Source organism: Ranitomeya imitator, chromosome 1 (assembly GCF_032444005.1).
Source record: "Ranitomeya imitator isolate aRanImi1 chromosome 1, aRanImi1.pri, whole genome shotgun sequence".
Classification (NCBI taxonomy): Eukaryota; Metazoa; Chordata; class Amphibia; order Anura; family Dendrobatidae; genus Ranitomeya; species Ranitomeya imitator.
The window spans coordinates 1,156,625,432-1,156,769,610 of NC_091282.1; positions in this window are offsets into that span (position 1 = coordinate 1,156,625,432).

The following is a 144,179-nucleotide window of genomic DNA, read 5'->3' on the forward strand; positions in this document are numbered from 1 at the left end:
ACCAAAAACACATGGGCTACTTGCATAGTGAACAAGTCTGTAGGAACCTGTTCACACCACCAAAGAACTTGAAGACACAAAAATGCACAGAGAGGTCAGAAATACTCTGTTGTAAAAAAGTCACAGTAAATAAGCAAGTGCTAGTCAAAAAATGAAAAAAATACAGGGTATTTAGTTAATACGTTTTTTTTGCAAAAAAATGTATGTTAAGCTGTTCCACCAATCGCCAAGGTATACCCATAATAGAGCAATAATAGGGCTTCTGTTGTGTTGGATGGCAGGGGCACTGGCGTTGGTTGCAGGCTTAGCCACCTCCAGCTGGCAGTGACGGGCTTCCGCACTTCCGATTTACGGTTGGCCTCGTAGGCATTGGCAATCTGCGCTGATTTCATCACATCTTTGGATTCTCTGTCCATCACAAACTGTCGTACCTCAGCTGGGCAAAGATGCAAGAACAAGTCTTTGATCATCAGGTCTCCCAGCTGCTCAAAGATGGTCACTCACAGTCCTTGGATCCACTGGTTAAAGTGGGTCCTGAGACCATGCACCACATCACCGTAGCTGTCGTGTGGGTCACGTTGGAGGTTCCAGAATTTTCTACGGTAAACCTCAGGTGTAAGCTGGTACTTAGTTATCAGGGCTTGCTTGATGGCCTCGCAGTCACGATCTTGTTCTGGCGGAAATGAAGCAAACGCCTCCAGAGTTTTGCCTTTTAGCCCTGGGGTCAAGTACCTGGCCCATTGTTCCGTTGGCAGCTGGTACTGTCTGCACGCCTTCTCAAAGGCCCGTAGAAAAGTGTCCAAGTGCCCATCCTTTTCCATCACAGGAAAGTGCTCTGGCTGGGGTTTTGGGATCTGAGCGCTGCTGGGCTCACGGCTGGAGTGGTACGACCCCTGCATTTGGAGTCTGGCTAACTGCAGCTGGTATTCCCACTCCGCTTGTCGCTCGGCTGTCTCAGCCAGAGCTCTCTCTGCCTCCCGCTGAGCCTCTTCGAAATGCAGGACCAGCTGCAGACATCTCTCTGTGTCATCGGTGGAGCAATGATGTAATATTCCGTCCATGTGACCTGGGCCTATTTGATCATGGACGGAATATTATGTCAGATTGATTGGATGCGCTCAAGGGGATGTGTGGGCGATCGCCGCTTGGTCACAGATGAATCTGACAGCTGACACCCAGCACTAGGTGCCAGGAGTGGTCATAAACTGCTGCTGGAACTTTAACCCTCAAAATACTGCGATCGAACACAATCGCAGCATTCTGGAAGCCGGAACAGGGCTAATAGTTCCTATGCTTTTGGATCAGAGACCCCACGGCGTGATGCGGGGTCTCGATCACTTCCATGGTGAGCAGATGTTGTCATGATGACATTTGGGTCATCTTACCTAGGAAACTTGTTGATCATGCACAGTGCATGATCAGAAAGTCTCCATGGCTGTGCATTGCTGACAGTTTCCATAGCATGTATATGCTGCTTCATCTGCATGCTATAGAACCAATAAATGGCTTCACCCAAACACCTACCATGAGTGGAGAAAAAGTTTTGGTGTTATCATTCATATTCAGAAAGCAAAAATTCTGCTGGGGTATGCAAACTTCTGAGCACAACTGTATACAGCTGTCGGAAAAAGTGTTTGCCCCCTCCTGGTTTCCTATTAATTTGCATGTTCGTCACACTTAAATGTTTGTGATTACCAAACAAATTTTGATGATGAGAAAGTCGCACAGTGCAGAGGTAAGTTCACCACATTGAAATTATCCCGGATGGGAACGGAGTCTCAGTGATGTCACCACTAGGCACTGAGGCTGTGCTTGCAGCATCTCATTCACCAGTGGTTCTCAGCCTGGACGGTTGCATCTTGGCACCATCCAGGTTGAAAAGTAATTATCCCCAAGACATGGATGGTGGCATGGCTCAGAACGAAGGACAGGCATGGTATATTGTTTTTTTTTATTACATTTTTATTACAGGAGATCAAGGGCTTTCGGTGGAATTAGGCGAGGTCGTAAGTATGGTTTAATTGAGAATATTAAAGGAGTCTGTCATTTTTTTAAGAAAAAGGATTTTATTCTGGCTGTGTCTTTATTTCATATATAACTATAGAATTAGTAATGGAGGTGTCTTATAGACACCTCTCAATTACTAAGCCGTAGGCCTCATGTCAACTGACAATACAATAATACAAATATTAACCCCAGTTTCCATGGCTACAGGGCAAGTGAGAAGAGCCAGGCAAAGCACCAGAATTGGTGCATCTAATGGATGCGTCTTTTCTGGGTAGCTGTGGGCTGTTGTTTTAGGCTTGGGGAGCCTATATCAATGGCCCCTTACCAGCCTGAGAATACCAGCCCCCAGCTGTGAGCTTTAGGGGGGGGGACCCCATGTCATTTTTAAAAATTATTTATTTAAATAATTTAAAAAACAGCGTGGGGATCCCTATGTTCTTGATAACCAATCTTGCTAACGCTGACAGCTGAGGGTTGCAGCCCCCAGCTGTGAGTTTTGCCTGGCTGGTTATTAAAAATAGGGGGGAACCCACGCAATTTTTTTTAATTTTTTATTTACAGCTGAGGAGACGGTTAATGAATACTCCCATCATTCACTCCTGCTCTCACTGTTAGTAGCGGCAGCAGGTGTCGGATGATGGAAGCTGTGGTTCCATCAACTGACAACAGTGACCGGCGGGAAATTTTTACCTCCGATCATAGCTGAGCACTCATTCTGTTTTCTGACAGCGTGGTAACCGCGGCTCCCTGAGCGGCGGGGATGGTTTCATCGCAAATCAGAAGTCGTGTTTGCCGTGCTGTCATGCATATGACAGTGTGTCAAGCACTATATTGTCAGGCCCCCATTCAAGTGAATGGGGTTCAGGTCCACTCTGTTTTTTTTTAATTATTTATTTACAGCACAGGAGCGGCTGATGAATTCTCCCATCCGCAGCTCCTGCTCACACTGGCATTAGTGGCAGCAAGTGTCAGCTGATGGGAGCTATAGTCCCATCAGCTGACACCAGTGACCGGAGGTAAACTTTTTACCGCCAATCACAGCTGTGTTCTCATGCTGTCTTCTGACATCATGGGAACCACGGCTCTCTGACCGGCAGGGAAGATTTCATCACCGATCAGAAGTGCTACGCCGGTGTTTCCCACGCTGTCTCACAGCGTGTGAAACACCGGCTTTTGTGCTGTATATGTTCAGCTATATTCGGCCATTTAATCGTGAGGCCGCATGATCGTGGTGCTGTACTAATACTGCTCTGGGCATGAACACACCTCCCGCAGAGCAATACTGGTGTGCCCCATGTCGCAAAGGGGTTAAACCTTCAGTCTAAGTTAACAACATTACAAAGCCGGACATGTGACACATCATTGAATTCTGTAATTTAATTGCTATCTCATTCTGTCCTCAGATTACATAGCAACACCTTGATGACAGATTCCATTTCATAATATTTTCTTTGCATATATCGTCTGTTGGGATCGTGGACATGGAAGTCTAGAAGTCACATGATGAAGTCTTTACAATCCATTTTCTTTGCACCAAAGAATTTTAGAAACCTAGGCATATCTTCAAAGTCATATGTAAAACGTTTCTTGCTTGACATTTCCTATGGATTGGGTGAACAGCAATCAATGAAAACAGATTTTGCCCTACTTTTTAGAATGTTATATGCTAGGTACTCTAATAAGATAAGGGAGTCTTATGTAAACTTGACCTGATTCTCTAGATTTTACAGAAAGGTAAGTATTTGCAGATATTTTTGAATTGTGTTTAATCCCTTGTTTTCCAATCGGTTGACAATTGCTGTGACAATTGGGTTGGTTTCAAAGGATGATAAAGAGTTAGAGCCCAATTCCAATGGCGTATAAATAGCTGAAATGTTTTACTATCTGTTTTGTGTATATTTTATCTAGTCTTTCCTTTTTTGGCTTGATAATGGCTGGTTATTAGTGATAAGTAGTGATGAGCGAATATACTCGTTACTCGAGATTTCCCAAGCACGCTCGGGGGTCCTCTGAGTATTTTTTAGTGCTCGGAGATTTCGTTTTCCTCACCTCAGCTGGATGATTTACAGCTATTAGCCAGGATAAGTACATGTGGGGGTTGCCTGGTTGCTAGGGAATCCCCACATGTACTTATGCTGGCTAACAGATGTAAATCATTCAGCTGCTGCAATAAAAACGAAATCTCCAAGCACTAAAAAATACTCGGAGGTCACCCGCGCTTGCTCGGGAAATCTTGAGTAATGAATATATTCGCTCATCACTAGTGATAAGCGAACATGCTTGGATAACATCTTATGGGGTGTTAACCAAGAATGTGGGAAAGCGTGTATAATATGTTTGAGTCCCGGTAGCTGTTAGACAGCCTTAACACATGAAGGAATTCCCTAAGAAACAGGCAATCTAAACATGTACTTAGGCTGTCTAACAGCTACAAATCATGCAGCCGCAGGGACTTGAACATAATATTTGAGCATGCCGAGATGCTCGGATAACACCCGAGCATGAACGGATAAGACGTTATCCAAGCACGTTCACTCATCACTACTGATTATGGCTGAAATATTATGTATTACTTACAGTGACCTCTTTTCACAAGTACAGCATCATGAAATCAATGGTGCTCTAAAAATAATTAATAATAATATTAATAATGTATTTCAATGTATTTTTAAGGATAGAAGGTACGTTTCTTGAAGGAAAAAAAGACTCTAGTGCCTTGGATATTTGGAATGATAATGACAAAAAAAAAGTTTTGGAATTTGAAATGCTGAATCCCCAAATAATTATTTTGTCTTGTTTTCCTTTGTCTACCATATATGTCTTTGAACTAATTTCTACAAAACATTCACCCTAGAAAGAGGGAACTGTCAGGTTGTGGCTAGCCAAGATGAATATCATGCAGTGTGTCTACAATATCTACAAAGAGGAATGTTCATACAGTACAGATGCTCTATAACATTTTTATTTGTTTATTCTTTAGAAAATATTTCATGAGGTACAGTAACCTTTATTTCAAACTAAAACCTGCTTTATCTCAGCAGGAAGAACTGGATAAATCTGATTCTGTGTTTTATACGAAATGTGCTTTAACAGGGAAGCATAGGTGTAATTTTTCATGCTAATGGTTCTCTTCTTATTGCAGTATGGCAGCTCCCACCCAAATGTATAACTGGATATATATTTATATGCTGCACCTACTGTACAAATGCGATTTATAGAATATTGTCCAACTAAAGAAACCAATTATATTTCCAAAAACTTTAGGCTCTACTTGCACTGCAAATATAGCCATTGACTTCAGTGGACCTTAAAAATACTAAAAAGAGCCAGGTTCACTTGTTTCAGTGTTCGTTAATGACCTAATTACATATTGACTTCCTTTAAGGCAGGTGCAGATGACTGTATTTCCTCTTCAAAGAGAATTGGGTCTATCGTGCACATTACACACTGATCAAACTCTTAACAGAGTTTGATCAGGTTGTGATCACCGTGTGATCATATTCTCTCAGATAAGGAGAAAAATGGAGAAATACATTTCTCCTTCTTCTCCATTCTATCAGTCTGTAGAAATCGGACTACACTCAGATGCTATAGCATAACATTGCTCGGAATGCTTTGGGATTTTTTTGTCGAATTGCACTAGGACCCAAATACGATGCTTGCCCTTAGGGTATGTGCACATAGTGGATTTCTTTTGAAGAGTCTTTCGGAGTTGGCCTGCATAACAAAAAATCTTGAAAAAGTAATTCAAAGGGTATATGTACAGTTGCCATAGTTTTAGACTGAAATGCTTCATAACCAGCCTGAGAAGAGTGCTTGATAAATGTTAAAAAGAATTAATATGTGCACTTCTTTGTGAAAACGACTTGTATATATGTTCTGTCTTTTGGAGCTTTTGTTAATTATCAAGCACCCTCGCCTTGGAAGCCACTTACTATTGCATGCATAGTTTAACCCCTTAATGACAGCCAATACGTCTTTTAACTGACCTGAGATATAAGAGAATAGCCTCCCCATACAGGCGACAATCCAGCAGCTGTCGGTTGTACACTATAGCTGACAACTTCTTGTATCAGCCACGATCAGTGCTGGCACCGTCCATATCTGTTTAACCCCTTAAATGCTGCTGTCAATAGTGACTACATTATTATAAATGGTTAACAGAGTGTGAGGGCTTCCTCTTCATCCCAATTGGTGCCCTCAGATCATGATTGTGTGTTCCTGATGTTTGCGATGGTAATTCACGACCAAATAGCGGCCTTGAAATCTGTCGGCTGTTGTAACCTGTTCAGAAGTTACCGACATTTAGGTGGTAAAAATACACATTTTCATTTCTGTCATACCACTTTGCATTAATTCCTCTAAAGCACCTGAAGAGTTAATAAACTACCAGAAAGCGGATTTCAATATGTCAGGGGGTGCTGTTTTTAAAATGGTATCACGTTTGGGGGTTTCTCAATATATGAGACCACTAAAGTCACTTCAAACATGGATAGTTCCCTAAAACAATAAATGTTGTACATTTCCTTGAAAAAAATGAAAAATTGATGCTACATTTTTAAACCTCCTAAAGTGCTAACAAAATAAAAGAACATTTTACAAATGGTCCTGATTAGGGTTGAGCGACCTTGACTTTTTTAGGGTTGAGCCGGGTTTCGCGAAACCCGACTATCTCAAAAGTCGAGTCGAGTGAAATCGGCCGATTATGGCGAAAAGTCGAGGATCGACCGAAACACGAAACTCAATGCAAATCCAATGGGATTTTTTTTTCTCTCTCTCTCTCTCTCTCTCTCTCCTCCATCCATCCCTGAACTGAAAAGCTGGTGTTACACAGTGCAAATCGCTACAGCGCACAAGCGACAACATGGCGATAGGCGTCCACGCCCCTAAGACCTATGTCATCACTCTGCCCACGCCCCTTCATTGGCTGAAAAAAATGGCGCCAAGCGCGTCATACGAAACGCGACTTTGGCGCGAAAGTCGCGTACCGCATGGCCGACCCCACACAGGGATCGGGTCGGGTTTCATGAAACCCGACTTTGCCAAAAGTCGGCGACTTTTGAAAATGAACGATCCGTTTTGCTCAACCCTAGTCCTGATGTAAAGCCGACATGAGGGAAATGTTATTTATTAATGGTTTGCTGTGGTATGACCATCTGGATTAAAGGGATAATCATTCAAGCTTTGAAAATTGCTATTTTTTTTACATTTTTCTCAAATTTTTGATATTTTTTATAAATAAACACAAAACATATCAACCTAAATTTACCATTGTCATAAAGTATAATGTGTCACAAAAAACAATCTCAAAATGGGGATTTGTTGAAGCGCCCCAGAGTTATTACCACATAAAGTGACATTGGTCAGATTTCAAAAATTTGGCTCCGTCACTAAGGAGTTAAAAAAAAATCCAGTGGCAAAGATGCAAAAAAAGCTACTTCAGGTAAAACAGTGAAAGCGTTTCCCCTTAGCACCTTCCTCTTGCGAAACCAAGTGGATATTGAAGCTTCTAAAAGAGGTCATGTGTCCATACATAGAAATGATTGAAGGAATCCTCCTATTTATTTCTAATAAATATCCACTTTGCTTTCAAATGTAAGCTTCTTTAGCGTTTTTTCCTGTTTTATTTCTTTGTTTGTTTTTTGAAATATGCTTTATGGGAAGAAAGTCCATGTCATTTCTTTCAAATGGATGTTGTGGAACAATCCCCATGGTGGGCATTGTCCAATAAAAAGGTCGTGAAAAATGCTTCAGAAAAAAGAGCTTCAAAAACTTTTCAAAACTGCATCTGGAAATATTTCAAGAATAGCATCTCCTCCAGAATCGGTTTCCATTATAAGACTTGCCATTTTTTACCACCTGAGTATAGCGTTGCATGCATTTACTCTTTGTTTCCATTGGATGGGGCAAGCAGAAGGAATTTTGTCTTTTTTTCCAGCTGACATTGGTGTTGTGAACTGATTTTAACTCTTTGGGTTCATTTCAGGTTATACCAGTATGAGCTTTCATGAAGATCCTGCTTTTCCTTTCTTCATCATCTTTTTGTTGCTTGTTAAAAAAAAAGTCTGAATCATTGAGCAACGCAAACGGCTACATAACAAAGTTACACAAGTCTGCACTATATGTTCTGCATGTATATTGTAAACATCATCATTTATTCATAAACTGAACCAACACTTCGATCACAGTGGCCTACAGGAAGTGGCCTTTTAATGTCTTTTTATTGTGAGTTAGTTACTTGATATAAGTTTTTCAGCAAGTGTGTATAATGCTGCATAATGTTCTTTTCCATGTTACACCTAAATATTATTGGAATTGAATGCAAAAATTGTCTGAATGTAAAAGAATAAAGTGTCATAAAAATTATTGTAAAAGTAATTGTCTCTTTTTAGTTATAAAAAGCGGACAAAAATGGACAAAAGGTGGTGATTTTAACTTACATTTTCAGCTTAAATTTTAAGGTATTGTATTGTTGGAATTTCTGTAAGAAACAGATGAAGGATGTTATGAATATTAGGAACAGAGTTTTTGCCAAACAGGTAGAAGATTTTCAAACGGCTTGTGCATTTCTATGTTTTTAAAATTGTTTGAATAAAGTTGGACCTTTCCTCCCCAAATTTAACATAAGAATAAATCCATCTCTTTAGCCTTAACAGCTGACACATTATACCCAGTTTATGTATTGCTCTGGTCTTTATCTCCCCTGAAGAGTCGCTAAATAAACTACGTCGGAAGTACTATGGGTCATGGACAGCATGTATCTTATGAGGCTCTTTTGACAGTGGGGTAATGCATGGCAGTGAATTCCCCTCCTTCTTCCAAGTAAGATCCTCCACCTTATTTGAACAGCAGAGGGACTTGATCTGGTTCTAATCTTTTAACATTGTGGCAGAAACTCGATGACATTGTTCCTATTTATTTATCTGATAACGTGTAGTTTATATTTTTTTATTCTTTATTTAGCTTATTTTCAATATAAACAAGAACAAAAACAACAAGAGGGACTACATCAGCAAATCTCAAAAATTGCAATACAGAAAAAGGATAATTCACTAGTCCATTATATGACAAGTAAAGTGACGTGAAAAAGGGAAAAGCAGGAATAGCAATTCCTGGAAAGCTCCCAGGCTCGAGTTCATATGAGGACATCCAGCAGAGGGCGCATCACCGCGAATGAAGGTAACTGTAGGTCATTGACCTACATTACCTTCATTCCCCGGGGTTTTACAGGCACGAGCACAGCTGCATTATAGCAGAGCTCCTGCCTGTAAAATATTTTAACCCCTTCAGATGGATTTACAGCGTGGGACGTTACAGATCAACGGAAGGTGTGTATATTGCTGGTTTATTATTTTTAATTTGTTACAGGTCGAGGGTCTTCAGGTGGATTGAGAGAGCAATAAAATATTAAAACAACCTGTGTGTTTATTTCATTAAAATCTTTTTTAATAATGTGTGTGTGTTTTTTTAACTCTTTCATACAATTGGATTAATAATGGATAGGTGTCAGAATTGACGCCTCTCCATTAGTAATCTGGCTTAATGTCACCTTACAATAGCAAGGTGACATTAACCCTTCATTACCCCATATCCCACCGCTACACGGGAACAGGAAGAGAGTGGCCAAGTGCCAGAATAGGCGCATCTTACAGATGTGCCTTTTTTGGGGTGGCTGGCGGCAGATGTTTTTAGCCAGGGGGGGCAATAACCATGGACCCTCTCCAGGCTATTAATATCTGCCCTCAGTCACTGGCTTTACTACTCTGGTGGAGAAAATTGCGCGGGAGCCCACACCAATTTTTTCCGCGATTTAACCCTTAAATTTAACAGCTAGAGCGCCGAAATTTTGCGCATACACACTACTAACGTTAGTAGTGTGTAATATGCAAAAAAAAGGGGGATATGACATGATTTACTGTATGTAAACCATGTCTCATATCATGTCGGGTTTAGGCAGGAGAAATGAAAAGCCGGCAATTGAATTACCGGCTTTTCTGCTATATCACGCTGAAGCAAATATAAAAAAATTTCCCATTGACTTTGCATTGGGTTTCGTGTTTCGGTCGATCCCCGACCCCGACTTTTCAATAAGATCGGTCAATTTCACTCGACCCGACTTTTGAGAAAGTCGGGTTTCGCGAAACCTGACTCGACCTCAAAAAATGAAAAGTCGCTCAACCCTAGTCTTCAGTGCTGCTGGTTCAATACTGACCGAAAAAAGGACACGTCTGGCTATCCAGAATGTTGATGATCTAACTTTCATTAAAATGAACTAATCATGAATTTCAAATTATTTTGCCCGACCTTCCCCTGCTGACTCGCAGATTGCACGAAAAATGTCTTGCTTTTGGCCTCCTCTTACTGACTTCTCCAATTCCTCCATTTGCAGCTGCTGAATGTCCACCATAGGCCATTTTTATACCTCCCTAAATGGGCTGACTCCCCCCACAGGGCCGTGGTCACCACCTGGTGCAAGCACCCTTGTGAGTGCCGTTTGCCTGGACAGGTGGGTGTGCCCATTCTTGTGCAATGGCACTGGCACATGGTCCCTCATAGTACAATGAAGTGTCTCTGACCGTGATGGTGCACAACCAACTTCAGACACACTGTCATAATATGAGGGGCCCTGTGCCAGTACCACCGCCCATGAGAGAGTGTTCCCCCCAGCTCAAACAGTGCTCTACCACTTGCAATACTTACCTCTCCCTACTCCAACACTGTGTAGTCTGTGCTGTTAAATTCTTCAATGGCACTGCCAATACAAATTTGTTGAAATGATAGATGATAGGTTCTGTAGAAGGACGTAGATCTGGGTATTTATTATGATGGAATATAGGCTGAACTGGATGGACAAATGTCTTTTTTCGGCCTTACTAACTATGTTACTATGTTACTATGTTACTATGATAGTTAAATATACAGGGGCCCTGGCCTCCATTTAGACCAGTTAATACTTTGCGCCTACTACCACTGTCTGTTACTCAGCAGAAGAGCCACCACTGTACCTATCTATACCATTTGTTTAGTCCTGTTACCAATTTTGAACTGCATTTAGCCTACTTTATTATTTGGGCCTACTAACTGTGTCTGCCACTCATTACAGATGTCCTCCACTGAACAAAGCAATGCCGCCCGTTTAATCCTGTTAACAATTTTGAACTGCATTTAGCCTACTTTAGTATTTGGGCCTACTAACTGTGTCTGCCACTCATTACAGTTGTCCTCCACTGAACAAAGCAATGCTGCCCGTTTAGTCCTGTTAACAATTTTGAACTGCATTTAGCCTACTTTAGTATTTGGGCCTACTAACTGTGTCTGCCACTCATTACAGTTGTCCTCCACTGAAAAAAGCAATGCTGCCCGTTTAGTCCTGTTAACAATTTTGAACTGCATTTAGCCTACTTTATTATTTGGACCTACTAACTGTGTCTGCCACTCATTACAGTTGTCCTCAACTGAACAAAGCAATGACACCTGTTTATTCCTGTTACCAATTTTGAACTGCATTTAGCCTTCTTTATTATTTGGGCCTATATCTGTGTTTCCTCTTCATCCTGCCCATTGCCCAGCCACTGCTAGATGAGTCTGCTGGTACATTGACCAGACCACTACATTCCCCTTGCACTCTACACAGCCAGAATCTGACCCTGCTGAAAGTCAGGTTCCCCTTCCCGCATTCTATACCACCTTACACGGGGGAAAAGAGGAAGGTGCAGATGAAAGTGCAGCTTCCTTCATCAGGTGGGGGCATACTCATTGGCGACGTCACTGGCACAGGGCCCCTCGAAGTACGCAAAATGTCTCTGCCAGTGGGAGGCGCCACCCGCCGTCAAACACACCACCATACTATGAGGGACCCTGTGCCAGTTGCAACGAGTGGGCCCCCCTGCTTGCTCGGGATCACAGCACTTGCAAAGTTGAAATACTTGCCTCTCCGTGCTCCACCACCATGACATATTTCATGTTTCCTGGGCCCACGAAAATCTTGAGCCAGCCCTACCCCCCCACAACTTCAGCTAAATGACTCCCAGTTTTCAATACCTAACTATTATTATAAAGTAAATTAAGATTGACAAGCTTAAGTATTAAGAATTGATGTTTTGGGCATTAAAATGGGCACTGTAGGTGTTTTTCTGTCCTCCACTCACTGCTGACTTTGATTCCCCATTGATTTAAATTGGGTTTCGTGTTTCAGTCGGCCCTCAACTTTTCGCAATAATCGGCCGATTTCACCAAACCTGACTTTTGAGAAAGTCGGGTTTCACGAAACCCGACTCGATCTGAAAAGTTAAAGTCGCTCAACTCTAGTCTTGACGGCTTGGTTCTCAACCGTTGGTAGATTGGGTGGAAAGAAAAGTCTCCCCTTCTCGATATCATCACGTGTGTTCTGTAAGGATTTTTGTATGAAATTGATAAAGATCTCAATGGCATGTGACCCTTGGGGTGGGCGGAAATTACTTTTATTGCACAGCCCCAATTGTGCGATAGACAGGGAATTGGGGGGTACGTTGGTAAAAGGGGGTGAGGGAGGGACAGTAGAAAAATGAACTTTAGTCTAAGGAGACGGAAAAAACGTTGTAAATCCATCTCTAGTTGGAATGTTTTACACTTATAAGAAGGGCAGAAAGAAAAACCCTTCTGTAATATGCTTAATTCTGCAATACTCAAAGATCTCGATGAAATGTTTACCACCAGAGATTCTGCACGTGAGATCTCGTAAATCTCATTCTGTCCAGGTTGCTGTCTCTGTTTGCGCCTCTTTCTCGTCTTCTTCGTGGGAAGCGGTGTTTTGGTCCTAAAAATGGGCCTGGCTGGAAGTAGGTACGTCCTGTTCCTGTTCGGATCCTGAGGTGGAAAGGTCCGTTGAGGATCTTTGGCTGTGAGGTGGTGGTCATCTGATAGTGGAGTTGGCTTGCCATCTATAGAGTGATTGAGTTCATAGTCTGTTGTATCCCTGGAAAACTTACTTCTTTTTCAGTGTTCGGTGTCCTTTTTGTGCTAGTCCACGCTAGTCTGGATTTGGTTTTTGAGTGCGCTGAGCTCCTCAGTGGTACCTGCTGTTGCCAATTGTGTTTCGATGTTCCTGATTTCGGCTGCATAGGTCTCTATTTTCTTGTGGAGGAACTCCACCATAAGGGTCATCAAATCAAAGGAACATTTGTTTAGTATTTGCTCATATATTGAACAATAGTCAGGATTATCATGAAACAGCATGGGACGTAGAGCAACCCTAAGCCCCCTTGGTATTCTTTTAACCCGAAGGTATTCTGATAGGGTGGCACAGTGTAACTCAACGTTAACCTAGTGCCGGAGAGCCCTTTCAAGATCACGACCACGTGTTTCGTGTGGTAGGACTTTGAGAAAATCGCAAGGAAATTTCGATTGTGCCAAGATATTGGAAGATTCTTCCGTGTTTTAAGAGAAGGTAGTTGAAAACATAGCCACAAGAGGTGTGCAGACACATAGAGGAAATACAATTATTAGATAAACGTGTGCACAGCTTAATTTAGAGGTGCTAAGGTAGGTTCCAAAACCTTAATAGTATGCAAGAAAGACCTGGCACTCAACTTATATGCAAGCGGTTTATTGATCAAGCAGTGAAACGTTTGTCACACAATACGACCTTCATCAGTTACTGTAAAAATAATATAACAAAACTCAGCGTAAAAAAGAAAAATAAAGTATATACACAACTCAATTTTTAGCAAGCAGATAATGTGGCATTGTAATAATATCCCCAAAAAATCCTTACACCCATCATCCAGATTACACCATCGTTTCTTCTCGACACTGGGGCATTTTTGAATAGGATTCGTACAATAGGCACTATCCCACCCCACACCATTCTGGCATGCGATTAGGGATCAGCTGATGCCTCACAGTCTGAAGAAGGTGGAGCGAGATGAGTAAGAGGCTTAGATATGCACTGTGCATGCCCAGGAATCCCAGGCCCGCAGTGAGAATAAATTAGAAGACACTGCGGGGCGGGATCTCGGGCAGGCCGGCCGCACTGGCACAGTCAGCTAGACTGCAAATGAGGACAGAGGACGGGCAGCGCTCACTGCGCATGCCCAAGGCATGAGAAAAGAGCGCAGGCGCCAGCTCATTTGAAAACAGCACTGAGGAGGCGGCGCCCAGCGCCAAGAGGACATGAGTGACGGCGGTACTGCGTTTGCAGCAGGGGGGAAAGACCTGCCTCCAGGACTGATTCAAGGTATTTGAGACAAATTATAAAATGGATTATTTCTGAAGTTACAGCACCAATAACTAAAAGAGCCACCTTGCCAGAATGCAGCATTAGTGTTGCACAAGGTGGCTCTTTTAGTTACAAATGCCTGGGGGGGGGTAACAGGTTCCCTTTAAATGTATTCAGCAACACACACATGGAGGCCTCCACACCTCCACCCATAGACACCAAATTAGACATTTGGCCTCCATTTTATTAGCCAAACCATGCCCCTGGGGTTGGAATATGTGATTGGTCATTCCCACCCATCTCTTACAACCGTTCGTAAAACCCGGTCCTGGATTTTTCAAATAACTCTCTCAGCACTATACATGCTGGAGAATACTTCCAAGCTCACATCACCACAGCTAATAGCCGCAATAACACATATCTCCCCTCAAGGACTTGTCAGGCAGCCATTTTTCAATGGTTATATTATAATTTTTTACCTTCTACCTTGCTGATTTAAACCAATTCTTGACTGGTAGTTCTATATTGGTAGTTCTACATATTACAATTACTCTTGTTTGAATAAAGTTCTAGGTTTTATCCTTCACTTGTAAAGTTGGAACCTGCAAGAAAAGCCTGATTTACTTGGCTTAAATGGCAGCACAAGGTGAAATAGAGTCTGGTTTCACAAAATGGAAAGAGGAACAAACTCCACTCTACTATAATAGATAAAAAGTAATATTGGTAAAAGCAGTGCAAGAGCTTCTACCAATAACATTTTCCAATTTGCATATTACATATCCCCTCAAAAATTATACTTGGTCTTCCACTGCTTTTTTATACACTTTTATTAATCATTAGAAATATACAATTCAAAATAAATATATTACAAAAGAAAACTTCCTTTTGAACATTCTGTTAAACAAATAACTAATTGTTTTTGTTCCCTAGAGATTCAGTACCCATGCAGAAATCAATTCACCAGTCTATACACTAATTTGCCATCATTGCAAAGCTTTCAATTCAGAATGCCCATGTACTCTGGAAAACATCTTGTGCTTCTGTGTACTCGGAATGCAATAGAAATGGCAAGCACAATGCTTGTTTATGCGGACATTGAAGTGGAAAAATTAAATAGATTTCTTTTTTACTAATAACAAATATTACTGAAAGATGATGAAACAGACAAAGCTCAATATGCTTCTTGATGCATAAGAGTTTTTCATAATAATTTTATGTATTTGGCTCATTGAGCTCTAAAATATAAAATATATATATATGACGTTTAAACGAGAATAACTGTGGCGCTGTTACCAACTTTCCATTTTTAATAGACAACATTTTTTAAAGAATGCGTTAGTGTCATTTAAGAAACAAGAAAAAATTAACTGGGCTTATTGTGAAATATTGATTGGGCTTTATAAATTATTTGCACAATGCTAGATAATTGTTGAAACTATATTTTTTAACATTGAATTTAAGTTATTTATAGCACCAACATATCATTCAGGCCATAATATACATCATAAATATAGATTCCAGAGTGATCACACAATTAAAGGTATCCTGTCAAAATAATGCTATTAACATTTAAATATGGGGGCAATATGCAGGTTGATAGTGTACTGACACTATACAGCAAGAGCACTGAGAGCCCTGCTGCCAGAAGGAAATTCGCTTTATTGCTTCCAGCAGTGTCACTCTTAGGCCAGGGTCACACTAGAGAAGAATACGGATGAGGTAGAAGCACAAAAATAATGCATTGCACACGGACCAATGTTTCTCTATGGGGCATCTCCCATCAGTCATATGGTTCTCAGCCGTATTTTACGGTTGAGAAAATCGCAGCATGCTGCATTTGTCAGCGTATTGCGCAAAAAAATCTGCCAATGAAAGTCTATGGGGCCGAGAAAAATACAGATTACTAGAGTTGAACGACTTTTACTTTTTTAGGATCGAGTCGGGTTTCGCGAAACCCGACTTTGTCAAAAGTCGGGTCGGGTGAAATCGGCCGATTATTTCGAAAAGTCGATGGCCGACCGAAATACGAAACCCAATGCAAGTCAATGGGGAATCAAAGTCGGCAGTAAGTGGAGGACAGGAAAACACCACAGTGCCCATTTTAATGCCAAAAACATCAATTCTTATTACTTAAAGGGACACTGTCACCTGAATTTGGAGGGAACAATCTTCAGCCATGAAGGCGGGGTTTTTGGGTTTTTGATTCACCCTTTCCTTACCCGCTGGCTGCATGCTGGCTGCAATATTGGATTGAAGTTCATTCTCTGTCCTCTGTAGTACACGCCTGTGCAAGGTAAGATTGCACCTTGTGCAGGCATGTACTACAGAAGACAGAGAATGAACTTCAATCCAATATTGCAGCCAGCATGCAGCCAGCGGGTAAGGAAAGGGTGAATCAAAAACCCAAAAAAACCGCCTCCATGGCTGAAGATTGTTGCCTCCAAATTCAGGTGACAGTGTCCCTTTAAGCTTGTCAATCTTAATTTTCTTTACAATAATAGTTAGGCATTAAAAACAGGGGGTCATTTGGCTAAAGTTGTGGGGGGTAGGGCTGGCTCAAGATTTTTGTGGGCCAAGGAAATGCGGAATACGTCTCAGCGATGGAGCAGGGAGAGGTAAGTATTTCAACTTTGCAAGTGCTGTGATCCTGAGCAAGCAGGGGGGCCCACTAGTTGGCACTGGCACAGGGCCCCTCATAGAACGGCTGTGTGTTTGACGGCGGGAGGCGCCTCCCCCCACCTGATGAAGGATCCTGCACTTTCATCTGCACCTTCCTCTTTGTCCCCGTGTAAGGTGGTATAGTATGCCGGAAGAGGAACCTGACTTTCAGCATTGTCAGATTCGTGCAAGGGGAATGTAGTGGTCTGGGTCAATGCACCAGCAGACTCATCTAGCGAAGGCTGGGCAATGGGCAGGATGAGGAGTAAACACAGATATAGGCCCAAAATAAAAAAAGTAGGCTAAAAGCAGTTCAAATTTGGTAACAGGACTAAACAGGCGGCATTGCTTTGTTCAGTGGAGGACAATTGTAACAAGTGGCGCAGACACAGTTAGTAGGCCCAAAATAAAAAAGTAGGCTAAATGCAGTTCAAAATTGGTAACAGGACTAAACAGGTGGCATAGCTTTGTTCAGTGGAGGACAATTGTAATGAGTGGCGTTTTTTTCTGCACCAAAAACCATGCAAAAGTGGACGCATGCATCACAAAACGCTGCGTTGTGCATGCGTTTACATTTGCGTTGTGCGTTTCGTCGCCGACGCTGCACCGCACAATGCAAATGTGAACGTAGCCTTTGTAGGCCCAAAATAAAAAAGTAGGTTAAATGCAGTTCAAATTTGGTAACAGGACTAAAGAGGCGGCATAGCTTTGTTAAGTGGAGGACAATTGTAATGAGTGTAATGAGTGATGCAGACACAGTTATTAGGCCCAAAATAAAAAGTAGGCTAAATGCAGTTCAAAATTGGTAACAGGACTAAACAGGTGGCATTGCTTTGTTAAGTGGAGGACAATTGTAATGAGTGGCGCAGACACAGGTAGTGTGCCCAAAATAAAAAAAGTAGGCTAAGTGCAGTTCAAAATTGGTAACAGGACTAAACGTGCTGCATTGCTTTGTTCAGTGGAGGACAATTGTAATGAGTGGCGAAGACACAGGTAGTAGGCCCAAAATAAAAAAGTAGGCTAAATGCAGTTCAAAATTGGTAACAGGACTAAACAGGCGGCATAGCTTTGTTAAATGGAGGACAATTGTAATGAGTGGCGCAGACACAGGTAGTAGGCTCAAAATAAAAAAGTAGGCTAAATGCAGTTCAAAATTGGTAACAGGACTAAACAGGCAGCATAGCTTTGCTCAGTGGAGGACAATTGTAATGAGCGGCGCAGACACAGGTAGTAGGCCCAAATACAAAAGTAGGCTAAATGCAGTTCAAAATTGGTAACAGGTAGGGTTGAGCGACCTTTATTTTTATAGGATCGGGTTGGGTTTCACGAAACCCGACTTTCTCAAAAGTCGGGTCGAGTGAAATCGGCTGATCCTAAAAAAAAGTCGGGGTCGGGGTCGGCCGAAACCCGAAACCCAATGCATTGCAATGGGTTACTATGGTTCCCAGGGTCTGATGGAGAGGAAACTCTCCTTCAGGCCCTGGGATCCATATTTAAGTGTAAAAGAAAGAATTAAAATAAAAAATATTGCTATACTCACCCTCTGACGCGCCCTGGTACTAACCGGCAGTCTTCCTTCCTTAGAATCAGCGCTTGAAGGACCTACGGTGACGTCGCGGCTTGTGATTGGTCGCGTGACGGCCCATGTGACCGCTCACGCGACCAATCACAAGCCGCGACGTCACCGAAGGTCCTTCAAGCACTGATTCTTAGGAAGGAAGGCTGCCGGAAAGAAGCAGGGCGCGTCCGAGGGTGAGTATATACCTAATAAGAATATTAATACCAGGGCGCGTCAGAGGGTGAGTATAGCAATATTTTTTATTTTAATTCTTTCTTTTACACTTAAATATGATTCCGATACCGATTTCCGATATTGCAAACATATCGGAACTCGGTATCGGAATTCCGATACCAGATTCAGAAGATCGCCGACCTCAAGGCGCACCCCACACAGGGGTCGGGTTTCATGAAACCCGACCTTACCAAAAGTCGGCGACTTCTGAAAATAGCCGACCCATTTCGCTCAACCCTAGTAACAGGACTAAACAGGCGGCATAGCTAGGTACTGGAGTGGGCTCCTCTGCTGAGTAGCAGACAGTGGTAGTGGGCGCAAAGTATTAATTAGTCTAAATCGAGGCCAGGGCCCCTGTATATTTTAACTATCATCTATCATTTCAACAAATTTGTATTGGTAGTGCCATTGAAGGATTTAACAGCACAGACTACACAGTGGTGGAGCAGGGAGAGGTAAGTATTGCAAGTGGTAGAGCACTGTTCGAGCTGGGGGGAACACTCTCTCGTGGGCGGCGGAACTGGCACAGGGCCCCTCATATTACGACGGTGTGTTTGACGTTGGTTTTCCACCACCACCGTCAGAGACACTTCATTGTACTATGAGGGACCCTGTGCCAGTGCCATCGCCCAAGAGTGGGCGCACCCACCTGTCCATGCAAATGGCACTCGCACGGGTGCTTGCGCCAGGTGGTGATCACGGCCCTGTGGGGGGAGTCAGCCCATTTAGGGAGGTATAAAAATGGCCTATGGTGGACATTCAGCAGCTGCAAATGAAGGAATTGGAGAAGTCAGTAAGAGGAGGCCAAAAGCAAGACATTTTTCAGGCAAGCTACATGTCAGCAGGAGAAGGTGGGGCAAAATAATTTGAAATCCACCATTGGTTCATTTAATGAAGGTTAGATCATCAACATTCTGGGTAGCCAGACGAGTCCTTTTTTCGGTCAGTATTGAACCAGCAGAACTGAAGACTCTTTCTGATAGCACACTAGAAGCAGGGCAAGCGAGTTCCTATAATGCATATTCTGCCAATTCAGGCCAGGTGTCTATTTTAGCTGCCCAGTAATCAAAGGGGAATGACCTGTGAGGGAGAACATCGATAAGGGAGGAAAAGTAGTTTGTAACCATACTGGACAAATGCTGTCTCCTGTCACTTTGAATCGATGCAGCACTACCTGTCGTGTCAGCGGTCATTGCAAAATCACTTCACAACCTTGTTATAAAACCCCTCTGTCCAACACCACTTCGGATTTGTGCACCTCTAATACCTCTGCCATATTGCCCCTTATGGCTCGTGTGAGAACCATCACAACCGCTGTGTGCTGGGAATGCCTGAACCAAACGGTCTACAAGAGTTGCATGTTTGGTAGCCAATATTTGCTCATGGTTCTCATGTGACATGATATTTTGTAATTTTCCTTTATATCGTGGATCCAGGAGGCAGGCCAACCAGTAATCGTCATCGGTCATCATTTTGATAATGTGGGGGTCCCTTTTGAGGATACACAAGGCAAACTCAGCTATGTGGGCCAATGTTCCAGGTGTCAATTCACTGCTTGTGCTGGGTTGAGGAGCACTTTCTTGCAAATCAACATCACTTGTGTCCCGCAAAAACCCTGTACCTGACCTTGCAACGCCAACAGTTTCTATTGCCCCCTGAGAAGCATCCTCCTCAAATAAATATTCATCCCCATCATCCTCCTCCTCTTCATCCACCACCTCGTCCAGGAGAGTTCCCTGAGCAGACAATGGCTGACTGTCATCAAGGCTTCCCTCCTCCTCGGCTGCAGACGCCAGCTCCTTAATGTGCGTCAAACTTTGCATCAGCAGACGCATTAGTGGGATGCTCATGCTTATGATGACATCGTCTGCACTCACCAGCTGTGTGCATTCCTCAAAAACACTGAAGGACTTGACAGAGGTCTTGGAGCTTTGACCACTGCACACCAGACAACTTCATGTCTGCCACAAATTAATCACAGCACGCCTCTGTTCGCACAGCCTCTGAACCATGTGCAGTGTGGAGTTCCTCCTTGTTGCAACATCGATTATTAGGCAGTGCTGGGGAAGATTCAGCAATCACTGATTGTTCAGCATACGGCTGGAATGTACAGGTGACCGGCGGATGTGCGAGCAAAGTCTTCGCACCTTCAGGAGCAGGGCTGGTAACTCCAGATAATTTTTGAGGAAGCACTGCACCACCAGGTTCAAGGTGTGAGCTCGGCAAGGTATGTGTTTATGTTCTGAAAGGGCTATGGCAGCCATAAAATTAATTCCGTTATCACTGACTACCTTGCCTGCCTCAAGATGTACACTGCCCAGCCATGACTGAGATTCTTGCTGCAAGTACTCGGCCAGTACTTCCGCGGTGTGTCTGTTGTCGCCCAAACACTTCATTTCTAACACAGCCTGCTGACGCTTACCACTAGTTGTTCGATAATGGGACACCTCGTGTGCAACACTGGCAGCTGCGGATGGAGTGGTCGTGCGACTGCGCTCTGTGGACGACCTTTTGCTCCTGGAGGAGGAAGAGGAGGAGGAGGAGGGGTTGCGAACGCCTACAGCCAACTGTTTCCTATATCGTGGGCTGGCATAACTGTCCCACTATGGCTGTCCCCTGTGGACCCTGCATCCACCATATTAACCCAGTGTGCCGTGATGGACACGTAATGTCCCTGGCCATGCCTACTGGTCCATGCATCTGTTGTGAGGTGCACCTTTCTACTGACTGATTGCCTCAGTGCATGGACAATGCGGTCTTTGACATGCTGGTGTAGGGCTGGGATGGCTTTTCTCGCAAAGAAGTGTCGACTGGGTAGGTCATAGCATGGTACTGCGTAGGCCATCAGGGCTTTGAAAGCTTCACGTTCAACCAATCGGTAGGGCATCATCTCTAATGAGATTAGTCTAGCAATGTGGGCATTCAAACCCTGTGTATGCAGATGAGAGGATGAGTACTTTATTTTCCTGATGAGAGACTCTTGCAAGGTGAGCTGGACTGGAGAGCTGCATATGGTGGAACTAGCGGTGGTGGTGGTAGTGTTGGACATGGCGAATTGAGAGAGGGTTGGTGATGCTATTCTCGATGTTGGCCTACATACAGTGTTTCCTACCAATAACCTTGTGATTCCCTGACTGCTTTGGCCTTGCAACGATACCTCCACATTTGCTGCTGGTGGTGTCCAAACCGATGGGCTTACAGTGAGGGAAGCAATGTAGCATTGCTGACTACCTTCATTCTGAGCAGGTGCACCAACGGTATGGGACGTTTGGTAGTTATTCCAGGCTTGCAAGTGCATGCTGGTTAAATGTCTAAGCATGCACGTTGTATTTAAATTTTGAAGATTCTTCCTTCTGCTAAAGGTCTTTGAGCATTTCTTACAGATAACTTTTGACTGATGATTCGGATCTTGATAAAAACATTGCCACACTGCACTCTTCCTACTATGGAATACCTTTTCAGGCATTGCTCGCTGTGCTACTTTCACCGGATGGCCATTCTGTCCTAAAACTGTTTTTGTTTTTGACAAACGTTTTTGGCTTGATACGGGCCTGCCAGATGACAGCTGTTGCGATGTAGATGGCTGCTGTGGATCATCCTCCTCCGCTTCAGAGCTCCTGTCAGCAGCACCCTCTTCCCCCAATGGCTGCCAATCTGGGTCAACAACTGGGTCATCTATCACCTCTCCTTCAATGTCATGTGCACCTTCCTGTGTGTCACCGTGTAAGGTGCTATAGCGTTCGTGATGGGGCACCATAGTCTAATCAGGGTCAGATTCTGGCTCAGTACACTGCGAGGGCAATGTAGTGATCTGAGTCAATGGAACAGCATTATAATCTAGCTGTGGCTCTGCATCAGTGCACTCCATGTCCGATTCATCTTGTAATGGGCAGTTAACAATTTCCTGTTCTAACCCAGGCACAGTATGTGTAAAGAGCTCCATGGAGTAACCTGTAGTATCGCCTGACGCATCCTTCATTTTTGGTTTGGGTGAAGGACACAAGGAAACGTCTTGTTCCTGACCAGGAGCATCCAATGACGACTCGCTGCTTTTATATTTGGAACTCTCTGAAGAGGAGGCGAAAGAGCTAGAAGCTGAGTCAGCAATGTTAGCCAAAACTTTTTCCTGCTGCTCCAGCTTTAAAAGCTGTTTTCCTACTCCCAGAAAAGGGAGCCTTCGAGGCCTTGTGTAGCCAGACGATGACACTGGCTCTACACCTCCAGTCTTAGGTGCTATTGTGCTTTTACCACTACCACCAGATGCATCACCACCACCACCACCATCAATACCAGCTGGCAACCACCGCCCACGGCCTGTTCCACGAGACTTCCTAATTTTTTGAAAAATCTAACCAAAATAACAACAGTTATATGGCACTGAAAAACAAGGGAGAAAGTGTATATCAACTTTTTGAGAATTTGAATCTCCCTTTTTTTTTGGGAGACTGACCCAAAACTCAGGCCCAGTGTATAAAACATCGCAATCTAAGTGGCAGAAATTGGCTGGCTGACATACACCAAACTAACAGGACTGCAGTAGATCCACTTTGTGAGAATTTGAAACTCCCGTTTTTTGGGGAGACTGACCCAAAACTCAGGCCCAGTGTTAGGTGTCGAGTTCCCACCGCTGCACAGGGGGAATCTCGAACCATCTCCGCTGCGGTCTCCCATTTTTCTCCAGCCGCAGTGGAGTCTGCTCAGCGGAGTCGTCGGTCCCAGCGTCTAGCTCAGGCTAATACTGGATGACTGGTTACTACTGCTCTTCCAGGCTCTATTCTTGTAGCCAGCAATGTTCAGCAGCGAGCATGTCTTTCTGGGACTAAGTCCAGATTTTCCCTTTCTGAGCATGCCCGCGGGATGACCTCCCATTGGAGGTCGGGGATCACATGCTTAGATACTGCAGCTAATCCCATTGTTCCTCTAGGAAGGTCCTAAAGGTGTTCTTCTTCTGTGGCAGACTCCCATTGGTCCTTCTCGGAAGGTCTTGTACTTGCTGCAGCTATAAAAGGTTTGCATGGCCGCACGGCCATGCGCTAGTATACAATTGCTATCGTGTGTGTTGATGAGTGCAAGTCGCTCCTTAAAAAACCCATCCCTTGTGTATGACTGTTCGCGTAAGGTGTATGGCTGCAATTTAGCGCCTGGCTGAACTCACAGCTTTAACACACGAAACAGCATCTACTGCATCTTAGAGCGCTTACCTTACCCAAGTCTGGGTGGTTAGTGGCATCCGCTGGTGTGGCACAGCATGCACTTCTGTGCATATTAGTTACCTCTGATACCCCAATTGTGGTGTCGATTGCAAGAGGTCTACACTAACTCTAATCCTGTGTCCTTGGATAGAGTTCTGTGGTTCCTTGCTTGCGCTCTCTGTGCGGTACCGCGACCCTGTAACTTAACAGGGATCGCTTTCTTCATACAGGGTGACGTTAACCCATGTGTGTATCCTCATTGTACCGCCATATAGTCCGTCATTACTTAGCAGCAGGTTCCATCTCTGCACGGTGGACCCCGGGCTGCAAACGCACCTTATTATATCTACTTAATTATTTGGTGCGTTCCGCTAGCCCTAAAACCCAGTGTATAAAACATCACAATCTAAGTGGCAGAAAGTGGCTGTCTGACATACATCAAACTAACAGGACTGCAGTAGATCCACTTTGCAAGTATTTGAAACTCCCTTTTTTGGGGGGAGAATGATCCAAAACTCAGGCCCAGTGTAAAAAACAACGCAATCTTAATGGCAGAAAGTGGCTGGCTGACATACACCAAACAAACAGGACTGCAGTAGATCCACTTTGTGAGAATTTGAAACTCCCTTTTTTGGGGGGGAGACTGACCCAAAACTTAGGCCCAGTGTATAAAACAACGCAATCTAAGTGGCAGAAAGTGGATGGCTGACATACACCAAACTAACAGGACTGCAGTAGATCCATTTTGTGAGAATTTGAAACTCCCTTTTTTTGGGAGACTGACCCAAAACTCAGGCCCAGTGTATAACACTACACAATGTAAGTGGCAGAAAGTGGCTCGAAGATATATGAAAAAATACAAGGACTGTAGTATAATTTCAATCTCCCTACAATGATCTCAGGAAAAGTATGGCAGCAATAAAAAGGACTGCTGCACACAAAAGTGTGGCCAAATAAACAAGATAACTGTGCAGAAAGGAGCAACAGGATTTTTGCTTTTAAAAAAGCAGCTATCAGGGAGCCTTATAAGGCAGCCTAATAAGCTACAGAGCTGATGCACAAAAATATACAGTAGATTCCACTGTCCCTGCAAACAAATGGTGGTGTTGGACAGTGGAAATCGCTACAGCACAAGCAGTTTAGGGGTTAATCTTCTCTCCCTAACTATATCCCTTCTTCTGATGAAGCTGCGGCAACCTCTCCCTATGCTACTATCGGCAGAAGTAAGATGGCGGTCGATGTGCACGCCCCTTTATAGCCCCTGTGACGCCGAAGAAAGCAAGCCAATCACTGTCATGCCCTTCTCTAAGATGGTGGGGACCGAGACCTATGTCATCACGCTGCCCACACTCTGCATCCTCCTTCATTGGCTGAAAAATGGCGCTGAAAGCATCATACAAAATGCGACTTTGGCACGAAGATCTTCGACCTCATGGCCTATCCCACACTAGGATCTTGTCTGGTTTCATGAAACCCTACTTTGCCGAAAGTCGGCGATTTTTGAATTTGTCCAATGCGTTTCGCTCAACCCTACAGATTACACATGGACCATGCATGTGACTTGCGAGAAATATGCACCGGTGTTCTATAGAAAAGCCGGTAATTCAGTGCATTGTACAGTACAATCACATTGACAGGTTAGAATAGAATAGGTAGAATAAATGTCTGCACATAGAACAGGTATATATATATATATATATATATATATATATATATATATACATATCATTGACACACATATATATATATATATATATATATATATATATATATATTTAATACAGATCTACATAGCTTAAAAGTCGGTAATTCAATTGCCGGCTTTTACTATCTCCTTATCAAATCCGACAGGATATGAGACATGGTTTACATACAGTAAACCATTTAAAATCCATTATATTTTTACACATTCCTCACTAATAATGTTAGAAGTGTGTGTGTGCAAAATTTGGGAGCTCTAGGTGTTAAAATAAAGGGTTAAATCGCTGTAAATCCTGGCGTGGGCTCCTGTGCTATTTTCTCCATCAGAGTGGGAAAGCCAGTGACTGACGGCAGATATTAATAGCCTAGAGAGGGACCATGGTTATTGCCCCCCCCCCCCCAGCTAAAACATCTACCCTAACCACCCCAGAAAAGGAACCGGTAAGATGCACCTATTCTGGCACTTAGCCACACTCTTCCCACTCCCGAGTAGCGGTGGGGTATGGGGTAATAAGGGGTTAATGTCCCCTTGCTAATGTAAGATGACATTAAACTTGGTTAATAATGGAGATATGTCAATAAGACACCTAGGTTAAGAGCAGCAGCTATTACAGTGCCCCTGCACTGCTTGACAGCCAGCTCTAATGCTCAGATGCTGTCAATAAGTGCAATATGCAGCACAGGAAAAAAAACCTGAGTGTTTAACGAAACCATACTCTGAGGGTAAATGAAAATAATTTAAGGATAAGGGGATTAAAGCCTGACTTTTATTGTAATTACTTAATATGGCCAAACAAGTAAGGATTAAAATAACTCAGGTGATATTGCTGTGTAGTATTTATTGGGAACTTCTCTATGGGATATCACATATCACTCTTCTAAACCTAATACATTTCCTACCTAGATTAAGGGCTGCAAGCCACTAGCACAGATAGCTTTTCTCAGGATAATTATTGATGTCAGTTGCAAGACCACTAGAGCTGATTAAAATTCACTTAACGCCTCCCCGACATGTTTCGCAATGAATGGCTTCATCATGGGACTGAGGTTAAACTGAGTGCAAGGTCTTTTAAGGTTTCTTTTGTAACATCATCAAATTAACAAACCAATCAGGTCTTCCCACATACTGGGTTCAATCAGAAATAGATCTGTCATAAGTGATATGTCACACGAACAGCTCATAATAAATCCTCTAACAAAAAAAGATGTACATGATTTGTTATGGCCATTTATGCTTACTTCCCATCGTATGGCATCACTATGGGGATAACTAATGATTTTGTATGGAGGTACATCACTCTGTCACAAAGTGATCACAGGCCAATTGCCAAGCTATGATTGCGATGATGTTACAGTCACATGCTAAGGTCCTGAACTCTCTAGGTAACATTCAGTCCCAATTATATAATTGCTGTGATGTCAGGCATATCACCAAACCAGAATCGCAATGATGTCACAGCCACAAGCTAAGGTCCTGTACAACAGAGACCACATTCATTCCCATGTTATATTACTGTGATCACAGACAAATTACAAAACCAGGATTGCAATGTTGTCACAGTCACATGCTAAGATCCTGTAAAAAGAATAGACCACATTCAGTCACACAATGATCACAGGCCGTTCGCTAAACCAAGATTTCAATGATGTCACAGTCACATGCTAAGTTCCTGTAAAACAGAGACCACATTCAGTCCTATTGTATCATTACTTCGCAGGTCCTATTAAATGTAGCATTAGACTCTAATCAGTTTGCACATATTATTAGTGTGTATATCAAAAGATCTTAATAAACTTTCATCTAGCCAACAATATAATTTGGAATAAACTCATAAACCAATTCATAACCATAACAAATCTGATATTTTATAATGTAATAACTATGTAATAATGATCCACAAATGCATTTTATTATATGAATTTATTTTTATTGGGTAAATATATTCAAGATATATGAATTAATTTATGTTTAGTTTTATTTATGAGAAATGACATTAATGTCAATGTAACTGGCATTAAAGATCTTCCTAATACATCTCCCAACTTACATATAGGTATAAGTCAGTAAAAGTATAGATCATGGTTTAACCTCTTTTTGACATCAGGCATAAATAACCTTTCCAGGAACATGACAGTTGATCTTTACAGCTGACATGTGCGCAACATCCGAGGGTGGAATAGAAGTCTTCCCGCGGCTGTTAACTAGTTAAATGCCGCTGTCAATCTCTGGCTCACTCGCGCTTACTGGAAGTGCATCATAAATCCTGCCCATCGGTGACCCTGTCATATAATTGCGGGTCACCGATAGGTTGGCATGACAGGGGTCTACAGCAGACCCGTAGAGATAAGCAAACGTCACTATTTACCAATGTCAATAATTTTCCTAAGTCTGCTGTTGCCATGTGTCATTAAGGCGATATAACAAAAAAATTACTCTGCTATTGGTTAAATAAAGAGTGTATCTTATCTAGAAGTTGTTCGACTGGCGTAAAGACTGCTAAAATATGCAAACATCACTATTTACCAGTAATTTGCCTAAGTCTGCCATTGGTGTGTGTCATAGAGGATATATTTATATATCAAAAATTATATTGATAAAAAAATAACATTTATCTAGCAGTTGTGCGACTGGTGCAAAGCCTGCAGAGATATGCAAATGCCACTATTTACTAGTGCCAATAATTTTCATCAGTAAAGAATAGTGATAACGGTCCTAGGAGCGCTGGAAATGAGACCAAAACAAGGATTTTAGTGTCGAACCATAACGCATTTCAACGGTTAACCAGTCTTCATCAGATGGTGAAGACGGTTTAACCGTTGAAACGCGTTGTGGTTCAACACTAAAATTCTTGTTTTGGTCTCATTTCCAGTGCTCCTAGGACCGTTATTACTATTCTTTACTGCACTTTGTATCCTCCTAGAAGGTTAACGGCTGGAGCTGCGGTGGACCTTTTGCTTTCAATTTTAACTGTGACCCTCACAGCGCTCCCTAGTGATCGCTTTTTTTCCCCTTGAATTTCAATAATTTTCATAAGGCTGCTGTTGTCATGTGTCATAAAGGTGAAATAACAAAAAATTACTCTGCTACTGGTTAAATAAATAGCTTATATTTATTTACCAGTTGTGCAACTGGCACAAAACCTGCTAAGATACACAGAAATATCTATTTACAAGTAATTTCCCTGAGTCTGCTGTTGGCATGACTAATAAAGGCAAAATATAAAAAAATTATATTACCGTGTTTTTTGGACTATAAGATGCACTGGACCATAAGACGCACCCCAAATTTTCAGAAGGAAAATAGGGAAAAAAATAATGTGTCAAATGGGTGTCCGTCTTACAGTCTGAATTCAGCTTACCATTGAAGGGATTGGCACAGGTGGAGGAGTGGTCACAGGAGTTGTTCGGTAGTCCAGGATGGTGCGGTAGCCTCTGGGAAATCTCAGCCCAGGCTGGTGCAGTGCTCTGTGCTAGGGCAGGGGTGGTAGCTCTGTGCTGGGGCAGGGGCTCTGTGCTCCAGTGCAGGGGCTCTGTGGTCTGGGGCAGGGTCTCTGTGATCCAGGGCAGGGGCTGTGCTCTGGGGTGGTGGCAGTGGCTCTCTGTGCTGCATGGGGTCTTGGCCAAAATTTCATCAAAGCCTGGAGGCCCCCACTCATCCGTTAATGTCATGTTGCTGTGGCCTCCTGGAACATGGCTGCCAGGAAGATGGTCGCTGGGAGGATGGCCACCGGTCCAGGGATGGTGCATGCTCAGATTCAGATCTCAACAACAAGATCTCATCCCAAGAACTCGTTGCCAAGATTTGAATATGAGCATGCACTGGCTCGACAGCCATCTTCCTGGCAACCATGTTCCCAGAGGCCACCACAACATGGCATTAACAGATGAGTGGGGACCTCTGGGCTTTGATGAAATGCCAGCAGAGCTCCCCATGGAGCACAGAGAGCCGCTGCCACTTCCCCGGAGCACAGCCTGCCACAACCACACCAGCCTGGGAAGAGAAGCTGAATTGGGACCACTGCCGCTGCAACCACCATAGGATTTGTAAGTATATTGCAACCGTAAGACGCACTTCTATTTTCCCCAAAAGAATTTCCGGGAAAAAAGTGTGTCCAAAAAATATGGTAGGTAAATAAATAGCATATCTGTATCTAGCAGTTGTACAACTGGCACTAAGCCTGCAGAGATACACAAACGTCACTATTTGCTAGTGCCAATAATTTTCCTGAGTCTGCTGTTGTCATGTGTCATAAAGGTGATGTGACAAAAAATGACTGTGCTATTGGTTAACCCCTTCACCCCGAAGCCTGTTTTCACCTAAGTGACAGGGCCAATTTTAACAATTCTGACCACTGTCCCTTTATGAGGTTATAACTCTGAAACGCTTCAATGGATCCTGGCGATTCTGACATTGTTTTCTCGTGACATATTGTACTTCATGATAGTGGTAAAATTTATTTGATATTACCTTTGTTTATTTGTGAAAAAAATGGAAATTTGGCAAAAATTTTGAAAATTTTGCAATTTTTAAACTTTGAATTTTTATACCCTTGCATTAGAGACTCATATCGCACAAATTAGTTAATAAATAACATTTCCCACATGTCTACTTTACATCAGCAACATTTTGGAACCAATTTTTTTTTCGTTAGGGAGTTATAAGGGTTAAAAGTTAAACAGCGATTTCTCATTTTTTCTTCAACTTTTATAAAACCATTTTTTGTAGGGACCACATCATATTTGAAGTCACTTTGAGAGGCTTATAGGATTTAAAATACCCAAAAGTGACACCATTCTAAAAACTACACCCCCCGAGGTACTCAAAACCACATTCAAGAAGTTTATTAACCCTTCAGGTGCTTCACAGGAATTAACGGAATGTGGAAGGAAAAAAATAACATTTAACTTTTTTTTCCACATAATGATCTTTTAGCAACATTTTTTTTATTTTCACAAGGGTAAAAGAAGAAAATGGACCACGAAAGTTGTTGTGCAATTCCTTCTGAATACACTGATACCCCATATGTGGGAGAAAACCACTGTCTGGGTGCACGGCAGGGCTCGGAAGGGAAGGAGCACCTTTTGACTATTTCAAACCAAAATTGGCTGGAATTGAGATCAGACACCATGTCCCGTTTGGAGAGCCCCTGATGTACCTAAACAGTGGAAAACCGCCACAAGTGACCCCATTTTGGAAACTAGACCCTTCAAGGAACTTATCTAGCTATGTGGTGAGCACATTGAACCCCCAGGTGCTTCACAAAAGTTTAGAACGTGGAGGCGTAAAAATAAAAATTCACATTTTTCCCCCAAAAATGATGTTTTAACAACAATTTTTTTATCTTCACAAGTGTAAAAGGAGAAAATGGACCACTAAAGTTGTTGACCAATTTATCCTGAATACACTGATACCCCATATGTGGGGGAAAACCACTGTTTGGGCACACGGCAGGGCTCGGAAGGGAAGGAGCGCCATTTGACTTTTACAAACCAAAATTGGCTGGAATTGAGATTGGACACCATGTCCCATTTGGAGAGCCACTGATGTGCCTAAACAGTGGAAAACCGCCACAAGTGACCCCATTTTGGAAACTAGACCCTTCAAGGAACTTATCTAGCTATGTGGTGAGCACATTGAATCCCCAGGTGCTTCACAAAAGTTTAGAACGTGGAGGCGTAAAAATAAAAATTCACATTTTTCCCCCAAAAATGATCTTTTAACAACAATTTTTTTATCTTCACAAGTGTAAAAGGAGAAAATGGACCACTAAAGTTGTTGAACAATTTATCCTGAATACACTGATACCCCATATGTGGGGGAAAACCACTGTTTGGGCACACGGCAGGGCTCGGAAGGGAAGGAGCGCCATTTGACTTTTACAAACCAAAATTGGCTGGAATTGAGATTGGACACCATGTCCCGTTTGGAGAGCCACTGATGTGCCTAAACAGTGGAAAACCGCCACAAGTGACCCCATTTTGGAAACTAGACCCTTCAAGGAACTTATCTAGCTATGTGGTGAACACATTGAACCCCCAGGTGCTTCACAAAAGTTTAGAACGTGGAGGCGTAAAAATAAAAATTCACATTTTTCCCCCAAAAATGATCTTTTAACAACAATTTTTTTATCTTCACAAGTGTAAAAGGAGAAAATGGACCACTAAAGTTGTTGACCAATTTATCCTGAATACACTGATACCCCATATGTGGGAGAAAACCACTGCTTGGGCACACGGCAGGGCTCGGAAGGGAAGGAGCGCCATTTGACTTTTACAAACCAAAATTGGCTGGAATTGAGATCGGACACCATGTCCCGTTTGGAGAGCCCCTGATGTGCCTAAACAGTGGAAAACCACCACAAGTGACCCCATTTTGGAAGCTAGACCCTTCAAGGAACTTATCTAGCTATGTGGTGAGCACATTGAACCCCCAGGTGCTTCACAAAAGTTTAGAACATAGAGGCGTAAAATTAAAAATTCACATTTTTTCCCCAAAAATGATCTTTTAACAACAATTTTTTTATCTTCACAAGTGTAAAAGGAGAAAATGGACCACTAAAGTTGTTGACCAATTTATCCTGAATACACTGACACCCCATATGTGGGGGAAAACCACTGCTTGGGCACACGGCAGGGCTCGGAAGGGAAGGAGCGCCATTTGACTTTTACAAACCAAAATTGGCTGGAATTGAGATCGGACACCATGTCCCGTTTGGAGAGCCCCTGATGTGCCTAAACAGTGGAAAACCGCCACAAGTGACCCCATTTTGGAAACTAGACCCTTCAAGGAACTTATCTAGCTATGTGGTGAGCACATTGAACCCCCAGGTGCTTCACAAAAGTTTAGAACGTAGAGGCGTAAAAATAAAAATTCACATTTTTTTCCCAAAAATGATCTTTTAACAACAATTTTTTTATCTTCACAAGTGTAAAAGGAGAAAATGGACCACTAAAGTTGTTGACCAATTTATCCTGAATACACTGATACCCTATATGTGGGGAAAAACCACTGTTTGTGCGCATGGCAGAGCTCGGAAGGGAAGGAGCACCATTTGGAATGCAGACTTAGATGGATTGGTCTGCAGGCGTCACGTTGCATTTGCAGAGCCCCTGATGTGCCTAAACAGTGGAAAACCGCCACAAGTGACCCCATTTTGAAAACTGGACCTCCCAAGGAATTTATTTAGATATGTGGTGAGCACCGTAAACCTCCAAGTGCCTCACTCCACAAGTGACCCCATTTTGAAAACTGGACCTCCCAAGGAATTTATTTAGATATGTGGTGAGCACCGTAAACCTCCAAGTGCCTCACTCCACAAGTGACACCATTTTGAAAACTGGACCTCCCAAGGAATTTATTTAAATATGTGGTGAGCACCGTAAACCTCCAAGTGCCTCACTCCACAAGTGACCCTATTTTTAAAACTGGACCTCCCAAGGAATTTATTTAGATATGTGGTGAGCACCGTAAACCTCCAAGTGCCTCACTCCACAAGTGACCCTATTTTTAAAACTGGACCTCCCAAGGAATTTATTTAGATATGTGGTGAGCACCGTAAACCTCCAAGTGCCTCACTCCACAAGTGACCCTATTTTTAAAACTGGACCTCCCAAGGAATTTATTTAGATATGTGGTGAGCACCGTAAACCTCCAAGTGCCTCACTCCACAAGTGACCCTATTTTTAAAACTGGACCTCCCAAGGAATTTATTTAGATATGTGGTGAGCACCGTAAACCTCCAAGTGCCTCACTCCACAAGTGACCCTATTTTTAAAACTGGACCTCCCAAGGAATTTATTTAGATATGTGGTGAGCACCGTAAACCTGCAAGTGCCTCACTCCACAAGTGACCCCATGTTGGAAACTAAACAGTGTGTTGTGTCAACAGGGTATAAACTAATTTTTATTAATTTGTGGACGTGTGGTATGCTTTGAAGCAATCCTTAATGCAAAGGCCAGGTTTCTCAGGGCAGGTTTCACAATGGTAAATTGTGTCCTTTCGGATTCCCCTCTTGGAACATACTCTGCACCGTTTTTGTGATCGTCCTGTCCTCGCTGTTTGGGGAACCTGTCCTGGGAAATGTTGACCTTGGACAATACGGGCACTATCAGATTCAGAAGTACTGGGACCCTCACCTCCCTGAGTGCCAAACATTAGGGCCTTGATGACTACCTCCTGAAACTGAAGGAAGGTCCCCGTATCGCCTGCAGATCGGGACAGCACAAAAGCATTGTACAGTGCCATCTGTACAATGTGCACGGCCAATTTTTTGTACCATACGTAAGCTTTTCGCATGGCACTGTATGGTTGGAGAACCTGATCTGAGAGATCCACACCACCCATGTACCGATTGTAATCCAGGATACAATCTGGCTTTGGGACTTGTGTTGTGGTCCCACGAACAGTGACAAGGGTGCTGTTGTCACGGTGTATGGTGGTCAGGATAAGGACATCCCTTTTGTCCTTATACTTGACCACCAGCATGTTGTCGCTGCATTTGGCTCTGCTTTCCCCTTTTCTTAGCGTTTGCCCAATTAGCGGCTTAGGGAGGCCTCGCTGATTTTTTCGCACGGTGCCACATGCAGCTGTACCTCTGGCAGAGAGGGCCTTGAAGAGTGGGATGCTGGTGTAAAAGTTGTCAATGTAGAGGTGATAACCCTTATCCAGCAGTGGGTGCAGCAATTCCCACACAATTTTCCCACTCACCCCCAGGATGGGGGGGCATTCAGGGGGGTTAATCTGGGTGTCCTTACCCTCGTAGACCCTAAATCTGTGGGTGTACCCTGAGGTACTCTCGCACAGTTTGTACAACTTTATTCCGTACCTGGACCTCTTACTGGGCAGGTACTGTCGGAATTTTAGCCTCCCTTTGAAATGAACGAGAGATTCATCAATAGCGATGTCCCTCTGGGGTGTGTACGCCTCAGCAAATTTTCTGCTGAAGTGTTCAACCACTGGACGAATTTTATATAGACGATCAAAGTTTGGATCGTCTCGGGGAGGACACTGCGCATTATCACTGAAATGCAAAATTTTTTGGATCGCTTCAAATCGTGTCCTTTTCATGGCCATGCGGAATACCGGTGTACTGTAGAGAATGTCAGTACTCCAGTATTGCCGAAGCTTTGGCTTTTTGATTAGGCCCATATGCAGCACAATTCCCCAAAATGTCATCATCTCTGCTGCATTTACGGGGGTCCATCTGGCATAAAATGACGTGGGATTTTGGGTGAAAAATTGTTGGGCATACAGGTTCGTCTGGGCCACCATAATATTTATTATTTCATCACTGAAAAAGAATTTGAAGAAATCAATTTCAGTGAGGCCAGTCGTGTCAAACTGGATTCCTGAGCTGCTGCTGAAATCCGGAATGACGGGCTGAAAATTTTCCGGGGGTGCAATCCATACGGGATCGATTGCTGCAGGAGTTGCCTGGGTCCTACGGCGCCTTATTAGGGGTCTTTCCTCACCAGATGAGGAGGAGGATGAGGAGGAGGAGGAGGAGGAGGAGGAATAGAGGAACGTGGGATCTTCCTCACTGGCTGAATCTGTGTCGGACGCAAGGATGGCGTAAGCCTCCTCTGGTGAATAGCGCCTTGTTGACGAATGGGCCATTTTTTTTTTCCCAAACGCACTAAAAATTAGACGACGCAACTAATTATTCTTTTTACAAAAGAAAAGCGAACGCCACTAACAGTGTGACGTACGCTCCCCTAATGCACTAGAGATTATCCGGCGATAGCAGATTTTTTTTATGCACAAGACGCTACCTCCCTACCTATAAAACTCAGTACGATTTTTTTTTTCTAAAAGATGATCGGTCGTCACTAACGCTGTGACGCCGGCTACACTAACACGCTACCACTAAACTACTCTGTACAATTTTTTTTTTTCTCTAAAAAAAAAAAAAGACCGGTCGTCACGAACGCTGTGACACCAGCTAATCTACGTCTAAGACTACACTGTACTAACTACTATTATATTTTTGTAAAAGAAAAAAAAAAAAATCGGACGTCGCTTAGACTGCGAAGTCCGTTACACTAACTAGCTAAAAAATAAAAGTCCTGTGGCGCAGTCTCTGATCAGCAGCGATACTGATCAGAGCGCTGCGGACACAGGAAGAGCACGAATGCTCTGCGCGGGACGCCGCGCACAGGAAAAAAGCGCAAAAAAGTGCGCACAAAATTGAATTGGAGGGGGGTACTTGAACAGGGATGGAGGGACGTCACCAAACACTGACGCCGGCTACGCTACCTTGTTACGTCTAAAACTACACTGTACTAACTACAATTTTTTTTCTAAAAAAAAAAAAACGGACGTCGCTTAGACTGCAATGTCCGCTACACTAACTAAAAAAAAAAAGTCCTGTGGCGCAGTCTCTGATCAGCAGCGATACTGATCAGAGCGCTGCGGACACAGGAAGAGCACGAATGCTCTGCGCGGGACGCCGCGCACAGGAAAAAAAGCGCAAAAAAGTGCGCAAAAATTGAATTGGAGGGGGGTACTTGAACAGGGATGGAGGGACGTCACCAAACACTGACGCCGGCTACGCTACTTTGTTACGTCTAAAACTACACTGTACTAACTACAATTTTTTTTCTAAAAAAAAAAAAACGGACGTCGCTTAGACTGCAATGTCCGCTACACTAACTAACTAAAAAAAAAAAGTCCTGTGGCGCAGTCTCTGATCAGCAGCGATACTGATCAGAGCGCTGCTGACACAGGAAGAGCACGAATGCTCTGCGCGGGACGCCGCGCACAGGAAAAAAAGCGCAAAAAAGTGCGCAAAAATTTCAATTGGAGGGTGGGGGAGGGAGGGGGTACTGGAACAGGGATGGGGGATGGGAAAGGGGTGGGGGAGGTGCTGCTGCTGCTGTGATCACAGGAGTCACACAGCAGGCAGATGGCAGCGGAGAGCACACAACACGGAGCACAAGCTGGAGCACAAGCTGGAAGCAGGAGATCGCAGGGACGATCGCACTGGCCACCAATGGATTATTTGACTAAGGTGACAGAGGGGCTTAGACCACCGCTCTGCACGCCAAATCTGAGAGAATGATGGCGTGCAGGGCGGTGATCGGTATTTTAAATTAACCCCTTTGGCGCTGATTGGCTAGAAGCTATTGTTCAGCCAATCAGCGCCATAGGGGTTAATCAGGTGAGGTGACGTGGTGATCACCCCACCTACTGTGACGGCTGTGATTGGTGCGACGTCACACAGCATCAATCACAGCCTGTCACATGCTTTTTTTTTTTTTTTTTTAAACTTTATTGTCAAATCGCTGTGATTGGCTGGTCAGAATTGACCAGCCAATCACAGCGATCGCTGATGCGGGGGGGCGGTGCAGGCACTCGGGGCTGCGTGCACGGATGGTCTGCTGTCAGGGACAGCAGACACCGGAACCCGATCACCGCGCGGTGCCGCGCGGTGACCGGAAAATGGCGGCGCCGTACTAGTACTGCGGCTGGCACTAATGCAGTGCCGGCAGCGCAGTACTAGTACGGCGCATGGCGCGAACGGGTTAAATAAATACTGTATCTTTCTCTAACAGTTGTATGAGTGATGCAAAGCCTGCAGAGATACACAATCATCACTATTTACAAGTAATTTCTCTGAGTCTTCTGTTGCCTTGTGTCATAAAGGTGATATAAAAGAAAAGTTACTTGGCTATTAGTTAAATAAACAGCGTACATTTATCTAGCAGTTGTGTGAGGGGCACAAATCCTGCAGAGATACGCAAACGTCACTATTTACCAGTGTCACTGATTTTTCTGAGTCTGCTGTTGCCATGTGGCATAAAGTAGATATAATTAAAAATTACTCTGCTATTGGTTAGATAAATAGCGTATCTTTATCTAGGAGTTGTGCCAATGGTGAAAAGCCTGCAGAGATACCCAGACATCACTATTTACCAGTAATTTCCCTGAGCCTGCTGTTGCTGTGTGTCATAAAAGTGGTTTAAAAATGTTTACTATGCTATTAGTTAAATAAATAGAATATATTTATCTAGCAGTTGCATGCCTGGTGCAAAGCCTGCTGATATACGCAAACATCACAATTTATCAGTGCCATTAATTTTCCTGAGTCTGCTGTTGCCATGCATCATAAAGGTGATTTAACAAAAAACTACTCTGCTATTGGTTGTATAAATAGCGTGTCTTTATCTAGCAGTTGTGCGACTGGCGCAAAGGCTGCTGAGATATGCAAACGTGACTATTTGCCCTTAATTTTCCAGAGTCTGCTGATGCCTTATGTCATAAAGGTGATTAAAAAAACATTCTCTGCTACTGGTTAAATAAATAGTGTGTCTTTATCTAGCAGTTGTGCGACTGGCGCAAAGCCCGCTGAGATACCCAAACTTGACTATTTGCCTGTAATCTGCTGATGTCGTGTGTCATAAAGGCAATTGAAAACAAAATGTCGCTGCTACTGGTTAAATAAATAATAGTGATGGGCGAGCATTTAAATGGTCGGGTGCTCGTTGCTTGGGTTGAGCAAATTGGAATGCTCGGGTGCTTGAACCCAATGTAAGTCTATGGGAAACTTGAGCATTTTTCTAGTGACCCCCCAGCGGTCTTCAGAGGGCCTAGAAGTTGCGGAAATCGATGGGAGCAGTGCACCAATGATATGGAAACAGCATGGGGAAGACCTCTGGAAGCATTTCTGACTCTCAGGTCACTGATGTGAACAATGTTGTCAGAGTCTTACGCTACTTTTACAAACTCACAATAAAACATACAAAATGAGATGAAAATGGATTTTCCTGGGAAATATGTTAAGGAACATCCTTTCTAGGGTAATGACTTCTATATAAGGCAAAATGAATAGCCAAAAACAAAAATGTAGCTCCAAACCTTGAGCTATGTTCACATGTAGTGTTTTTTATGTGTTTTTGAACTTTCACATTGCTTTCAACCAAGACAAATTCATTCACTGGAAAATGTCATTTTAACATACAGGAGGGCCTCCAGAAAACAATATTCCCATTATTAGGAAGTGGATCTTCAATACTGTTTGCCTATGCAATGAATGCAAGGGCTGCCAAAATTGGGACCTACTCCAATGCCCCTTGGAAGAGAGGTAGAGGAGGGCCTCATGAAGTAGGTCTCCCATAGTGTTTGTCTATGCAGTGAATGTAAGTGGTGCCAAAAATTTTGAGTCACTCCAATGCCCTTTTGAAGAGAGGTAGAGGAGGGCCTCATGAAAAAAATGTTCCCATTATTAGGAAGTGGGTCTCCTGTAGTGTTTGCCTATGCAATGAAGAAATGGCTGCCAAAAATTTGGCGGAATGCCAGTGCCCCTTGGAAGAGATGTTGAGGTCAGAGGGCCTCCTGAAAACAATGTTACCAGTATTAGGAAGCGGGTCTACCATACTGTTTTCCCATGCAGTGAATGTAAGGGGTGCCAAAAATTTTGAGTCACTCCAATGCCCCTATGAAGAGACGTAGAGGAGGGCCTCATGAAAAAAATGTTCTCACTATTAGGAAGTGGGTCTCCCATAGTGTTTGTCTATGCAGTGAATGCAAGGGCTGCCAAACATTTTGAGGCACTCCTATGCACCTTGGAAGAAACATGGAGTAGGGCCTCATAAAAAATGTTCTGCTTAGAAAGGAATGGTTCTCCTATACTTGTAATGCCCATTCACTAAGTGTATCGGCTAAAAACCATTTAATCCTGGGGGTATACATGAACATATTGTATAAATATTTTTTTATGGGCATCATAAACATCCTTTTAAAAAATTATGTGGGTGTTGCATCATGGACCTCGGTCACCCTGATGATATGGTGGTGGAGGATGAGGACGAAGAGAAGAAGGAGGACAACAGTAAATAGCAAAAATCTGTAAATGTATAGCCATGAGTGGGTGTGAAGAGGTGCATGGGAAAGGGTGTGAAGAGGTGCATCTAAAAAAAGACACTGGATTTGAGTTTATGTTATGTTGCTATCATTCGTTGGTGTTGAGAAGTCTGGCCCAATCCAACCCTTTTTCATTTTTATAAGAATCAGCATGTCAGCATTTTCAGTTGACAGGTGGATGCGCTTATCAGTTATAGTTCCACCAGCGGCACTAAAAACGTGCTCTGACAAAATGCTAGTTGCAGGGCAGGCCAGGACCTACAAGGTGTAGAGAGCCTGTTCATGCCACGTGTCCAGCTTGGATAGCCAATAATTATAAGGCACAGAGGAATCACGGAAGACGTTGGTACAATCAGCAAGGTACTCCCTCAGCATTTTCCCAAACTTTGCACTCCTTATGAGAGTACCCCGCGCCTCAGGGCCTGTGCGATGGGAGGGTCTGGGAAAACTCTCCAAGAACTTTGACAGTTCTCCCCTGACTCTGCTGAATGGGAGTTGTCTCTCTTACCTGTACTCCTTGGTTGTCCAAAGAACTGTGACCTCTGCTGCCAGCTTTTTCAGATATGAATTTTTTAAATATTTCCTCAGCAAGGGCCTTCTGGTATTGCCCCATTTTAGTAAACCTTTTTCACCTCAGGAATAAGAGATAGAAAGTTCTCTTTGTAGCATGGGTCTAGAAGTGTCACCAACCAGTAATGACTGTCACCCAAAATTTGGAGACTGTGGGGGCAACCTTGATTGACATAGGGCCCACAATCCTCGGCATAGGGAGGAAGTGTTTCATCCCAAAGCCTGACTAGTTTCCAGCTTCCACTATGTTAACCCAGTTTGCCGTCAGCGAGATGTACTGTCCCTGCCCACAAGCACTAGGTGGACCTTCTCAGTAACTTGTTGAGGGCACGGCTAATGTTGTGTGGCACATGCTTGTGTAATGTGGGGATGGCACACCAGGAGAAATAGTGGCGGATGGGGAATGAGTACTGGGGAACGCCCGACGCCATCAAGTTGCGGAACGCTTCCATCTCCATGAGCCTAAAAGGCAACATTTTAAGCTCAAGCAGTCAAGAAATGTGTGAATTTAGTAGTTTGGCCTGTTGGGCATTGGCTACATATTTGCGCTTGCATTCTAAGGACTTAGGTATGGATAACTGAACGCTGCATTGGGACAAGGATGTCGACATGCTTGATGATGGTGCTATTTGAATGTGTGCATTAATAGGTTAATGGCAGGAGTAATCTTCGCATGCACCATGGACAGGGGGCTGGCTTGCATGCAAAACAGCGGAAGCAGTGCTGTCACCCACAGACACTGTTCCTAGACCCTAGAGTTCGGTCCACAAAGTCGGGTGCTGCTATGTGCCTGATCATGCTGGTGGTGGTCAGGCTGGTACTTTTGCTACCTCTGCTGATGCTGGCATGGCAGGTGGTGCAAATGGCCTTTTTGGGGTTATCGGCAGAGTCTTTAAAAAACCACCAGACTTGGGAAGACCTAACAGTTGGACTGGCAACTTCTGCTGTGTTAGTGTTACGGGGAATGGTTGCCTGCCTTTTATCTGTGGCCACCACACTGCTTTTTCCTGCCTGTTGGGATGCTATGCCTCCCTCCACCTGTGTGCTGCTGTCCTTGATCTACACGTCCTCCTGTCAGGTTGAGTCAGTTATTATATCATCCACCTCCTCGTCTTCCACTTCTGCACCCTGGTCCTCCTCCTGACTTTCTGGCATTTGTCTCATCATTGTCCACTTCTTGTGACACTTTCCCATCGTCGCCTTCATGTGACAGTGGCTGCTCAAATATTTGGGCATCGCTACATGCGATCACCTCTTGTAAATAGCAGAAAAACCTGGAGTAATGGTCCCAAAAAATGTACTAAAAAAGTTTTATCTTTATTAACTCACCAAAAGGCATACATATACATATATGTATATATATATATATATATATATATATATATATATATATATATATATATAAATAGATAGATAGATACATAGATAGATAGATACATAGATATAGATATATACAGTACAGACCAAAAGTTTGGACACACCTTCTCATGTAAAGATTTTTCTGTATTTTCATGACTATGAAAATTGTACATTCACACTGAAGGCGTCAAAACAATGAATTAACACATGTGGGATTATATACTTAACAAAAAAGTGTGAAACAACTGAAAATATGTCATATATTTTAGGTTCTTCAAAATAGCCACATTTTGCTTTGATGACTGCTTTGCACACTCTTGGCATTCTCTTGATGAGCTTCAAGAGGTAGTCACCGGAAATGGTTTTCACATCACAGGTGTGCCCTGTCAGGTTTAATAAGTGGGATTTCTTGCCTTATAAATGGGGTTGGGACCATCAAGTGTGTTGAGCAGAAGTCTGGTGGATACACAGCTGATAGTCCTACTGAATAGACTGTTAGAATTATGGCAAGAAAAAATCAGCTAAGTAAAGAAATATGAGTGGCAATCATTACTTTAAGAAATAAAGGTCAGTCAGTCTGAAAAATTGGGAAAACTTTGAAAGCGTCCCCAAGTGCAGTTGCAAAAACATCAAGCACTACAAAGAAACTGGCTCACATGAGGACCGCCCCAGGAAAGTAAGACCAAGAGTCACCTCTGCTTCTGAGGATAAGTTTATCGGAGTCACCAGCCTCAGAAATTGCAGGTTAACAGCAGCTCAGATTAGAGACCAGATCAATGCCACACAGAGTTCTAGCAGCAGACAAATCTCTACTGTTAAGAGGAGACTTTGTGCAGCAGGCCTTCATGGTAAAATAGCTGCTAGGAAACCACTGCTAAGGACAGGCAACAAGCAGAAGAGACTTGTTTGGGCTAAAGAACACAAGGAATGGACATTAGACCAGTGGAAATCTGTGCTTTGGTCTGATGAGTCCAAATTTGAGATCTTTGGTTCCATCCACCGTGTCTTTATGCGACGCAGAAAAGGTGAACGGAGGGACTCTACATGCCTGGTTCCCACCATGAAGCATGGAGGAGGAGGTGTGATGGTGTGTAGGTGCTTTGCTGGTGACACTGTTGGGGATTTATTTAAAATTGAAGGCATACTGAACAAGCATGGCTACCACAGCATCTTTTGCACGGCATGCTATTCCATCCTGTTTGCGTTTAGTTGGACCATCATTTATTTTTCAACAGGAAAATGACCCCAAACACACCTCCTGGCTGTGTAAGGGCTATTTGACCAAGAAGGAGATTAATAGGGTGCTACGCCAGGGGACCTGGCCTCCACAGTCAACAGACCTGAACCCAATCGAGATGGTTTGGGGTGAGCTGGACAGCAGAGTGAAGGCAAAAGGGCCAACAAGTGCTAAGCATCTCTGGGAACTCCTTCAAGATTGTTGGAAGACCATTTCCGGTGACTACCTCTTGACGCTCATCAAGAGAATTCCAAGAGTGTGCAAAGCAGTCATCAAAGCAAAAGGTGACTACTTTGAAGAACCTAGAATATAAGAAATATTTTCAGTTGTTTCACACTTTTTGTTAAGTATATAATTCCACATGTGTTAATTCATAGTTTTGATGCCTTCAGTGTGAATTTACAATTTTCATAGTCATCAAAATACAGAAAAACCTTTAAATGAGAAGGTGTGTCCAAACTTTTGGTCTGTACTGTGTGTGTATATATATATATATATATATATATATTGTTAGGGACTGGCGGAACGCACCAAGAATCAGATGTTATGGTATTAGGTGCGTTCGCAGTCCAAGGTCCACCGTGCAGGTAAAAGACCCTGCTGCTAGTAAGACGGACTATATGGCGGTACTAAGTATACACACATGGGTTAACTTCACCCTGCGTGAAGGAAGCGATCCTGTTGCATCACAGGACCACAGTACCGCACATAAAGCGCGAGCAAGAAGTCAGCGGACTCAACCCCTACACAGGATTGAAGTCCGATTAGACACTTGCTGGCACAACACCGCAACTGGATGTGTCAGAGGAACATAAATAATAATATTAAGGCACAAGAGTGCGTGCGGTGCCGCACTGACGGACGCCACTAACCACCCAGGCTTGGGTCAGGAAAGCGCAGAGCAAGCGCACAGCGCCGTACTGGCGGACACAGCAACTGGTAGCTGTATTGTGTGTTTCGTGCTGTTGGATAAGTCGGGCGCTAGATAGCAAACATACACCTTCCGCGAACAGACATTCAATAGGGAGGGTTATTTAAAGAGCGACTTTCACTCACAACACACACACATATTTACAAGACAATACTAGTGCATGGCCGTGCGGTCATGTGCAGTTTATATAGCTGCAGCACAGGAAACAGCTACAGAAGTTTTGCCCTTTCAGGACCTGCCAAAAGGACCAATGGGATGTGCTGCAGTACCTGAGCATGTGACCCTCGATCTCCAACGGGAGATCCTGCCCTGGGCATGCTCAGACAGAGAAAAGCAGGACTTAGATCCAGAAACGTCCACTCGCCGCTGCCCAGCACTGGCTTCAATGGCAGAAGCAGGAAAAGCAGAAGTAACTCTTCGCACAGAGTAAGACTGAGCGAGACGCTGGGATCGACGTCCCTGCTGAGCAGACTCCACTGCGGCTGGAGAAGAATGGGAGACCGCAGTGGAGACGGATCGAGATTCCCCCTATGCAGCAGAGGAAACTCGACTCCTAACATTACCCCCCCCTCCTTGGGCCTCGCTACGTTCGAAGGCAGCAATGAGCTGCGGGGCCCGAATGTGCTCAACAGGCTCCCAGGACCTGTCCTCGGGGCCATAACCCTTCCAGTCCACCAAATAAAATTTTTTGCCACGTACCACCTTGAACCCCAAAATAGCGTTCACCTCATAATCGTCCGTAGACGAACCCGATGTCCCAGCAGATGACTCGGAAAACCGGGACATATACACGGGTTTCAAGAGGGACACATGAAAGGTGTCGGTGATACCCAGGCGTGGCGGAAGGGCCAAACGATAGACCACAGGATTAACCTGCTCGAGGACCTTGAATGGGCCCAAGTAGCGAGGAGCAAATTTAGTGGACTCAACTCGCAACCTGATGTTACGGGCGGAGAGCCACACTAAATCGCCAGGAGCAAAGGTCGAGGCAGGGCGCCGATGTGCATCGGCGGAGGACCTCATTCTCTCCTTCGAGGCCCGAATGGCATCCTGAGTGCGGTCCCAAATGTCCCGTGCCTCCACTGCCCAGTCCGCCACCCTGGAGTCAGCAGAGGACACGGGCATAGGCACAGGAACCCGCGGATGCTGGCCGTAATTAAGGAGGAAAGGAGTCTGACCGGTGGAGTCGGCTACAGTGTTATTAAGGGCGAACTCTGCCCATGGTAATAAAGATGCCCAGTCATCCTGCCTGGCAGAAACAAAATGTCGTAGATATGTGACCAGAGTCTGATTGGCCCTCTCTACCAACCCATTCATCTCGGGATGATATGCGGAAGAGAGATTTAATTCAATGCTGAGAAGATGACAAAGCTCTCTCCAGAACCGAGACGCAAACTGGGGACCCCGGTCACTGACAATTTTGTCTGGCATGCCGTGTAGGCGGAAGATGTGTCTTATGAACAACGCTGCCAAGGCCCGTGCAGAAGGTAACCGTGGGAGCGGCACCAAATGCATCATTTTCGAGAAATGATCGGTAATAACCCAAATGATGGTACAGCCGCGAGACTTGGGCAAACCCACTACAAAGTCCATCCCGACCATCTCCCAGGGCCTGTCTGCCACCGGCAAGGAATAGAGTAACCCAGACGGCCGTTGTCGAGGAGACTTATTTTTGGCGCATGAGACACACGCCAGAACGTAATCTCTGACATCTCGGAGCATATGCGGCCACCAGTACGTCCTCGCCAGCAGCTCAGATGTCCTTTTTGTCCCAAAGTGTCCACCCACCCTGGAGGAATGAGCCCAAGAGAGAACCTCCGGTCGCAAATTTATGGGCACAAAAGTCTTGCCCGGAGGCACAGACTCAAACGACACCGGAGCCACGGTTCTCAAGCTCTCAGAAGGAACAATAAGCTGAGGCTCTCCTTCCTCCTCCTCAGATGACACAACAGAGCGAGAAAGAGCATCAGCTCGAATATTCTTCTCCCCAGCGAGATAATGGAGGGTGAAGTGGAATCGGGAGAAGAATAAGGACCATCTGGCCTGGCGAGAATTTAGCCGCTGGGCTGTTTGCAAATAGAGCAAATTTTTGTGGTCTGTAAAAACTTGAAAGGGAAAATGAGCCCCCTCCAAGAGATGTCTCCACTCTGAGAAAGCCAATTTCATCGCTAGCAACTCCCTGTCCCCGATGGAATAATTCCTCTCCGCTGGTGTGAAGGTCTTGGAGAAGAAGAAGCACGGATGCTTCCGACCTTGAGCATCCTTTTGGAAGAGGACTGCTCCAGCACCAACGGAAGAGGCATCCACCTCCATTATAAACGGCTTATCGACATCGGGATGATGTAGGATGGGAGCGCTAGCAAAATGAGACTTAGTAGAAGAAAAGGCCTTGGAGACCTCTTCAGACCACACCTTGGGATTTGCTCCCTTCTTGGTGAGGGCTACCAAGGGAGCTACCAAAGTTGAGAAATGGGGAATGAACTGGCGGTAATAATTAATGAACCCCATAAAGCGCTGCACCGCTTTAAGTGAATGGCGTTCTTGCCAGTCCATCACAGCCTGTAGTTTGGCAGGATCCATAGTCAATCCCTGGGCAGAGATGATATAGCGCAGGAAAGGTAAAGACTCCTGCTCAAACACACACTTCTCCAACTTTGCGTAAAGAGAGTTTGCCCGTAAGAGGTCGAAGACTCTGCCAACATCTCTCCGGTGGGAGTCAATATCTGGAGAGAAGATGAGAATATCATCCAGATAGACTACGACCGAGGTGGAAAGCATATCCAGGAAGATCTCGTTGACAAAGTCTTGGAAAACGGCTGGGGCATTACAGAGCCCGAAGGGCATCACCAGATACTCATAGTGCCCATCTCTGGTGTTAAACGCCGTCTTCCATTCGTCCCCCTCACGGATGCGAATCAGGTTATAAGCTCCCCGCAGGTCTAATTTGGTAAATACCTTAGCTCCCCGTAGCCTATCAAAAAGCTCAGAAATCAGGGGCAGTGGGTACTTATTCTTAACGGTGATGGCGTTAAGACCCCTGTAGTCTATGCAAGGACGCAACTCTCCATTCTTCTTCTGTACGAAGAAGAACCCTGCCCCTGCTGGTGACACTGACTTCCTAATAAACCCTCTTGCCAAATTCTCCTGGATGTACTGGGACATAGCCTCCGTTTCTGGGAAAGAGAGGGGATAGACACGTCCCCGAGGAAGTTCTGCTCCAGGCAAGAGATCTATAGGACAGTCATAGGGACGGTGAGGCGGAAGGGTCTCTGCGGCCTTTTTGGAGAAGACGTCTGCATAAGACCAATAGTATTTGGGGAGAGTAGAGAGATCTGTGGGCATCTCAGTGGTGGAAACCTGAACGCACTCTTTCACACATCTGCCCTTACAGGATTCACTCCAACCCAATATCCTCCCAGAGGTCCACTCAATATGTGGGGAGTGGAAACGGAGTCAGGGTATTCCCAGCAGAATCTCATCCATTCCCTCGGGAAGGACAAGAAGGGAAATAATCTTCTGGTGGGATGGGGACATGGCTAACGTGAAAGGGACAGTCTGATGTGTGATCTGTAGCAGAAGTGTCGACCCATTCACCACTCTAACGGTTACTGGTTTGGCAAGCATAACCAGAGGTACTGCGTGGCGCAGAGCAAAAGCAGAAGACATAAAATTTCCTTCTGCTCCTGAATTCACACAAAACTCTACTGTAAGAGTGGATGTGCCTAACAGGATTGTCCCTTTAAAGGACAATTTGGAGGAGAATGCCGCTGTGTCCAGTGAACCTCCTCCAATGGTCACTAGACGCGATCATTTTCCCGACCGCCGTGGACATTTATTAGCGTAATGTCCCGGTTGCTGGCAATTTTTACACACCACAGGTACTCGAGCGGTCTGAGACCTAGGTCCCGCTCGAGAAACCTCCATGGCCTCATGGGAGTCAGACACCATAACAGGAGATTCTAGAGGTTTGGCAAAGGTGGGAGCCAGCCGAAACCTCTGCCTACACTGGGTCCGCTCCAACCTCCGCTCGTTAAAACGGAGATCGATGCGGGTAGCTATAGTAATAAGCTCCTCCAGTGTGGCGGGAATCTCCCTGGTGGCCAAGGCGTCCTTTACATGATCTGCCAGTCCTTTCCAGAACACCGGAATAAGGACTTTATCCGGCCATTCCAGCTCAGAAGCTAGAATCCGGAATAGGATGGCGAACTGGCTGACCATGGACGAAGCCTGAGTAATTGCCAACAATTGGAGCGCGGTATCGTGGGTGACACGGGGTCCCAAAAAGACCTGCCTCAGAGCGTCCAGGAAGATAGGAGCACTCTGTACCACACGATCACCACGTTCCCAAAGCGGCGTTGCCCACTCCAACGCCCTGCCCGACAAAAGAGACAAGATGAATCCCACCCTCGCCCGTTCCGTAGGAAAACGTGCAGCCAGCAGCTCGAGATGTATGGAGCACTGGCTCACGAATCCCCGACATAGCTTACTGTCACCAGCAAACTTGTCTGGAAGCGGGAGATGGGATAAGGTCGGAGCAGGAGTGGCAGCGGACAAACTGGCTGCAACTGCACTTGCAGCCTGAACAGCGACAGCAGTAACGTCCACAGCTGAGGTTGCACACTCTAGAGCCGCCAACCTACCCTCCAGCTGTTGGATATACCGTTGTGAACGCTGATCGTCCGTCATTACTAGCCAGACCTTGGCGCTAGTATTCTGTTAGTGACTGGCGGAACGCACCAAGAATTAGATGTTATGGTATTAGGTGCGTTCGCAGTCCGAGGTCCACCGTGCAGGTAAAAGACCCTGCTGCTAGTAAGACGGACTATATGGCGGTACTAAGTATACACACATGGGTTAACTTCACCCTGCGTGAAGGAAGCGATCCTGTTGCGTCACAGGACCACAGTATCGCACATAAAGCGCGAGCAAGAAGTCAGCGGACTCAACCCCTACACAGGATTGAAGTCCGATTAGACACTTGCTGGCACAACACCGCAACTGGGTGTGTCAGAGGAACATAAATAATAATATTAAGGCACAAGAGTGCGTGTGGTGCCGCACTGACGGACGCCACTAACCACCCAGGCTTGGGTCAGGAAAGCGCAGAGCAAGCGCACAGCGCCGTACTGGCGGACACAGCAACTGGTAGCTGTATTGTGTGTTTCGTGCTGTTGGATAAGTCGGGCGCTAGATAGCAAACATACACCTTCCGCGAACAGACATTCAATAGGGAGGGTTATTTAAAGAGCGACTTTCACTCACAACACACACTCATATTTACAAGACAATACTAGCGCATGGCCATGCAGTCATGCGCAGTTTATATAGCTGCATCACAGGAAACAGCTACAGAAGTTTTGCCCTTTCAGGACCTGCCAAAAGGACCAATGGGATGTGCTGCAGTACCTGAGCATGTGACCCTCGATCTCCAACGGGAGATCCTGCCCTGGGCATGCTCAGACAGAGAAAAGCAGGACTTAGATCCAGAAACGTCCACTCGCCGCTGCCCAGCACTGGCTTCAATGGCAGAAGCAGGAAAAGCAGCAGTAACTCTTCGCACAGAGTCAGACTGAGCAAGACGCTGGGATCGACGTCCCTGCTGAGCAGACTCCACTGCGGCTGGAGAAGAATGGGAGACCGCAGCGGAGACGGATCGAGATTCCCCCTGTGCAGCAGAGGAAACTCGACTCCTAACGTATATATATATATACAGTATATATGTATATATATTCATATAGTGTATATATATATATAAAAATGGATGTCAAATAATTTACATAGGGTGGGATGGATGACAAAAGATGTGGCTCTCAACAATCATATAATAGAGTGGGAATTGAATTAATGGAGGTTACATAAAGTGCTGGTGCTTAAATATAAAGGTGCATAAGTATATTGATTATGGCACAATGTTAATTATTTAAAGACCTTCACAACAGGGATCCATAAAGTGCCATATAATACTATGCAATATCGCTGCTACCTAAACCATAAATACAAAAATGCTCTTACCTATAGTTCTTCATTAAGACACCACAAACCCAGCCCCATCGCGCATTTCACGTTGGCTTCTTCGGGGGGCCACGATTATGCATGGACATATAGCGTAGTAGATAACGGCCACAAAATTGCATGTGATATGTTGGTTAATCGCAAACGTCTTTTGGCTGTCACTAGATAAAAAAGTGGATGTGCATTTTGGTCTTATGCAACTCTCTCAAACATTTTTTTAAAATGTATATGTATTATATTGCTCATACTTAGAGTATTACATCTTCATGGTTACATGACAGTGGTTTCTAACTCTCAAAAAAAAATTGTTACAAAATTTATTGGTATTATATTGCTCACCCATACAGAATTATGTATTCTTGGGTACATTTTGGTGGGATGTAAACAAAAAACAGAAAATAAGTGTTTTAATCTTAGTGTAAACTTATTTTTTGTTTGTGACTTTTGTATATGCACAATTTATAAATCAGACTGGCCAGACTGGATGTGCCACTTTCTTTGCTTAAACGGATGAATAATTATTGATTTAAAAGCGTTCAGCTTGTACAGTAGTTTGGGAGAAATGATGGAGCATTCATGTGTTGACACATTACTATTAGTAAAATGGAGAACTATAATTATTTTAAAATTACAATCTTTTTCCTAGTCTACGAGAGATTATACTAGCTTGACATCTCATTCCGAGTTGAGCAGTATTAAGGAAATTCTTCAGGCAGTGTTAATTGCAGATATTTCATCAAAGCAGAGTTGTTGTTCCACCTTCATAACTACTAAAAACACTTAAAAATCTGTAAAGTACAGCATGCTTAAAAATTATACAGTCTTCCTATTTATACTACAGTTTATCTGTAAATTTGAAGCAAGAATTTTAACTGTGACATTAAAATCAGAATTATTCATGTGCAATCCCCAATATAATAAAATATACTAGCTGTCTATTGAATTACAAATGCAATTCATATAGTTAGGCTGTCTCTAAGGTTGAGAACAAATGTACTGCAAGTCCACTTACACAATCTTTCTATCATTTGTAAATCTGCAAGGTTGACTATGCGTCATATACTGTTGCATGCTAAGGCAAAACATTTGAACTAAAAAGCCTAGATCCCTAATATTAGGCATGGGTTTTACATTAAAAAGAGCATTTCGTTAAAAAAATAATTTGTTTTAGATTAACAGGTTTTAGTAGACAAAAGAGCTCACCATAAACTAATATCAATAAAAATATTTTCTATAATTAAATTGTTTAAAGAAATAAAATTCAGACAAACACGTGTAATGCCATGGCAGGCAAAAGACAAAAAGGGGGATACTGACCAATATGATAAACTCGGGTAACCACTAAAGTTGTGCCTATATTACCCTAATACACCCTGATCCACCCCTACCTTGCTGTGGAGTTTGGCACCCTAACTTGAATGCAAATTGGTGCCCATGCTCAACGATAGCTAGCCCTGATTACTTCCTAGGATTCCCTAACTTCCACCAAAAATACCAATCAACAAGCCATTTTAATGGATACTAAAACCACAAATAATCCTTAAAAAAAAAAAAAAGGGAGGCTCAGTCAGTAAAGAGATATTGTCTTTATGGAAATAGGGAGAGGTTGGGTTTGGGTGAAAAAGAGTGGGGGGTTCCTTTATCCTAGATGATGGTGTGGTTTCTTAAGATAAGATGATAAATATCAAGGGATGTCCAACAATCATATACAAATGTCACCATCAACGGAGTCAAAAACAAATATTCATCAGAAAATTATTTGTCAGATAACTGTAACCATTAACCCCTTAATCCCATATGATGTACTATCCCGTCCAGTTGACTTAATTCCCAGTGATGGGATAGTACGTCATATGCGATCGGCCACGCTCACGGGGGGAGCGCGGCCGATCGCGGCCGGGTGTCAGCTGCCTATCGCAGCTGACATCCGGCACTATGTGCCAGGAGCGGTCACGGACCGCTCCCGGCACATTAACCCCCGGCACACCGCGATCAAAGATGATCGCGGTGTGCCGGCGGTGCAGGGAAGCATCGCGCAGGGAGGGGGCTCCCTGCGGGCTTCCCTGAGACGATCGGTACACGGTGATGTACTCACCGTGTACCGAGCGTCTTCTCCCTGCAGTCCCCGGATCCAAAATGGCCGCGGGGCTGCATCCGGGTCCTGCAGGGAGCACTTCCGGTCAGGATCAGGCTGCAGCTGCAGCTCTAATCCTGCCGGCTGTATGTCAGATCACCGATCTAACAGAGTGCTGTGCACATTGTCAGATCGGTGATCTGTGATGTCCCCCCTGGGACAAAGTGAAAAAGTAAAAAAAAAATTTCCACACGTGTAAAAAAAAAAAAAAAAAATCCTAACTAAAGAAGGAAAAAAAAAATATTATTCCCATAAACACATTTCTTTATCTAAAAAAAAAAAAACAATAAAAGTACACATATTTAGTATCGCCGCATCCGTAACGACCCGACCTATAAAACTGGCCCACTAGTTAACCCCTTCAGTGAACACCGTAAGAAAAAAAAAAAAAAGAGCCAAAAAACAACGCTTTATTATCATAACGCTGAACAAAAAGTGGAATAACACGCGATCAAAAAGACGGATATAAATAATCATGGTACCTCTGAAAACGTCATCTTGTCCCGCAAAAAACGAGCCGCAATATAGCATCATAACCAAAAAAATAAAAAAGTTATAGTCCTCAGAATAAAGCGATGCCAAAATAATTATTTTTTCTATAAAATAGCTTTTATCGTATAAAAGCGCCAAAACATAAAAAAAATGATATAAATGAGGTATCGCTGTAATCGTACTGACCCGAAGAATAAAACTTCTTCATCAATTTTACCAAACGCGGAACGGTATAAACGCCTCCCCCAAAAGAATTTCACGAATAGCTGGTTTTTGGTCATTCTGCCTCACAAAAAATCGGAATAAAAAGCGATCAAAAACTGTCACGTGTCCAAAAATGTTACCGATAAAAACATCAACTCGTCCCGCAAAAAACAAGACCTCACATGACTCTGTGGACCAAAATATGGAAAAATTATAGGTCTCAAAATGTGGAGACGCAAAAACGTTTTTGCTATAAAAAGCGTCTTTTAGTGTGTGACGGCTGCCAATCATAAAAATCCGATATAAAAAACGCTATAAAAGTAAATCAAACCCCCCTTCATCACCCCCTTAGTTAGGCTAGCTTCACATTGCATTAATGGGTTAACGCTAACGGACAGCATTGCACGGCGAAAATGTCACAATTAACGCCGTGCAACGGGTCCATTAGCACACCCATTGACAGCAATGTGATTTTCGGGTGTAGCGCATCGCTAGAGCGTGCCATTTTCGGCTCGCGCTAGCAAGGTTCCGTTCTTTTGTGGCACGCCTCGGACGCTGCTTGCAGCATCCGCGGCGCGCCCGAGGTCTGATCCCCGATCTTCCAGAGCGGGGACGTTAACGCGACCACTAAACACGACACCTAAAAAGACATTGCGTTAGCGCAATCCGCTAGTGCTAAACGGATTTCCCTAACGCAATGTGAACCTAGCCTTAGGGAAAAATAATACAATTAAAAAAAATGTATTTATTTCCATTTTCCCATTAGGGTTAGGGCTAGGGTTAGGGCTAGGGTTAGCTTTTGGATTACATTTACGGTTGGGATTAGGGTTGGGATTAGAATTAGGGGTGTGTCAGGGTTAGGTGTGTGGTTAGGGTTACAGTTGGGATTAGGGTTAGGGGTGCGTTTGGATTAGGGTTTAATTTATAATTGGGGGGTTTCCACTGTTTAGGCACATCAGGGGCTCTCCAAACGCGACATGGCGTCCGATCTCAATTCCAGCCAATTCTGCATTGAAAAAGTAAAACAGTGCTCCTTCACTTCCGAGCTCTCCCGTGCGCCCAAACAGGGGTTTACCCCAACATATGGGGTATCATCGTACTCGAGACAAATTGGACAACAACTTTTTGGGTCCAAGTTCTCTTGTTATCCTTGGGAAAATAAAAATTTGGGGGGCTAAAAATCATTTTTGTGGGAAAAAAAAGGATTTTTTATTTTCACGGCTCTGCGTTGTAAACTGTAGTGAAACACTTGGGGGTTCAAAGTTTTCACAACACATCTAGATAAGTTCAATGGGAGGTCTAGTTTCCAATATGAGGTCACTTGTGGGGGGTTTGTACTGTTTGGGTACATCAGGGGCTCTGCAAATGCAACGTGACGCCTGCAGACCAATCCATCTAAGTCTGCATTCCAAATGGCGCTCCTTGCCTTCCGAGCTCTGCCATGCGCCCAAACAGTGGTTCCCCCCCACATATGGGGTATCAGCGTACTCAGGACAAATTGGACAACAACTTTTGGGGTCCAATTTATTCTGTTACCCTTGTAAAAATACAAAGCTGGGGGCTAAAAAATCATTTTTGTGAAAAAAAATAGAATTTTTATTTTCACGGCTCTGCGTTATAAAATGTAGTGAAACACTTAGGGGTTCAAAGTTCTCACAACACATCTAGATAAGTTCCTTGGGAGGTCTAGTTTCTAATATGGGGTCACTTGTGGGGGGTTTGTACTGTTTGGGTACATCAGGGGCTCTGCAAATGCAACGTGACTCCTGCAGACCAATCCATCTAAGTCTGCATTCCAAATGGCGCTCCTTCCCTTCCGAGCTCTGCCATGCACCCAAACAGTGGTTCTTCCCCACATATGGGGTATCAGCATACTCAGGACAAATTGGACAACAACTTTTGGGGTCCAATTTATTCTGTTACCCTTGTAAAAATACAAAGCTGGGGGCTAAAAAAATCATTTTTGTGAAGAAAAAAAAAAAGAATTTTTATTTTCACGGCTCTGCGTTATAAACTGTAGTGAAACACTTCGGGGTTCAAAGTTCTCACAACACATCTAGATAAGTTCCTTGGGAGGTCTAGTTTCTAATATGGGGTCACTTGTGGGGGGGTTTGTACTGTTTGGGTACATCAGGGGCTCTGCAAATGCAACGTGACTCCTGCAGACCAATCCATCTAAGTCTGCATTCCAAATGGCGCTCCTTCCCTTCCGAGCTTTGCCATGCGCCCAAACAGTGGTTCCCCCCCACATATTGGGTATCAGCGTACTCAGGACAAATTGGACAACAACTTTTGGGGTCCAATTTATTCTTTTACCCTTGTGAAAATACAAAACTGGGGGCTAAAAAATAATTTTTGCGAAAAAAAAAAAATTATTTTAACGGCTCTGCGTTATAAACTGTAGTGAAACACTTGGGGGTTCAAAGCTCTCAAAACACATCTAGATAAGTTCCTTAAGGGGTCTAGTTTCCAAAATGGTGTCACTTGTGGGGGGTTTTAATGTTTAGGCACATCAGGGGCTCTCCAAACCAACATGGCGTCCCATCTTAATTCCAGTCAATTTTGCATTGAAAAGTCAAATGGCGCTCCTTCCCTTCCGAGTTCTGCTGTGCGCCCAAAAATTGGTTTACCCCCACATATGGGGTATCGTCGCACTCAGGACAAACTGCACAACAACTTTTGTGGTCTAATTTCTTCTCTTACCCTTGGGAAAATAAAAAATTGGGGGCGAAAAGATCATTTTTGTGAAAAAATAAGATTTTTTATTTTTACAGCTCTGCATTATAAACTTCTGTGAAGCACTTGTTGGGTCAACGTGCTCACCACACATCTAGATAAGTTCCTTAAGGAGTCTATTTTTCAAAATGGTGTCACTTGTGAGGGGTTCCAATGTTTAGGCACATCAGGGGCTCTCCAAACGCAACATGGCGTCCCATCTCAATTCCAGTCAATTTTGCATTGAAAAGTCAAATGGCGCTCCTTTCCTTCTGAGCTCTGCCATGCGCCCAAACAGTGGTTTACCCCCACATATGGGGTATCGTCGCACTCAGGACAAATTGCACAACAACTTTTGTGGTCTAATTTCTTCTCTTACCCTTGGGAAAATAAAAAATTGGTGGCGAAAAGATCATTTTTGTGAAAAAATATGATTTTTTATTTTTACGGCTCTGCATTATAAACTTCTGTGAAGCACTAGGTGGGTCAAAGTGCTTACCACACCTCTAGATAAGTTCCTTAAGGGGTCTACTTTCCAAAATGGTGTCACTTGTGGGGATTTCAATGTTTAGGCACATCAGGGGCTCTCCAAACGCAACATGGCATCCCATCTCAATTCCAGTCAATTTTGCATTGAAAAGTAAAATGGCGCTCCTTCCCTTCCGAGCTCTGCCATACGCCCAAACAATGGTTTACACACATATATGGGGTATCAGCGTACTCAGGACAAATTGGACAACAATTTTTGAGGTCCAATTTCTTCTCTTACTCTTGGGAAAATAAAAAATTGGGGGCGAAAAGATCATTTTTGTGAAAAAATATGATTTTTTATTTTTACGGCTCTGCATTATAAACTTCTGTGAAGCAATTGGTGGGTCAAAATGGTCACCACACATGTAGGTAAGTTCCTTAGGGTGTCTACTTTCCAAAATGGTGTCACTTGTGGGGGGTTTCAATGTTTAGGCACATGAGAGGCTCTCCAAACGCAACATGGCGTCCCATCTCAATTCCTGTCAATTTTGCATTGAAAAGTCAAATGGCGCTCCTTTCCTTCCGAGCTCTGCCATGCGCCCAAACAGTGGTTTACCCCCATATATGGGGTATCAGCATACTCAGTACAGATTGTACAACAACGTTTGGCATCCATTTTATCCTGTTACCCTTGGTAAAATAAAACAAATTGGAGCTGAAATAAATTTTGTGTGAAAAAAAGTTAAATATTCATTTTTATTTAAACATTCCAAAAATTCCTGTGAAACCCTTGAAGGGTTAATAAACTTCTTCAATGTGGTTTTGAGCACCTTGAGGGGTGCAGTTTTTAGAATGGTGTCACACTTGGGTATTTTCTATCATATAGACCCCTCAAAATGACTTCAAATGAGATGTGGTCCCTAAAAAAAATGGTGTTGTAAAAATGAGAAATTGCTGGTCAAATTTAACCCTTATAACTCCCTAACAAAAAAAAATTTTGGTTCCAAAATTGTGCTGATGTAAGTAGACATGTGGGAAATGTTACTTATTAAGTATTTTGCGTGACATATCTCTGTGATTTAAGGGCATAAAAATTTAAAGTTGAAAATTGCGAAATTTTCAAAATTTTCGCCAAATTTCCGTTTTTTTCACAAATAAATGCAAGTTATATCGAATAAATGTTACCACTAAAATGAAGTACAATATGTCACGAGAAAACAATGTCAGAATCGCCAAGATCCGTTGAAGCGTTCCAGAGTTATAACCTCATAAAGGGACAGTGGTCAGAATTGTAAAAATTGGCCCAGTCATTAACGTGCAAACTACCCTCGGGGCTTAAGGGGTTAAAAGTATATTGAAATACTTAGGGGAAACCAAATAGAGGTTGGGCTATCACTAATTAAATGTCCCTACCTTGCAGTGGAGGTTGACATCCTAGCTTGTACGCAAAATGGTTACCCTGCTAAGTCAATGAGCTATTGTTGAGCGGGGGTGCCATTTTGCATACAAGCTAGGGTGCCAACTGTTATGAAAAAGATTTAGCAAAGTGAGGCCCAACTTTCTGAACAGAGCGAGGATAGGAAAGGTAACTTTGCGGTCAACACAAAACCCTACAAAAACCACGCAAAGGGGGCAAAAAGACCCTCCGTACCGAACTAATGGCACGGAGGTACACCCTCTGCGTCCCAGAGCTTCCAGCAAGCAGAAAAAAACAAATTGACAAGCTGGACAGAAAAAAAACAGCAAACAAATAGCAAAGAGGAACTTAGCTATGCAGAGCAGCAGGCCACAGGAACGATCCAGGAGGAAACAGGTCCAATACTAGAACATTGACTGGAGGCCAGGATCAAAGCACTAGGTGGAGTTAAATTGAGCAGCACCTAACGACTTCACCACATCACCTGAGGGAGGAAACTCAGAAGCCGCAGTACCACTTTCCTCCACCAACAGAAGCTCACAGAGAGAACCAGCCGAAGTACCACTTGTGACCACAGGAGGGAGCTCTGCCACAGAATTCACAACAGTACCCCCCCCTTGAGGAGGGGTCACCGAACCCTCACCAGAGCTCCCAGGACGACCAGGATGAGCCATATGAAAGGCACGAACAAGATCGGGAGCATGGACATCAGAGGCAAAGACCCAGGAATTATCTTCCTGAGCATAACCCTTCCACTTAACCAGATACTGGAGTTTCCGCCTTGAAACACGAGAATCCAAAATCTTCTCCACAATATACTCCAACTCCCCCTCCACCAAAACCGGGGCTGGAGGATCAACAGATGGAACCATAGGTGCCACGTATCTCCGCAACAATGACCTATGGAATACGTTATGTATGGAAAAAGAATCTGGAAGGGTCAGACGAAAAGACACAGGATTAAGAACCTCAGAAATCCTATACGGACCAATAAAACGAGGTTTAAACTTAGGAGAGGAAACCTTCATAGGAATATGACGAGAAGATAACCAAACCAAGTCCCCAACCCAAAGTCGGGGACCCACAAAGCGTCTGCGGTTAGCGAAACGTTGAGCCTTCTCCTGGGACAAAGTCAAATTGTCCACTACATGAGTCCAAATCTGCTGCAACCTGTCAACCACAGTATCCACACCAGGACAGTCCGAAGACTCAACCTGCCCTGAAGAGAAACAAGGATGGAACCCAGAGTTGCAGAAAAACGGTGAAACCAAGGTAGCCGAGCTGGCCCGATTATTAAGGGCGAACTCAGCCAAAGGCAAAAAGGACACCCAGTCATCCTGATCAGCAGAAACAAAGCATCTCAGATATGTTCCCAAGGTCTGATTGGTTCGCTCGGTCTGGCCATTAGTCTGAGGATGGAAAGCCAAGGAAAAAGACAAGTCAATGCCCATCCTACCACAAAAGGCTTGCCAAAACCTTGAAACAAACTGGGAACCTCTGTCAGAAACGATATTCTCTGGAATGCCATGTAAACGAACCACATGCTGGAAAAACAATGGCACCAAATCAGAGGAGGAAGGCAATTTAGACAAGGGTACCAAATGGACCATCTTAGAGAAGCGATCACAGACCACCCAAATGACTGACATCTTTTGAGAGACGGGAAGATCTGAAATAAAATCCATAGAGATATGTGTCCAAGGCCTCTTCGGGAACGGCAAGGGCAAAAGCAACCCACTGGCACGAGAACAGCAGGGCTTAGAGATGCCCACCAAAAGGATCTAGCCGCTAACTCTCTGGTACCAAAGATTCCAGGATGACCAGCCAACACCGAACAATGAACCTCAGAGATAACTTTATTCGTCCACCTATCAGGGACAAACAGTTTCTCCACTGGGCAACGATCAGGTTTATTAGCCTGAAATTTTTGCAGCACCCGCCGCAAATCAGGGGAGATGGCAGACACAATTACTCCCTCTTTGAGGATACCCGCCGGCTCAGATACACCCGGAGAGTCGGGCACAAAACTCCTAGACAGAGCATCCGCCTTCACATTTTTAGAGCCCGGAAGGTATGAAATCACAAAGTCAAAACGGGCAAAAAACAACGACCAACGAGCTTGTCTAGGATTCAACCGCTTGGCGGACTCGAGATAAGTCAAGTTCTTATGATCAGTCAAGATCACCACGCGATGCTTAGCTCCTTCAAGCCAATGACGCCACTCCTCGAATGCCCACTTCATGGCCAGCAACTCTCGATTGCCCACATCATAATTTCGCTCAGCAGGCGAAAACTTCCTGGAAAAGAAGGCGCATGGTTTCATCACCGAGCAATCAGAACTTCTCTGCGACAAAACAGCCCCTGCTCCAATCTCAGAAGCATCAACCTCGACCTGGAACGTAAGCGAAAAATCTGGTTGACACAACACAGGGGCAGAAGAAAAACGACGCTTCAACTCTTGAAAAGCTTCCACCGCAGCAGAAGACCAATTGACCAAATCAGCACCTTTCTTGGTCAAATCGGTCAATGGTTTAGCAATACTATAAAAATTGCAGATGAAGCGATGATAAAAATTAGCAAAGCCCAGGAACTTTTGCAGACTTTTCAGAGATGTCGGCTGAGTCCAATTATGGATGGCTTGGACCTTAACAGGGTCCATCAAGATAGTAGAAGGGGAAAAGATGAACCCCAAAAATGAAACCTTCTGAACACCAAAGAGACACTTTGATCCCTTCACAAACAAAGAATTAGCACGCAGGACCTGAAACACCGTTCTGACCTGCTTCACATGAGACTCCCAATCATCCGAGAAGATCAAAATGTCATCTAAGTACACAATCAGGAATTTATCCAGGTACTCTCGGAAGATGTCATGCACAAAGGACTGAAACACTGATGGAGCATTGGCAAGTCCGAATGGCATTACTAGATACTCAAAATGGCCCTAGGGCGCATTAAATGCTGTTTTCCACTCATCGCCTCGCTTAATACGCACAAGATTATACGCACCACGAAGATCTATCTTGGTGAACCAACTAGCCCCCTTAATCCGAGCAAACAAATCAGATAACAATGGCAAGGGGTACTGAAATTTAACCGTGATCTTATTTAGAAGGCGATAATCTATACAAGGTCTCAGTGAACCATCCTTCTTGGCTACAAAAAAGAACCCTGCTCCTAATGGCGACGATGACGGGCGAATATGCCCCTTCTCCAAAGACTCATTCACATAATTCCGCATAGCGGCGTGCTCAGGCACAGATAAATTAAACAGTCGACCTTTTGGGAATTTACTACCAGGAATAAAATCGATAGCACAATCACAATCCCTATGCGGAGGTAGGGTATCGGACTTGGGCTCATCAAATAAATCCCGGTAATCAGACAAGAACTCAGGAACCTCAGAAGGGGTGGATGACGAAATAGTCAGAAATGGGACATCACCATGTACCCCCTGACAACCCCAGCTGGACACCAACATGGATTTCCAATTTAATACTGGATTATAGACTTGTAGCCATGGCAACCCCAACACGACCTCATCATGCAGATTATGCAACACCAGAAAGCGAATAAACTCCTGATGTGCAGGAGCCATGCACATGGTCAGCTGGGTCCAGTACTGAGGCTTATTCTTGGCCAAAGGCGTAGCATCAATTCCTCTCAATGGAACAGGACACTGCAAGGGCTCCAAGAAAAACCCACAACGCCTAGCATACTCCAAGTCCATCAAATTCAGAGCAGCGCCTGAGTCCACAAATGCCATGACAGAATACGATGACAAAGAGCAGATCAAGGTAACAGACAGAAGAAATTTTGACTGTACCGTACCAATGGTGGCAGACCTAGCGAACCGCTTAGTGCGCTTAGGACAATCAGAGATAGCATGAGTGGAATCACCACAGTAGAAACACAGCCCATTCAGACGTCTGTGTTCTTGCCGTTCAACTCTGGTCAAAGTCCTCTCGCACTGCATAGGCTCAGGTAATACCGCCAAATGGTGCACAGATTTACGCTCGCGCAAGCGTCGACCGATCTGAATGGCCAAAGACATAGACTCATTCAGACCAGCAGGCATAGGAAATCCCACCATGACATCCTTAAGGGCTTCAGAGAGACCTTTTCTGAAAATAGCTGCGAGCGCACCTTCATTCCACTGAGTGAGTACGGACCACTTTCTAAATTTCTGACAATATACCTCTATTTCATCCTGACCCTGACACAGAGCCAGCAAATTCTTCTCTGCCTGATCCACAGAATTAGGCTCATCGTACAGCAATCCGAGCACCAGGAAAAATGCATCGATATTACTTAATGCAGGATCTCCTGACGCAAGAGAAAATGCCCAGTCCTGAGGGTCACCACGCAAAAAATAAATAACGATCCTAACTTGTTTAACTGGGTCACCAGAGGAGCGAGGTTTCAAAGCCAGAAATAGTTTACAATTATTTTTGAAACTCAGAAATTTAGTTCTATCTCCAAAAAACAAATCAGGAATAGGAATTCTCGGTTCTAACATAGAATTCTGAACCACAAAGTCTTGAATACTTTATACTCTTGCCGTGAGCTGATCCACACATGAAGACAGACCTTTAATGTCCATTGCTACACCTGTGTCCTGAACCACCCAAATGTCTAGGGGAAAAAAAAGGCAAAACACAGTGCAAAGAAAAAAAAATGGTCTCAGAACTTCTTTTTTCCCTCTATTGGGAATCATTAGTACTTTTGGCCTCCAGTACTGTTATGAAAAAGATTTAGCAAAGCGAGGCCCAACTTTCTGAACAGATTGAGGCTAGGAAAGGTAACTTTGCGGTCAACACAAAACCCTACAAAAACCACGCAAAGGGGGCAAAAAGACCCTCCGTACCGAACTAACGGCACGGAGGTACACCCTCTGCGTCCCAGAGCTTTCAGCAAGCAGAAAAAAACAAATTGACAAGCTGGACAGAAAAAAACAGCAAACAAATAGCAAAGAGGAACTTAGCTATGCAGAGCAGCAGGCCACAGGAACGATCCAGGAGGAAACAGGTCCAATACTAGAACATTGACTGGAGGCCAGGATCAAAGCACTAGGTGGAGTTAAATAGAGCAGCACCTAACGACTTCACCACATCACCTGAGGAAGGAAACTCAGAAGCCGCAGTACCACTTTCCTCCACCAACGGAAGCTCACAGAGAGAACCAGCTGAAGTACCACTTGTGACCACAGGAGGGAGCTCTGTCACAGAATTCACAACAGCCAACCTCCACTGCAAGGTAGGGACCTTTAATTAAGGATTCCGGAGGGAGGAGATTGGCTAGCCCAACCCCTATTTGGTTTCCCCTTAATATTTCAATATGCTTGTTATGGTTATTTGTTTTTGACTCTGTTGATGGTGTCCAAGTGACATTCTGAATATGATTGTTGGACATCCCTTCATATTTATAGTCATATGTTAAAAAAACACACCATCATCTAGGATAAAGAAAAAAACCACCCTTTATCACCCAAACCAAACTCCCCCACCACCTCTCCCTATCTCCATAAAGGCAATATCTCTTTAGTGACTGAGCTTTACCTTTGTTTAAAGGATAATTTGTGGTTTTGGCATCCATTGGAATGGCTTGTTGATTGGCATTTTTGGTGGAAGATAGGGAATCCTAGAAAAGCCATAGTTGAGCGGGGGCACCAATTTGCATTCAAGTTAAGGTGCCAACCTCCGCAGCAAAGTAGGGGTGGATCAGGGTGTATTAGGGTGACCTAGGCACACCTTTCGTGGTTACCCTAGTTTATCATATTGGTCAGTAACTTCCTTTTCCTCTTTTGCCTGGTATTGCATTATATGTGTTTGTCTGAATTTTATTTGTTTTAAATGATTTAATTAAAGAAAGCATTTCATTACAGTTTTAAATAGTGATGAGTAGTGTTGAGCATTCTGATACTGCAAATATCGGGTATCGGCTGATATTCGCGGTATCGGAATTCTGATTCTGAGTTCCGATACTTTTGCAATATCGGATACCAGAATCGGAAGTTCAGCCAATGAAGAATCATTAGAAGTGTAGACACATCCTGTTCTGCATGTTAGGCATGTAACTACTGGCATGGCTGTGATTGGCTGCTGAAATGATCTCATAATGCACTATAAAAGCCACCGCCATTTTGGGTCCACTCTGCTCTGAATTCAGTTAGGGACAGGATGCTGTTGTTCTGACTGAGGGATAGTTTGAGATAGCGATTTGCTTCACTGTGCTTTATCCAGGCTAATTTAGCAACCGCCGTGTGAGAACCTTGTTTTTGCCTTGAAGCGCTGTTCACGGCTGTCTGCAAGGTCTCTGTGTGAGTGCAGCTCACTCTGTAGTCTGTTTTGCAGCCACAGCTGGTTGTAGTCAGCTCAGCGTTTGTCACTGCCTCATACTGTTTCATTGTCCTTTTTTCAATTAGTGCTGCCTGCTGCACATTTTTCCAGATTTATCCTATTAGTAGGTTTCCATCCGTATCCTGCTAGATTGCGGAAAAACACTATATAGGAGTACATAGAGGAACTTTTTTTGGTCTTGCAGCACTGTTCACGGCTGTCTGCAAGGTCTCTGTGTGAGTTCAGCTCACACTGTAGACTATTCTGCAGCCACAGCTGGTTGTAGTCAGCTCAGCGTGTGTCACTGCCTCATACTGTTCCATTATCCTTTTTTCAATTAGTGCTGCCTGCTGCACATTTTTACAGATTTATCCTATTAGAAGGTTTCCATCCGTATCCTGCTAGACTGCGGAAAAACACTATATATGAGTACATAGAGGAGCCTTTCTGCAGCCTTGTGCCCTGCAGCCCCAGCCAGATTAGCATTAGCCTATTTTTTGGAGCCTCATCTATTGCATTGTAGGTTACCTTCCTGTATTGTAATCGCTACAAAAAGTTTGTGATACTATTGATTTTACATCCTTGGGCACATCCAGTGTCGTTTTGTGAAAAAAAACTAAAAGTTAATAAAGTTCACCAAACACTCCACTTTACAGTTGTGTAGGCCACATTAACTCATATTAAAATCTAGACCACACTTTATAAATTTAGTGTTTCTTATACCTGTTAGCAGCTGTTCAGGAATAAGCACACTAAGCCCTTAGTACTTTTCTGCCTATCTTTATCAGTCTACCAAGATGAAGAAGGCAGGGAGTAAGGTACGTGGTCGTGGGTGTGGAGTTTCTGCAGGAATAGGACGTGGGGATTCTGTGCCTGCTGCAGGCACCTGTGACTCATTATTCCCCAGTTTTAGCAGGTAACAGTCCTTCATGCACAGCTTTGTAGGAGCTCGCTGTACCCCACTGCTGCGGGACAAACAAATTGAAACCATTGTCGGATGGATGGCAGCTAACGCATCAACTTCAATTATTGCCACATCCTCTCAGGCACAGAGCACTGAAGAGCACCCATCTGTCTCTTCACCACCTGCCAAATTACCCAGGAAGTCAGAGAGGACAGGAGCCATCTCTTCTTCTGTTCTCTGAATCTCTTAGCTTGGAAAGAGGGGGCCAGCCAAGCAGCATTGGAGAGATGAAAGAAGAGGCAGTATGCAGTGATGCACAACTGATTTGTCTCTCTGAATCTGAAGAGGCGGGTGGGCCAGTGCCTCCGGTCAGCACACCTCAGTACGCATCTGATGATGAGACTCAGGTGCCACTTTCTGGTGTGTACTGTGCTGCCGAGACTACCCAGGAGAATTTGTTGGAAGGGAGCAGTGTAGGTGATAAGGTCCTTAACCCATCATGGCGTGAGGTACAGGAAGGTGGTGGGAGCAGCTCTGAGGAAGAGATTCCTCGAAAGGCCCAAAAAGGAGGGAGAGGGAGGGGGAAGACTGCGTTGCCTGTAGCCTCCACTTCGGCACCCATTAGGAGCATGCCTCTTCCAAAACCCAAAATGGGTTCTCCCAAGACTTGCAGTGCCTGGTCCTTTTTTGACACAGCTGCAGATGACATTTGCTTTGTCAAATGCAAGCTGTGTCATCAGCAAGTCAAAAGAGGGAAAAGAGTCAGCAACCTTAATACCACAAATATGTGGAAACATGTGTGGACCAAGCACGTGGTGGAGTTACAAAAACACACTGAAGACCTAGGCCAACCAACAGCGGCACCTACCACCTCTTCAGTTCATGTTGTAGCCTCTCCCTACAGCTCACACACAGCTGGTTTGGCTTTCTCACAGGATCGCCATGGAAGAACCTCTGGCACTGTTGTCCAGAGACCCAGTGTAATTCCACCCATAGCACCACGATCCCAGTCATCCTCACACTCCCAGCCCAGTCTACAGCCATCGGTAGCACAGGCATGGGAGAAAAAGCAGCCATTCTCGTCAAACCACCCCCGAGCACAGGCTCTGAATGCTGGCATTGCAAAACTACTGTCCCTTGAAATGCTGTCATTCAGGCTGGTGGAGACTGACACCTTGCGTAACTTGATGGCATTGGCAGCCCCACAATACAATGTGCCCAGCCGCTTTTATTTCAGCATGCAAGCAATCCCTGCCCTGCAAAAGCATGTGGAGGGAAACATTAAACATGCGCTACTAAACGCCATCAGTAGCAAGGTTCACCTCACCACCGGTGCGTGTACCAGTCACCGTGGACAGGGACAATACCTTTCCCTCACTGCCCATTGGGTAAATGTTGTGGAGCCAGGTACAGATCTTCAGAGTGGCACTGTACGTGTTCTGCCAACTCCAAGGATTACAGGAATCCAGTCTGTACACATTGACTCCTCCTCATACTCCAGTTCCTCTGAATCAGCGCTGCAGGAGCCGTCACAGTCTACCTCCACATGGACCCGCAAACGCTTACCTGTTACGACCGATATGAGCACAGCCGTGGCCAAACGTCAACAGGCCATATTGAAATTAATTTCTTTGGGAAATCGAAGCCACACAGCACAGGAGCTCTGGAATGCCATCAAGCAGGAGAGCGACGTGTGGTTTGTGCCAGCGAATCCCCAGCCAGGCATGGTAGTGCGTGACAATGGCTGAAATCTGGTGGCAGCTCTGGGCCTAGGCAACCTCACTCACATCCCATGTCTGGCACATGTGCTCAACTTGGTCGTGCAGAGTTTTTTGAGGGACTATCTGGATCTTGATGCACTGCTGCACAAGGTCCGCCTAGAGTGCACTCACTTGTGGCGTTTTAGCATGGAAAGAACACGCATTGCAGCTCTGCAGCACCAATTCCGCCTTCCGGAACATTGCATCACATGTGACCTACCCATCAGGTGGAACTCAACGTTACATATGTTGGAGTGGTTGTGTGAGCAGCAGCCAGCAGTAATGGAGTACCAGCTGAATCAGGCACAAAAAAATCGCTCTGCGCGCTGTTCAGACTTCACATCCACTGAGTGGGCCACTATGAAGGACATCTGCCAGGTTTTGCGTACCTTCGATGACTCCATGTGGATGGCGAGTGCAGATGATGCACTAGTCAGCATGACTATCCCCCTTATCTGCCTGCTTGAAAAAAGACTGGAAGCGCTAAGGGATGAGGTTGTGGAAGAGGTGGGGGATGAGGAATCACAAATGCTGCCTGCTTCTGGACAGTCTGCGCAACGTGGTTCCTCGCAAAGGCCTAGGCAGGGGACACTTTGTGAGGAGGATGAGAAGGAGTCAATGGAGGAGGAAGAAATCTGTCCAGAGGAGGGAGTTACACAATGCTCTAGTAGTCAGTATGTAGAGCAAGGGTGGGGTGATGCATGGCAGGCAGAGATGACCCCACAATCAGGGGACAGCGTTTCTTGGCCATTTGGCAGTCTGCAGCACATGGCTGATTTCATGCTGCAGTGCCTGAGAAACGACCGCCACATCGCCCACATTCTCAACACGGCTGATTATTGGATGTACACCCTCCTAGATCCTCGCTACCGGAACAACTTACAAAGCCTCATAACACCGTTGAACCGGGAGCGTAAAATGCGGGAGTACCAAGACACACTGGTGCATTCCATCATCTCCATTCCAACCGAAAGCAGTGCTGCTAGTGCTTTACAAAGCAGCTCATTGTGTCAGGGCAGTGGAAGAAGCTCTGCACAAAGAGGGAGCAGAAGCAGTGCCTCAGCACAAGGCAAGACCAGTTTGGCCCAAATGTGGCAAAGTTTTGTGTGCCCGCCACAAATGTCTACACCATCACAGATGGCTCCAGTCAGCAGGAGGCACCATTTCTGTCAGATGGTGGCAGACTACATGTCTTACCCTCTCAGTGTGCTCCCAGACGGCTCTTCCCCTTCAAGTTTTGTGTCTCTAAGCTGGATACATGGCCAGAGCTTAGCCAGTATGCATTGGAGGTGCTGGCTTGCCCTGCTGCAAGTGTATTATAGGAAAGCGTCTTTAGTGCCGCAGGTGGTGTACCAACAGACCGTCGCATGTGACTATCCTCCTATAACATTGACCGGCTTACTTTTCTGAAAATGAACAAGATCTGGATCTCACAGGAATTTGCCACTCCTCTTTCAGATTAAATAATTGGTTCGCAACAGTATCCAGGTCTCCTGTTGTGTCCATGTTTCTACTACCTGAACTGTAATCCCTGGGATCCAACACCGCCAGTTGCTGCTCAGAAGTTCCGTCTGCACAGTCAACACATGACCCAGTGTTATTGGGTTTCAGTAACGTCAGCTAATCCCCAGCTGTGTATCCGGCAATTTCTCCTGCTCCGTCCACACTCACACTACAACAGATATTAAACTTGCTCCAATTAGGCCTCAGCCTACACTCTGCCTCTCCTGGATTCCCTGGGCTCCAACACCGCCAGTTGCTGCTCAGAAGTGCCATCTGCACAGTCGACACTTGCTGCCATATTATTGGGTTTCAGTAACGTCAGCTGATCCCCAGCTGTGTATCTGGCAATTTCTCCTGCTCCGTCCGCACTCACACTACAACAGATATTAAATTTGCTCCAATTAGGCCTCAGGCTACGCTCTGCTTCTCCTGGATTCCATGGGCTCCAACCCCTCCAGTTGCTTCTCTTAAGTGCTGTCTGCACAGTCAACAGTTGCTCCTTTGTTATTGGGGTTCAGTTACGCCAGCTGCTCCCCTGCTGTGTGTGCGGCAATTTCTCCTGCTCCCTCCACACTAAGACTTCAACAGATATTAAACTTGCTCCAATTAGACCTCGGCCTACACTCTGCTTCTAGCATTGACTCTGGGCTCCAACACCGCCATTTGCTGTTCGGAAGTGTACAGTCAACAGTTGCTCCTCTGTTATTGGGTTTAGTAACGTCAGCTGATCCCCAGCTGTGTATCCGCCAAGTTCTCCAGCTCCATCCACAGTCACACTTCTTCAGATATTAAACTTGCCCCAATTAGGCCTCAGCCTACGCTCTGCTTCTCCTGGATTCCCTGGGCTCCAACACCACCAGTTGCTGCTCAGAATTGCTGTCTGCACAGTCAACAGTTGCTCCTCTGTTATTGGGTTTCAGTAACGTCAGCTGAACCCCAGCTGTGCATCCAGCAATTTCTCCCGCTCGTCCACACTCACACTACAACAGATATTAAACTTGCTTCAATTAGGCCACAGCCTACACTCTGCTTCTCCTGGATTCCCTGGGCTTCAACACCGCCAGTTGCTGCTCAGAAGTGCCATGTGCACAGTCGACACTTGCTGCCGTGTTATTGGGTTTCAGTAACGTCAGCTGATCCCCAGCTGTGTAACCGGCAATTTCTCCTGCTTCGACCACACTCACACTACAACAGATATTAAACTTGCTCCAATTAGGTCTCAGCCTACACTCTGCTTCTCCTGGATTCCCTGGGCTCCAACACCGCCAGTTGCTGCTCAGAAATGCCATCTGCACAGTCGACACTTGCTGCCGTGTTATAGGGGTTCAGTAACGTCAGCTGTTGTGAATTCTGTTTTCGAACTCCCTCCTGTGGTCATGAATGGTACTTCGGCGAGTTCTGTCCATGGACTCCCTCTGGTGGCTGTGAGTGGAGCTGCTGCTTCTGAGGTTCCTTCCACAGGTGACATAGTTTATTCTTTGGCTGGCTGTTCTATTTAACTCCACTCAGATCGTTACTCCATGCCAGCTGTCAATGTTCTTGTACTGGTTCAGTTCGCTCTTGGATCTTTCTGGTGACCTGTCTACTCCAGCAGAAGCTAAGTCCCTGCTAGTTAATTATTTGTTCACTTTTTCCTTGTCCAGTTGGCTATCATGATTTTGTCTTGCTAGCTGGAAGCTCTGGGATGCAGAGTGGCACCTCCGCACCGTGAGTCGGTGCGGAGGTCTTTTTGCACAATCTGCGTGGTTTTTTGTGGTTTTTTGTGCTGACTGCAGGGATACCTTTTCTGTCCTCAGTCTGTTTAGTAAGGCTGGCCTCCCTTTGCTGAAACCTGTTTCATCTCTGTGTTTGTGACTTTCATCTTAACTCGCGGTCAGTGTGTGTGGGGGGCTGCCTTTTCCTTTGGGGAGTTTCTCTGGGGCAGAGTAGGTTTTATTTTCTGTCTTTGGGGCTGGTTGGCTCTTGGACTGTGGGGAGGCGTCTGGGTCGTGTTGGGTGCGCTCCACGGTTATTTCTGGTTGTGTGGTGGGATTGGGGGTTGCGGTCGGCGGAGTTCCCACTTCCCAGAGCTTGTCCTGTGTGAGCTCAACCATCAGGTCGTTCCGGGTTCTCTTAGCCACCAGGTCCATAACAGTCAGCTGATCCCCTGCTGTGTATCTGGCAATTTCTCCTGCTCCATCCACACTCACACTACTTCAGATATTAAACTTGCTCCAATTAGGCCTCAGGCTATGCTCTGTTTCTCCTGGATTCCATGGGCTCCAATCCCACCAGTTGCTTCTCGGAAGTGCTCTCTGCACAGTCAACAGTTGCTCCTCTGTTATTGGGGTTCAGTTATGCCAGCTGCTCCCCTGCTGTGTGTGCAGCAATTTCTCCACTCTGTTTCTAGCATTGACCCTGGGCTCCAACACTGCCAGTTGCTGCTCAGTAGAGCCGTCTGCACAGTCAACAGTTGCTCCTCTGTTATTGGTGTTCAGTAACGCCAGCTACTCCAATGCTGTGTACAGCAATTTCTCGTGCTCCCCCCCACACTAAGACAACAACAAATATTAAACTTGCTCTAATTAGGTCTCGGCCTACACTCTGTTTCTAGCATTGACCCTGGGCTCCAACACCGCCAGTTGCTGCTCGGAAGTTCCGTCTGCACAGTCAACAGTTGCTCCTCTGTTATTGGGGTTCAGTAACACCAGCTCCTCTCCTGCTTTTTGTGCGTTAATTTCTCCACTCTGTTTCTAGCATTGACCCTGGGCTCCAACACTGCCAGTTGTTGCTTGGAAGTGCCCTCTGCACTGTCAACAGTCGCTCTTCTGTTATTGGCTTTCAGTAACGTCAGCTGATCCCCAGCTGTGTATCCGCCAATTTCTCCTGCTCCATCCACAGTCACACTACTTCAGATATTAAACTTGTCGCAATTAGGCCTCAGCCTACACTCTGCTTCTCCTGGATTCCCTGGGCTCCAACACCGCCAGTTGCTGCTTGGAAGTGCTGTCTGCAAAGTCAACAGCTGCTCCTCTGTTATTGGGTTTCAGTAACGTCACCTGATCCCCAGCTGTGTATCTGGCAATTTCTCCTGCTCCATCCACACTCACACTACAACAGATATTAAACTTGCTCCAATTAGGCCACAGCCTACACTCTGCTTCTCCTGGATTCCCTGGGCTCCAACACCGCCAGTTGCTGCTCAGAAGGGCCATCTGCACAGTCGACACTTGCTGCCGTGTTATTGGGGTTCAGTAACGTCAGCTGATCCCCTGCTGTATATCCGGCAATTTCTCCTGCTCCATCCACACTCACACTACTTCAGATATTAAACTTGCTCCAATTAGGCCTCAGGCTACGCTCTCTTCTTCCTGGATTCGATGGGCTCGAACCCCACTAGTTGCTTCTCTTAAGTGCTGTCTGCACAGTCACAGTCAACAGTTGCTCCTCTGTTATTGGGGTTCAATTATGCCAGCTGCTCCCCTGCTGTGTGTGCGGCAATTTCTCCACTCTGGTTCTAGCATTGACCCTGGGCTCCAACACCGCCAGTTGCTGCTCACAAGTGCCATCTGCAGAGTCAACAGTTGCTCCTATGTTATTGGGGTTCACTAACGCCAGCTGCTTCCCTGCTGTGTGTGCGTCAATTTCTCCACTCTGGTTCTAGCATTGACCCTGGGCTCCAACACCGCCAGTTGCTGCTCGCAAGAGCCTTCTGCACAGTCAACAGTTGCTCCTCTGCTATTGGGGTTCAGTAACGCCAGCTACTCCCCTGCTGTGTGCAGCAATTTCTCCTGCTCCCTCCACACTAAGACTACAACAGATATTAAATTTAATCCAATTAGGCCTCGGCCTACACTCTGTTTCGAGCATTGACCCTGGGCTCCAACATTACCAGTTGCTGCTCGGAATTGCCATCTGCACTGTCAACAGTTGCTCCTCTGTTATTGGGTTCAGTAACACCAGCTGCTCCACTGCTGTTTGTGCGGCAATTTCTCCACTCTGTTTCTAGCATTGAGCCTGGGCTCCAACACCGCCTGTTGCTGCTCGGAAGTGCCATCTGCACAGTCAACACTTGCTGCCGTCTAATTGGGGTTCAGTAATGTCAGCTGTTCGCATGCTGTGTATCCGGCAATTTCTTCTGCTCCCTCCACACTCACACTACTACAGATGTTAAAAGGAACCTGTCTCCCCAGGTGTTTGTACCTAAAAGAGCGACCTTGTGCAGCACTAATGCTGCATTTGGACATGGTGGTCTTTTAGTTATGCTCCTTGCACACGCTGAACTAAACACTTATAAAATGTGTCCCCTTATATCGTGAAAGTCCCAGAGGCAGGACTTTCCTTTAAAATCAGACGTGGCACAGCTGTCGTTCGTACACCCTTGGCACCATGAGCCGCCTCCTGAGCGTTGTTTGAATCTGTCCCGGAGCCTGCACTGTTATGTTATCCCTTGGCCATGCGCAGTCATTTGATATCAGGCTGACTGCGCCTGTGCGGCCACGCTGCCCAAGATCCCGCCCCACAGTGTCTTCTGATTTATTTACACTGCGGGGCTAGGATTCATGAGCATGCGCAGTGCATATCTTCGCCTCTCACTCATCTCCCTCCACCTTCTTCAGACTGTGCGGCGTCAGCTGATCCATAATCGCCATGGCATGCGGGACGGTTTCACGGTATGAGAGGGCACATTTTATAAGTGTTTACTTCAGCGTGTGTAAGGAGCATAACTAAAAGAGCCAACTTTTCCTTGTGCAGCATTAGTGCTGCACAAGGTGGATCATTTAGTTACAAACGCCTGGGGGAACCTTTTAACTTGCTCCAATTAGGCCTCAGCCTACACTCTGGTTCTCCTGTAATCCCTGGGCTCCAACACCGCCAGTTGCTGCCCAGAAGAGTCTTTGGCATGGGAAATCCCTCCTGCCCAGCCTGGTTCCAAAACGCCAGCTGTTTCTGGGTGGTGTCAAGGTCACTTTGCCTCCAATACGTTGTCCTGTTGGGTTCCGATCGGGTTAGCCAACTCTATGGTGCCTGTAGTTTAAGTGCTTCCTATGTGGGCTGCGGGAACTGGCAATCAAGGCTGGTTCCGTAGTGCCCATGAGACAAGCTCCCCATGTAGGACTGTGGGTTTTCGGTAACTACGGCCGGCTCACGGCCTAGCAATTTTTTTTTCATGTGGACCTTCTGCTGCCTATCTGTGTTCCAGCACCATATGCTGGTTCTTTGGAAGACAATCTTGAGTAGGTCCCCCTGGTATTAGTACCGTCAGCTGTTCCAGGCAGAGCCTTTGGCTTAGGTGCCTCCTTCTTGGTATCTGAGTTCCATCAACATCTGGTGGTCCTTGGCAGTGCTTTCTTTCACGGGTACCTCCTGCTTAGTAACTGGGTTCCAGTACCGTCAGCTGGTCCTCGGTAGTTCCATTGGCTCTTGTACCTTCTGCTACCCATCTGTGTTCCAGTACCGTCAGCTGGTTCTCGGCAGTGTCTTTTGCTCTTGTACCTTCTGCTACACATCCTGGTTCCAGTACTGTCAGCTGGTTCCAGGCAGAGCCTTTGGCTTAGGTGCCTCCTTCTCAGTATCCAAGTTCCACCATTGTCTGGTGGTCCTTGGTAGTGCTTTCTGGCACGGGTACCTCCTGCTTAGTAACCAGGTTCTAGTACCGTCAGCTTGTCTTCGGTAGTTCCATTGGCTCTTGTACCTTCGGGTAGCCATACGGGTTCCAGCACTGTCAGCTGGTTCTCGGCAGTTCCTCAGCCTTCTTGTACCTTCTGCTACATTTCCAAGTTCAAGCTTTTGGAAATGGTTTTTGTTAATCACTCTGGATCTCCATGACGACGACCCTAAAGACGACGACCCTGAAGACGACGACCCTGAAGACCACCCCGAAGAAGACCAAGAAGCAGAGAACAAGAAGCAGCAGAACAAAAGGCAGAAGAACATTAAGCATCAGACTAAAAATCAGAGCAAAAGATATTATCTAAATTAAAAGCAGAAGACTAAGCAGTGTATGGGAGTGAGTCAATTCCTCCTCGTGGTGCCCCTGGAAAAAACCTGCTACTGCAGGCCAACTGAACGTGGACAAATCCTGATGTAAATCTTTTGTGACAGGCAGAACGGAAGGTGTAATCTTCAAACTTTTATAGATAACAACTACAGGAATGCCTGTCACAAATAAGAATATGATGAAGAAGAAGAATATGAAGATGAAGAAGTAGAATATGAAGAATAATAGTTAAATTTAAAGAATATGAATTATGTAAAAAAAAGAATAAAAGGAAGAAGGTGAAGAAGACGAAGATGAATTAGGTGAAGAAGAAGTTGATGAAAAAGATGCTGCTGCTGAGGATGATGAAGAAGACAGTGTGGGAGAAGTAAAAAAGAAGGTGAAGAGCATGGAAGCAGTGAAACATAAATATCTGACAAAATACTGTATAAAAAATCTTAACATAGTCAAAATCTTTGTAAATCCGAACGTCTTAAAAAAAATTAATTCCTGCTATTCCATTTGATTGGGCTAAACCTCTATGCCTTTAATGTCTCCTCCACCTCCCCCAATACATCCTACATTATTCTTAGCTATTTTCCTTCAGGTAGAATTAACCTACAAGGAAAGAAAGGGTTTATTTTAATTCCTATATTTTTGTCCCATTTACTTGCATTGGTATCGGGTATCGGTGTCGGCGATATACGATATTTTTTGGATAGTGGCCAATCCAATTCGATACCGATATTTCCGAATATCGGAAGGTATCGCTCAACACTAGTGATGAGTAGTGTTGAGCATTCCGATACTGCAAATATTGGGTATTGCATAACAACTCTCAGGAATAAACATGGGTTCCCTATAAATCCAATTACTGTCTAATTGACTGAAAATCTAAACCCATATGTAAAAGGACTAATAAATGTATACTCCTATACTACTATTAGACACAAAAAAAATGGAGTTCTATACACATAGAAATGTAAAAATTGCATAAACTTTATTCAAAGATACAAAATACATAATAATAGACATTAAACAATAAAAAGGACGAATACCCTAGTAAGGATATATGTAAGACCTCGGCACAACTTTAATGTATTTGATAATACTCACACCAAACCCTGTAATATACTCTGCTCTATAGAAGCCGTATAACATCCAGTTAGTACCTAGCAACAAATATATGTGCAGATCGCTGGATATGCATGTGCATATGTATGCTCTAATACTGTGTCCTAGTGAACGCAACATATGAATATGTTGCAACATATTCCCTCTTGTGAACAAGCAAACGCGAAACGCGCGTCAGGGGGGTCGACTTGGCACCTCGGCACCTTATTTCCCTCCACCATGGGTAAGACAACCTTATATTCTACTCAGTAATTGTGCTCTATCTTTTTTCTTTCTATGTATGCTGTTCACTAGGACACAGTATTAGAGCATACATATGCACATGCATATCCAGCGATCTGCACATATATTTGTTGCTAGGTACTAACTGGATGTTATACGGCTTCTATAGAGCAGAGTATATTACAGGGTTTGGTGTGAGTATTATCAAATACATTAAAGTTGTGCCGAGGTCTTACATATATCCTTACTAGGGTATTCGTCCTTTTTATTGTTTAATGTCTATTATTATGTATTTTGTATCTTTGAATAAAGTTTATGCAATTTTTACATTTCTATGTGTATAGAACTCCATTTTTTTTGTGTCTAAAAATATTGGGTATTGGCTGATATTCACTGTATCGGAATTCCGATACTGAGTTCCGATACTTTTGCGATATCGAATACCGGAATCGGAAGATCCTACAGTGCAATGATGCACTATAATGGAGTGTGGACGGTGTGTGGGCGAAGACTGCGTGTGTGTGTGCGGGGTCTATGCGTGACCGTGGGGGGGTCTGTGCGTGACTGCCAGGGCTCTGTGCGGGCGTGCCGGGGGTCTGTGCGGCGTGTCGAGGCTCTGTGCGGGCTGCTGGGGCTTTATGCCTGTGTGCTGGGGCTCTGTGCGGCATGCCGGGGCTCTGTGCGGGGTGCCAGGGCACTGTGCAGTGTGCCGGGGCTCTGTGCAGCGTGCCGGGGCTCTGTGCGGCGTGCCGGGGCTCTGTGCGGCGTCTGTGCGGCGTGCCGGGGCTCTATGCGGGCTGCCGGGGCTCTGTGTGTGTGCAGGCATCGTCAGATGGGACTACAAGTCCCATCTGATGATGCCTACTACAGTGACAGTGATTGACACATTAGCCAATGATGGGACAGTAGTAGTCCCATCATCCGGCTAATGTGTTGAATGAAAAAAAAAAACATACATACTACATACATACTAAATACATACATAATACATACATACTACATACATAGTACATACATACATAGTGCATACATACTACATACATAATACATACATACATACTACATAAATACTACATGCATACTACATAAATACTACATACATACTACATACATACTGCATACAGTACATACATACAGATATACAGTACATTAAACATAGAGTTCATACTCACCATTACTTGTCACTTTGTTCCCCGAAGCCAGTGTCATCTGTAAAAAAATATGAAAATAACAAACAACCAATATACTCCCTGTCTGCAGAAATCCACGAGTGTCCCACTACGATCTCCCGTGGAGAACGGCAGTATCAGCTGATGCGACCGCTCTCCAGGGGCCCCAGGAACACTATGATGGGAGGAAGGTATCCTTCCGCACTGTATACCTCCGCTGCTGTAAAAAAAAATAGTCCCTATTCTCACTTTTGGCATTGCTGTGTGAGAAATTTTCCCATGCAGCAATTGCCATAAAGTGAGAATTTGTCCTAAGGTAACCTCTCAGTGATGCCTGACGGCAAAAACCTGATGTGTGAAAGCAGCCAGATATATAGATAGATACATCTATGTATCTATATATATATATATATATATATCTATAAATAGATATATCCATAGATATATAATAGAAAGGCCAATGTTTCTAAGGCTACTTTCACACTTGCGTTTTTAGCAATTCGTCGCAATCCGTCATTTTGAGAAAAAACAGATGATGCAAATGTGCTCGCAGGATGCTTTTTTTACCCATAGACTCGTATAAGTGACGGATGGCCACACGTCGCGTCCGTCGTGCAGCGGATCCGTTGTGTTTTGGCGGACCGTCGGCACGAAAAAGCGTTCAAGTGAAGGTTTTTTGCCCGTCGCGTCCGCCATTTTCTACCGCGCATGCGTGGCCAAAACTCTGCCCCCTCCTCCACGAACTTCAGAATGGGCAGTGGATGCATTGAAAAACTTCATTCGCTGCCCATGTCGTGCACAAATTTCACAACGTGCGTCGGAACTTCGGCCCGACGCATAGTGACGGACCCGTACCGACGCAAGTGTGAAAGAGGTCTTAATGAGCGTTGAATTTAAAAAAAGAAAATGGAAAAAACGGCGTGGGCTCCCATGCAATTTTCTGCACCAGAGGGGGAAGGCCGACGGCCGGGGGCCAATATCTGTAGCCTGCTATGAATATCAGCCTGCAGCTGTCTGCGTAGCCTTTACTGGCTATTAAAATAGGGGGACCCTCCAAAAAATGACGTAGGGTTCCCCTATATTTTATAGACAGAAAGGCTACACTGACAGCTGCAGGCTGATATTCATAGCCTAGAGAGGGGCCATGGATATTGGCCCCCCGGCTACAAATACCAGTCCGCAGCCGCCCCAGAGATGCACCAATTCCGGCACTTAGTCCCTCTCTTCCCACTCCCGTGTAGCAGTGGGATCTTTTTAATCATAGACCTGAGACAGGGACAAGGGGGCATCCTCTACGTCTGGAGGAAAGAAGGTTTAAGCATAATAACAGATGTGGATTCTTTACTGTAAGAGCAGTGAGACTATGGAACTCTCTGCCGCCGTATGATGTTGTAATGAGTGATTCATTAATTAAATTTAAGAGGGGACTGGATACCTTTCTGGAAAAGTATAATGTAACAGGGTAAATATACTGGATTCCTTGATAGGGCATTGATCCAGGGAACTAGTCTGATTGCCGTATGTGGAGTCGGGAAGGAATTTTTTTCCCCAAGGTGGAGCTTACTATTTGCCACATGTTTTTTTTTGCCTTCCTCTGGATCAACATGTTAAGGCATGTTAGGTTAGGCTATGGGTTGAACTAGATGGACTCAAAGTCTTCCTTCAACCTTAATAACTATGTTACTATGTTGCTATATGGGGTAATACGGGGTTAATGTCACCTTGCTATTGTAAGGTGACATTAAGCCGGGTTAATAACGGAGAGGCATCAATAAGACACCTATCCATTATTAATCCAATAGTAATAAAGGGTTAATAAAACACACACACAGGAAAAAAGTATTTTAAAAATATTCTTCATTTACCAAACTTACCATACTTCAGCGCCTGCAAAAAACATAAAATAATAAACCGTATACTACCTGTCCACTGTAGTCCAATTAATAATGAGTGTCCCACGACGATCTCCCCTATAAAACAGTGACATCGAGTGATGTCACTGCTTTATAGGACCCTCAGTGACACACCGACAGGAGACAATGGCTCCTGCAGTGCATCACTGAGAGGTTACCTTAGGACAAAGTCTCACTTTATGGCAATTGCTGCGTGGGAAAATTTCTCACACAGCAATGCCAAAAGTGAGACTAGGGACTTACTTTTACAGCGGCGGAGGAATACAGTGCGGAAGGATACCTTCCTCCAGTCATTGTGTTCCTGGCACCCCTGGAGAGCGGTCACATCAGCTGATGCTGCCGTTCTCCATGCGAAATCGTCGTGGGACACTCGTGGATTTCTGCGGACAGGGAGTATATTGGTTGTTTGATATTTTCATATTTTTTCACAGATGACACTGGCTTCGGGGAACAAAGTGACAAGAAATGGTGAGTATGACCTCTATGTTTAATGTACTGTATGTCTGTATGTATGTATTGTATGTACTGTATGAATGTACTGTATGTAGTATGTATGTAGTATGTATGTAGTACATATGTAGTATATATGTATTGTATGTAGTATGTAGTATGTATGTATGTATACAGTATGTTTGTAGTATGTTGTATGCATGTATGTAGTATGTATGTACTATGTATGTTTTTTTTGTTTTGTTTTTTCATTCAACACATTAGCCGGATGATGGGACTACTACTGTCCCATCATTGGCTAATGTGTCAATCACTGTCACTGTAGTAGGCATCGTCCGATGGGACTTGTAGTCCTATTGGACGATGCCAGCACACACGCACAGAGCCCCGGCACGCCACACAGAGCCCCGGCACGCCGCACAGAGCCCTGGCAGCGTGCACAGAGCCCCAGCATGCCTTACAGAGCCCCGCCATGCCGCACAGAGCCCCGGCACACATTCACAGAGTCATGGCACACCGCACACAGCCCCGGAACACCGCACAGAGCCCCGGCTTGCCGCACCCCCGGCACACCGCACAGAGCCCTGGCACACTGCACAGATCCCCGGCAGGCCCGCACAGACCCCGCCCCCCACACAGACATGCCCAGTGTCCACCCACACACCGCCCACACTCTTCCCCCCTCATGAACAGGATGTAGAAGGACAGAAAGGGCTTATTTACATTACGATATTTGTGTCCCATTGACTTGCATTGGTATCGGCGATATCCGATATTTTTTGGATATCGGCTGATCCAATTCGATACCGATACTTCTGGATATCGGAAGGTATTGTTCAAGACTAGTGATGAGTGAACGTGTTATCTGAGCATGCTCGGGTGCTAACCGAGTGTCTTCAGAGTGCTCGAATATTATGCTCGAGTCACCGTGGCTGCATGTCTCACAGCTGTTCGACATCTACAACACATGCAGGGATTACCTGACAAACAGGTTTTCCTGCATGTGTTGCAGCTTTCTAAGAGCCGCGAGATATGCAGGTGTGGTGTCTTAAAACATATTTTTCAAACACGCCGAAGACACTCGGTTAGCACATGAGCATGCAACTCCTTATCCAAGCACATTTGCTCATCAGTAGTTTTAAACTAATTTTTAAAATAAAAATCACCAGCCTCAGCAGTTAGCTGGATGACACAAGACTGGTGATGGCTGCAGTGGTCTCAAGTGTAGACAGCAAGTGATTGCAGCACATACAGTAAGTACATAAGCAGAAAACATATAGGAGCACAGTAGCATCATTGAGTAGACAATTAATCAAGTAAGTAATGTCTGTTTACCACTTTATGGATTTCACAATTTTAGCAAATGTTTCATTGATCCTGGAAAACTCCATTAAAGGAACTGTTTGTTTATAATATAGTTCATGTCCAACTGCTTTGTCATCATTATGAGATTTATGAGTATTCTACATCAGGTACCCCACAGTTGTTGTTTGTCTAGCAGCTGCGAATGTAAACACTTTGAATGTGTAGCGGCTACTGCCGTGTGCTACAGAACAGCTCCTATGCAATAGATAGGATAGCTTCTCTTTGCTTGTTCTTACACTGAATTTGTATGCAAATTCAAGCAGCTAAAGGGTTGGCAATTGATAAAAACTGTAATGATATTCACGTCATCATTCAACTTTCCTACCACTCCGCTGCTTTCTGACCCGCTATCTGGTTTTCTTTTTTTTTTGCTGTAACTTTCTCAGCTCTGCTTTGTTGCTAAATCTAAAATCTCTGATTGGGTCAGAGCTGCTGCACCTAGTAAACTATGTGATACATTGTTGGATTCGGGGTATATTTGACATCATGCTGCTCTCAAATGGGGTAGCGAAAACCTGCTGATAGATTCCCTTTAATCTGCAACATTGATCCAAAGGAAGGAAAAAACACCATGAAGCAAATATTATATGTCCAATTTTAGGGTAAAAAAAAATACCTTCACGAATACAGATATGACAAATAGACTGGCTACTTACATCTTCAACCATATCCATAATCTTGTACTCATTCTCTGATATTATACTTTCAAGGAAAACATACAGATCCTTAATTAATTTAGTGAATCGACTATTGTAACATTTTGTGGCAGAAAAAAAAATAGTCTCACTACTCATACAGTAAAGAATCACATTCTGTCGAGATCAACTTTCTTCCACTAATCATAGAGGATGCCCTCTTATCATTGTTGCAAGCCTAGGTGTAAAAAAAAATAGGAACATTTCTGTATATGTTCATATTTTAAAACATTTCTTGCAACTTTAGACCATTCATTCACTTATTAGCTGTAGTCGCTTTTCTCTGCTTTCGCTATACACAATTCATGTTATTCTAATACACTAGAGCCCAAATTTGTATTTTGCTTGTATCATAGACTATATCTAGCCAAAGAGCCCTTCATATTGTGTGAAGACACATGGTGCCTACCGCTTATAGTCTTCCACTTGACTGTAACAATTCTTCAAAAATATAAATAACATTTTCAGCCGTATTCCAAGATTCTCTGCGAAACACAGAGTTAAATAAAACCTAAAACAAAAAAATATAGTCATCATCACTACAATAAAAGGAAAGTACCATGACAGTTGCAGAGATCAATCCTGTGCTACAACACTTTACCCTAACGAAAAAATACTGCCTTTGTAAACATGCTATGTTTTTGTGTCGAGTTCTAAATACTATAATATATTTTTATATTATTAGTCCAGATTTTCACTTCTTTGAACTCTTGATCATAACTAAAAATGCATATACGCTGCTTTTAAAAGGATAATGTCTGAATTTTGAGCATCAAACATACATTAGCATAAAAAATTGCATCACGCAATTTAATAGAAAGTTTTTATTCTTTATGAAATAGGTTATGTTTATGATAAAATTATATTTCTTGTTTATTGAAAACAAAATCAACCGTCTTAGCTTTAGCATTGTTTGTGAATGTGAAGCTTTAAAATGTAGAGACCATAGAATAATTACGATGTCATCAAACTGAGTTAGAGATTAGTTTTTGCTTCTTGATTTGTTTACTGGCGTTCTATAGCAATGTCAAAACAATGTGCGCGTACAATATATCCTTTGTACAAAATGCAGATGTAATGTTTGTTTTTTTAAAGATTCAAATAAAAGGTATTTTTTCACAAAGAGTAACTTCGTATTGTAGATGTCATAAAGAAGGTAAAAAGTAATTATGCTAAAAGAAACTGAAAAAAAATCTGTTCTTATTAGCATGTTATGTATTATTTCCACAATGGTCTAAAAACACACCTCTCCAAATTTTCTGACAATAGGCTGCGATAGATGACATTGTTATGAATGTTAATGGAATTTTAATCCCTTCACGTCATGGTATTTTTTTTTTTTTTGTCTTTTTCTTCCCTAATTCCAAGAAAAAAAATGGTTCCTTTCGTCGCCACTTTCCAAGACCCCTTAGGTTTTCATTTTTCTGGATATGAGGCTGTGTGAGGGCTTATTTATTGTGCCCTGAGCTGATATCTTTACTGATACTATTTGGGGTAGATACAATGTTTTAATCACCTTTCATTACATTTTATTGTGTTGTTGCAATGGTGAAAAAATCATCACATAATCAGATCCCATTGGTGCCCTGCGATCATGTCACAGGCATGTGGATAGGCACGTGGAACGTTGCCGCCCCATCAGCATGTGTTAAATGCTGCTGTTAGAGATTAACATCGGCATTTAACAGGTTAATTGCCATGGGTGGAGTGGAGCATACAGTGGCTGATCAAATAAGCTATCATGTGTGGGAATAAATGCAGGACCAGCGTGCAAGTCTGCATCAAAGTCAAAGAGCCAGCATACCATGTAAGGTTAAGTCATATATTGTGATGGAGTTAAAGGGATGGACTCTGTCATGATCCAGGTCAGGGTTTGCTCTCTGCTATCCTCTCCCTGGGCTGGTCTTGCAGGGATTAACTTTCCTTGCCTTTCTTTGGGACCTGTTTGGAGGCAGGCAGCATCAGTTATAGCTCCTACCCTGGCTTGAGCAGCTGACCCCATTACACCCTGATTCGTCCTCTGCCCGTTTACTGAGTTCCTGTCCCTGCCCTCTCCTGTTACCCTACTCATCTAGTGTCCGTTCCCCATACTGTAACCCATTGGTACTTGACCCAGGTTGTCCTCTGACCTGTCTTACTGTCTCCCATCTCTGGTATCTCTGCTCCCAACTTGTGTTGACTTCTCTGGCTTGCATCTGACCACATGTTTTGCTGTTTTCCCCTGGTACTGTATTCCTTCTCCGTTGCTGACGCGGTTGTCTGACGCGGTTGTCTGACTACTCACTTTGGCCCCTTTGTGGAACTTGCACTGCTGCATTGTGGTGTTTCGCTGGTGGGATGATCTTCTTCCTCCACCGGCCCCCCTTGGTGGAGGTTGAGCGCTACTGCGCTGCAGCAGGCATTACAGTCCCAAATCTCATTAACATAGGTATAATATTTTTTAGAGAAAGCAATTTTGCAAATTTATCACATTAAACAGTTTGTCCATCCTCCAGAACTTTGGGTTAGGCTACCAGGGACCCTGCAGTCTTAGAATGTTCAGTTACCTAGTAAAATAGCTCACAGGCTTTTTGCTTTACAGCCTACTCATGGCACTTTGCAGTTGGCTTGAACCCTGAATCTGATCTGACTCAATGCCCAAAGAAGAGCACTCAGATTTGACCAGTGGCAAAACCATACCCTTGTTCTGAAGAGTGATTCTTTAGGATCCAATAGCACCTTGAAGTCAGGTATCCAGGAGGAAGAGGAGCAGTGCACTCCTGAAGATTGAAGATGTGAACATTCCCTTTAGTGAAGGTTGCAAATTTGTATTTTTTATATGTGTATAACACATTTCAGGTAATGTTTCTACTTTGCATTCTGATGTCAGAAACTGATCTTTGTATTAAGATAGGAACACCTATCACCAGTTCCTTCTCACTATGCTCTGCTCCATAGGCCTCAAGGACACAGCCCTATCCTGGTTCTCCTCCTACCTCTCTGACCGCTCCTTCACTGTATCTTTTGCCAGCTTCTCTTCCTCTCCTCATCCCCTTACTATCGGGGTTCCGCAGGGGTCAGTCCTGGGCCCCCTCCTTTTCTCTCTATACACTGCCCCTATTGGACAAACAATCAGCAGATTTGGGTTCCAGTACCATCTCTATGCTGACGACACCCAATTATACACTTCTTCCCCTGACATCACCCCTATCCTAATTCAAAATACCAAGGATTGTCTGTCTGCTGTCTCTAACATCATGTCCTCCCTCTATCTGAAACTAAATCTCTCCAAAACTGAACTACTTGTGTTTCTCCCTTCTGCTAACCTCACTCTACCAAACATCAAAATTACCCTGGAGGGTTCAACCATGACTCCCAAGCAGCATGCCCGCTGTCTTGGGGTCATATTCGACGCCGAACTTTCCTTTACTCCCTATATCCGATCACTCACTCACTCCTGTCACCTGCATCTTACAAACATCTCCAGAATCCAACCTTTTCTCACCTTGGAAACTGCTAAGACTCTTACTTCGCTCTTATTCATTCTCGTCTGGATTACTGCAGTTCTCTTCTGATCAGTCTCCCTCTTTCCAATTTTTCTCCTCTCCAATCCATCTTGAATGCGGCAGCCAGGGTCATATTTCTGTCCAGCCGCTTCACCGATGCCTCCATCTTGTGCCAGTCATTACACTGGCTACCCATTCGCTACAGGGTCCAGTATAAACTCATCTCTCACCCACAAAGCTCTCCACAGTTCTGTACCGCCTTATATCTCCTCTCTCATCTCCGTCTATCGCCCTACACTTGCCCTCCGTTCTACAAATGACCTAAGACTAACATCCCCCGTAATCCGAACCTCGCACCTCCATCTCCAAGACTTCTCTCGTGCTGCGTCAGCTCTCTGGAATGCACTTCCCCAGACGATCAGGCTGATACCTAGCCCCGACCTATTCAAGCGCACTTTAAAAACCCATCTCTTCAAACGAGCCTACCACATCAACTACTCAGAAAACTAACTTTGTCCTGTTCCCTCCTTCCAAATATTATCTGCGTGTGAATCTGCACCCTACTATTCATCTGTCTCCACACCCTCCATGCATATGATAACTGCACTTGATACTTGACTATTGCACTTAAACACACGGGCTGATGACCGGATCATGCAGCTTTATATGAAAATCCCTATTTATTATAATTGCTAGACCTGAAATAATAAGCACTTTTCACCTATTGTGTCCCCCCATTTCCTTGTAGATTGTAAGCTTGCGAGCAGGGACCTCACCCCTAATGTCACTGTTTAAATTGTCATAACTTGTACTGAATTTATTGTCTGTACATGTCCCCGCTTAATTGTAAAGTGTTGCGGAATATGTTGGTGCTATATAAACAAAAATTATTATTATTATTTATTATAGGAACCATAATGAACAAAACTTTAAATGCAACATTTTTGTGGGGGTACACTGCTTCCTTTAGCAGTCCCTTAGCCCTTACTATGACTATTTTACTGCACCAAAGTTCAACACCCCTTTGTCTTCTACGTAGTTTGTGTTCAAGTTCGGGTAGAGTTCTGGTACTCAAACCGAACTATGGACTTAAGACAAACTCAAACATCCATAAGTCCTGCTCACTAACACAGATTTGGACACATTTGTGAACAATATTTGAGAGAAGAATGGCTTTTGTGTACATAGAAAAATCTTGGATCTTTCAGTTCAGCTCATGAAAAATGGGAGCAAAAAAACAAAGTGATGCATTTACTGTATTCAGTATTTAGTATTCAGTGTATTCATCTCTACGAATAGGAACTCCTAATTTAACTTTAGAGGAAATCTCTTCTTCTGTGCCAACCACTAGAGATGAGCAAACCCATGGATGTTTGGGTTCGCTGAGTTTGATGAACATACAGTAACAAAATCTGAATCCAATGATAGTCAATGGGAACTCAAACTTCGGTGCTTCAAAATGGCTGTAAAATGGTCGTAGTCAGGGCTAGGGGGCTGGAAATGGAAGCTAAATGGGGATAAGAAAAGGATAATTGCCCTGCAAATAAAGTGTGAATAGGGAAAAGAGTAAAGCGGTTCAGTCACCACAGCAATAAAGGTAAAATGGAAAGTAAATGAATAACAAAAAATAACAGTGCCTTCACAGAAACTGAGGCTAGCCGCTTTCAGTCCATTTAAAATTTTCACCCACAAAGCATGGGCAGAGCACACCCTCAGAAGCAGCTTGCAAACTTCACACACAAAACATAGTGCACAATACCCCTATATTAGCAGTTTACAAATTTCACTCACAGAGCATGAGGCAGAGTGGCCCCTCAGAAGCATCTTACAAATTTTACCCACAGAGCATTGGGCATAGTACCTCTACATTAGCAGCTTAGAAGTTTCACCCACAGAGCATGGGGCAGAGTATCTTTACATTAGAAGCTTACAAACTTCACCCTCAGAGCATGGAGCAAAGAACCCCTACATTGACATCTTAAAAATTTAACCCACAGAGCAAAACTTTAATCTTCAGTAATATAAAGCTGAGCAGCCACAGATAAAAGCTCATAGCTTGATTCTATATACAGATAGCCGTCCACCGCTAGGCTTGTTACAGCTAGTCTCAGCCAACTTGCCTTGGGATGCCTCTACAATTCTGTTGCCTTGGAATCCCTAAAGTGTTTCCCTTGAAAAAATAATTGTTCAAAGCAGGCAACCACATATGAATACCCCAGCTAGGGATTATGGAATTGTAGTATTTTTCTAGTTTTTTGCTTGCTCAACTGGGGCCATGATTAAAAGGGGACCCAATGGAACACAACATGAAGGAATTGGGGGCCATCCAATCTCCCCATGCATGGGTTACAGAGTACACATATGTAATAAAGATTTGGGTAGGGGCTAGTTAAATTTTACACAGAGGCTTTTGGGCACACTACTCCCACAGAACCTAGTAACAAATTTCATAAAAACAGCATCTTTTCACAGTAATCCTAGCCCCTTCATGACCCAGCCTATTTTGACCTTAATGACCTGGCCGTTTTTTGCAATTCTGACCAGTGTCCCTTTATGAGGTAATAACTCAGGAACGCTTCAACGGATCCTAGCGGTTCTGAGATTGTTTTTTCGTGACATATTGGGCTTCATGTTAGTGGTAAATTTAGGTCAATAAATTCTGCGTTTATTTGTGATAAAAACGGAAATTTGGCGAAAATTTTGAAAATTTCGCAATTTTCACATTTTGAATTTTTATTCTGTTAAACCAGAGAGTTATGTGACACAAAATAGTTAATAAATAACATTTCCCACATGTCTACTTTACACCAGCACAATTTTGGAAACAAAATTTTTTTTTGCTAGGAAGTTATAAGAGTTAAAATTTGACCAGCGATTTCTCATTTTTACAACGAAATTTACAAAACCATTTTTTTTAGGGACCACCTCACATTTGAAGTCAGTTTGAGGGGTCTATATGGCTGAAAATACCCAAAAGTGACACCATTCTAAAAAATGCACCCCTCAAGGTGCACAAAACCACATTCAAGAAGTTTTTTAACCCTTCAGGTGCTTCACAGCAGCAGAAGCAACATGGAAGGAAAAAATGAACATTTAACTTTTTAGTCACAAAAATTATCTTTTAGCAACATTTTTTTTATTTTCCCAATGGTACAAGGAGAAACTGAACCACGAAAGTTGTTGTCCAATTTGTCCTGAGTACGCTGATACCTCATATGTGGTGGTAAACCACTGTTTGGGCGCACGGCAGGGCTTGGAAGGGAAGGAGCGCCATTTGACTTTTTGAATGAAAAATTGGCTCCACTCTTTAGCGGACACCATGTCACGTTTGGAGAGCCCCCGTGTGCCTAAAAATTGGAGCTCCCCCACACGTGACCCCATTTTGGAAACTAGACGCCCCAAGGAACTTATCTAGATGCATAGTGAGAACTTTGAACCCCCGGGGGCTTCACAAATTGATCCGTAAAAATGAAAAAGTACTTTTTTTTCACAAAAAAATTCTTTTAGCCTCAATTTTTTTCATTTTCACATGGGTAACAGGATAAAATGGATCCTAAAATTTGTTGGGCAATTTCTCATGAGTACGCCGATACCTCACATGTGGGGGTAAACCACTGTTTGGGCACATGGTAAGGTTCGGAAGGGAAGGAGCGCCATTTGACTTTTTGAATGAAAAATTATCTCCATCGTTAGCGGACACCATGTCGTGTTTGGAGAGCCCCCGTGTGCCTAAACATTGGAGCTCCCCCACAAATGACCCCATTTTGGAAACTAGACCCCCCAAGGAACTTATCTAGATGCATATTGAGCACTTTAAACCCTCAGGTGCTTCACAAATTGATCTGTAAAAATGAAAAAGTACTTTTTTTTTCACAAAAAAATTCTTTTCGCCTCAGTTTTTCATTTTCACATGGGCAATAGGATAAAATGAATCCTAAAATTTGTTGGGCAATTTCTCCCGAGTACGCCGATACCTCATATGTGGGGGTAAACCACTGTTTGGGCACACGGCAGGGCTCGGAAGGGAAGGCGCGCCATTTGACTTTTTGAATGGAAAATTAGCTCCAATTGTTAGCGGACACCATGTCGCGTTTAGAGAGCCCCTGTGTGCCTATGCATTGGAGCTCCCCCACAAGTGACCCCATTTTGGAAACTAGACCCCCCAAGGAACTTATCTAGATGCATATTGAGCACTTTAAACCCCCAGGTGCTTCACAGAAGTTTATAATGCAGAGCCATGAAAATAAAAAATAATTTTTCTTTCCTCAAAAATGATTTTTAGCCTGGAATTTCCTATTTTGCCAAGGGTAATAGGAGAAATTGGACCGCAAATGTTGTTGTCCAGTTTGTCCTGAGTACGCTGATACCCCATATGTGGGGGTAAACCACTGTTTGGGCGCACGGCAGGGCTCGGAAGGGAAGGCACGCCAATTGGCTTTTTAAATGGAAAATTAGCTCCAATCATTAGCGGACACCATGTCACGTTTGGAGAGCCCCTGTGTGCCTAAACATTGGAGATCCCCCACATATGACCCCATTTTGGAAACTAGACCCCTAAAGGAACTAATCTAGATGTGTGGTGAGGACTTTGAACTTCCAAGTGCTTCACAGAAGTTTATAACGCAGAGCCATGAAAATAAAATAAAAATTTTATTTTCTCTAAAATGATTTTTTAGCCTGCAATTTATTATTTTCCCAAGGGTAAAAGGAGAAATTTGACCCCAAAAGTTGTTGTACAGTTTCTCCTGAGTACGCTGATACCCCATATGTGGGGGTAAACCACAGTTTGGGCACATGTCGGGGCTCGGAAGTCAAGTAATGACATTTTGAAATGCAGACTTTGATGGAATGCTCTGCGGGCGTTACGTTGCGTTTGCAGAGCCCCTGATGTGGCTAAACAGTAGAAACCCCCCACAAGTGACCCCATTTTAGAAACTAGACCCCGAAAGGAACTTATCTAGATGTGAGGTGAGCACTTTGAACCCCCAAGTGCTTCACAGAAGTTTATAACACAGAGCAGTGAAAATAATAAATACGTTTTCTTTCCTCAAAAATAATTTTTTAGCCCAGAATTTTTTATTTTCCCAAGGGTTACAGGAGAAATTGGACCCCAAAAGTTGTTGTCCAGTTTCTCCTGAGTACGCTGATACCCCATATGTGGGGGTAAACCACTGTTTGGGCACACGTCGGGGCTCAGAAGGGAAGTAGTGACTTTTGAAATGCAGACTTTGATGGAATGGTCTGCGGGCGTCACGTTGCGTTTGCAGAGCCCCTGGTGTGCCTAAACAGTAGAAACCCCCCACAAGTGACCCCATTTTGGAAACTAGACCCCCCAAGGAACTTATCTAGATATGTGGTGAGCACTTTGAACCCCCAAGTGCTTCACAGACGTTTACAACGCAGAGCCGTGAAAATAAAAAATCATTTTTCTTTCCTCAAAAATGATGTTTTAGCAAGCAATTTTTTATTTTCTCAAGGGTAACAGGAGAAATTGGACCCCAGTAATTGTTGCCCAGTTTGTCCTGAGTACGCTGATACCCCATATGTGGGGGTAAACCACTGTTTGGGCACATGTCGGGGCTCGGAAGTCAAGTAGTGACGTTTTGAAATGCAGACTTTGATGGAATGGTCTGCGGGCGTCACGTTGCGTTTGCAGAGCCCCTGGTGTGCCTAAACAGTAGAAACCCCCCACAAGTGACCCCATTTTGGAAACTAGACCCCCCAAGGAACTTATCTAGATATGTGGTGAGCACTTTGAACCCCCAAGTGCTTCACAGACGTTTACAACGCAGAGCCGTGAAAATAAAAAATCATTTTTCTTTCCTCAAAAATGATGTTTTAGCAAGCAATTTTTTATTTTCTCAAGGGTAACAGGAGAAATTGGACCCCAGTAATTGTTGCCCAGTTTGTCCTGAGTACGCTGATACCCCATATGTGGGGGTAAACCACTGTTTGGGCACATGTCGGGGCTCGGAAGTCAAGTAGTGACGTTTTGAAATGCAGACTTTGATGGAATGGTCTGCGGGCGTCACGTTGCGTTTGCAGAGCCCCTGGTGTGCCTAAACAGTAGAAACCCCCCACAAGTGACCCCATTTTGGAAACTAGACCCCCCAAGGAACTTATCTAGATATGTGGTGAGCACTTTGAACCCCCAAGTGCTTCACAGACGTTTACAACGCAGAGCCGTGAAAATAAAAAATCATTTTACTTTCCTCAAAAATGATGTTTTAGCAAGCAATTTTTTATTTTCTCAAGGGTAACAGGAGAAATTGGACCCCAGTAATTGTTGCCCAGTTTGTCCTGAGTACACTGATACCCCATATGTGGGGGTAAACCACTGTTTGGGCACACGTCGGGGCTCGGAAGGGAAGGAGCACCATTTGACTTTTTGAATGAAAGATTGGCTGGAATCAATGGTGGCGCCATGTTGCGTTTGGAGACCCCTGATGTGCCTAAACAGTGGAAACCCCTCAATTCTAACGCCAACACACCCCTAACCCTTATCCCAACTGTAGCCGTAACCCTAACCACAACCCTAACCGCAACACACCCCTAACCACAACCCTAACCCCAACACACCCCTAACCCTAACCACAACCCTAATTCCAACCCAACCCTAACCCTAAGGCTATGTGCCCACGTTGCGGATTCGTGTGAGATTTTTCCGCACCATTTTTGAAAAATCCGCGGGTAAAAGGCACTGCGTTTTACCTGCGGATTTACTGCGGATTTCACCTGCGGATTCCTATTGAGGAATAGGTGTAAAACGCTGCGGAATCCGCACAAAGAATTGACATGCTGCGGAAAATACAACGCAGCGTTTCCGTGCGGTATTTTCCGCACCATGGGCACAGCGGATTTGGTTTTCCATAGGTTTACATGGTACTGTAAACCTGATGGAACACTGCTGCGGATCCGCAGCGGCCAATCCGCTGCGGATCCGCAGCCAAATCCGCACCGTGTGCACATAGCCTAATTCTAAAGGTATGTGCACACGCTTCGGAAAACGCTGCGGATCCGCAGCAGTTTCCCATGAGTTTACATTTCAATGTAAACCTATGGGAAACAAAAATCGCTGTACACATGCTGCGGAAAAACTGCACGGAAACGCAGCGGTTTACATTCCGCAGCATGTCACTTCTTTCTGCGGATTCCACAGCGGTTTTACAACTGCTCCAATAGAAAATCGCAGTTGTAAAACCGCAGTGAAATGCGCAGAAAAACCGCGGTAAATCTGCCATAAATCCGCAGCGGTTTAGCACTGCGGATTTATCAAATCCGCTGCGGAAAAATCCGCAGAGGACCAGAATACGTGTGCACATACCGAAACCCTAACCCTACCCCTAACCCTACCCCTAACCCTACCCCTACCCCTAACCCTACCCCTAACCCTACCCCTAACCCTACCCCTAACCCTACCCCTAACCCTACCCCTAACCCTAACCCTACCCCTAACCCTACCCCTAACCCTAACCCTAGTTCTAACTCCAACCTTAGTGAAAAAAAAAAAAATTCTTTATTTTATTATTGTCCCTATCTATGGGGGACAAATGGGGGGGGTCATTTACTGTTTTTTTATTTTGACCACTGTGATAGATTATATCACAGTGATCAAAATTCACATTGGAACGAATCTGCCGGCCGGCAGATTCGGCGGGCGCACTGCGCATGCGCCCGCCATTTTGGAACATGGCGGCGCTCGGGGAAGAAGACGGACGGGACCCCGCCAGGATCGGTAAGTATAAGGGGGGGAGATCAGGGCACAGGGGGGGGAGATCAGGGCACGGGGGGGCGTCGGAGCACGGGGGGGGGAGGGATCGGAGCATGGGGGAGAGTGATCGGTGTGCGGGCGGGTGGATCGGTGTGCAGGGGGGGTGGATCGGTGTGCAGGGGGGGTGGTTCGGAGCACGGGGGGGGATCGGAGTGCGGGGGGGTTTGATTGGAGCACGGGGGGGTGTGATTGGAGCACGGGGGGAGCGGGCAGGAGGACGGGGGAGCGGAGCACAGGACGGAGGGGAGCGGACCACAGATCGGGGGGCTGGGGGGGCGATCGGAGGGGTGGGGTGGGGGCACATTAGTATTTCCAGCCATGGCCGATGATATTGCAGCATCGGCCATGGCTGGATTGTAATATTTCACCATTTTTTTAGGTGAAATATTACAAATCGCTCTGATTGGCAGTTTCACTTTCAACAGCCAATCAGAGCGATCGTAGCCACGAGGGGGTGAAGCCACCCCCCCTGGGCTAAACTACCACTCCCCCTGTCCCTGCAGATCGGGTGAAATGGGAGTTAACCCTTTCACCCGGCCTGCAGGGACGCGATCTTTCTGTGACACAGCATATGCGTCACAGGTCGGATTGGCACCGACTTTCATGACGCATACGCTGTGTCACAGGTCGGGAAGGGGCTAGAGAAGCTGATAACAAATTTCACCCATAAAGCATGGGGCACAGTAACCCCACAGCTCCAAAATGTCTATTCCAGTAGTGTATGCTCCAATTGCCATGATGAAAACCTAGTAGTATGATTTGAGATTGAGCTGGTGATCTGCAGCGAGGCTTGATACTGGCAGTCCAGTTAAAAATGTCACCCACAGACAATGTTTCCACATTGCCTCTACAGAAACTGATTACAAATTTTGCACGCAGACAATGGCCCACTGTACCCCCACAGGCAGGGTTGCAGAGTACACACAGTGGGTGAAAGGCACATTACTCCCACAAATATGGGTTAAAAAATATGCACCGCGGATTTTTGGCAAAGAACTCCCACAGATATGGGTTAAAAATACATACAGCGGCTTTTAAACCACTACTATCACAGACATGGTCTGGGTCTAGAGTCATTCTAACATGCACAGGAAGGGAGATACATAGAACCGCCATTAGCCGCTAGGCAGCCAAATTGTGTTAGTCTCTATGAGTAGCAGGAGCTCATTCAGATCTGATGGTGCAAGAACCGCTGCCCTAGGATCACCCAGAAAGGAGATATGATCTTTGTGGGGTTATGGTTTATCTCCAAACTTTCAGGGGAGGATATTTAGGTTCAACCCAGAGGGCAAGAGGGGAGTGACCCTGGGGTTAAATGCTTATGTGCACCATTTCCTGTTCCTTTTTCTCTGGGAGATCGCAAGGACACATCATGTGAGAAGTCACGCACAGAGGGGAACACAAGCCTCCCATATCACAGCCCATCCCCCACAAGCCAGGCCTTTCATCTAACTGGTAACTCACTATATGATCTGCTTATTCTTTTTGTCCCACCCCTATTGTATTTGCATATCTGACCATTATATATATATATATATATATATATATATATATAACAATTGTGTATATATAGCATATTGTCTAGTGTGCCCTTAAGGCAATAAAATATATAATTTAACCTTGTGCTGCACTTTTATATCCATCCATGAATCCACATGTCTGTTTCTCTGCCAAATCTTACATGCTACAGAGACAGGTTTCTGTCCTGCTATAACCCTGCGTATATTGAGTGAGGAACTGGTGGCAGTCCTACCGGGCTGATAAGGATCTGTGTCACTGAGGCTAGTGAAGGGGGCCTGTCAGGGATGTGGGCGAGTGCGTTTCTATGTCCGTGACTGCGTGGGCCACCTTCTCTAATTCCCTGTACTTCCCTGGGCACATGGGAAAAGGGGGATCTGTATAAAACTGTGCCAAGCTGACCTTACGTGTCCCTAGGTGGTGCATAACGTCACATTGGTACAAGTGGGGAGACCTTACCACATGATCCCGCTGACGTAAAATTAACATCGGACAGGGTGATAAGGTGTGGCTCCTTTCAGCAAGTTTTATTAGACTGATGAACCTGAACAGGAAACCAGACATACCGTAAAAATTTCGTTATAGCGGTTCAGTAATGGACACACAGGTATGCCCGGGTTCGGGTTCGCTCATCCCTACAAACCACTAATTTACATGTAGTGCTCCCTGTTTATAGGAGTTCTTTAGTTGCAATGTACAGTACATTGAGAAGCACCTTTAAAATTAAAAAATAGATTCCATAACAGCTGTGTATTACAGAGGATTCTTACCTAGTGTGTAGGATAAATAAAAGTGGACTCCAGATCTAAATAATAAAACATATTAAATGTCTTAAAGTTACATTTGATGTTGAAATCCATAAATAATAAAATATACTCAGTATCTTCTGGGACGAAAAAAAGTTAATTTCCTCCCAGTAACCGCTCTATCAACAACACTGGAATGCCGTTAACCTGCAGATTAACTTTATGTCTTAAGGTTAATGTAAGATTGAGCAAAATAAAGTGATCTATGTGAAATATTATAGCTTGTCATGAAAACAAATTTGCCATGTAGACAATATTGTGCATTTGAATAAAACATATGAAATGGTAATCTAAGCCAGGAAAGCATAGGGCACTGTAATCGACTCAAATTTCTCCTCTGATTTCTGAAAGCTTGTTTAATATTAAGCACATTAACAGTTGCTGAGGTGTGTATATTGGTATTAAAATACAAGCTAAGATGCTAAGAGATGCACATTTTTATGTTGATGCTGAACAAGCATAAATGCCCAAAACACAAACAGCTAATGTGTGCAGTTCATCACTCCTACTTTTAGAATTTGCTACCTATAAAGGCTGGAAGATTACTGTAAAAAAAAAAGAAGAAGATACTTGTAACTCCTGTAGTTAGGCATCTAATTAGACTTTTTTCAACATAGAGCTAAAACTTGAATCTCTGCTTAGCTTTTACATTTCTTGACACTCTGCAGATAACTTAAAAAGAAACCTGAACTGTCAAAATAATTTATATGTATTAAATGTCAGCGCAGCTCAAGGGTAAGATAAAAATTTGTTTTCGCTATGACATTTATAAGCCAAACTCTTGATTTAGATATGCAATGGTAGCAAGTCGTGGTTCTTCAATGGCCTATTTCTAAGGAAGTTGTCCTAGTTATGCTTAAAACGATGTTGATTGAGTCAATTAGCTGAAGTCGATAAGTTCTAAAATCTGTCATAAGAAATACATATCAGGCTGGATTTCACGTCTTTCTAGTAACATTTCCAATACAACTGCTCATGGACTTGGCTTTATTACAGCTTCGTTTTCAACAGAGCTATAAAAGTAGTGCTATGAATGGGAATGAGCCCTCCACTGTTCACTACTTCTTTTCCGTCATATGAAAAATAAGGGCACGCATGATCAAACTTTAGATTTGCAGAGGAAGAGATGAGCAAAGTTCTAAAAATTCATCTTGAGTTTGATTTGTCCAAATCAGCTAAAAAAATTAATTTGGACTGAAATGATTCAGCTTGAATCGAAAGTGCTCAAGTTTTCAATTTCTCTGAAAATACATGTATAACACTCTGAGGATTCCTAAGACTCTACCCAACCCCTTTGAAGCTCTTTAAAGCAAAGATAGCTTAATGTCTAAAGTGACATCAAAATATATGGCTGTAGGTAAATGGATGGTAAGTAGTAAAGATGAGCAAAATGATTAAAAGGAAATTAAAATCATGTAAATTTTTTGGAAATTTGTGTGTTCCTCTGAATTAAAAAAAATTGCAATTTCATTTGAACAAATTACCAAAAGTAAGTCAGCAACCATTTTTCACATTGAATATGTTTGCATAAGCTACAGAAGGCTGACATGACCCCAGGCATAGGCCATGAACTGCTTAGACTTCCATGAATACCTTACTGCTTTCATGTCACATTGTACAGTGCAACAAATGAGGATTGATCAATAGATACTGTATAAAAGTTGAAGGGAATTCAGTGGCCATTTTAGAGTGATGTACAATAATCAAAGTGCAGCAATGCTAATAGAGGACGCTGTAAAACATTATTCCAGAGAGATAGCTTTGCTGTAGAACTACTGCACGGCCCACTTTTCAGTTTTTGAATTTCCACAAAAATGTAAAATAACCTATAAATTATGTTCAACTTCATAATTGTGTTCCACTTGTTGTTGATTCTTCACCAAAAATTTACATTTGGTATCTTTATGTTTGAAGCATGATATGTAGGAAAGGGTTGTAAAGTTCCAGGGGGCCGAATACTTTCACAATGCACTGTATGTTGGAACATCGCTAATCAAATGGTTAACCAGTAGTCAAAAATACCTCTATAGCAATGTAGTCGATGACTGGCAAGGTGCGATTGTCAAAAGCGAGCACACAGTGACAGTGCTTTATCCAGCAATGCATCCAGGCCAGTATAATAGCGGAGAAATTGCTGTACCACCAGGTTGAGAACATGAGCCATGCAAGGCACATGTGTGAGGTTGCCACGTCATATGGCCACCACAAGGATTGCATTATTATCGCACACTGCAGTCCCTGGCTCTAGGTTTAATGGAGATAGCCATTGCTCTAACTCAGCCTGAATACCTGTCCACAACTATTCAGCTGTGCGACCGCCATCTCCAAGGCAGATTAATTTAAACACTGACTAATTGCGGTGAGCCATAGCTGCGCAGTATAGGGGTGTGGGAGATTCTATCTGCACTGTTGGAATACATGTCTGATTAAAGGAGAGTTTGAGGGCACAGGTGGAGGCCCTATAGGAGTTGGAAGAGGCAAAAGCAGTGGAGGAACTGTTAGATACAGAGGTTTGTCTGGCAAGCCTTGGGGATTCCAAGACTTGTGGAGCAGCAAATAAAACGCCTGCCCCCACAGTCACCATAGTCACCCAGTGCCCAGTCAGTGAGATGTAACGTCCCTACCCATGTTTGCTCGTCCAGGTGTCAGTGGTGAAAAGCACCCTGGCAGATAGATTTTATTCACGGTGTTTGGCTTTCTTAGAGAAGTAATGGTAACTAGGCAGCTGGAACTGAGGGACTGCAACGACCATCAACCTTCTGAAACCATCTATATCCATCTGGAGGAAAGGCAGCATTTCCATGGCCAACAGATTGCAGATGGTAGAGTTCAGGCTCCTAGCTTTGCTATGTGTAGGAGGAAACATTCTTTTACGTGACCACAACTGTGGGACTGAGAGCTTGCTGCTGTGCTGAGAGAGGGCGGAGTGCAGAGAACAGGACAAACTACTGGACTGTGAGAGAGGTGCAGGCGGAAATGTTATGTTGGATTGAGAAAGATATGTTGTGGCAGCACCACTATATAAGGCCTAACAATTTTCACTAGGAAATCTGGCCATCTAATTTGCCACTGAAACACAGTTTTAGCACAAACTTTTTGGAGTAGCTAATTGGGACTTGTAGCTGCACCACAATATTAGGCCCAATGATTTTTAAGTGAAAGTCTTGCCTTCTGATTTGCCAAGTTTTGTCGCAAATGATTTGGAGTAGGTAATTGGACCTCGTGGCTGCACCAATATATTAGGCCTAAGTTTTTTAAGTGGAAATCTGGCATTTTAATTTGTCTCTGAAACACAGTTTTATCACAAACGATTTGGAGTAGCTAATTCGCCCTCCAGTCTGCAACCCAATATTAGCCCTAACAATTGGTACAGAACTGCTTTGTGCATGAGAGAGATGTTTATATTGTACTTTGTAGCTGATAGGTAATCAATGCAGTGACTGGCACAAGATGGAGTCATCTATGTATTCTTTTTTCCTCACACAATAATTCGTAAAATGTGTATTATGTTTCTTCGACTGATCTCTGATGTCATCTTTCTGATCCACAGTTCTAACAAAACATTAGCAGCATCTCTTATTTGGGCTTTTATAGTAGCTATGAGGCTTCGGCTACTTATTATCCATAGCCCCTCATGATTTGCTGCTGTAGGGTATTGTCACATCACTCTATTTTCTCTCTGACAGAATCGGGCCAATATTTTCATCACGGTGTAATTATATTTTCTTTAATGTATAGAAGTTGTAAATGAATTTTTGCATCTTCATAATTCTGACAGTCCTTGAAAATCACGCTGCACTCAGATTTCAGCTGTGTGCAGTCCTATATTTTTCATGCACTCATTGACTTGCATGACCAAGTGCGAACCGATTGGTGGATGTAAATTGTGCATGCTGCAATTTTTTCCTTGGACAGACTGTGCAGGCAGCTTGCATTGCAATCTGTTAAGTGTATAAACCCATGAAAAAGAATAAAAAATACTTGATATATCCACTGCAAACAGTGGATGATGCATTATACAGGTATTTAATGATCACTTAAGATTGATATCCTACATTAGCAATCACCTGTAATTATTTAGTATCTTAATCCCCCTACAGGTCTCCACTCTTCTGGAGTGTTTGGTGTTTGATCACTGCAGCCATGAGTGGATGCAGTGGTCGTGGTCATACACCAGTGGAAGAGGGAATGTGGGTATGATAAGAGACCCAGGCAGCTGTATGGAGGAGCTGTAGGTATCAGAAAGAGATGAGTACCTTATATACTCATGTATAAGCTGAGATTTTCAGCACATTTTTTGTACTGAAAATGCCCCATTGACTTAAACACGAGTCAATTGTCCTAGACAGCCGGTGGGTGGGAGGGAGCTGTGGAGCAGCGGGTAACAGAGGCAGGAGACAGCGGCTGTGGCTAAAACCTGTGCTGCTGCTGAAGAGAAATGAATATTCATTTCTCTGTAATAGCACACAGTGACAGCCGCAGTTGCCAGCTTCCAGCACCCATCCTACGTACCTTCCTGCGCGCCCTTGCTGCATCTTATTCATACTGGCTCCAGCAGCATTTCCGGCCGAGCGATCATGTGGCCGTGCTCTTTAAGGTAATGAATATGCACACCTCTTCACTCCCATAGGCGTAGAGTGAATTTTCATTACCTTACTGAGCAGGGCCATGTGATCGCTCAGCAGGAAGAGCTGTCGGCGCCGGAATGAGATGCAGTGAGGGCGCGTAGGCAAGGTAAGTAGGATATTGCTTTAAATAGGAACCATGCATACAAGGATAAGGGATAAGGAGCCATGCATACAAGGACGGGAGGGGGAGCCATGCATACAAGGATGGGAGGGAGAGCCATGCATACAAGGACGGGAGGGAGAGCCATGCACACAAGGACAGCGATGGGGGAGCCATGCATACAAGGACAGGGAAGGGGGAACTATGCATAACCAGGATAGGGATGAGCATAACCGGCTTATACTCGAGTCAATAAGTTTACCCAGTTTTTCGTGGCAAAATTAGGTGCCTCAGCTCATACTCAGGTCGACATATATTCGAGTATATACATTATAGATTATGTTTAATTTTTAACATCACACTAATCTAGTATGTAACAAATTATAATGAAAAAAATAGAATATATAATGGAATGAAAAGGATAACCACTTAAAGCATACTACAGTGTTTAGCAAACTACTCATTTAATAAACTAATGTGCTTCTTAATTTGAGTCATACTCATCATGGCACAAATCAGAAATTATATATGTGACTGACTTGTAAGACATGCCAAATCTTTCATTTCCACAAATGCATTCAATCTCTTCACCGATCAATCCTGTAGGGAAAATGTTTGCCTCATGTTTAACATTAAAATCATTAACCCAAATGTATAATTGACTTGTTATTTTTAGACATTCTCTATCAAGAGACACGATTAACATATTCAATGAGACAACAGAGATGTAAATGAGTCTAAACCATGACAAGCAACATTAAACTTGGGATCTTTCAAAGAGCGCTTCTTTTCTTATGGATAACACAGTCATCTAGCAAAAGTTACATTTACTACATTTTAAGGATTGAAAGGAAATTCATCTACATAATTTCACGATAAATTGACTTAATGCCTTTATGACACTTACTTCTACAGTCATTAAGTTAAGATTCGTCTAATGCATTGTTTGCATGTGTTTTATTTAGTAAGTAGTTAGCTTAAAAGTAAGAACTCATGGAAATGTTCGTGGATCTTGGACTGCAACACATGGAGTGGCTGCGGATCTTCCGACTGGAGCATGACAGCTTCATGTATTTCTCTGAGGTGAACACACTCAGCCCAGTCCATGCATTACTGGTCTATGCATTATTGGTTCATTGCACGGCTGTCTTCATGAGCTTTAAGACCCTCAAAAGTAAGAGCATTGCTTGCACTTCCTGGCAATATATAATAACTGTGTATTTCTTACAAATTTTCTTAATTATAATAAGGAAGGATAAGTAAAATTCTAAATGTTACATTAAGTTCAAGACATTTTAATTAATCAACAGAACATGTTTGGGTAAGATATTCTTTTTTACAATAATAATAAATCTTTCCATGGTGAAGTAAAAGCCTCCTTTCCTCTGAAAATAGTGGACACAAATTTGCATGGCCTGAACTGGGACTGAAATTAAGCCATGGCGTTTGAAAGTACATGAGCCCATGCTTCCCCCCATCCCGAGATGGGGCTCTATATTGCCTGGAGGAATGCAAATCACAGAAAAGTGAGAGAAAGGAAAAAAAAACACAGAAAAATGCAGCTGTACTTACCAATAATTGGGCACATTATTAATGCTTTGCAGAATGTAGCAAACCTCCATGATAAAAGGTGCAAAATACTTTTAAACAAGTTACATATCTACTATCCAAGGGGAAAGGCGGTTGCTTATTATTAGAAATGAACACAGACCAAGTTGATATAAGGTTGAAATCACACTGATGCTCTATGTGTAGTGTACCATGCCGGGTAGAAGCCTATTTGTCACATCCATATTATAAGATCAGGTGGGCTACATAGCACTTTATATGTGCACTCTACATAGACAGACACCCCAATTCCCCACAACAACATTACAGGACTTGGATGCATCTTGCAAAGATAAAAAAAATATATGAAGTCTCAGTTGATATTTTGACCAAAAATCACAAGGTCACAACCCAGGTCAAAAAAATATTTAGAATTGAGAGTCCTCAGTGGTTGATACCTTTTAATGGCTAACTGAAAAGATGGTAATAAATTGCAAGCTTTCGAGACTACATACGTCTCTTCATCAGGCAAAGACTAAAACAAATTCTGAAGAATCACATATTTATGCACAACATAGAAAAAAAAAAAAAAACATGGATAAGCCAGGTGACATGTAGAGACGTATGTAGTCTCGAAAGCTTGCAATTTATTACCATCTTTTCAGTTAGCCATTAAAAGGTATCAACCACTGAGGACTCTCAATTCTAAATATTTTTCTATCTACTGGCTAACACGGTACCAAGATATATTTCTTTCCTGAACCCAGGTCAAGAGTTTCAATTGTCTTGCGAGTCTCTATACTGAAAGTAACAGCAAATCTGTCACAAAATCCTACACTGATTAGAAATGCTTCAGCATCCTATTATATAGTGCAAGTTTTCCTTGATTTGCGATTGCAACTGCTAATCAGTTCAGTTAATCTCCTTTACCTCTCCATCCTGAATTGCCTCAGCTGTTCTGTGTTGGCCACTCACCTCTGGTATAAATACTCATTACTAGCACTTGGGAGATGTCAGTGACAGTTCTTACTTCCTGGTAATGTGTTGGAGGAGAAATTCAGTGTTTAGAGTAGGGAGATGGAAACATTTTCAGGAGATTTCTGCTTCATGTTCCCATACACTTTATGCAGTTAATAGCCCTCTGTTTCTGTACTGTTACATACTTAGGCAGTGAAATGGTTCATGCAGCTTTACATGAACACCCGAGCCTTACACTATGGCCGGTCCGAATAACTAAAGCAATTGTTACCATCCACCTCTCGTGTCTCCCCTTTTCCTCATAGTTTGTAAGCTTGCGAGCAGGGCCCTCATTCCTCCTGGTATCTGTTTTGAACTGTATTTCTGTTGTGCTGTAATGTCTATTGTCTGTACAAGTCCCCTCTATAAGTTGTAAAGCGCTGCGGAATATGTTGGCACTATATAAATAAAAATTATTATTATTATATTATTATTGAAGAAAGCTATTTCATTTCTCTTACCTATTCCTCCCTTGTGTTCCACTCTGTGGTGTTGTGAGTATGCATGTAGTTTTCTTTCTTTCTCATCTGTCTACCCTTGACTGTCTGGTTAGTGTAATCCTATATACTTCAGCCTCACACTTCCGCGGGTGAGGGAGGGAACAGATAAGGTTTAAGTTAGAAGCATAGCAAGGTACATAACATGGTATCTCCACATTCCAGGGTAATTCAGGGGACAGGGATAAACTAGGGCACCCCCTATTTGGAGGAATCAGGTAGACCCCCACCAACCCTAGCTACAAAGTGACATTATCACTGACTGTACCTTTTTTGATCCATTATGGATCCTATGCAGCTACAACAACTCATCTTGGAGGTGGCTGACTTGCGCTCAGTGGCTTAACAGCACCCATTAACTAAAGGCTTAGGGCCTGCAGCTCCCAGACAACCCATAGTGGACTTCAAGATCACTCTGCCAGATAGGTTCTCTGGGGGTTGGGATAAGTTTGTGGCTTTTAGGGAGGCCTGTAAACTTTATTTTGAGTTGCGTCAACACTCCTGAGAAACAGAGGAGCACCAGGTGGGGATGGTTATCTCTCTTCTCCAGGGTGACCCTCAAACCTGGATATTTTCTCTCCCATCTGATTCCAAGACAATTTAGATGGCTGAATATTTTTTTTCATGCTCTGGGAATTATCTATGTCATTTTCAGCAGATAGTCCGGCCAGCAGAAGAGTATTGCTTTGAGATCCATTAATGGTCTTTGGATGCTAGGTGGAATGACCAAGCAATCCATAGTCGAGGGCGTGGCCTGAGAGTTCATGTGAGCGGACATGCGGCTGTGAGCTCCCGCCACTGTATATCTTAAAATCCTGCAGAGCCGCTGCTGTTTGGTCCCTGAGGGGGCTTACCGGCTGCGGGGAGACTTGTGGAGCCTGGTGGCGCTGAGCGGTAGCGCTGGAACCGGCGAACATGACAAGGAGACGGCAGAAGGACGCAGGAGCCGGGGATGCAGGCGCAATCCAAGATGGCGCCGACACAAGGGAGAAGGCGGAAGAGGAGAACGCCGCATGCAGAAAGCGTATGGAGGTGGCGGCAAAGCTCCAGCAGTTTGCGAGAGCGGAGGCCGCAGAGGAGGGAGCCGGAGCTGATACCGAAGAGGAGGAGGAGGAGGAGAGCCCAGCAGGAGAACATGAGGTACAAAAGGGGAGAAAGGAGAGTAAAATGGCGGTGGCAGAAGGGGGACCCGAGGGAATGGCGCCAGAAGCTGAGCCTACCTTAAGAGACGTTTTTGCGCTGGTTTCTTCATGTAAACAGTCTCTGACCTTACAGATACAGGAGGTTAAGGGGGACACAGCCCAGATAAACGCAGCCATGCAGAAGATTGACAAACGTGTGGGGGAGGTAGAGGAGAGAGTGAGCACTGCAGAAGACCATATAGTGCAGCTGCAAAAAGCAGAGAACAAGTTCACTCAATCAATAGCTGAATTGGCGGCGAAAAATGAGGACCTTGAGAACAGGTCCAGAAGAAACAATATTCGCATACTGGGCATCCCTAAAAAAGCTGAAGGGAGGAATCCAACGGAATATATTGAAAACTGGCTGTTAGAGACTTTTGGAGACATGGCGCTTACAAAAGTGTTCGCGGTAGAGAGAGCGCATAGGGTCCCACCGAAACCACCTGTCCCTGGAGCGAATCCCCGTACCATGCTCGCCAAAATTCTAAATTATAGAGACAGAGACATTATCCTGAGGAAGGCCAGAGACATGACGGATCTGACAGTTGAAGGCCAAAAGATTGCTATCTACCCAGACTATTCTACTTTGGTGCAGAGACAACGGATGATGTTCACGGGTATAAAGAGAGACGGCTGAGGGTGCTGGGAGTGCAATACTCTATGATGTTTCCAGCAAGACTGAGGGTGGTGGCGTTTGATAAAATTCACTTTTTTCAGAAGCCGGAGGAAGCTACCCAGTGGATCGATATCAATGCTAAAAAGCTTAAAGGAAAAGGAGACTGAAACTGTGGGAAGAGTCTGATTTTGGTTATCTATTTGTCAGTGGGCATAGAGTCATGTGATTGACAAACTAGGGGGTATCGGTGGTGAAGAAGGGAGCTGGATTATACTCAGTTAAAGTTAAAGGGAGAGTGTAATGGCTGCTGGGAAGGAGGGAGGAAGGGTAAGCGGCATATTTTAAGTGTATGCAGGTTTCTTTCGTGTGTAAATAATTCTACGTTAAAATACTTTGAGACACGTTATTTTTCAAAATGTCTGAAATCCTGTTATGTACAGTGTTGAGAGGAGGGTTGGGAAGGTAATGCCAAACGGAGTGTTCGCTATGGGCGATGATGCCCCACTCGTGAAAAGAGGTGGAATGGTTAGATGTGAGGGGGGAAGGGTGGGAGGGAGAGATGGGAGGGGGGGGAGGGAAGTTAGACAGCTCGTGCTCAAAAAAGATGATACTTTGAGTGAAGATGAGCCAAGTGATGGGGACCCGTTTTAAGATTTTGTGCTGGAATGTGAGAGGCCTAGGGGAGAAATCCAGACGTGCCGCGTGTTTGCAACATGTAAGAGACCAACGGGCCTCAATGATTTGCTTGCTGGAGACGCATTTGGTAAGGGAAAAGGTGGATGTCCTGAATAGACAGTGGATCCAGAAGGGATATCAGTCTACCTTCTCCACGTATGCAAGAGGAGTCTCAATCTTGGTTCCAGCGGGAGTTCAGTATGAGGAGGTGAAGGTATATGTGGATGTGGATGGGCAGTACGTACTAATACAGTGTATATTGTATGGAGTGATGTTGTGTGTTGCCGCGATGTATATACCGCCCCCCTATTCTAGCAGGAAAATTAGAGAAGTAATGGAGCGAGTGGAAAGATGGGGACCGACACCGTTAATAATTATCGGGGATCTTAACAACATCTGTGATGAATATTGGGACAAAAATAAAAATACTCAGAATAGGTCGGAGGGACACATAACAACATTTGGCACCTATATACAGGAGATAGGTATGATTGATCTTTGGAGGGTCAGACATATTGGAGAGAGAGGGTACTCATGTTATTCACCAGCGCATGCCACGCTCTCTAGGATTGATATGGCTCTGGGTAACAGGATTTTGGACACGTTGGTTGGGGAGGTGAGATATCTGCCAAGGGCCCTGTCAGACCATAGTCCAATTGAAGTAGAGGTTAGATTGGAGGGGGCACGTTCGACAAGTGGGAGAGAATGGAAGATTCATCCCAATTGGTTACAGAGTATTGAGTTGGAAAGTATAGGACGGGAGGTGGCGGAATTCTGTCTCTTAAATGATGGAAGCACTGATGCTCTTACAATCTGGGATGCAATGAAGGCGTATCTGAGGGGACTACTGTTTAGGGACATTAGTAGGTGTAAGCGAAGGACGAGGGAGGCAGAAAAAGCGGCAATTGAGGAGTTGAAGGAAGCAGAAGACGGGATGGCCACACTGGGAACCCCTGAGGCAGAGAGAAGGATGAAAAACGCACAAAATCATTTGGAAAAAATTCTGTTAGGCAAAGCTGAGAGGAAACGGGATTTCCAAAGGGTATTGTTTTATCAGGAGGGAGAAACAGTGGGACATATGCTGTCGGTAGTGGCTGCTGCTCAGAGAGGGTCTTCATATATACACTCTTTGGAATCTGCAAGTGGAGGTAGAATAACGGAAACGCCTGAAATCTTGAGGGCCTTCGCGGACTTCTATGCAGATTTGTATTCCTCTCGGGTTGGTGAATCGGTCGAGGACACATTGACTTTCTTGGAGGGTCTGGATCTGCCGAGACTGAATGAGGCAGATAGGGAGAGCCTTGAGGCCCCTATCACTGAGGAGGAATTGAGTCGGGCATTGATGTCTATGACTAATGGGAAGGCGCCTGGGGTTGATGGGCTTCCCGCTGAGATCTATAAAGGTTTGGCAGAAGTGTTGATTCCTAGATTAAAAATGGTACTGGAGGAAGCTAGGTCCTGTGGGTGCTTGCCAGCCTCTATGAGAGAGGCCATAATAGTGGTTATTCCAAAGGAGGATAAGGACTTGGGGAAACCGGAGTCATACCGCCCAATTTCTTTACTAACTATTGATGTCAAGCTTCTGGCCAAAGTGTTGGCTCTCCGCCTCTCTAGTGTTATTGCGAGTCTGGTGCACTCGGACCAATCTGGCTTTATGCCTGATAGATCAACGGCGATCAATTTGCGGAGATTATATGTAAATTTGCAGGTAGAGTCTGATAACTGTGGTCGAAGAGTGATTGCATCGCTAGATGCGCATAAGGCGTTTGACAGTGTTGAATGGGTATACCTCTGGCAGGTGCTGGAACGTATGGGGTTTGGTCCGCAGTTTGTGGCCTGGATACAGCTGTTGTATTCATTACCATTGGCTAGAATTAGAGTAAACGGGGAGCTGTCTCGACCTATAGAGCTGGCTAGGGGCACTAGGCAGGGATGCCCGCTCTCACCCCTCCTGTTCGCGTTGGCTGTAGAACCTCTTGCTGCTAAGATTCGGCAGTCTGATAGGGTCCCTGGGTTTAGGTATTGGAAAGTAGAGGAAAAAATAGCGTTATACGCGTATGATGTTTTGCTGTTCCTGGCGGATCCAGACGATTCACTAAGAGGGGCCATTGAAATTGTTGAGAGATTTGGTACTGTGTCGGGACTAACAATTAATTGGGATAAGTCGGTTCTTTTTAGGGTGGATGACGTAGGAGAGAATGTGAGTGAGGATGTTGGGGATGAGAGGCTAAAGGTGGTTTCCCAATTTAAATACCTTGGAATATGGATTTCGGTGCCAATTGAGGAGTTCCTGCAAAGGAATTTGACTCCTGTTATGGGGGTACTCAAGGCGAAGGTAGATGCCTGGAATAAACTACATCTATCGGTCGTTGGTAGGGTAAACCTTATTAAAATGGTCCTGATGCCAAAAATTCTATATGTTCTACATAACGCACCAATTTGGATCCCTCGGGGGAAGTTCAGGCAGATTAATGCCCTCTTTAGAAGTTTGATATGGGGAAGACAATATCCACGTATTAGCCTGGAGACGCTTCAGCGACCCAAGGAAAATGGTGGATTGGCTTTGCCCAACCCGGAAATATACTTCCTTGCGGCCCAGAGCCAGCATTTGAAGGGCTGGGCGCGAGGGGCGTCATCCAGTGCAGTACAACATCTAATGGAAGAGGTGACGGACCGACGACCGGTGGTCAGGTGTTTGGAGGATGGCTCATTGGGCGCTTTGGGGAGAGTATACCCAACCCTGTTCCTGATTCGCAAATTATGGAATAGACTAAGGCAGATTCGCGGGGTTACAGAGTTGACTAGATTCACACCGATATGGTCTAACAACAATTTAAAGGAATTTGAGGCCTTGGGGGGACTGATGGAATGGCAGAATAAGGGAATTTGCTTTGTTCACCAGATAATCCAGCAGCAGGCATTGAAGTCCTTTTCTCAATTGCAGGTAGAATTTGGTCTGCGATCCACAGGGGAATATCAGTATGCGCAGATGAGACATGCCTTTAGAGCTCAGAATAAAAAGGTTGATATCAGTGTTCAAGATGATATAGTGTTGGAGTATGTGTGTGGTGACGGGACTACAAGGGGAGTTATTTCCACTCTGTATAAGGACCTTATGCACACGTTTTTGCTAGATTTCCCTATAAAGGTGAGAGCTAAGTGGGAGAGGGACGTGGGGTCGATGGAGAATGAAACCTGGGAATCGGTGATGGAGTGGGTTCCGCGACTATCCTTGAGTGAACCATATAGACTCTCGCAGCTATATATTCTGCATAGAGTATATAAATCTCCGGAAGTGCTATACAAAGCGGGATTGCGTTCCAATTCTGAGTGCCCGAGGTGTGCGAGTGAGAATGCAGGAATATATCACATGATGTGGACGTGTCCTAGGCTGGCTGCTTTTTGGGTGGTGGTTTTGAGCCGGGTTGAAGTAGCGTATAAGTGTAGAGTTCTTAGAGATCCGATAGTATGCGCGCTGGGATATGTGGAAGAAATTGGAGTTGACAATACTTGGAAGATTGCAATCGCTAGGCTACTATACATGGCCAGGAAAGTAATAGCACGAAATTGGATAAATGCGGAACCACCTGCGAGAAGGGAATTTCTCCAATATGTTCAACATGGTCTAAAATTGGAAAAGGGGGTGTACAAAAAAAGGGGGAAAATAGAAATGTTTAATAAGATGTGGTCTCCTTGGCTTGAATTGGATTGAGGAGTATAGACGTCGAGTTTCTTAAGACCTGGATAAGGATAAATTGCACGAGGCAGAGAAGGCCTCAGTGGGGTGAAGATTGGGATTGAGCTGTCTTAGGGGGGAGGGGGGTAGTTGGGGTAATGTTGGGGTTTATTAAATAAGAAAATGTGTATGTGATATATTGCAATGTAAATGGCATTCTGATGTTCTTCTTTATATTGTTAATAAAAATCTATTTAAATTAAAAAAAGCAATCCATAGTCAGTTCTGTCAAGGAATTTCTGAGAGGGTAAATTATGTCTTTGCTCTTTGAGACCCTGGAGGCCACCATGTCTCTAGTTACCCATTTAAACCACCACCTACATCGGAGGCATACAGAGACGCCAACATTTTCTGGGGATGAAGGGTCAATTGAACTTAGGACTGAATCTACCGAGGAACCCATGGAGTTGGGTGGGACAACTTGTTTTGTTGGCCCTTCGACAGTTCAGCGCAAAGAAGTGTGTGTTTTTGTGGCAAGAATGGTAACTTTGTGAGTACTTTTTCATCCATATGTAAGCGCAAACAGCAGCCAGAAAACTATCAACTCTGGGTTGCAGGGAGGTTAACAACTCCCTGCATCATATTTTGTTTGTGAGTAGGTCACAATTCTTTTTACCAGCTGAGATCTATTTTAGAAAAAGTAAGGTGGTTATGTCAGCCTTTTTGGACAGTGGGACGGGGTTTAATATGCTTGACGCCTGGTTCATCCAGGGCCAAAGTCTCAATCCACATAAATTGTCTAGACCTCAATTTTACTCCTCTTATACTAATTGTTTTTCAGGAGTACCAGAGGAGAAACAGAATTCTTTGTCAATTACATCAATGTGGCAAGGTGTTCTTAATAATTTGAAGAAAATGGGGTCCAAATATAAGAGTATGGCTGATCGGAGATGCTTGGTGGGTCCGGACCTGTGTGTTGGTAATTTGATATGATTGTCCTCGAAAAAAATTAAGTTGAAGGTTTCTTTTTTAAAACTAAAACCAAGGTTCAATAATCCTTATAAAACTGTTGTCCCTCATTAATTTAGTAGCATTACCCCTTGCATTGCCATCCACATTTAAGATTCAGAATGTGTTACACCTATCACTTCTCAAAAAATACATTGCTTCCTTTCAACCACTTCCACCACTTTCTCCAAGTCATTGTTGATGGGAATTTGGAATTACAGATAGCGAAGATTATCAGTTCTTGCTTTGTACATTGGTCTCTTCAATATTTGGCACATTGGAAGGGTTACGGTCCAGACCAGCCTCTGATGTTCAAGCGATCAGGCTGGTCCGGTCTTTTCACTTTTCATGTCCAGATAAATCTAGTTCTGATGTTTTAGAGGTCCCTTTTAGTAGGGGGGTCAATCACAGGAATACTATGACAGAGAAGGGCCAGAAGATTGATAAGAAAGATAGAAAGATAAATCCTGCACTGATTAGAACTGCTTCACCATCCTATAAAAATGTGCAGGTTTTCCTTCCTCTGCTATTGCAAGGGTTAAACAGTTCAGTTGTTCTCCTTGAGCTCTACATCCTGAATTGCCTCAGCTAAGGAAGTGGTGTGATCACCACGAAACACGTAGAAATAAAGTCTTTTTCTCTATTGCATCCATTTGGACTCCTCTAGTTCATCATTCTTACAGGTGAACAGCGCAGTCTGATGCCCTCATTCTCTTTACTCAACAAGGAATCATCGCTCTGGGCCTTGCAGCAGTCGCTAATGGTAAGTACAGTGGTTGTATGAGTGAATTTGAATTGTCTAACATTCCTTTTATCTTGGATAAGACTGTATGTGCACTCTATATTCCTTCTAGCTATCTCTTTATTCCCATTGGCATCCTGAGAACATATTTGTGTATTCCTGATGTTTGCCATGGCAATTTACAGCCAAAGAGCGGCCTTAGGCTACGTTCACACTAGCGTTCTGCTAGTGTGCGTCGCCTTAGCGTCAGGCGACGCAGCGGAGACGCACGTGTCATGCGCCCCTATGTTTAACATGGGGGACGCATGCGTTTTTGTGTGTTGCGTTTCGCAACACTTGCTTCTTTTTTGCCGCTAGCGTTGGACCAAGAAAACGCAGCAAGTTGCATTTTTCTTGCGTTCGATTTTCGGCAAAAAACGACGCACGCGTCGCAAAACGCAGCATTTTTGCGTGCGTTTTGCCACGTTTTTGTGTGCGTCGTGCATTGCGTCGCCGACGCAGCGGCGCGCAACGCTAGTCTGAAAGTAGCCTTAGAGACTGTCGGCTACAGTGACCTGTTAAGAAGATAGCGACAATTAGATGGTAAAAATACACTTTTTTATTCCTGTTATTTTACTTTGCATTAATTCCTGAAAATTACCTGAGGGGTTAATAAACTACCTGACAGCAGTTTTCAATATTTCAAGGGGAGCTGTTTTTAAAATGGAATCACTTTTGGGGGTTTCCAATACATAAGACCCACAAAGTCACTTCAAACCTGGATAGGTCCCTAAAAAAATATATTTTGAAAATGTCCTTGACAAAATGAAAAATTTCTGCTACACTTTTAAACCTCCTAAAAGGCTAACAAAATAAAATAACATTTTACAAATGGTGCTGATATAAAGACAACATGAGGGAAATGTAATGTGTTATTGTTTTTCTATGGTATGACTATCTGGATTAAAGAGATAAGCATTCAAAGTTTGAAAATTGCTATTTTTTTGACAGTTTTGTCAAATTTCTGATATTTTTTATAAATAAACATAAAACATATTGACCTAAATGTACCATTATCAAAAATTATAATGTTCCACAAAAATAATCTCAAAATCACTGGGATTTGTTGAAGTGTTCCAGAGTTATTACCACATAAAGTGACAATAGTTAGATTTAAAAAATTTGGCCCAGTCACTAAGGGAATACGGAAGTGATAATACAATCATACTGATCATTAATCAGAACCACTGTACTAAAACAGATATTAATGGAATACTCTACCTCTTTATAATAATCCACAGTGCCTCTTTATTAAAATAAAGTCTTTGAGCATGAGCATAATCATACACAGAAATCGTGAAGCCCAATAGCAAAAAGGGAATACTTTGCAACTTTAAAAACTGGGAGAGGAACATGTACTGTATTTCAGCACCTACACAGTCCTATTGCCCCTAAGAAAGCCGCTTAGTGTTCTCACCCACTAAAATACCCCTTTCATGGCCCAATTGAGTATAGCGACCCCAAAAATTCCCACACAGTATGATATCCCTACTGTTTCACATCAGCTCTAACATACAGTATAACACCCTGTTAAGGTTGGCCAAACGCACCGAATATAAATATATGCAATAATAAGTGCGCTTGCAACCCGGGGTCCACCGTGCAGGAAAGGAACGTGCTGCTAGCAATTGGCGGCGCTATATAGCGGTATTAGTGAACTCTGTTACTTCACAGAGTCGCTAGGATAGAGAAACACTGTGCCCTGTTAACCTCACAGAGCAACACAGCTACCAAACAGAGCAAAACTGTGGTCATGCAGTCAGCATATCACACAAACAACTCCTCACCAGAGGTGCCGGTATTCTAGGGGCTTATTTCAGCCAAGACCGGAATCCAAACACACAAAACTCTTCGCCGGAGGTGCTGGTATTCTAGGGGCTTATTTCAGCCAACCCTGACCACATGCAAACATGACCACACAGTAGCAAGGCTCAAAACGTGTGGCCATGCGAATCTTTTATACCTGTAGCAGACAAAGACTTTCAGATGGTCCAATAGGAGCTAGCAGCTCCTGATCATGTGACCCCAGACCTCCAATGGGAGGTCATCCCGTTGGCATGCTCAATATGGAAAAAGCGGGACTTAGTCCCAAAAAGACTTGCTCGAAGCTGAACATTGCTGGCCACAATGACAGAGCCTGGAAGGGCAGTAGTAACCAGTCGTCCAGTTTCAGCCTGAGCCAGATGCTGGGAACGACGTCTCCACTGAGCAGGCTTCACTGCAGTTGGAGGAGAACGGGAGACCACAGCAGATATGGTTCAAGATTCCCCCTGTACAGCGGCGGGAATTCAACACCTAATACACCCTCCCACATACAGTACAATGCCGTCGTCCACAGCATGACAACCTAAAACCCTTCCTCTCACAGTATGATGGCCACATCAACCCCAAAAACAGTGTGATAGACACCATAGCATGTACCATAAATGATAGCCACTAGTGCCCCCCAGTATGATCCTAATACAGCCTCTATTCACAATATGATACTCCCACAGCTGCCCACAATTATGATGAGTCTACATTTTCCCACAGAGTATGAAGGTCACTACCAGCCCCACCTACACATTGTAATGGAACCCACAACTTCCTATTCACATTATGTTGGCATCCACAGACCCTTACACAGTATATACTGTATTTAATATTATAGTATAGTATATAGTGTTGAGCATTCCGATACCGCAGGTATCGGGTATCGGCCGATATTTGTGGTATCGGAATTCCGATACCGAGTTCCGATATTTTTGTGATATCGGGAATCGGTATCGGGATTTAGATTAATGTGTAAAATAAAGAATAAAAATAAAAAATATTTATATACTTACCCTCGGACGGGCCCTGGTTGTCACCGCTGCAAACGCCATGTTTTCCTTCCTATGAATGAGCTTGTTAAGTACCTTCAATGACGTCGCGGCTTGCGATTGGTCGCGTGAGCGGTCACATGACCGCTCAGCGACCAATCACAAGCCGCGACGTCATCGAAGGTCATTATCCATATTAATGTGTAAAATAAATAATAAAAATAAAAAATATTGATATACTTACCCTCGGACGGGCCCTGGTTGTCACCGCTGCAATCGCCATGCTTTTCTTCCTAAGAATGAGCGCTTTAATGATCTTCGATGACGTCGCGGCTTGTGATTGGTCGCTGAGCGGTCACATGACCGCTCAGCGACCAATCACAAGCCGCGACATCATCGAAGGTACTTAACAAGCTCATTCTTAGGAAGAAAAGCATGGCGATTACAGCGGTGACAACCAGGTCCCGTCCGAGGGTAAGTATATCAATATTTTTTATTTTTATTCTTTATTTTACACATTAATATGGATCCCAGGGCCTGAAGGAGAGTTTCCTCTCCTTCAGACCCTGGGAACCATTACGGATACCTTCCGATATTTGTGTCCCATTGACTTGTATTGGTATCAGATATCGGTATCGGCGATATCCGATATTTTTCGGATATCGGCCGATACCATCCGATACCGATACTTTCAAATATCGGACGGTATCGCTCAACACTAATAGTATATGTTATATGTTATATTGACCTAATCCTGATTGTCCATCCACAGCAGCCTTTGTGTTCTATTTTAACTTGCTACTGAGCTTTGCTACTCTAACAATTATGATAGGGAAAAAAAGCACCTCAAAACGAATCAACTTCATTTTGTTACACGGATTTGATCAGCAAATTTATCAGATTTTTGGTTTGATTGCAGACCTTGCTATGATGAGCAATTTTATAAGCAGAGGGTGGTGCACTCTAATATTTTCTGAGATCTTGATGACATAGCTATGTGGATGTGTGTTATGAACAGGTAATTCAGAACCACAATGGACCTTGAAGTTCAGAGCACACAAGGTGACCTGACATTTACCAAAAACATAGGACAAGCTCTGAGACGTGGAAACTCTGCTGACTGCAATCCCTAATCCTAACACACCACACTAGAGGTAGCCGTGGATTGCGCCTAACGCTCCCTATGCAACTCGGCACAGCCTGAGAAACTAACTAGCCCTGAAGATAGAAAAATAAGCCTACCTTGCCTCAGAGAAATTCCCCAAAGGAAAAGGCAGCCCCCCACATATAATGACTGTGAGTAAAGATGAAATACAAACACAGAGATGAAATAGATTTAGCAAAGTGAGGCCCGACTTACTGAACAGACTGAGGATAGGAAAGATAGCTTTGCGGTTAACACAAAAACCTACAAACAACCACGCAGAGGGGCAAAAAGACCCTCCGCACCGACTAACGGTACGGAGGTGCTCCCTCTGCATCTCAGAGCTTCCAGCAAGCAAGAAAAAACCAATATAGCAAGCTGTACAGAAAATATAGCAAACAAAAATAACACAAGCAGAACTTAGCTTATGCGGGATAGAGAGGCCACAGGAACGATCCAGGAGGAAGCAAGACCAATACTAGAACATTGACTGGAGGCCAGGATCAAAGCACCAGGTGGAGTTAAATAGAGCAGCACCTAACGACTTAACCTCTCACCTGAGGAAGGAAACCCAGAAGCCGCAGTACCACTCTCATCCACCAAAGGAAGCTTATAGACAGAACCAGCCGCAGTACCACTCACGACCACAGGAGGGAGCTTGGCCACAGAATTCACAACAGTACCCCCCCTTGAGGAGGGGTCACCGAACCCTCACCAGAGCCCCCATGCCGACCAGGATGAGCCACATGAAAGGCACGAACCAGATCGGCAGCATGGACATCAGAGGCAAAGACGCAGGAATTATCTTCCTGACCATAACCTTTCCACTAAACCAGATACTGGAGTTTCCGTCTCGAAACACGAGAATCCAAAATATTCTCCACAATATACTCCAATTCCCCTTCAACCAAAACCGGAGCAGGAGGATCAATAGATGGAACCACAGGTGCCACGTATCTCCGCAACAATGACCTATGGAACACGTTATGGATGGAAAAAGAAGCCGGAAGAGTCAAACGAAAAGACACAGGATTAAGAACCTCAGAAATCCTATATGGACCAATGAAACGAGGCATAAATTTAGGAGAGGAAACTTTCATAGGAATATAACGAGATGACAACCAAACCAAATCCCCAACACGAAGTCGGGGACCCACACATCGCCTGTGGTTAGCGAAACGTTGAGCCTTCTCCTGGTACAAAGTCAAATTGTCCACTACATGAGTCCAAATCTGCTGCAACCTATCCACCACAGTATCCACACCAGGACAGTCCGAAGACTCAACCTGCCCTGAAGAGAAACGAGGGTGGAACCCAGAATTGCAGAAAAACGGCGAAACCAAAGTAGCCGAGCTGGCCCGATTATTAAGGGCGAACTCAGCCAAAGGCAAAAAGGACACCCAATCATCCTGATCAGCAGGAACAAAACATCTCAGATATGTTTCCAAGGTCTGATTGGTTCGTTCAGTCTGGCCATTTGTCTGAGGATGGAAAGCCGAGGAAAAAGACAAATCAATGCCCATACTAGCACAAAAGGCTTGCCAAAACCTCGAAACAAACTGGGAACCTCTGTCAGAAACGATGTTCTCTGGAATGCCATGTAAACGAACCACATGCTGAAAAAACAATGGCACCAAATCAGAGGAGGAAGGCAATTTAGACAAGGGCACAAAATGGACCATCTTAGAGAAGCGATCACAAACCACCCAAATGACTGACATTCTTTGAGAGACTGGGAGATCCGAAATAAAATCCATAGAGATATGTGTCCAAGGCCTCTTCGGGACCGGCAAGGGCAAAAGCAACCCACTGGCACGAGAACAGCAGGGCTTAGCCCGAGCACAAATCCCACAGGACTGCACAAAAGAACGCACATCCCGCGACAGAGACGGCCACCAAAAGGATCTAGCCACCAAATCTCTGGTACCAAAGATTCCAGGATGACCAGCCAACACCGAACAATGAACCTCAGAGATAACTTTATTCGTCCACCTATCAGGGACAAACAGTTTCTCCGCTGGGCAACGGTCAGGTCTATTAGCCTGAAATTTTTGCAGCACCCGCCGCAAATCAGGGGAGATGGCAAACAAAATTACCCCCTCTTTGAGAATACCCGCCGGCTCAGACAAACCCGGAGAATCGGGCACAAAACTCATAGACAGGGCAACCGCCTTCACATTTTTAGAGCCCGGAAGGTACGAAACCAAAAAGTCAAAATGGGAGAAAAACAGCGACCAACGAGCCTGTCTAGGATTCAACCGTTTGGCAGACTCGAGATAAGTCAAGTTTTTGTGATCAGTCAAGACCACCACGCGATGCTTAGCTCCTTCAAGCCAATGACGCCACTCCTCGAATGCCCACTTCATGGCTAGCAATTCTCGATTGCCAACATCATAATTTCGCTCAGCAGGCGAAAATTTCCTGGAAAAGAAGGCGCATGATTTCATCACCGAGCAATCAGAACTTCTCTGTGACAAAACAGCCCCTGCTCCAATTTCGGAAGCATCAACCTCGACCTGGAATGGAAGCGAAACATCTGGTTGGCACAACACAGGGGCAGAAGAAAAACGATGCTTCAACTCCTGAAAAGCTTCCACAGCAGCAGAAGACCAATTGACCACATCAGCACCCTTCTTGGTCAAATCAGTCAACGGTTTAGCAATGTTAAAAAAATTAGCGATGAAGCGACGATAAAAATTAGCAAAGCCAAGGAACTTCTGCAGACTCTTCAGAGATGTTGGCTGAGTCCAATCATAAATGGCCTGAACTTTAACAGGGTCCATCTCGATAGTAGAAGGAGAAAAAATGAACCCCAAAAATGAAATCTTCTGAACACCAAAGACACACTTTGACCCCTTCACAAACAAAGAATTAGCACGCAGGACCTGGAACACCATTCTGACCTGCTTCACATGAGACTCCCAATCATCCAAGAAGACCAAAATATCATCCAAGTATACAATCAGGAATTTATCCAGGTACTCTCGGAAGATGTCATGCATAAAGGACTGAAACACTGATGGAGCATTAGAAAGTCCGAATGGCATAACCAGGTACTCAAAATGGCCTTCGGGCGTATTAAATGCTGTTTTCCATTCATCGCCCCGTTTGATACGCACAAGATTATACGCACCACGAAGATCTATCTTGGTGAACCAACTAGCCCCCTTAATCCGAGCAAACAAATCAGACAGCAGCGGCAAGGGGTACTGAAATTTGACAGTAATTTTATTAAGAAGGCGGTAATCAATACAAGGTCTCAGCGAACCATCCTTCTTGGCCACAAAAAAGAAACCCGCTCCCAATGGCGACGATGACGGGCGAATATGACCCTTCTCCAAAGACTCCTTCATGTAACTCCGCATAGCGGCGTGCTCAGGTACAGATAAATTAAACAGTCGACCCTTAGGAAACTTACTACCAGGAATCAAATCGAAAGCACAATCACAATCCCTATGCGGAGGTAGGGCATTGGACTTGGGCTCATCGAATACATCCCGGTAATCAGACAAGAACTGTGGGACCTCAGAAGGGGTGGATGATGAGATAGACAGAAATGGAACATCACCATGTACCCTCTGACAACCCCAGCTGGACACAGACATAGATTTCCAATCTAATAGTGGGTTATGTCCTTGTAGCCATGGCAACCCCAACACGACCACATCATGCAGATTATGCAACACCAGAAAGCGAATATCCTCCTGGTGCGCAGGAGCCATGCACATGGTCAGCTGGGTCCAACACTCAGGCTTATTCTTGGCCAAAGGCGTAGCATCAATTCCTCTCAATGGAATAGGACACTGCAAGGGCTCCAAGACAAACCCACAGCGCCTAGCATACTCCAAGTCCATCAAATTCAGGGCAGCGCCTGAATCCACAAATGCCATGACAGAATAGGAAGACAAAGAGCAGATCAAAGTAACGGACAAAAGAAATTTCGACTGTACCGTACCAATGGTGGCAGACCTAGCGAACCGCTTAGTGCGCTTAGGACAATCGGAGATAGCATGAGTGGAATCACCACAGTAGAAACACAGCCCATTCTGATGTCTGTGATCTTGCCTTTCAGCTCTGGTCAAAGTCCTATCGCACTGCATAGGCTCAGGTTTATGCTCAGATAATACCGCCAAATGGTGCACAGATTTACGCTCGCGCAAGCATCGACCGATCTGAATGGCCAAAGACATAGACTCATTCAGACCAGCAGGCATAGTAAATCCCACCATGACATCCTTAAGGGCTTCAGAGAGACCCTTTCTGAAAATAGCTGCCAGCGCACATTCATTCCATTGAGTGAGCACGGACTACTTTCTAAACTTCTGACAATAAATCTCTATCTCATCCTGACCCTGACACAGAGCCAGCAAATTTTTCTCTGCCTGATCCACTGAATTAGGTTCGTCGTACAGCAATCCGAGCGCCAGAAAAAACGCATCAATATTACATAATGCAGGATCTCCTGGCGCAAGGGAAAATGCCCAGTCTTGAGGGTCGCCATGTAATAAAGAAATAATGATTTTAACTTGGTGAACTGGGTCACCAGAGGAGCGGGGTTTCAAAGCCAGAAACAGATTACAATTATTTTTAAAATTCAAAAATTTTGCTCTATCTCCAGAAAATAACTCAGGAATAGGAATTTTAGGTTCCAACATAGGATTCTGAACCACTAAATCTTGAATGTTCTGTACTCTTATAGTGAGATTATCCATCAAAGAGGACAGACCCTGAATATCCATGTCCACACCTGTGTTCTGAACCACCCTGATGTAAAGGGGAAAAGAAAGACAGAACACAGTGCGAAGAAAAAAAAATGGTCTCAGAACTTCTCTTTTCCCTCTATTGAGAAGCATTAGTACTTTCGGCCTCCAGTACTGTTATGAACAGGTAATTCAGAACCACAATGGACCTTGAAGTTCAGAGCACACAAGGTGACCTGACATTTACCAAAAACATAGGACAAGCTCTGAGACATGGAAACTCTGCTGACCGCAATCCCTAATCCTAACACACCACACTAGAGGTAGCCGTGGATTGCGCCTAACGCTCCCTATGCAACTCGGCACAGCCTGAGAAACTAACTAGCCCTGAAGATAGAAAAATAAGCCTACCTTGCCTCAGAGAAATTCCCCAAAGGAAAAGGCAGCCCCCCACATATAATGACTGTGAGTAAAGATGAAATACAAACACAGAGATGAAATAGATTTAGCAAAGTGAGGCCTGACTTACTGAATAGACCGACGATAGGAAAGATAGCTTTGCGGTTAACACAAAAACCTACAAACAACCACGCAGAGGGGCAAAAAGACCCTCCGCACCGACTAACGGTACGGAGGTGCTCCCTCTGCGTCTCAGAGCTTCCAGCAAGCAAGAAAAAACCAATATAGCAAGCTGGACAGAAAATATAGCAAACAAAAATAACACAAGCAGAACTTAGCTTATGTAGGATAGAGAGGCCACAGGAACGATCCAGGAGGAAGCAAGACCAATACTAGAACATTGACTGGAGGCCAGGATCAAAGCACCAGGTGGAGTTAAATAGAGCAGCACCTAACGACTTAACCTCTCACCTGAGGAAGGACACCCAGAAGCCGCAGTACCACTCTCATCCACCAAAGGAAGCTTACAGACAGAACCAGCCGCAGTACCACTCACGACCACAGGAGGGAGCTTGGCCACAGAATTCACAACAGATGTGCTCTATGTTGTCAACCAGGTCCATGTCACAGCTATTCCATGGGAGTTGAGGGAAATTGCAAATTTAGGGTTAGTTTCTGTTTCATGTTCATATTTGGAGAAAATTAACACATTTGTGGAGTAAGTGGCAGGAGAAAGTCTGTTTGGCAGTAAGTTTTGCAATATTTGGATTAATTTCTTTGTGTTGGACCAGTGGAGTCATCAGTTTGTACCGTTTGCTTCATAGAACTGAACATGTAGCACATAAGGTTGGTACGCTCTTAGCCCTAGAAAAAAACATAAGGTCCCATCCATGGTTATGCAATTTTTAGATACTGAAGTAGATTCTAGGTGCATGGAATGCTGCTTACCTTCATAGTAACTTCAGGATTTGCAGCTGGAGGTGCAGTTGGTCTTGTCGGTCCGGAAAGTTTGCACTAGACACAGTCTTTATTGAGCATTCTGAAATTTGCCAGTCACATCATGCCAATAGGGCTAACTTTTTGTCACTCCTTAGCTTGGGCGATATTAGGGATTCTGCTATTCATTAGATCATAAGCCAGATTTTCAAGTTTGGGCAACATTTCTGGAAAGTTTCAATGGTTAATCAGTGTGGATGGATAGTTGGATGGATGATACAGAAAAGTTCAGTGTTGGAGCTTTTCTCCAATACACCAATGGTGTATGGCTTTTACTAATTTTCATGGTAATTGAGTAATTGAGCTTAGCTAGAATTTTGCAACTCTTATGCGTAATGTTGCTCTGATTGAGCTATTCCCTCCTGCGGCAGCAGCGGTTGTGTGTTTTATGTTCTGTATGTATTTATGGTTATTGTCCTTAAAATTAATCTTTTCTCAGAGCTCTAGATTTGGCTTGTGGGACACTCTTACATACATTGAGGGCAAATGTGAGGCCAAAAAGTAGGCTGTTGAGTCTTTCTATGAGCAAGGTACATTGGAAACGTATGCAAGGTTTAAATATACATTTTTTATTTATAAAGTATATTTACATAGTACATTTTTAATTATGGTTTGACCATCCTCTGGATGTGTTAGTCTTTCTTGTCAAGGGTAAAGACCTAGGTCTGTTCATCTAGAGACCTTTTTAGCTACATCAAATTTGATTTATTACGATTGTGCATATTGTTCCCTGGTGTGATTTTAGTGTGGGCAGAGATGATAGCCCATCCTCAGTGGCACAATTCTCCCTCTGAGGACAGATTTCATAAGGCCAAAAGTAGGACGAATAAGCCAGTATCAATTTTCAATATGAAAAAATGTCGAATTCTTGCTTATCGCATGGATTTAGAGTTTCTTAACTGGAATCTGCTTGAAGATGATTTAAATGATGTAGGTATGGATGTTTGGAGATTGGATTAATCAGAAATAGATGAGAAGGTCTTCAAAATTTGGTAGGACTTTCGAGCACAAGAGGTCATGCCTGTTCGTGATGATGGGAGCAAGTTAGTTATGGCCTTGATTGAGGTGATTGCGGTCCCAACACAGGTATGGTTACCTTTTTTAAGTGTAATAGTTTTTGTTTTTGCTGGGACTGTTCCCTAATAATTTTATCAGCTTTTATTAGCCATTCATTCAGGACCTCCTCATTTGCAAGTGTTGTATCACTGAGTTAATTTACATTGGATTTTAAGATACAAGTGCTTCTCAAGAAAAAAAAATCATCAAAAAGTTAATTTATTTAAGTTCTTCAAAACAAAAAGTGAAATTCATATTATATAGAGTCATTAATAACAGAGTGATCTAATTCAAGTGCTTATTACTGTTAATGTTGATGGCTTACAGGCAAGGAAAACCCAAAATTCATTATCTCAGTACATTAAAATAATTAACAAAAAACACCTGCAAAGGATTATTAAGCATTTAGAAAGGTCCCTTAGTCTGTTTCAGTAGGCTCCACAATCATGGTCAATACTGCTGACTTGACAGATGTCCAGAAGGTAGTCATTGACACACTCCACAAGGACGGTACGCCACAAAAGGCCATTGTTAAAGAAGGTGGCTGTTCACAAAGTGCTGTATCCAAGTATATTAATGGAAAGTTGAATAGAAGGAAAAAGTGTGGTAGAAAAAGGTGCACAAGCAGCCAGGATATCTGCAGCCTTGAAAGGATTGTTAAGGAAAAGCCATTCAAATATTTGTGGGAAAGTCACAAGGAGTGGACTGCTGCTGGAGACATTGCTTCAAAAGCCACCACACACAGACGTATCCAAGACAAGGGCTACAAGTGTCATGTTCCTTGTGTCAAGCCACTCTGGACCAATGTACAATGCCAGAAGCATCTTAGCTGGGCTAAACAGAAAGAGAATTGGACTGTTGCTCAGAGGTCCAAGATTATGTCTTCAGATGAAAGTAAACTTTGCATTTCATTTGTAAATCAAGGACCCATAGTCTGGAGGAAGAGTAGAGAGGCACACAGTCCAAGCTGCTTGAGGTCTAGTGTGACATTTCCACAATCAGTGGTGGTTTGGGGAGCCATGTCATCTGCTGGTTTAGGTCTACAGTACTGTGTTTTATCAAGACCAAAGTCATCACAGCTGTCTACCAGGAAATCTTTAAGCACTTCATGATTCCCTCTCTTAAAATCACCTGTGGCTAATGGGAGTGGGAGTGCACGTGTCCAAAAAGGCTATCATACAAATGGAGAAAAAGACCAGCACATCCAAGCCAGTGTAAACAGGTGCCAACCAAAAAAAGCATATATGTTAAAAAACGATAAAGATTGGACCATGATTTACCAAGAATGATTACTTTACAACATTGAAAATGCATTACTGCAATAGAAAATGTGAAAAACGGAAAAAAAGCGCTATATAAAGTACACATGAAATATTTATCTGCAAAAATTGGTATGAAAAAAGGAAGGTACTTTGCGCATAGATTGGCCAACATATGTGAGCCCAATTGCCACGTCAAGGCATCCTTCTTAAATTGGGTCCCTGTCCTGTTTTGTCACCTCTCCTGGGCAAAAGTGCCTACAATTTATGGGTCAGGACTCAGGAGTAGACCAGCTAACTACTTTAAAATCACCTGTGGTTGATGGGAGTGGGGGGTTCACATGTCCAAAAAGGCTATAATACAAATGTAGAAAAAGGCCATCACATCCAAGCTAGTGTGACAGGCGCCAAGCAGATAAGAAAAAGAAACTTTGGACACCTCAGATGGATAAATTATATTCCAGTGTCAATATAAGGCTATGCAAAGCATAATCATCTGTTGGCCCTCCAAAAATGCTTAGTGAGGCTGCCAGATATAGTGATGGCTGACTGATGGCCCTGGAAAATAAAAGTGACTTTAAGAGGCCCTCCTTCATAAATTAAACATCATGTGTCTAATCATGTCTCACACCACATAGCTAGTAAAGTATTAAAATGATAAAATTACATTTCCTGTTGAATGTTTTTTATCATCATTGAAAATAATGCAAACATACAAAAAAGCAACGAAAACACTGAACATAGCCAGAGATGTGGATGACCTTTTTCTGTTTCTCTTATTTGTTTTGCCTTATATACAAGTCATTATCCTGGAAAGAATGTTTGTTATAAAAAATTCCAGCAAAATCCATGTTATCTTCGTTTTTGTATGTTTTATTGTTAGTCTGTAAAAGTGGCATAATACTTCACAACATTGTTTCCAACAGCAAAGTGGGATGCAGAAATGCTTCCAGGAGTCTTCCCCATGGTGTTTCCATGCCATTTCAGCCCTGTTTACATAATTTTCAGCAATTTTTAGACCCCCTCCAGACCTCCAGGGGGTCAATGGAAAAATGTTTGAGTTTCTCATTGACTTCAATTATACTCGTTACACGGGTCGAGCACCTGAGCATTACGATTTGCTCGATTCGAGTAATGAGTACCTGAGCAACTTAGAGCTTTCTCATTATTAATTTTCTCTTAAATATATTCATGCCTATCTAGTTATTACTATTAATATTAGAAATGATAATAATATTTTATTACAAATTAGAAGCATTTTTAATGCCAATTATGTATATTCAAAGCATATTTTAAGAATCAGCAACAGGAGATTATTTTTTTTCTTCTGCATCTTCAAAAGAGCTGCCATTTTCTCTAATACTGTATGATGAAATCATGGCCTTATTACTTTAATTCAATACATTTGAAATATAGTAACTAAACCTACAATACTATGCATATTTTGATCAGTCTAAATGGCATTTATAGCCTTCTAAAACCCTTAATCAATCAACAATCTTCCACTCTAGTGCTTCTTTTTCATCATTTGAAGAACCTCTATTAATCCAAGACTCTATTTGTAATTTAAACAATGCCACTGATGATGTTAATGTATTCACCTTGATTTGATATTATGAATAATATATCAAGAAACCCAGATATTTCTACAGATGTATACTGTAGATTCATGATAGATAGATAGATAGATAGATAGATAGATAGATAGATAGATAGATAGATAGATAGATAGATAGATAGATAGATAGATAGATAGAAAGTTCGTTTTGGCTCTAAATCTAATTTGTCCCCTACAGTGGACTTATACTGAAAATATTAGATGGCCTCAAAATGCAAAAGTAGGCAATTTAATTCCTGCAAAAGAAATATAAATAAGTATACATGCATGAATTTCAAGATTACAAGACCTCTAAACAAATGTGATATACAGGTATAAATTATAAGGTATAATCTCATAATAGGATAATTTTCCATAGGGAAAGGCAAGTATCCTTGCATATATTTCTATCTCCTGTAAACTATCCCATAGCAAAAAACACATTAGTCTCAAGGTGATGGGAACTTTTCTCTATTGCCAGATTAAGATTTGTGATGCAAAGATCATTAAATGTTTTGAAGAAATGATTTACCTGTGCATTATTCTACATGGTTGACTATGGGCTGTGCAGTGTTCTACAAATTTGACTATGGGATGTGCATCATACTCAATGCATGACTGTGGGCTGTGTATTATACTACATGAATGACAATGGGGTGTCCATTCTACTTTGTGGAGAACTATGGACTCTACATTATACTTTATGCAGGACAATGTACTGTGCATTATACTATAAAGAGGACTATGGGATGCATTATACTATGTGGAGGACTTATACTTCTGGTTTGGAGCCCCATGACTTCTATGTATACCCCTGCTGAGTATAATGGCTTATTTTTTTTCCTATAGATTAAATAATAGCAGCAGAATGTGGGGCATATACCAGGATGGGGCCCAGAATAAAGGAAATATGCCAGGATTATTATTATTACACATTTTTATAGCGCCATTTATTCTATGGCGCTTTACATGTGAACGGTGCAAATATAGACAAGTACAATAAACATGACTAAACCAAGGCACACACAAGCACAGGAGGAGAGAGGACCCTGCCCATGATGGCTCACAGTCTACAGGGGATTGGTGAGTATACACTAGGAGAGGATAGAGTTGGCCATGTGGCAGTTCAGCAGACAGAGGATCACTGCAGGTTGTAGGCTTCTCAGAAGAGGTAGGTCTTCAGGTTCCTTTTGAAGGTTTCCATGGTAGGCGAGAGCCTGATGTATTGGGGTAGAGAGTTCCAGAGTATAGGGGAAGCACGGGAGAAGTCTTGTATGTGGTTGTTGGAGGAAGAGATGAGAGAGGAGAAGAGAAGGAGATCATGAGAGGATCATAGGTTGCATGTAGGTAGGTGCCAAGAGACCATGTCACAGATGTATGGAGGAGACAGGTTGTGAATGGCTTTTTTTTGTATGTCATTGTTAGCATTTTGAACTGTAGCATCTGGGCAATAGGAAGCCAAGGAAGGGCCTGGCAGAGAGGAAAGGCTAGAGAATAACGGGGAGACAGGAGGATTAGTCAGGCAGCAGAGTTTAGAATGGATTAGGATGGAGTGGTGCCAGAGTGCTAGAGGGGAGGTCAGAGAGTAGGAGAATGCAGTAGTCAAGGCGGGAGATGATAAGGACATGCACTAGTGTTTTTGTGGTTTCATGGTCAAGGAATGCACGCATCCAGGAAATGTTTGTGAGTTTGAATCGGCAGGAGGAGGCAGGGGCTTGGACATGTGCCTTGAAAGAGTGGGCAGAGTCAAGGATCACCCCGAGGCACCAAGCGTGCAGGACTGGGGAAAGTGACATTGATGAATAGGTCGGGTGGGGGAGTAGAGTGAGGTGGGGGAAAGATGATGAATTCTGTTTTGTCCATGTTCAGTTTTAGAAAGCAAGCAGAAAGGAAAGACGAAATGGCAGACAGACATTGTGGGATTTTGGTCAGTAAGGAAGTGAGGTCAGGTCCAGATAGGTAGATCTGTGTGTCATCAACATAGAGATGATATTGTAAACCATGGGATTCTATGAGCTGTCCCAGGCCAATGGTGTAGATGGAGAAGAGAAGGGTCCAAGTACTGAGCCCTGGGGAACAACGACAGACAGGGGGCAAGATGAGGAGGTGGTGTGGGAGAGGGAGACACTGAATGTCCGGTCTGTTAGATATGATGAGATCCAGGATAGGGCCAAGTCAGTGATGCCAAGAGATGAGAGAATCTGTAACAAGAGTGAATGATTCACAGTGTTGAAGACAGAAGACAGGTCCAGGAGGAGGAGGACAGAGTAGTGTCGCTTGCTCTTGGCTGTGGATGGGGATTTATATTCCAGGATGAGTGACATACAGTGGCGAAAATAAGTATTTGATACACTGCCGATTTTGAAAGTTTTCACATCTACAAAGAATGGAGAGGTGTTATGATTAGGTAATTCAGTACCACAATGGACATAGAAGTCAGAGCACATACAGTGACCTGACAATAACCCAAAAACATAGAACGAGCTCTGAGACGTGGGAACTCTGCTGACCGCAATCCCTAATCCTCTCCAACCACACTAAAGGCAGCCGTGGATTGCGCCTAACGCTCCCTATGCAACTCAGCACAGCCTGAGAAACTAGCTAGCCTGAAGATAGAAAATAAGCCTACCTTGCCTCAGAGAAATACCCCAAAGGAAAAGGCAGCCCCCCACATATAATGACTGTGAGTAAGATGAAAAGACAAACGTAAAGATGAAATAGATTTAGCAAAGTGAGGCCCGACTTTCTGAACAGAGCGAGGATAGGAACGGTAACTTTGCGGTCAACACAAAACCCTACAAACAACCACGCAAAGGGGGCAAAAAGACCCTCCGTACCGACTAACGGCACGGAGGTACACCCTCTGCGTCCCAGAGCTTCCAGCAAGCAAGAAAAAAAACAAATAAGCAAGCTGGACAGAAAAAACAGCAAACAAAAATAACAAAAGCGGAACTTAGCTATGCAGAGCAGCAGGCCACAGGAACGATCCAGGAGGAAGCAAGTCCAATACTAGAACATTGACTGGAAGCCAGGATCAAAGCACTAGGTGGAGTTAAATAGAGCAGCACCTAACGACTTCACCACATCACCTGAGGAAGGAAACTCAGAAGCCGCAGTACCACTTTCCTCCACCAACAGAAGCTCATAGAGAGAATCAGCCGAAGTACCACTTGTGACCACAGGAGGGAGCTCTGCCACAGAATTCACAACAGTACCCCCCCTTGAGGAGGGGTCACCGAACCCTCACCAGAGCCCCCAGGACGACCAGGATGAGCCATATGAAAGGCACGAACAAGATCGGGAGCATGGACATCAGAGGCAAAGACCCAGGAATTATCTTCCTGAGCATAACCCTTCCACTTAACCAGATACTGGAGTTTCCATCTTGAAACACGAGAATCCAAAATCTTCTCCACAATATACTCCAACTCCCCCTCCACCAAAACCGGAGCAGGAGGATCAACAGATGGAACCATAGGTGCCACGTATCTCCGCAACAATGACCTATGGAATACGTTATGGATGGAAAAAGAATCTGGAAGGGTCAAACGAAAGGACACAGGATTAAGAACCTCAGAAATCCTATACGGACCAATGAAACAAGGTTTAAACTTAGGAGAGGAAACCTTCATAGGAATATGACGAGAAGACAACCAAACCAAATTCCCAACACGAAGTCGGAGACCCACACAGCGTCTGCGATTAGCGAAACGTTGAGCCTTCTCCTGGGACAAGGTCAAATTGTCAACTACATGAGTCCAAATCTGCTGCAACCTGTCCACCACAGTATGCACACCAGGACAGTCCGAAGACTAAACCTGCCCTGAAGAGAAACGAGGATGGAACCCAGAGTTGCACAAAAACGGCGAAACCAAGGTAGCCGAGCTGGCCCGATTATTAAGGGCGAACTCAGCCAAAGGCAAAAAGGACACCCAGTCATCCTGATCAGCAGAAACAAAGCATCTCAGATATGTTTCCAAGGTCTGATTGGTTCGTTCGGTCTGGCCATTGGTCTGAGGATGGAAAGCCAAGGAAAAAGACAAGTCAATGCCCATCCTAGCACAAAAAGCTCGCCAAAACCTCGAAACAAACTGGGAACCTCTGTCAGAAACGATATTCTCTGGAATGCCATGTAAACGAACCACATGCTGGAAGAACAATGGCACCAAATCAGAGGAGGAAGGTAATTCAGACAAGGGTACCAAATGGACCATCTTAGAGAAGCGATCACAAACCACCCAAATGACTGACATTTTTTGAGAGACGGGAAGATCTGAAATAAAATCCATAGAGATATGTGTCCAAGGCCTCTTCGGGACCGGCAAGGACAAAAGCAACCCACTGGCACGAGAACAGCAGGGCTTAGCCCGAGCACAAATCCCATAGGACTGCACAAAAGAACGCACATCCTGCGACAGAGATGGCCACCAAAAGGATCTAGCCACTAACTCTCTGGTACCAAAGATTCCAGGATGACCAGCCAACACCGAACAATGAACCTCAGAGATAACTTTATTCGTCCACCTATCAGGGACAAACAGTTTCTCCGCTGGGCAACGATCAGGTTTATTAGCCTGAAATTTTTGCAGCACCCGCCGCAAATCAGGGGAGATGGCAGACACAATTACTCCCTTTTTGAGAATACCCGCCGGCTCAGATAAACCCGGAGAGTCGGGCACAAAACTCCTAGACAGGGCATCCGCCTTCACATTTTTAGAGCCCGGAAGGTACGAAACCACAAAGTCAAAACGGGCAAAAAACAGCGACCAACGAGCCTGTCTGGGATTCAACCGCTTGGCAGACTCGAGATAAGTCAAGTTCTTATTGTCAGTCAAGACCACCACGCGATGCTTATCTCCTTCAAGCCAATGACGCCACTCCTCGAATGCCCACTTCATGGCCAGCAACTCTCGATTGCCAACATCATAATTTCGCTCAGCACGCGAAAACTTCCTGGAAAAGAAGGCGCATGGTTTCATCACCGAGCAATCAGAACTTCTCTGCGTCAAAACAGCCCCTGCTCCAATCTCAGAAGCATCAACCTCGACCTGGAATGGAAGCGAAACATCTGGTTGACACAACACAGGGGCAGAAGAAAAACGACGCTTCAACTCTTGAAAAGCTTCCACAGCAGCAGAAGACCAATTGACCACATCAGCACCCTTCTTGGTCAAATCGGTCAATGGTTTAGCAATACTAGAAAAATTGCAGATGAAGCGATGATAAAAATTAGCAAAGCCCAGGAACTTTTGCAGACTTTTCAGAGATGTCGGCTGAGTCCAATCATGGATGGCTTGGACCTTAACAGGGTCCATCTCGATAGTAGAAGCAGGAAAAAATGAACCCCAAAAATGAAATCTTCTGAACACCAAAGAGACACTTTGATCCCTTCACAAACAAAGAATTAGCACGCAGGACCTGAAACACCGTTCTGACCTGCTTCACATGAGATTCCCAATCATCCGAGAAGACCAAAATATCATCCAAGTATACAATCAGGAATTTATCCAGGTACTCTCGGAAGATGTCATGCATAAAGGACTGAAACACTGATGGAGCATTGGCAAGTCCGAATGGCATTACTAGGTACTCAAAATGGCCCTCGGGCGTATTAAATGCAGTTTTCCATTCATCGCCTCGCTTAATACGCACAAGATTATACACACCACGAAGATCTATCTTGGTGAAACAACTAGCCCCCTTAATCCAAGCAAACAAATCGGATAACAGCGGCAAGGGGTACTGAAATTTAACCGTGATCTTATTTAGAAGGCGGTAATCTATACAAGGTCTCAGCGAACCATCCTTCTTGGCCACAAAAAAGAACCCCGCTCCTAATGGCGACGATGACGGGCGAATGTTCCCCTTCTCCAAGGACTCCTTCACGTAACTCCTCATAGCGGCGTGCTCAGGCACAGATAAACTAAACAGTCGACCTTTTGGGAATTTACTACCAGGAATCAAATCGATAGCACAATCACAATCCCTATGTGGAGGTAGGGCATCGGACTTGGGCTCATCAAATACATCCCGGTAATCAGACAAGAACTCTGGGACCTCAGAAGGGGTGGACGACGAAATAGACAGAAATGGGACATCACCATGTACCCCCTGACAACCCCAGCTGGACACAGACATGGATTTCCAATCTAATACTGGATTATGGACTTGTAGCCATGGCAACCCCAACACGACCACATCATGCAGATTATGCAACACCAGAAAGCGAATAACCTCCTGATGTGCAGGAGCCATGCACATGGTCAGCTGGGTCCAGTACTGAGGCTTATTCTTGGCCAAAGGCATAGCATCCATTCCTCTCAATGGAATAGGACACTGCAAGGGCTCCAAGAAAAACCCACATAGCCTAGCATACTCCAAGTCCATCAAATTCAGGGCAGCGCCTGAATCCACAAATGCCATGACAGAATAAGATGACAAAGAGCAGATCAAGGTAACGGACAAAAGAAATTTTGACTGTACCGTACCAATGGTGGCAGACCTAGCGAACCGCTTAGTGCACTTAGGACAATCAGAGATAGCATGAGTGGAATCACCACAGTAGAAACACAGCCCATTCTGACATCTGTGTTCTTGTCGTTCAACTCTGGTCAAAGTCCTATCGCACTGCATAGGCTCAGGTTTATGCTCAGATAATACCGCCAAATGGTGCACAGATTTACGCTCACGCAAGCGTCGACCGATCTGAATAGCCAAAGACATAGACTCATTCAGACTAGCAGGCATAGGAAATCCCACCATGACATCCTTAAGGGCTTCAGAGAGACCCTTTCTAAAAATAGCTGCGAGCGCACCTTCATTCCATTGAGTGAGTACGGACCACTTTCTAAATTTCTGACAATATACCTCTATCTCATCCTGACCCTGACACAGAGCCAGCAAATTTTTCTCTGCCTGATCCACTGAATTAGGTTCATCGTACAGCAATCCGAGCGCCAGGAAAATCGCATCAATATTACACAATGCAGGATCTCCTGGCGCAAGAGAAAACGCCCAGTCCTGAGGGTCGCCACGTAAAAAAGAAATAATGATCCTAATTGTTGAACTGGGTCACCAGAGGAGCGAGGTTTCAAAGCCAGAAATAGTTTACAATTATTTTTGAAACTCAGAAATTTAGTTCTATCTCCAAAAAACAAATCAGGAATAGGAATTCTTGGTTCCAACATAGAATACTGAACCACAAAGTCTTGAATATTTTGTACTCTTGCCGTGAGCTGATCCACACATGAAGACAGACCTTTAATGTCCATCGCTACACCTGTGTCCTGAACCACCCAAATGTCTAGGGGAAAAAAAAGGCAAAACATAGTGCAGAGAAAAAAAAATGGTCTCAGAACTTCTTTTTTCCCTCTATTGAGAATCATTAGTACTTTAGGCTTCCAGTACTGTTATGATTAGGTAATTCAGTACCACAATGGACATAGAAGTCAGAGCACATACAGTGACCTTACAATAACCCAAAAACATAGAACGAGCTCTGAGACGTGGGAACTCTGCTGACCGCAATCCCTAATCCTGTCCAACCACACTAAAGGCAGCCGTGGATTGCGCCTAACGCTCCCTATGCAACTCGGCACAGCCTGAGAAACTAGCTAGCCTGAAGATAGAAAATAAGCCTACCTTGCCTCAGAGAAATACCCCAAATGAAAAGGCAGCCCCCCACATATAATGACTGTAAGTAAGATGAAAAGACAAACGTAGAGATGAAATAGATTTAGCAAAGTGAGGCCCGACTTTCTGAACAGAGCGAGGATAGGAACGGTAACTTTGCGGTCAACACAAAACCCTACAAACAACCACGCAAAGGGGGCAAAAAGACCCCCCGTACCGACTAACGGCACGGAGGTACACCCTCTGCGTCCCAGAGCTTCCAGCAAGCAAGAAAAAAACAAATAAGCAAGCTGGACAGAAAAAACAGCAAACAAAAATAACAAAAGCGGAACTTAGCTATGCAGAGCAGCAGGCCACAGGAACGATCCAGGAGGAAGCAAGTCCAATACTAGAACATTGACTGGAAGCCAGGATCAAAGCACTAGGTGGAGTTAAATAGAGCAGCACCTAACGACTTCACCACATCACCTGAAGAAGGAAACTCAGAAGCTGCAGTACCACTTTCCTCCACCAACGGAAGCTCATAGAGAGAATCAGCCGAAGTACCACTTGTGACCACAGGAGGGAGCTCTGCCACAGAATTCACAACAGAGAGGTCTGTAGTTTTATCGTAGGTACACTTCAACTATGAAAGTCAGAATCTAAAAAAAGAAAGAAAATCACATTGTATGATCTTTAAGTAATTAATTTGCATTTTATTGCATGAAATAAGTATAGAAAAACAGAACTTAACCCTGGAACTGGGGCCTCGCAGGCCTGCCAGGTTACTTGTTTTCTATTTTCTGTAAAAATACTTTAGTTAGAATTTTGAAAATCTAGGTAATCCTCAGGTATATAGTTGTTAGTAATTTCCAGTTATTCATATATTTTTATGTTACAGACATTTCGGTATAACAACCTTTTTTTGGGACTACCCCATATTTACGCACCTGGGGCCTTTTAGGCCTGTACTAGGTTTACATGTGATACTCAGTCTTTTTGTCTGTATTGTTGCTGGGGAAGAACTTTTATGACTCTGCTATTGCTGGGAAGAGTGTGGATTCTGCATGACAACATGGTCATGTGATCTTGGAAGGGAGGCTCCCTCACAAAGTCATGTGTCTCTGACCTCATCGCAGGTCTTTTTGTCCTGTTGCTGGAGAGACTTTGGAGGAAGAAGTCAGCTTTCTTTTGTCTGGAAATAGAAACTTTCTGAGCTCCAAAACCAGAGGCTTCTACTGCACTACAAGAAAGTGATCTGTTGAAGGTAAAAGGAGGGGGCTGCACTTTACCCGCTTTATATCGCTTGGTGTGTTGGCACCCTAACAAAGAGTCTTATCACATACTGTTTACAGTGCATAAGCCTGATTGTAATATTTTTTTTTTCTTTTTAGTTTACTGACATCTAAAATTACAATGGCAAAGTCAACTTCCAGGGGATTGATTGACCATGAAATCGAGGCGATTGTTTTCAATAGTGATGAAGAAAGTGAAATTTCTTTGTCTGATGAAGAGCACATGCCACCAGCTAATGTATCAACTTCATCGTCCAGCGATTCTTCAGATGATGAAGAAGTAGTGGATCCAGCAGAACGTTCAAATAGAACATCTAAAACGAATATTTTTTGGAACAGTACTGCTGCGGCTCCTGCACGTACCCCATCACATAACATTATTAGAGTTGCTGTCGGAATTCCCCAATTCATGTCCAAAAGAGATGTTTTCTGTAAATTTGTTTCGGATGATATTGCAGATGAGATAGTTTTGTGTACTAACGTAGAAGGAAAACGTATCGCGTCAGGAAGAAAAAAAACATGGAAAAATATAACTAAAGAGGAACTATATGCTTATATTGGCCTTACTATTCTGGCAGGGTCGACAAAATCATACGATGTTCCAATCAGAAAGTTATTTCAGAACCCATTTGCAGATCCACACTACAAAGCTACTATGTCCATCAATAGATTTGAGGGTATTCGGAGATGCCTTCCTTTTGATGAAAAGAGAACTCGCCCTGTGAGGTTGGCAACCGATAAATTAGCCCCTATTAGCTATATCTGGAATTTTTTTTATCAAGAACTGTACAAAGCTTTACCATTCCAGTGATAATGTGACAGTGGACGAGAAACTTCTTGCCTTTAGGGGACGTTGCAAATTCATTCAGTATATGCCCAGTAAGCCAGCTAAGTATGGCATAAAAATTTTCTGGATGTGCAATTCAGCAAGCTATTATGGGACGAATGGTCTGATTTACTTTGGCAAAGAAGCTGATACTCCAGTCCAGAAAGACCTATGTTCCGACATAGTAAAAACACTTGCTCTACCAATTTTCAATTCATGAAAAAATATTACAATGGATAATTACTTTACCAATTTTGAAATGGCCAACTTTTTGCTTCAAAAGCAACTTACACTTGTTGGTACTATGAGGCCAAACTGCCGCGAAATTCCTCCAATCATGAAGCACAATGCACAGCGAACAATCTACGAGAGTGTATTCGTTTCTGCAATCAAGCAACAATGGTGTCTTATAAAGCCAAGAAAGAAAAATTTGTGATATTACTGAGTACAATGCATCATGATGGAAGTATTGACACCAATGACAGGAAAAAAAAAACCCTGAAATCATACTGCATTATAATAAGACAAAAGGAGGTGTCGACAAGATGGACGAAATGATTGGAGAGTATTTGTGCAAAAGGCAGACTAAACGTTGGCCTGTTGCCCTTTTTTCCAATATCCTTGATGTGTCAGCCCTCAATAGCTACATTGTTTATTGTCAAACTAATCCAGAATTCCATGCCAACAGGAAAGACAAGAGACGTCAATTTTTGACAGAACTGTGTTATGAACTTTTGATGCGGCTATGATGGAGAGAAGCAGCATGATATGCTTATCAAGGCAAATTACGGAGGCAATGATCCGATGTGGAATACGCTTTCTGGAACATCCAGAGCAAAGAGAATAAAAAAGAAAGCGCTGCTATATTTGTCCAGCAAAGAAGGAAAGAAAATCAGAACGTTTCTGTTTTACTTGTGGACAAAATGTATGCAAGGAACATTTAGCCGAAAAAATAATATGCGAGAATTGTCGGTGGAATATGTAAAGTTACAAATAAATATTCCTGCACCAAGTTTGCTACATCCAAAAAATGTTTTCATTACAAAATTGCATATAGAATGCCTATATTTGGCGTGCCCGTTTACTTACTTTTTTGTTGTTTTATGCACATAATTATGTTTTGAAATATACACATCTTAGGCTGTGTTCCCAGTAGCGCTGGGGTTCGCCAGAAGGGGATCCATAATGGATCTGACCTCCTGGTTACTCCAGATAAGGCTGCCGGAATGGCGGGATTCCGCCAGTATTAGCTGGGGTCACCAGGAGGTCATTATGGATCCCCTCCTGGCGGACCCCAGCACTAGTTGGAATGCATCCTTACCTTGCAATTGTAAAATACATTTTGAAAAGTATTTTTATTTGAGTTATTCCGTGTTATTTGCACACAGGCCTAAAAGGCCCCAAGAGCGTGAATGCGTGAGTGCGTGAATATGGCGTAGTCACAAAAAAAGGTTGTTATACCGAAATGCCTATAACATAAAAATATATGAACAACTGGAAATTACTAACAACTATATACCTGAGGAATACCTAGAGTTTCAAAATTCTAACTAAGTAATTTTACAGAAAATAGAAAACAAGTAACCTGGCAGGCCTGCGAGGCCCCAGGTATGCGTCCGCCAGCCTTAGCTGGGGTCACCAGGAGGTCAGATCAATTACGGAATCCCATCCTGGTGGACCCCTGCGCTAGTGGGAATGCATCCTTACTTTGCAATAAACTTTGAAAAGTATTTTTATTTGAGTTATCCCATGATAATTGTAAACAGGCCTAAAAGGCCCCAGGTGCGTGAATGTGTAGATTTCTATGGGTATGCGTTCTAGGGTTAACATTTGGTACATAAATCTTTGCTGGCAACTAGAGGTCAGAAGTTTCCTGTAGTTCTTGACCAAGTTTGCACATTGCAGCAGGGATTTTGGCCCACTCCTCAATATGGATCTACAATTCTTCAGGTTTCAGAACTGTCACTGTGCAACATTGAGTTTTTGCTCCCTCCAAAGATTTTCTATTGGGTCAGGTTGGGAGACTGGCTACGTCACTCCAAAACTCCAGGACCTTGAAATGCTTCTTATGGAGCCACTCCCTAGTTTTTCTGGCTGTGTGTTTTAGATCATTGTCATGCTGGAAGACCCAGCCACGACCCAACTTCAATGCTTTTACTGAGGGAAGGTGTTGCTGGCCAAAAGCTTGCAATGTATGACCCCATCCATCAGGGCCAGCGTCAGCACCCGGCATACCTGGGCAAGTGCTGGGGCCCTGGCGAGACAGGGGGGCCCACTCACGCTGTCTGGGATTGGCCGCTTGCCAGCTATTTTTCCTGCCGCCGGCCCTTTAAATCTGCGGGCATGGCGGTTCTACAGGTGCGGACAGCAGGAGCTGGCCTGGCACAAGCATCTCAGACTCAGTCAGGGCAGGCAGGCATATAGGGGTTAAGAGCGCAGCGTGACATTGTTTGTGGGCGGAGAGCGCACATTCTCCTGCTCTGCTCTCACGCCCCTGCTTCACTTCTGAATGTAGCAGATTCCAGAGGAGCTCCTACCCATCCTGCCTGAGTGAGAGTAATCAATGTGATATCGCTGTATTCTGACGGTCTGGGTGGGCTGCCGCCCAGCCCAGGCCCACAGCACCTGTCCTGTATATGTATATACTGTATCTATTCAATGTATATATATATATATATATATATATATATATATATATATACACAGGACAGGTGCTGGGGGCCTGGGCAGCTGCTGAAGCATATACAGGTTCTGGGGGGCTGGGGTCTGCTGACGTATATACAGGTGCTGGGGGCCTGGGGTCTGTTGACATATATACAGGTCCTGGGGGCCTGGGGTCTGCTGATGTATATACAGGTGCTGGGGACCTGGGGTCTGCTGTTGTATATACAGGTGCTGGGGGCCTGGGGTCTGCTGATGTATATACAGGTGCTGGGGGCTTGGGGTCTGCTGGCATATATAGAGGTGCTGGGGGCCTGGGGTCTGCTGATGTATATACAGGTACTGGGGGCCTGGGGTCTGCTGACGTATATGCAGGTGCTGGGAGTCTGGGGTCTGCTGACGTATATACAGGTGCTGGGGGCCTGGGGTCTGCTGACGTATATACAGGTGCTGGGGGCCTGGGGTCTGCTGACATATATACAGGTGATGGGGGCCTGGGCTCTGCTGACGTATATACAGGTGCTGGGGTCTGGGGTCTGCTGATGTATATACACTGCACAGTACCACTCCTCCTGTCCTGTATATACACACTGCACAGTATTACTCCTGTATATATATACTGCACAGTACCACTACTCCTCTCCTATATATGTGCACTGCACAGTACCACTCCTCCTGTCCTGTATATACACACTGCACAGTACCACTCCTCCTGTCCTGTATATACACACTGCACAGTACCACTCCTCCTGTCCTGTATATACACACTGCACAGTACCACTCCTGTCCTGTATATACACACTGCACAGTACCACTCCTCCTGTCCTGTATATACACACTGCACAGTACCACTCCTCCTGTCCTGTATGTACACACTGCACAGTTCCACTCCTCCTGTCCTGTATATATATACACTGCACAGTACTACTCCTCCTCTTCTGTATATATACACTGCACAGTACTACTCCTCATGTCCTCTATATACACACTGCACAGCACTACTCCTCCTGTCCTGTATATACCCACTGCACTGTACCACTCCTCCTGTCCTACATATATACACTGCACAGTACCACTCCTCCTCTCCTGTATATATACACTGCACAGTACCACTCCTCATGTCCTGTATATACACACTGCACTGCAACACTCCTCCTGTCCTGTATATACACACTGCACAGTACCACTCCTCCTGTCCTGTATATACACTGCACAGTACCACTCCTCCTGTCCTGTATATACACACTGCACAGTACCACTCCTGTCCTGTATATACACACTGCACAGTACCACTCCTGTCCTGTATATACACACTGCACAGTACCACTCCTCCTGTCCTGTATATACACACTGCACAGTACCACTCCTCCTGTCCTGTATATACACACTGCACAGTACCACTCCTGTCCTGTATATACACACTGCACAGTACCACTCCTCCTGTCCTGTATATACACACTGCACAGTACCACTCCTCCTGTCCTGTATATACACACTGCACAGTTCCACTCCTCCTGTCCTGTATATATACACTGCACAGTACTACTCCTCCTCTTCTGTATATATACACTGCACAGTACTACTCCTCATGTCCTCTATATACACACTGCACAGCACTACTCCTCCTGTCCTGTATATACCCACTGCACTGTACCACTCCTCCTGTCCTACATATATACACTGCACAGTACCACTTCTCCTCTCCTGTATATATACACTGCACAGTACCACTCCTCCTGTCCTGTATATATACACTGCACAGTACCACTCCTCCTGTCCTGTATATATACACTGCACAGTACCACTCCTCCTGTATATATACACTGCACAGTACCACTCCTCCTGTCCTGTATATATACACTGCACAGTACCACCCCTCCTGTCCTGTATATATACACTGCACAGTACCACTCCTCCTGTCCTGTATATATACATTGCACAGTACATCTCCTCCTGTCCTGTATATACACTGCACAGTACCACTCCTCCTCTTCTGTATATATACACTGCACAGTACCACTCCTCCTCCTGTCCTGTATATGTACACTGCACAGTACTACTCCTCATGTCCTGTATATACACACTGCACAGTACTACTCCTCCTGACCTGTATATACACACTGCACAGTACCACTCCTCATATCCTGTATATACACACTGCACAGTACCACTCCTCCTGTCCTGTATATATACACTGCACAGTACTACTCCTCCTGTCCTGTATATACACACTGCACAGTACCACTCCTCCTGTCCTGTATATATACACTGCACAGTACTACTCCTCCTGTCCTGTATATACACACTGCACAGTACCACTCCTCCTGTCCTGTATATATACACTGCACAGTACTACTCCTCCTGTCCTGTATATGTACACTGCACAATACCACTCCTCCTGTCCTGTATATACACACTGCACTGTACCACTCCTCCTGTCCTACATATATACACTGCACAGTACCACTCCTCCTCTTCTGTATATATACACTGCACAGTACTACTCCTCCTCTTCTGTATATTGTAGGGATTGTACTCGCTCAGGTGCGGTGGATGACACTCTGGAGGCACGTTTCATTAAAAGTTCACAGGTTTATTGCTCCATAAACCACATAGCAACAGGAACAACAGGTAAACAGTCTTACTTCAGACAGTTGAATCCTCAATGTCCATATTAGAGCTCTGCTCTCTCTCAGACCTGTAGGCATACAGGCTGTGCCATGTCCAGCACGTAGGCTCTCCAGCCTAAATATGGTCTCTGTGTACTGTTCAGGACGTCTGTCCCCACTTGGAACCATCCAACACACAGGCCACTCTGCAGTGTCCAGCCAGGACACATGGAAGTCTTTCCACTCTTGCAGACTCCCAAACACACTCTCACCATGTGCTACACACACCTCTTTACATAGGTGTAACCACACCCAGGAACCCATCACATGATTAGACATGTGGTTCTGACATCACCACAGGTCCTGAAACAAACATAGATAGGCACGGTAATGCCCCTTACCCAGGGGTGAGGTATATGGGTATTCAAACACGCCTCTTAGGTTGGGTTTGTAGGTGACTGAACCCACCCATCTCTCCAATCACCTGGAAGCCTTCCCAATGTAAACAAATCCCTCAGCAGTAGATCTGCTTGAGCAAAACATACCCAGGCTTCCATCACAGGGCCACCCACCTCTGCGATACATACCGTCCATTAATCACATGACCTTTAGCCACGCTACATACCTCCCCCCTCTGCCTAAAGCCGTGGGGCTTGGCACTTGTCCTAAACCGACTAGAGACCCCTCTCAGTCGTCCCTGACAGTCAAACCGTCTGTCTAAGTCAGGGCCTGTTATTGAACCCTTTCGTCGGCATTTGTCATCCCTTTCCATCACATCCTTTGACAACGATGACCCCTTGTCATCTCGTCTGCTATAGGATCTCCCGCTTAGGTCACTGAGCCTTGAACTAACCGAGGAGTCACTACTTCTAACTCTTCCATCTGACCACCTTCGGTTCTCTCTCGGTTCTTGATCTCTCCTATTGTCTTTCTTCGGAGAGCAGCTCTTCACTTTACGTCTATATCCTCTGTTAACTTCTGCTTGAGGACTTCCAGTCTTTAGAGAACCTCTTTGCCTCTCTAGACCACGAGTTGAAGGTGGTGGCAACCTGTTTGCCAATCCTTGCAGCTCTATATTGATCTGCTTCCTCTCACGTCTTAGCTGCTCTATCTGTTTCAGGTATGCCATACGATACACCAGGAGCATTTGGATATTCCCAAGGCTCTCCATGGATCCAACGACAAGGAATGGAACCATCCCATCTTCACCCACAACCTGGGCTTCATCATCAGCCGGAATGCTGACTCTCAAGACCTCGATGTCAATTGTTCGGCCATCTGCGGGGCACTTCCCTTGCTGGATTCCTTCATCCGTGGAGGCCCCTTCTTTGGTCAGCCTCTCCAGCTTATTCTCATTCACCACGATCAAATCAGGAGAGCGCAACAGTCCGATTTCCCGGTCATCTGTGGATTTCTGGAGCTGTTGATTAGTCTCCTTTGTCTTGAGCTCTTGGAGAACTTTATCTTGCTCTTCCACCAAGCAGCAATGCTCATCCTCTCTCTGGAGAAGCTCCTGCTGATTCTTCTCTTGGGCCTCTCTGAGCACCTCCATATCTTTTAATATGGCCCTATTCATGGCCTGACACGCTGATAGGTGACCTCTGAGTTCAACGACCTCCTTCTCTAGGTCACCCACTTTGTGCTCAATTGCTTGCCTCAGGACCCTTTCTTGTTCAACAGTTTCTTTAAGCAGCTCTATGTTATGGTCCTGCTCTCTTTTGGCCAGCAAATGTCGCACCACCAGTTCTTTAATTAAACTTTCAAACGGGGCTCTTGTCCACCCACACTCTGCCTCTTCAGAGTTCCACTTGTTTCCACAACCACCTCTATGGTCTCTCCTGGGCTCTCTGTCTGTTTACTGTTCGGTACCTCTGGACTCTTGGTAACTTCAGAGTTCTCCATCTCTTCAGCATCAGGTACTTCATCATACTGAGCCAGTTCAATCTTTCCGGGCATTGCAAATGTGGGTCTACTACAGATCTGTTCTAACCCCAGCCCGACACTAACTACCTCAGTGCTAGGGTTTGTCAGAGATAAAGTGACCTCCTCATCAAGGACAATAATGTTATCTGCACCTGACCCTGTCTCTTCCTCATCATCTTTCTTCTCAGAGGGTGTAACTTGTCCCGCCTTTCTGCGGCCCCCGCGACGTGATGAAGATCTGTGATTTTTACTCGGCTCCTCCTTACTGCACTCCTTTCCCTTTGCGCTCCAGTCACAGTCTGAATAGGAGTCACCCCCTCTCCCTCTGTCATCCTGGAACAGCAAGTCCCCACTTAAACAGGTGTCAGACCCACACTTTCTTCCCGTCACCCGTAACTCTGGACTATTAACCTTAGATGTCGCTATCTCCTTTTCACACATCACACCACTCGGAATCACTACAGCCGCCTGTTGTGGTGGGGCTTCAATATGACCATTCTGTCTCTCCTCTGAACAACCCCACACTGCGTCAACTTCCCATACGTCTTCAAAGAACACAAAGTCCCGGCCCCTCTCAAATGGGTAGAATAAGTCTGGTGTTATACCGCCATCTTGGCACTTTACATTTTTGGACATATCAATGATCACTCTGTCCACAGTATATTCAACAGTGACCCCATGAATGCAGCGAACATTGACCTTTTTCTCGGTTAGACAGAAGACGAGAGGAGTTCCTGTCACAGTCACCTGACTCTTTGAGTCAAGCAGTCCAGACACTCCTTCATGGTATAACATAACAGTACACACCTGCGGCCTGTCAAACGGGAAGTCTATGCCGCACTCGGAATACGTAAAACACAAACATTGCTGTTCCCTTTTTGAAAGCTCCACCCCTTTTTGGGCCACCATCCCCTTTTTAGACTCCACCCCTTTTTGGGTTACCGCCCCCTTGTGAGACGCAGACCCTTTTTTGGCCAACCATAATTATTTGGGCACCGCTCCGTTTTTGGGACTCCACCCACTTTTTAGGGACACCACCCCACTCTGGGGTACACCCTGTGGACTTCCCACAGTACTCTCAGGCCCCAGTTTGCACAGCACACCAATGTGACTCTGGCCCTTTAAGAGTCTGCACACTAAACCAGCAATGTCTTTTTTTTTTTTCCTTTGCTGCAACTGCACTTCACAAGGCTCTGCACCGCGGACTTCGTGGACCCGCGATCCACAGCAAAACTTCGTAACCTCGCCGAGTTACCGCCAGATGCCTTCAGTCTTTGTGGCCCCGCCGAGCCACAGCAAGTCGATCACAGAAGAAAAAAAAGAAATACATGGACTCGCCGGTCCACAGCAAGCACTTGCACATGTGCTTATAGAAAAAAAGTCTCTCAGTGACCTCTGGTCAGCATAGCAAAGGCTCCTGTCTGTTACCAAAAAAATCGCTGATCCCTATCAGCACAATACACGGTTTTCAGACCGTTACCCGCTGGCAACCTGCACGGGTTCCTGAACACCTCTTGGCCTCAGAGGTGCCCCAGACACAATGTCTCTTTCTTTGTTTCACACTGACCCTGGTCAGCACAACACGGATCTCCATCCGTTCTCAGCTTTACAGCCCAAACACATTTTCTCACTGATCCCAATCAGCATAACACGGATCTCCATCCGTTACCTGTTGGTGGCAGCCACACAAGTTCCCGGATCCCTCTTCTCCACAGAGGTATCCCATATACAGCAGTTCTCACTGATCCCGATCAGCATTACTCACGGTTGTCAAGACCGTCCACTCTTCTGGCTGAGACCAGCCATCCCTGCAACATGTGCTCCTTGGATCGCTGCCCGCATTCGAAACACCAATTGTAGGGATTGTACTCGCTCAGGTGCGGCGGATGACACTCTGGAGGCACGTTTCATTAAAAGTTCACAGGTTTATTGCTCCATAAACCACATAGCAACAGGAACAACAGGTAAACAGTCTTACTTCAGACAGTTGAATCCTCAATGTCCATATTAGAGCTCCGCGCTCTCTCAGACCTGTAGGCATACAGGCTGTGCCATGTCCAGCACGTAGGCTCTCCAGCCTAAATATGGTCTCTGTGTGCTGTTCAGGACGTCTGTCCCCACTTGGAACCATCCAACATACAGGCCACTCTGCAGTGTCCAGCCAGGACACATGGAAGTCTTTCCACTCTTGCAGACTCCCAAACACACTCTCACCATGTGCTACACACACCTCTTTACATAGGTGTAACCACACCCAGGAACCCATCACATGATTAGACATGTGGTTCTGACATCACCCCAGGTCCTGAAACAAACATAGATAGGCACGGTAATGCCCCTTACCCAGGGGTGAGGTATATGGGTATTCAAACACGCCTCTTAGGGTGGGTTTGTAGGTGACTGAACCCACCCAACTCTCCAATCACCTGGAAGCCTTCCCAATGTAAACAAATCCCTCAGCAGTAGATCTGCTTGAGCAAAACATACCCAGGCTTCCATCACAGGGCCACCCACCTCTGCTATACATACCGTCCATTAATCACATGACCTTTAGCCACGCTACAATATATACACTACACAGTACCACTCCTCATGTCCTGTATATACGCACTGCACAGTACCACTCCTCCTGTCCTGTATATATACACTGCACAGTACTACTCCTCCTGTCCTGTAAATACACACTGCACAGTACCACTCCTCCTGTCCTGTATATATACACTGCACAGTACTACTCCTCCTGTCCTGTATATACACACTGCACAGTACCACTCCTCCTGTCCTGTATATATACACTGCACAGTACTACTCCTCCTGTCCTGTATATACACACTGCACTGTACCACTCCTCCTGTTCTACATATATACACTGCACAGTACCACTCCTCCTCTTCTGTATATATACACTGCACAGTACTACTCCTCCTCTTCTGTATACTAGATTGTGGCCCGATTGTAACGCATCGGGTATTCTAGAATATGCATGTCCCTGTAGTATATGGACAATGATGATTTCAGAATTCGTGGCAGACTGTGCCCGTCGCTGATTGGTCGAGGCAAACTTTATGACATCATCGTCGCCATGGCAACCATTATGACATCATCGTCGCTGTGCCCGTTGCTGATTGGTCGAGGCAACCTTTATGACATCATCGTCGCCATGGCAACCATTATGACATCATCGTCGCTGTGCCCGTCGCTGATTGGTCGAGGCAACCTTTATGACATCATTGTCGCCATGGCAACCATTATGACATCATCGTCAGTAGATCTGCTTGAGCAAAACATACCCAGGCTTCCATCACAGGGCCACCCACCTCTGCTATACATACCGTCCATTAATCACATGACCTTTAGCCACGCTACAATATATACACTGCACAGTACCACTCCTCCTCTCCTGTATATACACACTGCACAGTACCACTCCTCCTGTACTGTATATACACACTGCACAGTACCACTCCTCCTATATATATACACTGCACAGTACCACTCCTCCTGTCCTGTATATATGCACTGCACAGTACCACTCCTCCTGTCCTGTATATATACTGCACAGTACTACTTCTCCTGTCCTTGTATATACACTGCACAGCACCACTCCTCCATTCTTGTATATATACACTGCAC